Genomic DNA, 144,179 nt, shown 5'->3' with positions numbered 1-144,179 from the left:
TATTCCTTTGGAACTTTAATTTCTTCTTCTATGAAATGAAAAAGTAGATCACCAAGGCCCTTTGCAGGCAGCTCGATGACATCTAAAGAAAAAGAGAACAGGATGGGTGCTTGCATCCCTGAACACACATGAATGGATGTGTTCTGTTTGGTTCTAAAATAGAGTTATGTTCTGTTTCCACGTTTAAGGGTATATGACAGCGTTATATTTGCTGAAGGAGTAAGGAGAACAAAACCTCATCTATGCAGGTGTCGTGGTGATTGGAATTAGGTACTGTGCAAGGAGTACTGTCATACATTCTATTTTTCACAAGTCATGCAGATCCTGTTTGCCAGGCAAATGATGGTGATGAAATTATAGCTACTAATGCACACTTGTAGGTTAATTGATTACTTTTCACCTTATTAGGATTTCTTTTCTCTATTTTTTCTTCCTCAGGTAAATATATTTGATCAACTCTTAGCTGTTAAACCTTAAAAATACCCAGTTGTCATTTTTATTTTGGACTAGCTCCAGGTTTTTGGATTAAGAACAAAATTGGAAATGACCCGCTAACAAACACATGAATGCCATTAATATCCACAAAAACAGTTCTGTTATCATGATGCTTATTTCCACACTTACGTGAAAACTGATGACCTAACATCTCTTCCCTCTGTGGAATTCGTCCTTGTCACAGAGCCAGAGTACCTGGTTTGCTCACCTCTTCACTGGTGCTGTCATTTTCCAACCAGAGCTGGAAGGGGGCGCCAATGCCACATAGCCAGAAACAGCGTGGTCGCTGCGGGAAGGGTGCTTTTCTTTCTCTTTTAGGGATTCTGAAGTACAGGAGCTTCTCTAAAGACACACCATCCTTTTTTGAGTAACCTGCAAAACTAAATTTGGCTTCATATTAATTGCATTCACTCTGCTGAATTTTATAGGCAGGCATTGCATTCGCTATTTTATTGCAGTGTTGGTCGTTTATCCTTATGATTATTGGGCAACTGTCAAAGTATACAGGCATGCAGTGGGTACCCAGGGTGCCTTCTTAAAAAACAGGCAGTTTTCTAGGCTTGTAGACTAGGGGAGGGATGTGAACTGTATGGGTATAAAAGGCATAGGAGACCAAAGAGCCATCAGTGTTTCTTCTCTCTGAAGACTTCTGATGTCTATGCTCACCCCATTTTGCATTCATATCTCTAAAGATCTAGTGGAGCCGCTCGCTACCTAATTCGTCGGCAGTCACCTCAATCCGTTCACAAATGGGTCAGGACATGCTCCAGCCCCAAGTTGCGCTGGAGAATCTGTTCAGTACAGAACACAGAAAGTATTCAGTACCAGTGTTTAGGGTGCATTAATGGATGCATAAACGGTTACTCATTTACTTGAAAGGAGTTTTGCTCCTAGAAAGGAATCAATCCTTAATTGAAAATATAAAGAACATTTGATCGTAGTATAATTGATCATTTTATATCAGAATACAATGCTTTATTTTCAAGAAAAGTGATCAATAATAAGTCTCTGTATGTCTCTTTAAAACTTGGAGATAATTAATTTTTCAGAAAGAAAAGATTAATGTATGGTTTCAGAGTTGGGAACAGTTTGGCATCAGGTCCCTGGGTGTTGCAGATGGAGGATAAGGAACAAAGACACTCTTTGGATGCCCTTTAGAGCCACCTTGGTATCTGAAACCCTCAAAAGAATGAGTTTAGTCTATAAATGAAAACTAGTGTTCTGAGGACCTATGTACATCACCCAGTGTAATCTGGATGTGTTGGAAATGCCCTCTTTTCCGGGGGGGAAATAAGTGCTGGATTCCGTGACCCGAGTAAAAATGGCAGGATTTTCTTTTACCTACAGTCTCTTGGGACCACACACTATCACGTTAGTGGCCCTTCACCAAGTGGGTCACTCAGGGCCTCCCAAATGCAAACAGTTGATCTCCACAGGGCTGGGTAATGAACCAGGTGATAGGCACACTGTGGCCCTTATCGCCCTTTCATAATGCCATTGATTAGGGTTAATAAAAAATAACAATGATGATTCAAAATTATTTACATAAGGAAAATGTAACATTATTAAGAAAACAAATAAACAAACAAAATCAGTAACCAGTCAAGGAAATACCTAACAGACAAATTCAAATTCTCTAGTTACCAAGTCCGAGAAAGGTCGGTCTATAAAGGACTAAGGAAATTCCTGTGAGCATTTTGTAAAACACTCTTTAGGGTGTGCTAATATGGGATTATTTCCTCTCGCCTGTCTCACTCCCCCTGTGGCTTATCCTTATTTGGGGGGAAGTGGACAGCCTCCAGTTGAGTACTAAATTAGATAAGATAGCCAGCTTCTTGCTTGCAGCTGGTTAAATGGAGAACATGCAGTTGTGGATCCTTTGAACCCTAAAGGATATGGATGATACACTGGTGGGAATAAACCCACTGGCTGCCCTACCTTCGAAGGTCTGGATGATGTCTTGTTAATTTCTACTGCGTATTTCATTCATTTCCCAAGTACAAAGAGCGAGATGAGGCCCGTGAAGAAGATGCTTCACACAATGTAAGCTGATGAGGGGCTTTGGTCTTGGTATCTGCAACATAATCTTAGGTCTCTTGAAAAAAACATCGCTTATTTTTAATAGAGCTTTGATCCCCCAAGTTTAAAAAGAACAAAACAAAAAACAAGTATGCCAGTGAAATTCATAAAAACCAAATAAATATTCCAGAGGGATCACAACATTTGCAATTTTTTTTCACTCCATTGACGTGATTTTAAAAACAGGAATTTATTTGGCGATGACCATCACTTTGAATATATTAATTTCATAGTTTTTTCATTCTTTAAATCTCTTTTCTCTTCTATTTCTGTCAGTAAATACATATATTTCTTGCTGTTTTTTTTCTAACTGGAGTAAAGACCCCTTAAATGGACTGTACTTTGAGTTATAACATATTTTCTTGGTAAACATCATAGATTTCCTCAGCACTATAATCTCTGGGGATAATTGGTAGCATTGCTATTATCATTATAAAAACATGCAAGATGATTGCCACATGTGAGAGCACAGTACAAATCATGTAAAACAAATCTTTTCCCCCTTTCAGAAATTCCTTCTCTAAGAGGTTTGCCATATATGACATGAGGGAGGGTTGTTTCCATTGATGGCTCATAATCATCCGTAGCAAGAAGATGATATTCAGATGAGTATAATGCTTGGTAATATGTATTAGTAATACACTTTGGATTATATTTGTTTGGCAATTTATTCCAGGTTACAGAGCATGGTTTAAATTTATTATCTAATTTATTTAATCTTCAAAAGGTATTATTCCCTCTTTTTTTTTTTTAAAGATTTTATTTATTTATTTTTCCCCCAAAGCCCCAGCAGATAGTTGTATGTCATAGCTGCACATCCAAAAGGTATTATTCCCTCTTTTTTTTTTTTTTAAAGATTTTATTTATTTATTTTTCCCCCAAAGCCCCAGCAGATAGTTGTATGTCATAGCTGCACATCCTTCTAGTTGCCGTATGTGGGACGCGGCCTCAGCATGGCCAGAGGAGCGGTGCGTCGGTGCGCACCCGGGATCCGAACCCGGGCCGCCGGCAGCACAGCGCACACACTTAACCGCCAAGCCACGGGGCCGGCCCTATTATTCCCTCTTTTACACATGAGCACACTGAAGCTTGGAGAAGTGAAGGGAGTTTGCTCAAGATACACAGATGGCAAGTGGCAGAGCCAAAAGCAGAATCATTTCATCCACATCTCACGTGCAGCATGTTGGGGTTTGCAGAATAAACGTTAGACATGGTTTCTGCTTTTAAGGGAAGAAAGGGGAAATGATTGATGTTCTGAAAACAACTTGTACGGATGGTGGATGGAGCATGGTCCTGGGGCCAGATAGCTTTTGCGGCTCATAAAACCTGTCTCTTTAATTGAGTAGACTATATGTAAAGTATAGAACAGAAAATCTTTTGACTGATAAAAGGCTCTGTTGTCTAAGGATCTCAGAGACAAGCTGAGTCTTTTAGCCTCGATTTACCTCCACGCAAATGTTTTATCATCCACATTACCAACCATCTTCCCCACAGCCAGGCAGCACACAACGTGGCTACGCAGCGGAAGCCAGATTGTGTTCTTGAGAAATCCTTCCAGTTCTACTTCCCAGTCAGGCCTCCAGAAGGACCTCTAGCATGACGCTTGTCAGTACCTTGATTGAACATGCTGTACCAGGTGACCTTAGGCTCCGTCCTCTGTAAAACCACTGGTTACTGGTTAATATTCAGCTGGGCTGTTAACTGGAGCGCAAATGTGGGGACGAGACTTGCAATCTGTTAATGTTTTCTGAAGATCTTGTTAAGTAAAAACTAAATCCATCATGAATGAAAGCAGTATAAATTAGGTGCAGTAATTAGCAGTCCACATGTGTACCTTTGTAAAGGTTATCTTTAATGTCTTTTTTTTCCATTAACATAATTGTGTGTTTTGGATAATCATAGCCAAAGGGGAAAACTGGGAACTGCAGAAGTACTGTTGCTTAGTCAAACAGAAATGAACGTGCTCCAAATGAGCCACCATGTAATTAGTTGGAATAGTGTTGGGGTAGTTAAGATCTTTTGGACGGAAAAGAGACAGGCAATTTAAAAGCAATTTTTAGTGTCTTGCCCTTTATGGAGATTGTGTGCATAAAGAGTATCCATAGTTTGGCACAAAGTAGGTATTCAAAAACACGCCAGCCCTTATGAAGTTAGTGTTTGCACTAACTGATCTACCATCAGAGAATGTAGATCCCCTATCGTTGACCTGCTACAGCTTCTCCGTCTCCAGAGCCTTTCATGCTTCAATATGGCCCTTTTCTCATCGTTTGCTAATGGTGTTGACTTGATTTGTCCCGCTCCTCAAACTTGGAGGTTTTTTAGGACAAGGACCACCCTTCTGTCCCTGGCAACTACCACATCATCTGGCGACAATGGGTGCTAAATAAGTATTTGCTAAAGTAATGCCCCTATTCCAGTTTTTCTCTGTTCATTATTTCAGTCTCACCGTCTGATTTCAGCTATTCAGACTCAAAATTGAATCTGTTTAGATCAGAACATCATCTCTTACCTATGTTATCGCAACTGCCGACGTTACTTGTCTCTCCGCCTCTCTTCTGCTTCCCTCACACCTCTCATCCATTATCATTAGTTCACTCCTCACGATGCTGTCAGCAGATCTTTATAAAACAAAATCTGATTGTATCATTCTCTTGCTCAAAAATTTCTGGTGATTCACATGTCTTCTGGGATAAATACATAAACTCTTTTTCACGAAATGCAAGGCCTCTCATGAGTAGATCTTACCTCTGTCTCCAGTTTCTTCTGCCACTTGCCTCTTTTATTTTACACGCCAGCTACACTGCAACATTTGCTGTATCTCCATCTCTCTTCACTTTTCCAACTGCCTGGAACATGCCCTCCCCGCCCCCATACACTGTCTTGCTTTTCTGCTTAGTAGTCTCTTACTTATTCTTCAACTTGCAGCCCAATGTTCATCTCTCTCATGAATCTTTCCCTGATTCTCACAGCAGACTGAGGCTCCTTTCCTTTTCTTCCCCCTCGCCCCTCCATAGGCTCACACACATCTTTATTGAACTACATTTCTTGTTGCACTAAAATTGTGCATTTGTGTGTCTATCTTCTCTCAAGACTATAGGCTCCTTAAGAGTAGGACATGTAATAGTAACTTAAGACATATTTGTAGAATAAATGAATGCACAAATGGGTAAGTGAATCTGATAGATGGGCCTATCAAATCATCTTCATAAAGTCAGAAATTCAAAAAGAAAAAAAAAAAAACCCTGTAATCTGGAGATTTGTTGAAATGACTAATACTCCATGTCATGGTGGTAAAGGCAGCGAGGGAAGGAACCACAAGTATCAAGTATTGAGTCCTTGTTTCCCACAGGCACATAGCCCAGATGTCCTAATACTTTTCCGCCTGCTTTCTGCTTTAAGGAAGAAAGATACAGGACAACACAACCCACAGGAAATTTTCCATGACATTAAAGAATATCACGAAAGCTGCTATACAGCTGGTGAGAGAAGTGAAAATACACCCAGTGATTTAATATCAACTGTCACTTACTTCTACAGAAAAGAAACATTGTACAGGTGTTCACCGAAAATGGTGCAGCCTGGTGGGATCCATATGGGTTTCTGAGGACTGGATCTACATTTGAGTCATCATCGCTTTCCTAACAATGCCTCACACAGGCTGTATATATAGTGGGTGTTTGTTAAATGCACAAGGAAAGGAATAATATGACCTATTATCTTAGAGGCACTGGACAAGTAATTTAGAGTACTGGACATTGTCCTGATCTGTGAATTATGGTACCCAAGTAAGAAGAATGCTGCTGGGAGCCTTTTCACTGAAAAAGATATTAAGTGGTCAATGAAAATGAGAAGGTGATGTCTGCCAATGTCATGAGCATGAGAAACGAAAATGAAGCAAAGACAACAACTGTCTCCTCTCTGGCTGAAGGTATTTTGAAAGTGAGCCTTCTTGCGTGGTTAGAGACAGCATGTTCCCCAATCCTGTGACTGCTGCTTTCTAAGTCTTTTTTTTTTGGTGAGGAAGATCAGCCCTGAGCTAACATCCATGCTAATCCTCCTCTTTTTGCTCAGGAAGACCAGCTCTGAGCTCACATCTATTGCCAATCCTCCTCCTTTTTTTCCCTTTTTCTCCCCAAAGCCCCAGTAGATAGCTGTATGTCATAGTTGCACATCCTGCTAGTTGCTGTATGTGGGACACGGCCACAGCATGGCCCAACAAGCGGTGCATCGGTGCACACCCGGGATCCGCACCCGGACTGCCAGTAGCGGAGTGTGCGCGCTTAACTGCTAAGCTACAGGGCCAGCCCCTCTAAGTCCTTTTAACTTTGGCCTAAAGAATGACATTTGGGACGGAGTGTTGGGACCACCGAAGCTTTCATCTCATGTGTTCCACCAAGGGCCTGTCTGTTCTCAGTCCCTATGGCAGGCATTGTTCTCCTTTCTTTTCACCTAAATCTTTCTCTCATCCAATTAAACCTTTTTAATTCTTCTAGAATTCTGTTCTGGTTCATTTAACGTATTCAACAAGTATTCACTGATCACCTACTCTGTGCCAGGCTCTGCTCCAGGCCCTGGGGTCACAGCAGGGTTCCCCGCTGTCCTGATCTCAAGGAGCATACAATCTAGTCCTGCAAAACCAGTGACAGACAATTAGTGCCTCGTGTGCCAGGTGGGGTAAGAATTTTGAGGGGCAGGAGGCTGGAGGAACAAGGGCTCTTTCAGACTGGGTTATCAGGAAAGGCGTCTTCCAGGAGGCAACATTTTCCTTCATTTTATTCCATTTTTCACTTCCATCCACAGGATTGTCACAGAATCCTGCTAAGACGAGGCTGATGCTGGTAGCTATTCTGTGGGGCTTGGTCCTGCTCTATTATTTTCTGTTTTCCTTATCCTCCCAAGGCTGCTGTGAGCCTTGTGCATTTCTACAGAAACAACAATTCTCTTCCCTTGCCTTTACTACTTCCTGAAGCTGCAAAGAAAATTAAACAGCAATAGCCAAAAATCTGAGAGCCTCAATACACACACACATCACCCCCCCACACACACAAACACCAGTGCTGTTTTTATGCCAGTTAAATGAATATTATGAAGATTAAATGAGATAATGTGGGGCCAGCCCTGTGGTATAGTGGTTAAGTTTGGCGTGCTCTGCTTCAGGGGCCTGGGTTCATGGGCTTGGATCCTGGGCACCGACCTACCACTCATTAGCCATGCTGTGGCAGCGACCCACATACAAAATAGAGGAAAACTGGCACAGATGTTAGCTCAGGGTGAATCTCCCTTTAGCAAAAAAAAAAAAGAAAAGGAGGAGATTGGCAGCATATGTTAGCTCAGGGGCAAATCTTGCTCTGCAAAAAAACAAAAAAGATAATGCTTTAAAATATTTTGTGCAGTGCCTGATACATAGTAAATACCCAATATATGTTAGATATTATTGTTATGATGATGACCAAGGACTTCATTATTATCTCATAGACACTTGTAAAGATCTTGCTGGATCTTGAATTCTTTGAAGTTCTCCCCTTCAGACATTGTATTCTCCATGTGTCTCCTGGGTAGTGAGCTGTGGTAGGTGCTATGGGGGTAACAGGGTACTGGAGAAGACAGAGCTCCCCTGTCTTCATTGCTTACAAGACAAGCCACACACCACCCATATAGGACAAATGTTGAAGAACACCTCCATTTACACAGCAGCCTAATCAGAAGCACAGATTAATAAATCCAAATTCAAAGCCCAACTCTTTAGGGAAGGATGATTAAAATGGCACCTCTTAGACCATCTCATCTTTTTTTTTTTTTTTCTTTTCTTTTTGTGAGGAGATCAGCCCTATGCTAACATCCGCCAATCCTCCTCTTTTTTTGCCGAGGAAGACGGCCCTGGGCTAACATCCGTGCCCATCCTCCTCCACTTTATATGGGACGCCGCCACAGCATGGCTTGCCAAAGCAGTGCGTCGGTGCGCGCCCGGGATCCGAACCAGCGAACCCCGGGCCGCCGCAGTGGAGCGCGCGCACCCAACTGCTTGCGCCACCGGGCCGGCCCCAACCATCTCATCTTTTAATCACAGCTCTCCTTCCCATGGAGGAGCATTAAATCTTGGAAGCACAGGTCATTCTGTTATTTTCCATTTTGAATATGGGAAGAGAACTTGCCTATGAGAGAGAAGTTCTCAAGGAAAATATCGGTTGATTTAAAGTAACTCTAATCTCCTTGCCACATAACCCTACTTTCTCTCTGCATTTCACTCTTTTGCAATTTCATTTGAGATAGTTCGTTATAGACAGAAGAAAATAAGGCTAAACTTTATGATTCAAATGTCTCAATCTCTACACCAACTATGATCTAAAGTTTTCAACATATTAATGAGAAATGTTGGAACTTACCAAGCAGAGTAGCTATATGCAGATCGACCTGCTTCGGAAATTCTTTAGCCAGTGAATTTCTGAGTTTAGGGTACTACTTTGTTTTGTAATTTACTTTCTTCTTGGTATCTATGTTCTAGTTATTATCGCTATGTAACAAACATTGAAAAACTTAGTAGCTTAAAACACACAATTGTTGTCTTATCTCTACCTTTTCTGTGTGCGAGCTGTTTGGGAAGGAGGCCTTGGCTGGGTGGTTCTGGCTGAGCATACTCACGCCGTTGCCCACAGTGGCTGAACTGGACAAGCAGAGGCTGGAGCATCTCGGGCTCTCTTCGTCTAGCCCCAGGACTTCTCTGGGTCGTCTCTCCATGTGGGTTAGATTGGGCTTCATGCTCATAGCATGGCCACCCAGGGGCAGTTGGACTGTTTGCTGGGCGGCTCAGGGCTCTGGCATGACTATTTCAGCTCACAAGGGATGCTGACCTAGCTTAGGAAGTCACACAGCATCACTTCTGCTTCATTCCAATGTTTACAAGTGTGACACAAGCCTGCCTACGTTGAAGACTGAAGGGGGAGTTGGGAGGTTTGAGAGGAGCATTTGGGATCGGAGATAATGCTGTGGCTGTCCTTGGAAAATGCAGTCTGCTGCAGCCTACTAATAGCAGGTTGCAGAAGCAGGGCTATTCTAGGAGACTGCCAACTTTCTGATGGAGTGAAAATGTGCCTTCTAGCATTGGTTGTAGGAAACTAGAAATAAGAAGTCAAGAGGGCCCAGATATCAGGTCAACTAAACAGTGAAGGGGAAAAACAACCTTTCTACTGCCTTTTTAATTCATATTGGAGATAAAAACACTATAATTATTTTTAACAAAATAAAAATGTGATTTTTTCCCTTGGTACTGCCATGTATTATTCTATGATGAAAAATAATGATCCCAGATCTCTGTAATAACTTCATTTCAAACACTAATAGACCTAGGGAAAAAACTGATCTTGATAAGTTTTATCCTACTGCCTGGAAGAAGAAGCAAAAAATCCAGATATCTTATCTCACAGTCACAGAAGAATTTGAGAAATTTGTGCATACGTTATGTGGCACCATAGCCTGTTGAAACTGGGACATGTGTCTCTGATTTGTACTTCCTACTTTGCTATTTTAAAAACGGTTTGGTTCTGGTGGGGGTGATTGGAAACGTAACGGGAACCACATGATCCCATCCCATGTAATAATTACATCAATTACAAATTAATGTAAACCAACTTTCAGATGTGGGATTTTGTTAGCTGAGAAGTGAATTATAATTCAGAATTATTCATTTCTTTGTCATCCCATGTAAATATTTCAGCCCCTCTAGTAATTGTATTCAAGATGACTTAGAACACGCGATGCTGCGTAATTCAGCTTTGTTAATGGATGACCATTAATATACTCTTGATCTCCACTTGTGAGGAGTTGGTAATTGTCATCTATTTCATTGCAATATGATTTTGAACGTGAGCGCTCCTTCACGTGTACCCAGGAGAAGGCATACTCTACCACGACAAATGATCCCCTTAGATTCGCCTAAGGCCCCAGTTTGCTTCCAATGTTAGCACGATATTTACCTCCAACTTTTCCAACCGTGTTTCCAACATGGCTTTAAAATCTATGTGCGTGTATGTGTGTTGAATGAAGGAAAATATCTCAAGTGAATGCAACAACATGTAAAAAGAGCTGCCTCTCATTTTTCATTCTACTTTCTGAACTTTTAGCCCTTCTGCTTTGAATCTCTAGAAAGACATTTTGGGCAGGATCAGAAAGGATAGACTCCAAATGAGTAAAGTAAGTTGGTCCTTAGTTGTGGGGTAAAGGCTTTGGACTGAAAACGCTGCCTCGTGTGGTATGATGGTCTCCAGGGTCTGCGCTCCTGCGGCAAATAACCCCGGCGGGGAAAGCAGACACGGAAGCTCAGCGAACAGCACTAACAGCCAATAGTAGGATACTTCACGACTTGCTCACCCTCTTGTAAACAGAAAACCTAGCACTTTTTCTGCACTGGTTCTGCCTCTGAGAATGGCTGCGTGGAATTCCACTCTGAGTGTAAGAATTTATAGGGCCAGCCCCGTGGCTTAGCGGTTAAGTGCGCGCGCTCCGCTACTAGCGGCCCCGGGTTCGGATCCCGGGGGAGGGGGGCACTTACACACCGCTTCTCCCACACCGCTTCTCCGGCCATGCTGAGGCTGCGTCCCACATACAGCAACTAGAAGGATGTGCAGCTATGACATACAACTATCTACTGGGGCTTTGGGGGAAAAAAAAGGAGGAGGATTGGCAATAGATGTTAGCTCAGAGCCGGTCTTCCTCAGCAAAAAGAGGAGGATTAGCATGGATGTTAGCTCAGGGCTGATCTTCCTCACACACACACACAAAAATTTATACAGCTCTGAGCACAGATGGTTTGTCGGATCATTTTTCCTGAAGTCAATATGGTAGGACATTTTCTCACAAAGAAAGTGAGAATATCAATAGCAGTAATTTCTTCATTTTACCTTATTTAAACTAAATTATATGTAGGCCCAGACAATTTTTTTTTTCCAGTTCTGCCTACAGTTACAGTTGAAGTGTCAGGGCAGACAGGGAAGCAATTTGTTCTTTTGTCACAGGGTAGTTAGATAAATGCCACTGAAACAGCTCTTCAGTCATTACCGAGTTAATTAAGCATCAGGGGCGTCCCTGAATTAGACCATCCTGGGTTAGACTGACATGTTGCAACTGTCTTCAAGTTGAATTTAAGGATTATATTTCATCAACATCCACCAACAATTTTAAAACCAGAAATCACTTACAGGGACCAGCCAGATGGCGCAAGTGGTTAAGTGCCCGCGCTCTGCTGCTGTGGCCCTGGGTTCACCGGTTTGGATCCCGGGCGTGCACCGAGGCACTGCTTGGCGAGCCATGCTGTGGCGGCGTCCCATATAAAGTGGAGGAAGATGGGCACGGATGTTAGCCCAGGGCCAGTCTTCCTCAGCAAAAAAAGAGGAGGATTGGCAGATGTTAGCACAGGGCTGATCTCACAAAAAAAAAAGAAAGAGAAATCACTTATAGAGGTCCACCTCTTCCCAGTACCTCCATCTTCATGCGATCAGGAAAGAAACTGGCTTTTGGTAACTGTTACTCAAAACCTCAAGTGCACAAAAAATAAACCAGCTTAAAACAGTGGAAAAATGGCAAATTTTATCTTTGCTGAGCAGACGTCAGGTGCTAACGTAGGACGGCAGCAAATGGAGTTTGCAGAGAGTTAAGTTACCGATGTTAAGGGAATAATGGGAAGTGATGTAAGGGACGTTTCTGTCTGACTTCAGAAGCCTTGGTCACACAGATGTTCGGGATGTTCGCACATTTCCAGGGAAAACAAGCGAAATTAGAACACACGAGTGGAAGAAGCATCTAAAATCCGATGACTCACTTTCTCTTTCATTTAAATAGAAGCCCTCAACACAAGTATGTGGCCTCAGTACATCTAAATATGGCATCAGGAAAAGAAAATAGGTTCTCAAATAAAGCAACAAAAAAAAAAAGGTGAGTGGTAAGCAGCAACTTCTTAAAGATCTCCATGTCAAAGAAAAGATGCTGATGATTTAGCCGTTTAGAAGAACCAATAAAAGTCCAGCCTCAGGAATCGAACTGCTGTGTTCAACATAGAGACCGTGTCACTTAGCGGTAGCCTGCCTTTGGGCAGGTGAGTTAACGTTTGTTCACCTCAGTCTCTTCATCTGTAAAATGGGAATACTAATATTAGCATGTTAGTATACCAATATTTATACTAATACTAGTACTATCTCCTGGGAAGACACTCCTTGGAAGAGTGGATTAATGAAGATAACATGCACACAGCACGTAACCAAGTCCCTGGGTCACGGTGACTACTCAACAAATGCTAAGTGTTATGATGATGATGATCAGTATCCTTTAGAAGACTGACATTCTTGGGATCTCAGAATCTATAATCATCAAAGATTCCAAATATTCTGTGTAAGGAAATATACAGGTTTAATTTTGATGTTTTTGTGACTTTAAAACAATGACAGGGACTATACAGGCTGGTTTTATCTGTAAAATGAATCAGACTGTTGTGTAAATATATTTAAGTGGGTCAAAAGATTAACCATATGTGAAAATCCCAGGCAACAGCTCAAGGTCATGGTCAGAAAATATCTGACTATAACCCTGCCATGTTCCTGAAAATGATCAGGCATATCAAAGATACACAAACGAGGTAAAGAAAAAGCATGACCATTTCTGGTCTTGAGGGCCTTCTGTCCTGAGTGGAGACCCAAGGACAAAGAAGCCAAGATACCTCACTGTAAGGCCTCAGAGGCTTAATTGTCAAATAGGGGTGTGATCATAGCCCATTTCTTCCTTGGAAATAGTTCACATTTGTCCTTTCCCCTTCGTACTTCTTGGAACTCTCATCACCTTATGGCCAGATTCCAGCCATCATCAAACTATTTACCCTTATGTGATACGATTTCTTTCTTAACCCTAATCCTAACCTCACCTTTGCTTTAGGACTCTTCTGAAGCAATTAGCGAAAGCTTTTTAAATCAAGTCATTCATCTCATCCTTCTACTCGTTAAGATTCCTTGTTACTTCACGCATTAAATTGAAAATGCGCTATCTGGTTTTTAGGATTGCAAAGAAATTTTTCTCTTTCCTTGAAGGAAATTCTATCTCGTTGCTTTTAACATCTAATTAAAGAATTATATATCGTAAAAATGTGATAAGTAGCTATGAATTCAAAGTAATATAAGTAAAAATTCCAACAAGGAATGTCAGGCTAAATATACAATTCGTCTGGAAAATAAAGCACACAAGAATAATTGAGAAATTATTTTTTTAAAAATAAGGAGGAATTTTGTCTTCCATATAGTAAAGCATATTCTTAAGTTATAGTAGTTAAAGCAGTCTGGTATTCACGCAAGAATGAAATAACAGATTTACTGAACCTAATGGTTCAGAAACAAAACAGTATATAAATTGAAGTTAGGAAATGATAAGTAGTATTTCACATTGGAGAGGAAAGTATTAACTATTCAGTAAATGATTTTGCTTCAATGGCCAGTCATTTGGGAAAAAAAGTAAATTATTTAAATTACAATATACATAAAAGTGAACTCTAGATAAAGAATTGGATTAAAGAATTAAATAAAATTTTTAAACTGTTAAAGAATTAGGAGAAGAGATGAGGGGATATTTTTATAAATCTGGGATGAGCAAGTTCTTTTAATCAAGGTGCAAAATGTACATGCCATAAAGAAAAAGGTCATAATTTAACTCTGTACAAATTTCAAAGTTCCTGTCTCATAACAAAGTTAATGGTCAAGGACCAGACAAGGAAAAAATATTTGTAGCAAATGTTTAAAAACAAACAAACAAACAAAAAATTGGAGATTATCTAAGTGTTATATGAGGATGTGAAAAAAATGAAGGGTATGTGAGTTAGTTAAGTAGCTTTTACAGAAATTTGTCAAATTTTAGTAAAATAATTATCTATACTATAAAAATACTCCCATATATGTGCAAAGTGATATTTATAAGAACATTACTTTCTGCATTATTGGGAAAAGTGAAAATTGCTAAGCACCTAAGGGAACTGATGATTAAATTGTGCTACATGCATATGAAATAACTATGCAGCAGTTAAAAGAATGAGGAAGATCTATATTTGGAGATGTGAAAATATTTTCAAGACATATTAACTTAAAACATGTTGCTAAACCAAAGGATCCCATTTTTTTAAGCAAAACAAAACAAAATTTCACAAAACAAAACTGCATCTCTTATATATACATATGCATATCTAAATGTATAGAAAATTATCTGAGAAGATACAAGCCAAATAGCCAATGGTAGTTTTTCTGTAGCAGGTAATGAAGAGGGAGGGAGATTGATGAAAGCCAAGGAGAATTGGGCTCTATTTGCATTTTTACAATCAGAATGTTTTCATGTATAATTTGTGAATTAAACACATACGATTTTAAAAAGTAAAAAAAAAAAAAATGTAGTGAGCTAACACCAGGTGGTCCACTTCCCTCTGGCTGAGGAGTGATTGGGTGGCACCAGGCAGAGCAGGCAAAGTGATAACCTGACTCAGAGACCTACAGGACCACCACCTTCCTCAAGTTTCTCCGGAGTCAGCCATCTCTGTTAAAAACAATGGCTTGCATCCTGTTGTTCCTTTTTATTTATATATTTATTTATATATTTAAAAAAGTACTTTGCCTGTACTGTGTTATTTATTTAAGAAGTTGGTGTGCTGCTCAGACCAGAAAAGTAAATTAGCGAGTTGGCAGAAGGGAACCCAAGACCTTGCGAACTAAAAGAGAAGCAATCTGCTGCAGACGATGGAGGAGAATAGAACTTGTTGAGAGTGCAGGAATCCAGCATGGTGGATGATTAGGATGGCAGCTTCCTGGGTGGCCCCGTGGTGCCTTGGATGGATGTGGGTTTATTTTCTGGATGTGTGCTTAAAACAGTGGGTGTGATGACTAAACCTAACCTGGATTTCTGGCCAGTGAGAAGATACATCTTGCAAATGGAATGGGGTGGTGCAAGGAACAGTAGCAATATTAAGTTTGTGTTGGTTGATTTATGTCATCTTGGCCTGAAATTTCAGCACAGTGTTAAATATTTGGCCTCTATTTTTACAGCAACTGGTGTGGGAACAGAGCCTGAAATTTTATCTGCTCTAGCAGGACGTTTCATGTTCCAGGTGATAGGAATGGGTTCTCAGTCTTCACTGAATTTTGGTTAACACAGCTTCCTTCTCTCTTAAATAGAGTTTTTCCCTCCTTGAAAGGAGAGCGTCAGACTGGGCCGAACTAGGCCTTAGACTCCAAGGAGGAAGCTGATGGTAAAGAGGAGAATTGCATGAGAAGGAGTGGAGGCTTGGGACCTCAATAACTCCATCCTTTGCCAATATCAGACTAGACTAGTAAATAAGAGTAGAGGTTGAAGCATGTGATTTAAAGACCTCTGAGTTCCCTCTCTCCACATGTAGGATCCAAGCCAAATCCTCCGCACTTTCTCAAACTTTATCTACTTGAGATCCATCTGGGTTAATTAGTTAACACTGCTGGGAATCAGTTTGATCCTAATACCTGGCTGAGGACAGCTACTATGCTGAAACCTACAGTAACTGATGAATTCAAGAAGACAGAGGTAAACGTATTTTATGAGTCACTGCTTGAGACCAGAGCCAAGGGCTAGCACAGCTTTTGCTACACAGTAAGTATGTAATAAGTACATGAATGAATGAATGAACAAAGGGCTCTGAGATTCAAAACATGGTTTTGGGTATCCATGAAATATTTCAGGGTATAAGATAAAACTACCTCTGCAGATTTTGGAGAAAGAGGAGCAGGTTATTCAGAGATCTTAACTGATTCTACTCAAGGAACTCCTTCTCCCCATATTTTTCCATTTCTCTCCTCTGCAATAGAAACACATTCTAGGACCAGAGGGAGGCTCCCCAGGTTTACTGTGCCCCCAGTGGAGACTTCGTGTGTTTGTAAACACCCGAGTTTATTATGATAGTAACTTTGCCCTCCTTCTACCAATGAAGCTGGTTCAGGAAACAATGAGTTGGCTTAAAGACTATTTAAGTATAAATAGAAGGGACATTTGAATGTTTAAGGTCTTAGAAAAAATTAAATTAAGGGTCTATTTCTATTTCTGTTTGATGTCATTCAAATACGATTAATCATATGAAACATACCCCTTGCCTTTTAGGATGCAATGTTTTTGACATGTTGTCCAATTGTTGCGAATGGTGGACAAGATCTGGAAGATGAGGCAGGAGAATAAGGGATGCACGTCAGGGTGCTTGTGCAGAAGATCTGGAAAGTTGAGAGACTCATCTCCGAGGGTGGCATTTGAGAGGATGTAAGGAAGGTAGAAAAGAAGTTGGGTTGACCTGTAGTTCGAGAGACAGAAAGAAAGGAAGACTCAGAAATAGATACTGACCTCAAATATCTATTTGATCTGTGGATCGAAAAGGAGGTAGAGAAACAAGGAGTTAGGGAATAAAATGAACAGATGTACAGGAGAAAGAAGAGCTGGGTGATCAAGAAAATAAGAAAAGAATCAGATGAGATTTAGAAGGAGAGAAAGTTGGTAGCAGAGTCAACAAGACAGAATCTTGCATACACGCCAGCTGTGACATTACCTATGTCATTGAATCAGTGATAGAATTCTTACCTCACACCCAGGTTTGATTCTTAACAGTGCACTTTATCCTACCCACCAATGTTCCAAATATGCCTTAAAATAGTGCAGATAATCAGTTATGCTTTCCTTATATATGATCACAGTGATACATTTTATGTATTGACCAATGGGGTATTTGGTCCCCAAATAACGAAATTAACTGTGAATTCAGATTTTGTTTGGATACTTCCTAGGATAACTATGTTAAAGGTGAATCAAAGACATTACATTTAATTTCAGGAAAATACACTGATTTAAAATCATATTCTCTATTGTTTCCTTTAAAATTATAAGAAGATGATACATTTTGTAAAAACCATGACTATTTTTAAATGAAATAAATTTAAATGCAGTTCTCTTGTTTCTTGAAAATTTCAATCCACAGTTTATGCAAAAATCATTTTCATTTGGCTGCTGACTTCGTAAATATTTGGAACATAAATGCAAAATATGGAGACAAAGATTATTTAGCATACTCTACTGGCTGTAATCCTTAAATTGTCTATGTTATCTGACTTCTATAGTTTAGTGACATTTCTAAATTGACACAGAGACTTTATTTAGGTGACTTTGTCTTGAGAGACTTTAGCAAATCTAGATTTATTGGGCCTTTAATAAATCTATTTCAAAAAGAACCTGGATCTGATATAGAAATCAGTAAAGGAGAGAGAGAAAATGTAGTTTAGTATACAAAATAAAGAACATTTTGAAGACTCAATTTTTCTATTCATGGATTTTTTTGGATAAAAATATTAATCTCTTATGTCTCTGGCTCTGTTTACATGGAACAATGGGATCAAATAGAAATAAATTGATTTTCATTGTCTATATGAGGCTGTTTGTTTACAAGTCAGAAATCTCAGTGTCTGAAACATCTTGTACAATTACTTGTTTTTTTATTTTTAAAAATTTTCATAGTTCTTGCTAACTAAAAGCATCATTCTGCATGCGTTAGTCAGCTCTGGTCCACCAAGACAGAATTAGAAGTAAGAGATTTATTGGGGGAAAGTCTTGTGAAAGATAAAGTCAAGAAGGGGAAGAAGTGGTCAGGGAGTGCCTTCAAATAGCGATGCAGGTCTGACCTGCAGAAGGAGTGGAGGAAATGAGGGAGGATTGGGTAGGAAGAGCCTCAGAGGGCAGCACAGCTCCGAGAAGGTCTTGGCAAGGCTAGTGGTAGAGCCCCGGAACAAAGATTGCCCGTTAGAAGAGTCTTGTGTTGGGCAGAAATGGGCAACTCTAGTACTCCTGCCATGCCCGGACTCTGGTGGGAAAACAGCCTGGGGGGGTGTTGCCTCAGCCTGAATGCTGCTGCAGATACTGAGGATGCAGTCACTGAAGGTGTCAGCCAACCACACACTTTGCAGAAGGTTCTTTCTTCCAGGAGGATCTAAATGGCACAACTCCATGGCTGCCCTGTCGGAAAGAGCCCACAGGCTGTATAGGGGAACAGACAAATTGGAGTCTTCTGGTTCAAATCATTTTGTCTACTCTTTTATAATAATAAATAATAATAATAATAATACTCTCCTGGAAGTATGGCATAGTACAAATTGCTGAAATATAATTTATCTGGTTCTATCATCCTAATTTCACAAATGAAAGGGGCTGAGAAAGGTTAAGTGACATTGTTCAAATCCGTCTTTATCAGAGCTAGGACTTTTCTTCACTAAACCATAGCTGCCTTACTTTCATGCAAATATAGTCTCAGATACTTTATCTTGATTTTGCTTCTTTTTTGATGAAACCTAACATATGACAAAAAACAGGTAAATTTAACTTGTATGCACAATCCAGTGAATAATTACTAAGCAAATATCTCTATAAGCACCAATAGAACCTTGCTAATATGTCAGAGGCAGTCCTGATATGCCTCTTCCCAATCACAATCTCATCCTTTTCTGGAAAGAAAACTTTTGGGGGAGCAACAAACTGGAAATAACCCCAATGTCTATCAACAGGTGAATTGGTAAACAAATTGTGGTACATCCACATAAAGGAATATACCTGTTAGCAATATAACAACTACCTACTGACATACACAACAACAGAGATGACTCTTAAAATCATTATGCCAAGAGAAAGAAGCCAGACACAAAATGATACATACTGTATGATTCAGTTATATAAATTCTAGAAAATGCAAACTAATCTGTAGGGACAAAAAGCAGACTAGTGGTTGCCTAAGACCAGGAGTCAAGCAAGGGATGAACTGTTAAGGGGTATCAGAAAATTTTGGAGGAGATGCAAATATCCTGTATCCATCTGTCAATACTCATTGAACTGTACACTATAAAGAATGCAGCTTATTGTATTAAAATTATACTTGCATGATGTTGGGGGGGGAAGCCTCTTTAATGACAACAACAAAATCTCCTCCTCTGGTGGTATATTTATCTATTTCTCCTTGTGTTTCTGTCAAGTTTTGATTTTTGTATTTTGAGACTATTTTATTAATTGCTTACAAATTTAAACAGTATGGCATCTTTGTGAAAAATTGAATCTTTTGTCAATGTGAAATGACTTTATCTTTGGTAATGCTTTTTGCTTAAGAGCAAATTTTGTGTAATATTAACATAACTATATCTCACATGTTGTTTGCTAGAATTGCATAGAATACCACTTTATATTCTTTTCTTTAAACTTGTCCTTATGTAAAGAGCATATCTTTTCTTAGAAACAAGTCTGACAATCCCTGTCTCATAGCTGAAGCATTAAGTCCATTCACATTCTTAAAAAATACTTTTTATGGGTATGGAATTCTAGATTGGCAATTATTTTATTTCTGCACACACAAACGATCATACTACTGACTTTCAGCTTCTGTTGTTGCTCTTAAAACATTGACGATCTCTCTGTCATTCTTTTGAGGATCTGCCTCTTTTCCTGAGGCTTCTTTAAGATAGTTGTGTTTTCTTTGGTGTTTTACAGTTTAATTATGACATTTCTAAATGTGGTTTCATTTATTGGATCTATTTTTTCTGAGTTCTGAAAAATTATCAGCTATCACCTCTTTAACTATTACCTCTGCCCTCTTCACTCTTATGAATCTGTCTCCTTGTGGAACTCTGATTTAAAGTATGTTAGCTCTTTTCTCTATAACCCATTTCTTAACTCTCCTCCATATTTTCCATCTTTTTGTCTTTGTATGGTGCATTCTGGTTAATTTTATGACCTATTTTCCAATTCTCTAAATTTTATTCAGCTGTATCTAATTTTCTCTTCAACCCCTCAACTAAGTTTTTATATTTGCATCATATTTTTTTGTTTCTTTTGTACTATTTCTTTCTTTTTCAAATCTGCTAGTTTTATTTTTATAGTTTCCCTTCTTTGCAGATATTTTCAAGTTGTCTTTAATATCTTTAAACAGAGTAAGCATACTTGTTTTATTTCTGGATCTGATAATCTCAATATCTCAAGTGTTTTTTGGCTCTGTTTCTGTAATTTTATTTTTCTGCTCCTTATTTTTCATGGTGCCTTATTTTCTTGTATATTTGGTTATTTTTACTGTGGACTACTCAATATTCTTGAAAAATTACTTTTTACGATTCTTTAAGGTTTAAGATTAAGGTGCCTTCCTCAAGAGACAATTTGCATTTCCTTCTCTAGACCCCCCTGGGCACTAGTAGTGTGATAATACCATCAACCAAGTTTATGGCTTGAGATTGACTGGCTGCCCAAATAGTGTGACCCAAACTTCAAATCTATACCAAGACAAGGCTGTGGTGACCACAACTTCTCAGAGACTTTCTCTGCCCTCTTGTCTTTTCCCATGTTTACTCAGGGCCATGGCAATCTTCCCTACAGTCTTCCAAGAGGTGTGTATATAGCATGGGAATAGGGGACTTATTTCTGGTTTATTTTTACCCTGAGATGAACCCCTTGGCACCCAGCTTACTGTGGGGAAAGTCTCAGAGTAAACTTAGCACTGTGAGTGGGCTCTGGGCCTTAACTTCTGACTGACTAGTCTCCTCAACTTCAGAGTTGCTGGGTTCAGCTAATGCCCTCAAGGTAGAAGAATCTTCAGTGTTTCACTTACTTCTCTGGATTCTCTTTTTCTTTTAGGTTTGCCTTGGTAGTCCCTTACTGTTTTGTCAAATATTTTATTCTTTTGAGAAGATTTTTAAAAATCTTATGCAGTGTTTTAGTTGTTTCCAGCAGAAGTTTGGTTGAATCTAGTTGGTCATTTACTAGAAACAGAAGTTTTCAGTTTTTAGTCCTTATGATAAGAATCACAACCTGAAAGTTAACTAATGGAAGTGATTGCAACACATCTTTGAACATGGGAGCAGAATACAGCATAGAATATTACCCACAGTGTTTTGCAGAGCATAAGAAAAACAAGTTTGATTTGGGGCATGAGATATTTATTTCCTCTGCTAAAACACAACTTTGCAGCATCAAAACTCCTCCGGCTAGACTGACTCACCTCAGTACAGTTGTGTAACTCTTCACATCATCCTTGATAGACTCTTCCTAATCCCAAAGCAAATATGTCTTAGCCTGTTAGGGCTGCTATAACAGAACACCACAGACGGGGTGGCTTATAAACAATAGAAATGTATTCCTCCCAGTTCTGGAGGCTGGGAAGTCCCAGATCAAGGCCCTAGCAGATTTGGCATCTGATGAGGGCTCACTTCCTAGTTCATAGTCAGCCATCTACTTGCAGTGTCCTCATGTGGTGGAAGGGGCGAGAGAGATCTCTGGGGTCTCTTTCATAAGGGCACATTCCATTTATGAGAGCCATCCTCATGACCTAGTAACCTTCCAAACTCCCACCCCAAATACCATAACATTGGGCATTAGGATTTAATATACAAATTTTAGGAAGACATAAACATTCAGTCTGTAGCAATATAGAACCCATGGGCAACTGTGGATGGTCATTTATACAATGGAGGGTCATATCTTAAATAGAAGGGTTAGGAAATGCTCCACTCAACCCTGTTATTATCTATAATTTCCTCTCCTACTTGCAAGTATGGTTGAAAGATGTGGAATTTTAGGATGAAAGAGAGATCTTGATTTCATGGTTTATTTTAGAACTTATTATCAAATACATCTTTGCTAGGACATGGTAAGTTTGGAATAGGCCACAAAAATATCTGATAGCTAATAGATACTGGAATATAGGCTAGAGAAACGAGAGAGTTGGTCTTCCACTCCCATTTTAGGATTAATTATAGTAGCAGGACCTCATCTACTGTGGTTTGTCAACTGGTGGTAGACAAACGCAAAAACCAATTTCTTACTTGAAATATAAGTAAAATAAACATTAGGAGAAATAAAACTTACTTTTTCATCATGAATGTAAGTTTAAAGCAAAATAGTTCAAATTTGCATTGCTCTGAGGACTCCTATGAGATAATTCGTTTAAAATGAGTGGTGAAATAAGATGAAGCACTAAAACCTACAAATGTCCTATTAGGGAAGTTCAGCATCTGTTTCCTGGAAAAGGGAAATATTTAAGCCATTGTTCCGGGTGAGGCAAGAGACAATAAATATGAAAGTCATCAATTCCTAATGACCCACTTTTTTAGATCTTCCTGCCACTTCTGACACTGCATGTTTTCTTAAAAAATCCTTTCCAAGAATGTTAATGGAATATTTCCCACATTTCAGCAGCTGTGTTTCCTGGCGTTTTAACTCTAAGACGTAAAAGTCAATACGTCAACGTGGAATTCTGCAGCTTGAGGCCCGCAGGTTGATGAGACACTGTTATCTCTCAAACATCAGCCTTTGTTAGTATTAACCAAATTAATCTTTGGGAGATAATTCGGAAAAGCCCCTGTCGTGTTCAAGTTCTCGCTTTAAAGCATTAACTTGCTTCAAAGCTAAAATGAGTAGGAAATCGTGGAGTGACTCATGGACCACAATTCGATTATGGCTCTCTAGAAGACTGACTAACCTGAAGAGTTGGCTAATGTGAACATATCGCTAATGCAGCGCCTTCTGTATGTTGATCAATGAAAATTAAGGAATATATTTAATCGTATTACGCCTTAATTCTTTTCGCAGAAATCCCTAACAGAACAGGTCATAACTTGGTGACTCCTTATTCAGGATCTTATAAGTCTGTCTGTAGGCCTCACGTGCTATGCTAATCTGATGATTTTAGCTAATTATTTTTCTCAATCAGGAATTATTTTTTACTGAGCACATTTAGTAGAAGGACTTTTCTTCTGCATATCCATCAGCTAATAGTAAGGGTAGTGGGGCATCAGGTAATTGCCCAGAGAAGCTGAAGTTTCTTGCTTGAGCATTGGCTGGGTTTACAAAGGACTGAAGATTTATTCCCAAACAAGCCTCAAGAATATCCGGTCATTGTTGTGCACAGATTCTTATTGTGTGCACTGGAGTTGTGTGTGTCTAAAAATAGACAATTTTTTTCAGCATGTCCTTTACTTTCCTCAGATTTTCTTGTACTAATAATGAATAGGGCTAGATTCTTCAACTGCCAGCCAGCCCTCCTCTCCCTGACCCTCATCTGAGCTCAGAATCACAGCATCAGGTGCCGCTGAGACTGGAGTATACAGATGAGCCCTTTCCAAGTCTCCCTGTAAACTTAGCAGACAGCTGCACGACTGCCCACTCAGTTACCCTGGTTACAGCCCACGCTCCCTCTCCTCACACTCATGGATGTTCATCAATAACCCAAAGTTCATTATTGCCAAAAGAATTTTTTTTTTGCTTCTGTCTGGAAAGGAACAAATTATTCTTGCCTCGAACTTGCTGCCTACTCAGGTCCGGTCTCCTTTTGTGCCTTCCCTGTCTCTAGGCCCACTCTCTTTGCATTCTCTCTTTGTGTTGACGAATTTAACGGATTCCCATCTGTGGAGCAGTAAACCAAAGCTGGGCGGCAGTACAATGGACCAGCTTTGGGGAGGACAGAGCAAGCCGTCTGGCTTCCCTCCTAGATGCTGGCTGCTTCACTCATTTACAATCTTCACAAACTCTGAGCCTGTGTGCTTCTAGATCCATGTATATTTTAAACATTGAACTTGGTGTAACAACTTAAGGCCTTATGAAGTCAAAGTCTTCTGGCTAAGAGAAAATTATGATGGTAAGGGCAAATATAAACCATTTCTAGGCTTTCACAGACATCAATTATTTCAGGAGCTGGGCAAGTAACACCGACAGGTGAAGCCAACTGGATATAAGACAATAAGGAATGGGGAGGATTATGAGGAACTAGACCTCTAGTGTCGTCTAAAAGAGGTTAAAGCCAATTTTTAAATGGCCAAGACAAATTTCAAAAAGGACAAGATTCTGCCTATGAGGACATCAGTTTGCAAAACATTCGAATATTTATGTGAAATGTACACAAAACTAAGCTTTAATAATATACACCAAGTATTTATGTGCATCTGTAATGCATGCCATCACTCGCCCAGGACACAGATGTCGTGCCGATGTTCCATCCACAATTTCTACATCCAAAAGAACTCTGTGTAAAGACTTGAACTCCCATGGCCCGAGCTGAATTCCTGATCTGGTTTCCCCAAGTCACGCAAACCAGCTGACGGCTTGCACTAATTTTCCAGTAGAACTGCGGTCTGCAAGCAGGGTCTGCTGCTTTCCCCAGTGGGCAGCGCTCTCCCTCCGCGTGGTGACCTGTTCCATGTCCAGGGAAGATGGACTCTAAGTGCTCTTACTCGAAAGAAATTGATGGTTCAGCAATGCTACTGGAATACAAGGAGAGAAGAGCTTATTCCCGTTCCATTGATTCAGAAAATACTGTGTGTTTAGTCATTAGGACAGAGAAACAAGCTTAGATTTTTAGATACGTAAGTCAGAAAAAAAAGGTTTTTTTCATTGCTCCAGCCCTGTCTTTTGGATTCTGGACATAACTACTTGAAACCAGGATAATGTTGCAGGTGTGGGAGGCCCCATCTCCCCAGCCTCGAAGTGGCCAGATCAGGCAATCTTTGCAGGAACACCACCCCCACATGCCCCGCAGGGAGCACTATGCATTCTGGACCACTCTGTCTTTGTCTTAAGAGAGATGAGCCAAATAAAAAGAGCCCTTGGTAGTAGAAAAAATAAATTTGAGAAATATTTTTAGAAAACAAATATGCAATCTAAGCTTTCCTTATTTCCATTTTATCCTCTCCCATTCATTCAGGGAACTTGACTGTAAATCAGAGGACGTTTGCATTCAGAGAAAGAGAGGTCATGGTCCTGCCGAGCCTAGCCAGCATCTTGTCCTCCTCATTTTGAGACAGACTGGCTGTGGAGTGGTACAGTTTATCTTTCTTTTCACTGTTCTGGCCCGATTCTGGGACAGCCCAGGAACCCAGGCTTCTAGCCCCATTGGGTTTTCTTTTTATTCGGTCCAGTCCACGCTCCCCTGACTGAACTAGAGGGAAGGACGGCTTGCCTTTTCCTCAACTCTTGCTGAGCTTTGAGGAAGAGATGTTTACTGGCCTCAGAAGACTTCTCAGATACCAAAAGTTAAACAAAAATAGTGGGATAATCTCCTTGTCTCTTCTGTTTAAAGAGGAAAACATTAACTCATTACAAAGTAGTTTAAAAGTAGCATTTGATGTGGCCAGTTGGGAGCATTTAATAGGATTGTGAATCCTCATTTATCCCACAAGCATATACAGTTGAGATGACATGTGCGTTCACTGATGCTCCTGACCTTAGCATAAGCTATATTTGTTGAGTATCTACTGTGTGTCAGTACAAAATATATAACTCATTATTTTTTTAATTTTTTAAATTTATTTTTTATTTTTTTATTGCAGTAACACTGGTTTATAACATTGTATAAATTTCAGGTGTACATTATTATACTTCTATTTCTGCATAGATGTATTAACCCATTATATCTTAAACTCAATAAGATAGATATTATTACTAATATATTCATTTTAAAGGTGGGGGAATTAAGGTACAAAGAGATGGAGTATGCTGCCACAGGTCAAACAGCTAGCAAGTGCCAGAATTAGGAACTAAACCCAAAATTTCTGTTCCTTCCACTCGGACATTCCACAACCTCAAATGAAGGAGGCATCTTTACCCCTCAGGAGGCCCCATCCATGCTCTACCGAGTGCAAAAGGTGAGCCCTGACCTTGGCAATTAGTGTCCCTCGACCTCACTGATTCACACGCTGGCTCTCTCCATTTTCCTTTACAGACAGGACATATGTCTTGTGTGAAATAAAGCTCACAAAAATCCCCCAGACCCAATAATATCTGGTCTCTATCTTCTCTCAGGAAAGAAACTGATGACTGATATCTACACAAGTGGGGATCTTTCAGCCTAGAGAGAAGAGCAAGAGAAAGACAGGGTGAGGATATACTTCCATAAAAACGTCCATCATGGCTGTGTCTCAGCATCGCTGTCCTTGAGAGACAACGTGAAGTGTTTGGTCAGTGCCTGTGTGCGACAGTGCTTGATCATTGGTGAATGTTCTTCTGAGTGTGGAACGGTTCTGTGCCATGTGGAGGGGGTTCAGAGGGGTGCAGGACTTGGGCAGGATGGTCCAGATGCGTGGATTATCAACTCTTTCTTATCCAGCTTTCAAGGAGCACGTTAGTAAGAAATTTGCTCTCAATTCTTATTTAATTTCTCACCTCCTCTCCTAAATTACTATCATGTAGTCAAGGGAACACAACTTGGTATTCTCATTTTATCCTCTCTCTTTAGTCCAGGCTGTCTGACCTCTTCTGTTCAGGGTTTCCCAAACGGAGTTTCCCTAAAAAAATTAACACTGTTTTAATTACTATCCCATCAACCCAGAAAGTTGGGAAAGCCAGTCAAACAGTCTTCAAGAAAGGATAGATCCCTTCATTTTCATGATTAATCAGTGAGGGGGGCTATTAATTCCACGAATGAACCTGGGAGAACAAAAGTTGCCAAACAGATGGATAGGCTTGGGAATAAAAGATATAAGATATAAAAAATTTAGCACAGTTCTCAGCTCAGAGAACAGACTGTAAAAATGTTACTTGTCTTTCCCTACAAAGTCCTACTTCATAGAGTTTATAAAAATATTAAAAGAGATGCTGTGTATTTAAATGTGTTCTAAAGAGTAAAGCACAATATAAATACAGATTCTTAATATATATGTGGTTTAAAGTTGACCCATGGCCTCTCCTTGCTGCAGTCACCTGCCAACGCTCTCAGGATGCTTTTCCTCAGTCCTCAAGGTGTCAGGTCATGCTGTCCTACTTTACCCCGTCACAATAATTGCAGTCTCAATAGCCACATTGATGATCCTTTCAGGACCTTAGCGTCTTGGTTCCTTGACTTCTTCCCTCCAGTAACCTTACCCTCTACCTTTCCTCAACCATGCTACAATCTCAACTGTAACCATCCTGGCACCACCTCCTCTCTTTCCAGGTTGCTTCATCTAGTGTCTCATCCAACAATCCACTGACTCACTAGGATCCATTGTCTGTCTTCATGCCCTCACTTACCCTGATTAACTCCCAGAGCAAACCATTTTAATCAGTTCCTGGGATATTCATTCAAACTCTTTGTCTCTCTTTTATTTTACTGAGTTCTTGGCATCTCCCAATCCAGGTTAATCTGACTGTCAGCCTCCTTCCTGCCCACACCTCCACCCAGGCTCTTAACTATTGCGCTATGCTGCCACATCAGTTCATAAATGTGTTAGTTCTTCTTTATATCAGTCATTCCCAGGAATGCTGTGAAAGAAGCAAGAGGAGTATGTGACTCAGTAACATTTAATGAACTAATTACAGTGTTGCATTCATGTCAAATTGCCCAGCAAGTGTACTAACTTTATGATCTCATTATGGCCTTTCTATGGGAGAGGAAGGGGTCACCCAGGTGTCCCAGATGGTCAGTTATGATGCTAATCTGGATGACTGCAGAGTGTTAGCTGGCACCATGCCCTTTCCTCTGAGGCTTATTGGTGGGGGTGGGAGGAGAACATTCTAGGCAGAGGAACCTTATCTTGTGTGCTATGTTTCAGGAAGGGAAAGGAGTCCCTTGTGACTGAAGAGCCAGAGGAAGAAGGAAGAGAGAAGTACAGTTATGTGGGTGTGAATCACTCCTGCAGGAATTATAGGCCATGGTTAGAAATTTAGACTTATTTCCGATACCAAACCTCTTAATCTCAAGTTCAAGTGCCCAGGGCACAGCAAGCCAAACTCTGAGACATCAGTGCTTGGAGATGGAGAAAGATTTATTCGAATTCGCCAAAAGGAGAAGGTGGGAGCCTGGGTTTGAACAGACAGCAGGAGGTGGGCGGTGGGGAGGTTTATAGAGCTAAGGGGCGTGGCTGAAGCAGCTTTGGGAAACAAAGGGGTCACTCCTGATAAGCCCCTGGGCAGTCTGACTTCTGGGCTTCCACGGCTGCTGAGGGCCGGCCATCCGGCAATCGTACCCTCCCGGAAGGCATTCTCTTGCAAAACAAGCTCACAAATCCTCAAGACCCCTGAGTTGACTCCTGTGTCACCCCTCAAGTAAAACAGGAAAAACAGCAAATTGGTTTAATATCTACAGTGCCCCTCAGGTACCCGGCTTCATTTCTATGTGTGATGGAAAACCATTGGATAGACTCAACTGAAATTTTAAACTGATTTTTCTGGATCCTCTGTGAGGAAATGATTTATAAGGACAAAAGGAGATTTTAAAGAGCAATGAGAAGGCTATTGTAGGAAACCAGGTGAAAAATGATGGCACTTGGACTGGGGTGATGAGCAAAGGGATGGGAAAAAGTAGACAGAATTTTCATCTATTTTAGAGGCAGAAATGTCCAGACTTTTGTGATAGATTGGATGTAGGGAGTGTGAGAGACAGAAAGGGTTCAAGAATAATTCCCAGGATTTTGGTTTATGCAGCTTGATGTCGTCATTTACAGAGACGTGAAGACTGAGAGACGAGCAAACGTTGGGGAGCAGGACACAGGATCAGGCTTGGGGTTTAGACGTGTTAAGTTGGAGAAATGTACAGGATATGCAAATAATGGTATCAGTTGGCAGTCGTACCTATGAGACTGGAGCTCAGAGAGGGAGTTTGTCTGGAAATATGAAATTAGGTATTGTTGGGATATGGAAGAAACTTAAAGCTACAGGAAAGAGTGAGATAACTTAGGAGGAGAATTTTAGAAAGAAGACCTCACAGCCCAGGACCAAACATGATGAACATGAACTTTGAAATGTTAAACGTAGGAGGAGAAACTAACAACAGACACAGAGAAACAACAAGTAGAGTGGTAACCTGCAGAATCTGCTCAAGTTAGTGGAAGGAACTTGTGGCATTTAGGCTTCCATTTGTGAAGAACAGAAAGACACATGCTTACTAAAGTCCTAGCCTTCTTCTAACACCATTCATTCCTCTGCATCCCTCTTGGCCCGACTCCACGTTAAATTGAGAGAAACACTTTTAGATATTTAGTCTAAGAAAGAGAAGGCTGAGTTTCTGGGGCAAAGGGATGGAGAACAGCAACCTAAAAATTGTCAAAAAGATCAAAAGCAATTGTGGATAGTTTCCATTATCCTTCTGTGCCCTAATTTCCTATTTTTTACTTTCAGAAAAATATGATTTCTAAGACTTTTCTCTTTCTCAATTCAAAAAGGAAAAAGTGGGAGAGAGAAAAAAGGGAAGAATAGTACAGAGAAGTTCAACTAAATGAGTTTCTGGACTAGATTATATGTATTTTAAGTATAATTCATATCAAATCAAGAAGATTATCTTTGCCACTGTTATTAATTTGTTGACTATTATTGGTACAAACCTTGCACTGAGAATCATTTCTGGGATACATAGAATTAAGTAAAATGACAGGAAAACTAATGGCCTCTGGGAACCATTTGAAAGTGCTGGAAAAAGACGTCTCCTTCAAGAATGTAAACTGAACTTAGCGTAACGAGGTACACTGACGGTTCCAACAGGGAGACAGGTATTCCCTGTCCTCCAACGACCTTCCTTCTCTACTTTCCCTACACCTCTCTGGGGGGATATCTGATGAAAAATGAGGAGCTGGAGATTTCTCTGGGCCTGGGAATGGAGCCAGTAGTTTCCTATCCAAGATTGTCTGGGATCTGCAAATGAAGAAAACAGAAGTAAGAGCAAGGAAGTGAAGAATCATGGCTGGAGTGTCCTGGGGATTGTCTAAGTGCCTCTGTTCTCAGTTTGCTCATATTCTGGATCGGGTGTGGACCTTCGGCAGCATAGTCAGATATAAAGGAGTCAGAGACAGATGGAAGAGAAATCCTTGTTGTTTCTTTGTTTTGGGGCATCCTGTTGTCATTGCTGTTGTTTGTTTTTTACTGAACTTTGTTTCCATTTAGGCCTTGTGGTGGCCCCTAATAACCCCCACCCTGTATTCTCCTTCTTGCGTGGTTCCCTCCCACATTGTGTCAGATTCCTCTGTGTGACCATCAGAATACCGCAGAAGTGGTGGTCGTAAAAGGCATTGTACTTCTACCTTGCTCTGTGCTTTGGATTGATGGCTCTGAGGGAAGCTGGCTGCCATGACGTGAAGACTCGCAAGCAGCTCTGTGGAGAGATCTAGGTGGAGAGGGACTGCGAGCTCCAGCCCGTGACTACGTAAAGCAGACCCTCCATTCCCTTCAGCTGATTGCAGCCACGGCCAGATCTTGATGCAACCTCACGGAGAGACTCTGAGTCAGCACCACTCACCCTGATAAGCTGCACCAGATTCTTGACTCTCACAAAATATGAGAGAGAATAAATGTTTGTTTTAAACTGTTAAGTTTTAGGCGGAACTTGTAAGCATCAATCAACAGCTAATGTAAGCCTTTTTTCACTCAAAGCTGGAAGCAGGTCTTGGCACCTTTTGCCCCAGGCTGGCCCTGGAGAAGCATGCGGCAGATGAAGAAAGCGTAAGGCGACAGTCTCTGGAGTTAGACACTTAGAGGTCAATCAACTCCCGGTACTAAGAAAAATTTCATCTAAGTAAGCAGAATTTCAAGAATAGAGAGCATTTGACAGGGAGTGGGGGCATCCCATGCAGCAGGCAGCCCCAGGGGGGACAGTCAGGGAAGTTCAAGGTCAGGAGTACACTTACAGGTAGACTGAGTGACAACCAGGAGTCTGTCACCTGGCAGTGCTCTCACAATCAGGCACGCAGCACCTGGGAAGACTCTTAGCAGGTAAGGACCCCAGACAGAAGCTGGGCTCCAGGGACGGGATGCCACCTCCGGAGAGAAGATGGACTCAAGGAAAGAGAGACGGAAGACAGAGTCGTCAAGATGAGGCTCAGTACAGGGAACAGTACGAGGCTCCAGGGATAATAACTGGTTTACAAAGTAGGGTCAGAACTCGGGAATAAATCCAGCTGTTAGAAAAGGCTCGTGACGTCAGAGCTCAATGAGTGGAGAGGCTGACTTGTGGCTGAATCCCTCAGCAGTCAATTGAGCTCCTGTGAAATGGATGACTCCACCTGCCAAGCATCGATAGTGGTCACTGACATAAGACAGAGACTGATCTGTAGGGAATTCAGGTCTGAGTGGGGGACAGGGTTGGAGGAACGGAACTCTAAGCAAACCCTATGAGCTTAGACTGTTTCTTTGATTCATACCTACAGCTGACAGCAGCTGGGCCTTCTTTTTCTATTTCATCCATAAGGATGTAAAAACAGAATCCCAAATTGCTTGTTTTACCCAAAGTAGAATTCCTTCCACTTCAATATTGCTGGATAATTTTATGTAGTTTGAGGTTGTTTTTCCATTTCTTTTATTTTTCTTTCTTTCTTTTTTTTGGTGATTCGTTATCCAGGGGAACTACAGCATGATAATAATCTTTACACTTGTGGAAACACTGTATAATTTTCAAAGTACTTACATCTAGTTTATCCCACTCAACTACTCTGGAGGGACGCAGGGCGATTATTATTAACCCAGGTTACAGAGGAGGAAACCAACATTCAGATGTTAGTTAACCCGCCTGGAGTCACTGGCTGATGAGTGGGAAAGCTAGAACAGAAATGCAAGTGTCCGATTTCCAATCTAGTGTTTAAATGTCTTATGACCTCTTCAAATCTATTCAAGATAGAAATCAATCACTAAAAATGTTTAAGTTTAGTATTTAGGGAGAGAATTTATTTTGTTTTCCCTTATTATTACCTTAATAATCTCATCCAGAAAATAAAATCCAGCTAATGACCCTTAGATGTTGAGCTACGTGATTCTGACCTCCATCGGTTCTGGAATCTGATTCCTAGAGGAGGTGGTCCAGAGTCATTAAAATACAAATACCAGATCATGACCCCTCATTTTTAACCTAAGACTCTATGTAACACTCTTTATTGTGGCAATGGCATAAAGAAAAAAAGGGAAAACCAAGTAGGAAGTATGGCCTTAAACTAGGTAGGTTCATTGCATATCGAAGGTTGAATACCGGCTTCACTCTCTCTCTCTCCATCCACTCATCTGTCTATTTGTCTCTCTCTCTCATATATATAATATTATATTCATATATATTCATATATATATATTCGTATATATATTTGGATAGATATTTATGTATTTATCAAAATGTTACTTCTTCTAGTATCCCTTTGATGAATTTGAATGAATTGCTATGAGAAAACTTTGATACTGTTTGTCATAAGTAGATATTTGTATCCTATCTATATGCGGAAATTGGAAAGAGAGAGTGAGAACTATTGAAATAAGAAGTATCCTTAATTATATGAATGTAACCAATGTGTAGACCCCTGCAGATGGCAATGCTGGGTAATACTGTAGGTAATTCCTAATGAACATCTAGTTATGCACTGAGACATTTGATATTTTTCCCAGGGGAAACTGAAAGGAGACTCAGTAACTTTTACAGAGCAATCCTTGGAGTAATACCTGTCCCAGATATCACAGCATCATTTATTAATATTTAGCAGCCTATGTAATAAAATCATACTATAGTTGTCTGCAGAAACTAGAAATTGCTATTCAGACTTCATTTGATTAATTCTTTTTTTAAAAAAATTACTGTGGTAAAATATACACAACATAAAATCTTACCATTTTAACCACTAGCCCTGAGTCCTAGTGCCCTTGTCACTACTTCGTGAGGCTCAGTGTCCAGTTCCCGGGCTCTGCTGTCTTCAGTGAGTAGACTCCCCAGGGCTGCCTTTCTGCCAGATCTGCTGTATAAACACGAGCTCCTGGTTTGTTTCTTGCTGTGTCCTCTGGGCTGCTAAGACATCCTACAGCTTATGTTGAACTTTCCAGATATTATCTGTAGTTGTGGACCTGCGATCTGCATGCCACCTCTACCTGCCAGACTGGCTCTCCTCTCATAGCTGGGACTGTCTTTCTGCCGCCCACATAGACATACCCTGAGCTCTAGGTGGCTGTATGCCCTGTAATGGCAACCTAGCAATCACAGTGGCTCTTAAAAATTTGGAGGGTTGGGGCTGGCCTAGTGGCATAGTGGTTAAATTCACACATTCTGCTTCAGTGGCCCAGGGTTTGTGGGTTCAGATCCTGGGCATGGACCTACACACCACTCATCAAGCCATACTGTGACGGCGTCCCACAAACAAAATAGAGGAAGATTGGCACAGTTGTTAGCTCAGGGACATCTTCCTCACACACAAAAAAATTTGGAGGGTCTTGGATCCATTTTGAGCAGTCAATGAGCCCTCCCTGCAGAAAAAAATGTATGTAAATATACATAAAGTTTTGCATATAATTTTAAGCACTAATGGACTTTTGAACTGAAGATCTAGTGATGAGGCAGACCCAGAGTCGGTCAGGCACAGGGGAAGTAGGGAAGCCCCTGAAACCATCACCATGGAGAGCACCAACTGCCGTCTCAATTGTCCTGCCTACTAGACGAGCGAAGACTTTTAGTTTGCAATGGAGGACTGCTGGCTCTGGGTGGCGATTATTCAGTATCCATTTATATGGGAATTTTTTATATGTACAAAAGGTATTTTCAAAAATCACAGTCTCTAAAGTGGTTTCATGAATAGCCTGTACTGTTATGATTCCTGAATGAGAAACAGGAGTGTGTTCTGTCAGCAGAGACGATTGCCACCTTCTGCTAAATGACTTCAGTGTCGAAAAGAAGTGTGGGCAGAGTGAAACCCCCCCATCTAAGCTTTTAAAGACGTGTCAATAATCATGAGTTAATGGAGAATGAAAAAAGGGGAGTTTGAGTGATTTTGAGCAGAGATTGCTTCAGATTTTTTTAACGTCAGTTTTGCGGGTGATTATGAAGATTGAGCTAGGAAAAAAAGCAAAATCAAAAAGAATGCTTGGAATTCATTGCTGTTAAAGAGAGAAAAGAAGACTCCTGTGGAGGTTTGAACTGAAGTTTCCAGATCATTCTTTTTCAGGCAGATGTTACTCAGCCTTGGATAAACAATCCCAAGGTGAATTTGGTGAAGGCTTTTCAATATTTTGTGGATTAGCAATGAAGACTAAGCCCACAGAGCGTATGTAATATGCACGTGTCTATATTGCATATTTAGACTATTTTGCAAACTATTGCCTTCGTGGTTGTGTGATACTAGTGCCACTCCAGTGATACAAAGTAAGGGGTGTCACAGGCTGCCAGGATAACAATGTTCACCAAAGGGTTAATTTCCTAAGCAGTTTCAGATAATGGAAAAGAATCTGTCTCATCCATGATAAACAGTTTAAACTCGAAGGGAACGATATTTTTGAAATATAAAATGAGAATTAATAGAGAATATATATTTTCTGTGATAACTAAGGTAAAAGCTATTTCTTGAGTGAATTTCTGAGTACTTAGTCCCATTTTATTTACAGAAGATCATTATCCAAGATGATTTTAGAATAATTTCTTTTTCAGCTTTTTTATGTCTGTCATAAGAATCCAGAGCTCAATTACAGTTATGTTTTTCTTTCTTTAAGTAATGTGAAAGGAAATAAATGAATAAATGCTTTTTCCTTGTACCTTTCTGCCTTCCTTACTTAAGAATTCTCATCCTCCAATTTTGAAGAGAAAATAATCCTTTTTCCCTTTTCTCAAATAATTCTCTGTTTTCCCCTATGTCGGCTTAAATATGAGAAGCCCTTGAAGAAAGCAGTTGAAAAACGTGGTAGAATCTACTACTCTTCATTGATATCTGATCCCCTGTGCATCTAAGGGCGATTGCATTTCCCAATCGCCACAGCTAAACATTTAGTTGCCAGTGCCAGACACCCCAGAGGACCCTTCTGCTACCACAGTAACAGTGGAAGCCTGTGTAAAGATGGATCCACTACCAGTTTGGGATCCTTAAGGCACTAGGATGAACAGAGTAATGAGCAGAGCCCCTGCCAGCCCACATTAGTCTTCGGCACAAGCTGAAAGAAATCCTTGCTGTTCTAACCACTGAAATTTTGGGAGCGTTAGTTAGCACAATATAACCTAAGCTATTCTAATGAATACAGAGAGAACTATTAATAATAATTGTTATTATTAATCATTAACTACTAATAATTCTGATAAAAATTAATAATAATTCCAATACAAGCTGATATGGATTTGATGGATACTGTGTATCAGACACTCAAAACTACTCTCTAAGGTCATTATTAGTATGATTCCTATTTTACAGATGAGGCAACTGAGACACTGAAAGATGAAATAACAAGATTATCCAAATAAGAGGTATTAGAATGAGGACTTGAATCTAAATAGATTTACTCTGCAGTTTAACTATTAACCAGAGTGACCTTGCAATAATGCTTCAACTGTAACATCTTCTAAGATTTCATCAATGTGCCCCGGGGAAAATGATGTTCTCGGCCATAGCTCTAGGAGTTCCATCTTGTAGTCAATAATTACAGACGAAAAATATTTAACTGGAAGCCAGTTTTCTACTCTCCTAATAAAACCATATACAAAGCTTTCAAAGTTGAACAAACATTTAGAGAATATCTATTATGAGTCAGGCATTCTACTAGGTGCATTTTCCTTTCAATTTATAACAGTATTACCCCTATTTTATAGAAGAAGAGTTAGAGACCAGGGAAGATACATAATACGCCCAAGATCACCCAATTTGTAGATGGAGAGGAGGAGTTCAAACCCTCTTCTATCTATTTGGAATCCCATGCTTTTTCTATTAGGAGAGAATTCATGCAAATAAACATGGTAAATGAAGCAAAATTCTGTTAATTCTTTTAGGATAGATTGGGCCTTGCACAAAGTTGACTTAGGGGACTGTGAGAATTTCTGCCAGCCCTGGATTCCTGGCAGTCGGCGCGTATCTCATCACGCTGGTTCAGAGCATCTGCTGTGCTCAGGCTGGGAACTCAGCAGCGCTGAACTGGGAAATGACCCTTCGGGCAGCACGTGAAGGGAAGACGCAGAACGGATTTCCAAATATGGCCAAAACCACACAGCAAAAGTCAGAAACACACCATCTGTTATGGCTTTGGTTTATTCTAAAAGTTTCATTTTGAACACCCTAAAATTTCTCTCTTTAGAAAAAGACTATCTGTGAGCACTAGAGTTTTAGTCACCTACAACTTCCTATCTTCCATCCCACTCTGCTTAATGATCTGACGTCTGTCTTTCATTAGGTCCTTCACTGTAGACCTCCTACCTTTGCATTTCCAAATGCCAATTGAAAAAAACATTAAGTGAACATTTCCATACTTTGCCCCGTAATAATATTACTGACTTGTCTGTAAAGTCTGCATCATAACCAACTCTCCACTAAAATTCAAATCTACATTCAGTGTGAACACAAGACGCCACAGGAGCAGTAGTGGGACAAGGAGGACTTGATTCCTGTTATACCCAGTCTTAAACATGTTTGATTTGTCAGTAAAATTCCTCAGCAGGCCGGCAGTACCTTGCTCCAGATAAGATAACAGTATATTTTATCCTAATACAAATAGGTGTAAACTCTGCTCTTTACTTACTCTGGATTCTGAAGTTTCTTTACAGAATGTTCTGAGTTCCTGATACCTCTCTCCATGTGAAAAGCTGACTTTAGCTTCTTTTCACAGTGCATGTCAAAGGTTAAGACTAATTATAGCCTTGACTCTGTTTTTGTAACTAAATCAGATCAGAAGTGTAAGTCTTTGAGATTCCTTCCATGAGTGGCATTTAGAGTCTTCTTGGGTATTTGTAGTTTCCAGAGCTGAATTTTCCTGTGGCAGAGTCTGAGCATTGTTGAAGAGAGATAAATGTCCAATGTCTGTGTCTTCTCTCTGTCTATATCTTCTGTTTATCTCCAAAAGCCATACACGAGATCACTAAAAGGCAGCTTTTCCTGTCAGACTTGCAGCAGGAAGGTGTTTAGACTGCAATCATCATTTTCTTTTTAAATTTTTTGGTATTACTGGCATCATTGATGTTTTTTATAAGTAAAAATGATCAAATGTAACATAGAACATCACAAATAAAACAAGAAAAGAAAATCGTGTTTAGAATTTTACCGTCTTGTTATCCTCAGAGATATGAAGCCTGCCTGAGAGAAATAACTGACTTCCCTTTGGGTGTAATTTCTTGAATTTACACATCTCATATTTGATCCTATTTTTGTGTTTTATTTCTTACTTCGCCCATCTCCTCCCCCAATTTCCCACTACCACCACTCTGGGCAATAAAGACAGTCAAAGTAAAGAAAGAATTTAATTGCAAAGTGGCAGAACTCCTTCCTAATAATAACATTTACTCTCCTTAGTATTTCATTTAAAATTGGTCAAACTGTTTTCAAGTGAAAAAATATGAGTGCTGAAAAGGTGAGGAAAACAAAGTCCTAAACCATTGAAAATTTGTCTCATAGTAAAATATAACTGTGACATTTGATCTTATTGTTCAGTATTTTTTAAATTTTGTGGAACAACAATGTCTTTTGAGATTGTAACAAATGTTTTTCACCCTCTTCAATCATCGTTTCTCCTCCCCCACTACACTCACCCACACACACACACAGACACACACAGAGCTTTGTGGTAGATAAGATTAGGACGCTCCTTCTCTTGATGATTCGTAGTGTGTATAAGCATATTAAAGCCCCTATGCATTTCTAAGCTAAATGGACTCTTTGACATTGTTTAACAGAGCATCATCGCCCCTGGAATACTGATTATGCTTTTGGTAATCACAGCTTCAGAAATGCAGGACTAGAAATACAAGTAACAATTCAGCCCCAAATTTGCAGCAACTTAAGTACCAGCCAAATTGGAGCCCTGCGTGGGCTGCACGTAATTGTGGCTGAGGCGGTCAAGCCACAGTGTCGGGGACGTGGGCCAGCCGTCAGAAAGACTTCAGTTTCAATCCAGCTCGACCCCCTAATGTTGTCTGCCCGTGGGCAGATTTCCTCGCTTATCTGCAGCTCTGATTCCTCATTTATAAAAACTGGGGATGTTAGTATATACCTCAGAGAGCTATTGGGAGGGGCTGGTGCTTACAGGTTCATGACAGTCTTTCTTTCTTTTGGATCAAAGCAGGTCACCCTCCTGACACCGGCACGATTTCACGGCTGGAAGCAAAAGTGAAGAAGCAATGAGTCAGCTTTTCTCAGTCCGTGAGGATTATCAACACAAATACAATTCTGAAGGCATCAGGGGAAGAGGATGTATCTCTTCATCGTGTATTTATCTTGCTGCTTTTCGTATTAATATTGTCTGTGATATTTACTGGCTTTCTTTCTCCCAAATTCACATCACGTATTAATAAGGGGAAAATATAACTGTGCTATTTTTTCCTTTTCGTATATAAACATGCTGATGTGTAGAAATAGACCATAAAATAATGGTCGAGGAAGGAAGAGGAATCCTGAGAAAAGATAAAAAAGATAAAAAATCTGTAAAGTAAGAGAAGTCTTTCAGGGAAAAGAGGAAATAGGAGGAAATAATGGTGGCATCTGCCATTGCAATGAGTTGGGTGTCTCTGTCCCCGAGTGGAATTGCCAAGAATTTGGTGATGTGAGTCAAAGGGGAAATACGGGCTTGGTATGACACTTGGATTTTCAGAAGACAGCATCTGAAGCAGGTGACGATGGAAATACCCTCCTTGATATTGGACATGGATATCGTATAACATTCATAGTTTCTGGTACTTCTTTAAGTAGCTTTTTCATAATAGTGCTTGTCTAGCATTTCAGATGCTCTTAGAAGTGGTGGGTTCTGAGAGCATATGGGTGTGAATTATGTCATTACCAACATGCCATTAAAGGAGAAAAATCTGGGGATATTCATGCACAATTGCACTATGTCTGCCACACATATTTTCTTCTCTAAAAACCCCTTCATTTCAGTGGACGACCATTGCCAGTAAAGACAGTCTTGAAACTATAAAGTGTTAGTTCTTGCCAAAGTTGAGAAGACAAAAATAACTCTGCTTTACTCATTCATTAAAAAGAAAAAACAAACAACCAGATATTCACTGAGATCTTTCTATCTATCAGGTATAGTGCTGGGCTGAAGTATTGTGTTGGGAAAATAAAGCATTCATTCATTCAATAGATATTAATTGAATGCCTACTGTGTGCTGGATCCTGTATTAGGTCACTGGATGCTGCACTGAACAAAAAGACAAAAAAACTCAAAAAACCAAAAAAGTCCTGCTGTAGTGGAACTTAACATTCTAGCTGGCTAATTGGAGAGACAGTGAGCAGCATAAGTAAATTGTAGATAAATTAGAAAGTGATGAGGGATATGTGCCAAGGATAAAACATAAAGTAGAGAAGTGAAGTGTGGGGGAAGGGAGTGGAAATTGTAGGTAGGGTGGCCAGGGAAGGACTCTCTGAGAAGGTGACTGCTGCATAAGGATCCAAGGAAGTGAGAGAGTGAGTCCTGTGGATAGGGGGGAAGGGTATTGAGCATTCCAGGCAGAGGAAATAGCAAGTGCCAGGGCCTGAGTAGAAAGTGCACCTGGCACATTGGGGAAAGAGCTGGGGAACGGCAGGCTGGAACTGGGTGGAGGAGGGGCAGAGCAGCAGGAGATGAGATCACGGAAGTAACGGAGAGCCAGGTCATACAGGGTCTAGTTGGTCTTAGAAAGACTCAGGCTTCGACTCTGAGGTAGAAAGTCATTAGAGGGTTTTTTGTTTGTTTAGTTTAGTTTTTCTTATTTTTGTCTTTTGCAGATAAGAGACATATTACTTTGACTGTTGTGCAGTGACTAAAGAGAAGGAAGAAGAAGAAGGAAGCAGGAAGACTATCTAGGAGGCTATTGAAATAATCCAGATGAGAGATGGCGGTGTCCTGGAATAGAGTGGGAGAGGGTAAGAAGTGATCAAATTCTGGGTACATTTTTAAAGTATATCTAGAAGGATTTCTTGGTGGGTGAAATGTGGGAAAGAGAAATGTCCAAGATTCCTCTGAAGTTTTCATTCTGAGCAAAGTATGTGATGAAGTAGACTGAGGGACCAGCAGGTTTGGGTGGAGCGGCGAAAATCAGAAGTTCAGCGCTAATGTTATGCTCAAGACGCCCGTTACACAGCCAAGTGGCCACGTCAAATAGGTGGCTGGATACAGGAGCCTGGAGTCAAGGGGAGAAGTCCAACCTGGAAATATAAATTTGAAAGATGTTGGCACAGAGATGATATTTAAAGCAATACCACTAGATGGAATCATCTAGGGAATACATTTTGATATAAAAGAGAAAAGATCCAAGTGGTGAGTCCTCGATCTCTTCCAAACTCAGAGGTCTGGAAAATTGGAGAAACCAGCAAAAGTGAGGGAGAAAGAATAATTTGTGAGGTAGTAGGAAAGCCAAGGTGGGGTGAAGCCAAATGTAAAAATTGCTGAGAGAGAGAGAGAGAGAGAAAGTGTCATCTGTAAACTGTCAAAAGCAACTTGAAGGTCAAGGAGACGAGGACTCCGAATTGACCACTGCACTTAGCAACATGGCAACCTTGAGAAGCACACATGAAAAAGAAATAATGGAGCAAAGCCCACGTGCCCAGTGTGTGGTATAGATCCTGCACGTGAGGACTACCCAGAAAGCACAGATTTTTAGGCCCTATCCCCAGAGAATTAGACCCTGTAAGTTTAGAATGCAGCCTGGGAAGCTTTATTTTAAAAATTTTCCATTTTACTCAGATGATCTGCCAGATTTGGAATCCTCCTGTAGGTGACTCCCAGTCAGGAATAGTGATCACAGTGAGCAGAATGTTGCTTGGAGCAGAAAAGTTAAAGTTGAATAGGCAAAGAAAGTTAGGAAACCTTGTTGCACCTCATGAGCAATGCAGCCATTTGATGGTAATGAATAAGGAAAAAGAACCTAAGTTGCTTAGATTAGAGGGAAATGTGTTTAGAAAAGGAGATTGAAGCTGAATGCTGAATCTTGGAAGTCCACAGCTAAGGCTGCGTGAGTAACAGAGTCACGATGACCTCTGAACTTGAATGGGACATAATGAGGTTGATGTTTAATCAATATTATATACGGTGACATTTTTTAAGAAAGTGTAAGTGAGCATAAGTGAGGCCATCTTGTTATGCTAAATGGCCCCAGCCCCTCCTCTGTGTGAGTACTTGCTGCTCTGCACGTACTCTAAAAAATTTACATGCTCTCCTGATTTAGGGCCTCCACTTATGTATGTACTCCCTGATAACTTGATAAATTAAAAACTTTTTTCTATGAGTTTCTCTACAGGAACAGGCTGACCACAGGTGGGAAACACAGCTACAAGTTATCCATCACAACTGACAGAAGCATGGAACAATGTGGTGCCTGGAGCCCGTCATGCCTGGAGACCAACATCCCTGGACCCCCTCCTCACTGCCCATTTTCCCTATATAACTGCCTCAAGATTTTGTAATCCTTGAAGATGGTTTTCTGAGACATTAGTCTACCATCTTCCTGGTTTTGCGGGCTAATCGAATTAAAACTTCATTTCTTGATCCCTAACTCATTGTGATTAATTGGCTCTGATTGAGGCGAGCAGAGCCAGCCCATTGCTCAGTAACAAAAGGAATCAGAAAGTAATCCATTGTAAAGGTTATCTTTCATCTCAACCTTGATAGCTAACATTCTGGTCTTTTGCTTCTTTGTGAACCTCAGTTTCAGGGTTTTATAATCCTAAATTAGGGTTTCTGGCCACTGCCACACTTCGTAGTTTCTATCATCACTCTACATTCTACCATTCTTTACATTCATCTTTAACAATGTTTCTCAGTCAATAAGCTTTAATCTTCTTATGAGCCTACACATTATGAGCAATGTGTAATATTTATTTTGTTGTCACTGTGATGACTACATTTGTTAGACAGAATCGGAGTTGAGGGAATCTTCTGTTGGAATAGAGCATAGGGAATATAAGAGGTATGAGGAGGGTGACCATATGGTTTATTATCCAGACAAGGATGCTTTTGAGAGTAAAAAGGAGTGCCATTAATAATGACATCAGGACAACAGGTACAAACCGGAACGGTTCAGGGAAATTGGGACATAGTGTCACCCAGGAAAGAGGCATACTTTAATGCTAAGTTTAAATTTTAAAAAATGTTCTGCTTATGGAACTAATGAGAAATTTGCATCGTGAGTATATTGAGTGTGTCTGTTTTTGTGTGTGTGTGACTATATGAGGAAATGGATGTTAACTAAACTTGAGGAAATCGCTTTGCAATATATGTATGTCAAGTCATTGTGCGGTATACCTTAAACTTATACAGAGCTGTCTGTCGAATCTCAATAAAACTGGAAAAAAGTATGTTCAGGGCTATAAACAGTAGTATTCAAATAGCTGCTAAAGGACAACCAGATGAATAGTGCAAGAAATGTGGATGTGTTCAGAGATACTACAAAGTACTGTAGCTCTTTAACAGTGATGGTGCATTGTGACTATTCAGATAGTTTACATCTATTTTGAGATTTATATTCTATATACATGGATTGTATAACTATGGTAAAGTTTACAGTCCCTTTAAATGTGCTGCAAAAAATTCTAATATTTGGAAATGTGTAGTGAACATGAAATGAATGAGTACAACATGGAAATGATTAGTCTCTGATGATTACTAAGAGTAGTCCCTCTGAAGGTTTATTAAGAATAAAGATATAAACTGTGGCTAAATAAACACTTCCACTTACTTTTAGGAAACTCTCCTTAGGCTGCATTTCTTCCATCTTCAGATATCATCTGATATTTCTCAATATTAATAAGAAAAAGTCAGCATGACTCTGACAATATTTCTGTGTACCCATTCTTTTCAACCACCATTGTTAAATGTAAAGATATATTTTCAGTCCACTGTTTTTATTAATCTCACAGTATTCTACATCATTGATTTCTTCTTCTGGAACTCTCTTCTTTTAAAACATTACAGATGCCTCCCGGTGGTGTAGTGGTTAAGTTTGCGTGCTCTGCTTCGATGGATCCTGGGCACGGACCTATGGTCCGCTCATTAAGCCATGCTATGGTGGCATCCCACATACAAGAAAAAAACAAGTTACAATTTCCTTCTGTTTAAACCTTTTAGAACTGCTTCACTGATGCTCTTTTCTCCTTTTCCAAAGCTGTCAGTACTGCTTGAGGGTAATTCTGCGTGTAATCTTGATGTTCTTGTATTCTAAATTATTTTCATCCTACCTTAGAAGTTTCAATATCCCTTACGCAGATGACCCCAAATCTTACTCTGACTTCTCTCTTCATCTCTGTTAGTTACTGGATTTCTCATTGTATCTCAATTTCAGCTTATTCCAAGCAAAACTCACCATGTCTTTCTCATGACCAGTCCCACATCTGACTTCCTTGCACAGTTCTCTCAAAAGGTTAACTGATGGATACGTTGTGACAGAATAACATAGCTTTTCACACATTCACATTGCTCTTTCAATGCTTAACAGCAACAGTCGCAGGGCATTTTTTATCTTACAGTTCTGCTTCATGAATCTCAGGAGCATAGTTAATTCCCATCATATTTAATTCATATCACCATGCCCAAGGCACGGGCAGTGCACAACTGGGGCAGCCTCCCTACTTAGGGGCAAGGATTGACTCTATACAGCTTGCACTGTAGAGTTGCTGAGCAGAATGCGTGATTCACGTGGGTGGCTTATACGCAAAAGAAGGAGGAGAGGAGAGAGTCAGACTCCACTCGTCCAGTTCTTCTTCCGAAACTCACCAGTAAGATTAAATCAGAGAGGCCAAGGGTGTTATGGAAATTATAGTCCCCTCATATGAGAAAAAATAGCATGAATGGAAAGTATCTCCTTTCAACAGTCCCATTTTTTTTTAAAACTCATTGGACAGGTAGCTAGGAATGGTTATCACGTCTACCACATAATCCAACAGTAAAATGAGAGTAACAAAGTGTCCAACATTTGAATATAAGACCTCATCCTATTTTCAGATTGCCAAGGAGAATTCAAGTCCAAAGATTAAAGCCCTAAAATCCAAAGTTCAGAGTGTCAGGTCCATAATCAAATCCTCTTGCCCCGTGGGTTGATTTCACAGGATTTCAAGCCCAAAATTCATTAGCCACCCCAACTTCCTCTTCTGCTCATTCCTAGCCAGATGGTTCTTGTCTTGCTATTGCTTCGGCAGCTGCAGACAAGCCTGTCTCAAGCCCAGTCTATCAGACTTCACTTAAGAGTCTCAAGAGATTATCTGAGAACTGGCCCCACCCCCCTCACCAAATTGAGAAAACAAGCCAGTCTCCAGGCTCCCGGGCCAGTTATTTCAGGCAAAGATGTGTTCCCAGAACCTAGTGGAAATGCATCATATCCAGCGTTCCCAGAGATCTTAGTGGATATCCATGACATCAGAATGAAAGAAGATAAATGACAAAAATTGTGATTTTTGCCTTGCCATGATGTTAGTCCCTCTAGGTCAGTGACTCAAAATCTATGACTGAATTTAAATTCATTTGGGAGACAATGCTCAGCTAAATGTTAATTCTGACTCTGGTTACTGCATCTTGGGTGTAAACTAAACTACACATTCTTTGTTTTCTTCTGGAGAATAGCATTATAGACATTGCTGCTTCCTTTCACACTTTAGAAATTAGCAATTGTAGTAGCATCAGTTACTAGGGCTTATTAAGAAGTGTTTTTTTTCCCCATCCAGTCTGTTGAAAACCTCTTGATCTCCATTTCCCCTTTGAACTCATGGTTCTGATGCTCTACCCCTGAACTAAGTGGAGGATCTAGCTAGTGACTTGGTATCACACTCTCTAGTGAGCAAGTGTGTTCAGGTCTGAGCCACAATGGCTGTTTCCACCGCCTCTTCTTATGAAATTGTTCAAACTCAAAACCCCGCCTCCAAGCTTACATTTCTCCTTCATATGTAACCAACCAATTCGGAGCTGCATGTTTGTCATGTGGGGTTAATTCTTGAATGTAGGCAAATCTCATTAACTCAAGAATGACCCCTTTTGGACACAAAAGCAAAATAAAATTTGAGACAGCTAATCCAGTGCTGTCCATCTAGCCCTAGCTAGAACAGAGATCAGCAAATTATGACCCACACTTGTTTTTGTGACTTGCTCCTTCATTTGTGTGTTATCCATGGCTGCTTTCATGGTACAATAGCAGAGTTGACTACTTGCGAGCATCCCAGTGCTCTAGCACTCATAGTCTTGCAGTAGAAGCAGTGCATGGAATTCTTTCCCCAAATGCATAGAAGATCTAACCTTATTCTGCCAAGCTGGCAATATTGGGCCAAGAGGCACCAAGAGTTCAAGGCTAAGGGGCAGCCACCTGCATCCTGGGTCCACCACACAAGCCAACATCTGCCAATATCTGCTGAGGCCACCTCCCTGGTAGGCACTTGGCTAAAGCTCTCCAAGGCCTGAGTTTTTTATCTGGCCTAAGCCCTATTTTTGTAAGGCTTGGTGCAGACCTGCCCCCATAAATAGAGTCACTCACCTGTGAACAAAGCTGCTATAAACCACAGTCATGACTCACCTTGGTCAAAGTCCCATGGTCTGCATCTAACCTGACACTGTCTGCATAGGTTGCTATAATGAAAAATCAACTGCACAAAAACCAGTCTCTCACCCCTTAGAAGCCTCTATAAATCACCAAGGTCAACATCTTGTGCCTTCACATTCAAGTTCAGAGCCCCAAATCACATGCCCTGGCCCACCAAAGCCTCGCCTCATGTTATTTGGTTTTTCAATGCTACTGGCCAGTGAATACAGTATTGAGGTGCTTGAGGGGAGCCAATAAGTGACACTCTATACCTGGCTTGAGTGCAGGACAAATTAAGAGATAAATAACTAGTAAAACCAGTGGAGGTAAACCATAACCTTTATTTCTGATAAAGCTGATATTGGTGAATACAGCCTATGTCTGCAGGCTGGTGAGTGTCCGAATCCTGGACCCCAGAAATAAACATGCCCACACAGTCATGAGAGCCCTCTGCCAGGGAAGCCTATCTCTTAAACTTACAGCGTGGAGGCAGAGAGCAATCAGCGTGGTCCGGGTGGAGGATCACTGAGGAAGGAAAGGAGAGAGGACGGCCTGGCTCCTGCCTTGGTTCTCCTTCAAAACTCGCTACTGTGATTAAGTCCCTCTTTCACCCAGCTGAGAAAACACAAAGCACAGAGATGGGCCAGGTGTCTTAGTCTAGTGGAGTTCCCTCCACGCAGAAGGAAATGTCAAGGGTGGGGAGGAAGTGGCCTCTCGCCAACATAAAATAAAAGTTCAGCATATCATTTCGCTTAGCACAAATCTCTTCAGTGAATATTTTCTGTCCCTTGACATGTATCCACATTTCAAGTAACGGATATATTTTCATGGCTAAATTACAAATTTTGTTCTTCACAGCTGTCAGCTATAATACATTTATATAAATTCAATAATTGACATCTTTATTTCTGGATTCTCTTTCATACAATAAGCAGTGAGAAACTCAGGTGACATCTAAACACAAGGGAAAAGCCCTGTTGTTTTAAAACTATAGAAATAACATTCAAGTTGGGTACAATATTTATTTAATCATTTCCCTGTCTCTAGCTAGTTCACTTCATGAGGTCATGTTCTAAGTGAGCAATTAGTTTCTGAAGAGAAGGTATTACTTTTGAGATTTTGAGTTGAACCTTGATTCAAACAGGTAATTATACATGTTCTATAGTAGGGGTAGCAACCTTTTTCTGTAAAAGGCCAGGTAGTAAACATTTTCAGCTTTTCAAGCTATATGATATCTGTGGCAAAGACTAAACTCTGCTTTTGTACTGAGAAAGAAGCTATAGACAATAGGTAAATGGGTGTGAGTGTGTACCAATAAAACTTTATTTACAAACAGGAGATTTGGCCCATTGGCCACAGTTTGCTGACCCCTGTTCTATAGGGTTATTTGAAGACTCATCGAGATAGGGTGCCTAACACAATCCATGTCACATGGTAGGCACTCAACAGATGCTAGTCTCCCATCCTTCTCTTCATTAGAAAACACTGAGAATTCCTCCGGAATTCTAAACATTTTAGACAACTACATATATTTTTTCCCACTCCAGGGGTTAGCACAGCTTAACAGGAATCATCATCATCATCATTATCTCTAAGAGATTTGGATTCTTATTAAAGTTTATTACTTTTTAATTCTTGTTGCAAGAGGTCAACAACATGTGCAGGGACACAGGCTACTCAATTTAAAATATGTGTTTACAAAGCAAGCCATTTGCTTTTATTAAGCGGATCCTGAATACAAGTCAGATTCTATTTAAGTTCCTATTTATGACAAAATCTCATGCAATATCTAGTAGTGTTCCTGGAATTAAACTTTTTTTTTTTAATGGGGGAAATGTTTTTTTTTAAATGGGGATAAGGTGGCGTTTTGTAACTATTTTTTGACTAAAGTTAATTTTGTCTTCTTTGCTTCCTAAACCAATGATTTCATTCTCCCCCTTTAAAAGTAACGGAATGGGAATCTATATTAAACTTATTACAGGTGCTGGCCTGGTGGCGTAGCAGTTAAGTTCTACGAGCTCTGCTCCACTTTGGTGGCCCGGGGTTCATGGGTTCGGATTCGGGGGGCAGACCTATGCACCGCTCATTGGGCCATGCTGTGGTGGCATCCCATATGCAAAGCAGAGGACGACTGGTACAGATGTTAGCTCAGGGCCAATCTTCCTCAAGCAAAAAGAGGAAGATTGGCAATGGATGTTAGCTCAGGGCCAATCTTCCTCACCAAAAGAAAAAAAAAAACTTATTACAGAGAATTTGACCAAGCTCTTGGTGTATTAAAAATATACATATATGATTTCTGCCCACGTGCAAAATAGATAGCAATATCTTTTCCACTTTAAGCCACTGCATTACGATATTCTGCATGTGTTCTTCTTCACAACCTAAAATAACTCTTCTAACTCTGCCTGCGTATTTGAATCACCCAGAGAACGTGTAAAACCACCAATGTCAGAGCCCCATCTCTAAGATTCTGATTTGATTTGTTTGGAGTAGGGCCCTGCACTGGGCTTTTTAAAAAGCTCCCTAGCTGTGTCTCTATATTGACGGCCTTAGTATTGCATCTGACTTTCTACACTGAAGAAAGCCAAAAAGCTGATTATATGAGAGACAGCTCCTCTCTGTACCCGACGCTGTTTTGCTGATTTGTGCAGATCCATCACCAAGGGACTGTAAGTGATTTTAAATAATAATTGCAAAAGTATGTGAAATAAAAACATGAAAATTTAAAGAAAACTCCCAAGACATATGTATCCCAGTTTTGTCTTCATATGATGTCCTCCACGGATGACGTCAGCAGCCAGGCTTTTGGTAAGCACAGCAGCTGCAGGAATAGTCTCTTAGTCCTGAGGGCTTGCTGTGGCTTCAGTGGTTTCATGTAAGCCACTTAAAAAAATAAACAGACATATTCTTTTTTTTAATTGAGATATAATCGACATAAAACATTAGTTTCAGGTGTACAACATAGTGACTCAATATTTGTATATATCGCAAAATGATCATCACAATAAGTGTAGTTAACATCTGTCACCATACAGAGTTATAAAATTCCTTTTTCTTGTGATAACTTCTAAGATCTATTCTCTGAGCAACTTTCAAAAATGCAATACAGTATCATTAACTATAGACGCCATACTGAACGTTACATCCCCATGACTTATTTTATAACTTGAAATTTGTACATTTTGACCCCCTTCACCCATTTCACCCCTCCACCCCCTCCTCTGACAACCACCAATCTGTTCTCCGCATCTATTACCTCAGTTGTTTTTCTGTTTTGTTTTGAAGATTCCACACATAAGTGAGATTTCTCTGTCTGTCTTATTTCACTTAGCAATATGCCTTCAAAGTTCATCCATATTGTTGCAAAGCAAGATTTCCTTCTTTTTTGTGGCTGAATAATATTCCATTATCTATCTATCTATCTATCTATCTATCTATCTATATATCACATCTTCTTTATCCATTCATCCGTTGATGGACACTTATGTTGCTTCCATATCTTGGCTATTATAAATAATGCTGCAATGAACATGGGGGTGCATATATCTTTTTGAGTTAACGTTTTCATTTCCTTTGCATAAATGCCCAGAAGTGGAATTGCTGGATCATATGGTGATTCTATTTTTAGTTTTTTGAGGAAACTTCGTTCTGTTTTCCATATTACCTTCCCACCAACCATGCACAGGTGTTCCCTTTTCTCCACATCCTCACCAGCACTTGTTATCTCTTGTGTTTTTGATAATAGATATCCTAACATATGAAAGGTGATGTCTCATTGTAGTTTTGATTTTCATTTCCCTGATGATTAGTGATGCGGAGCACTTTTTCATAGACCTGTTATCCATCTGTATGTCTTCTTTGGAAAAATGTCTATTTAGTTCCTCTGCTCATTTTTTAATTGGAGAGTTTGTTTTATTTGCTGTTGAGTTGTATGAGTTCTTTGTATATTTTGGATATTAACTGCTTTTCAGATATTTGATTTGCAAATATTTTCTCCCATTCAGTAGGTTGCCTTTTCATTGTGTTGACGGTTTCCTTTGCTGTGCAGAAGCTTTTTAGTTTGACGTAGTCCCACTTGTTTATTTTTGCTTTTCTTGTGCTTGCTTTTGGTGTCAAATCCAAAAATCATCACCAAGACTGATGGCAAGGGGCTTACCCCCTGTTTTCTTCTAAGAGTTTTATGGTTTCAGGTGTTGCATTCAAGTTTTAACCTATTTTGAAGTAACTTTGGTGTACGGTGTAAGACAGTGGTCCAGTTTCATTCTTTTGCGTGTGGCTGTCTAGTTTTCCCAGCACCATTTGTTGAAGAGACTGTCCTTTCTCTATTGTATATTCCAGGCTCCTTTATATAACAGACATATTCCTTAATGTATAAACATTTGTAATTTGTTTGCACTTTTATTTCTAAAAGCAATTACTTTTTCCTGGCTAAAAATTAGCCTAGGAAATAAGTTAGGCTGCCTGACACAGAATGAAAGTTAACATTTATTGGAATTCCATCTTACTATTGCTTTTAATTGCTGCTAAATACATGGATTTCCAAATGATATGAACCTAGGAAGTTGGACCAGCTTGGAGGAGAGAAGGTGGAAAGAGTACAAAGCACAGTGGATTAGGCCCAGCACAGCTTTGGGAGTAATTCAGTTTACTGGCAGCAGAACCACTCTTGTTCTGGCCAAACCCCAGACATTGCCTGCTGGGACTTCTAAAACATGGCAGCGCGGTGCCAGCATTTTCCACTCAGGACCAGGACTTAGCTTCACACACTAATACTCTCCAGCTGTGGTGCCTGCACAGCAATTTGAACTTTCTCCCCAGATGTTCAGGTGGGTCTTTTAATAACATTCCCTTCATCACATCTTCGTCCATGATTTTGGTTTGAATCTACCTTTCAGCTTTGAGTCACACTTCAGTGCAAGCTTGAGGTTTTGGAAAAACTGTTTGCCCTCTGTCCTTGTGGTGATGTCTAAGAGCAGTACACTCTTGCTTGCCCCTCCGCACAGGCTGAGGAGTGGTTAGAGTAGAGGCCATTGTTTTCTTTTTCAAACCAAGCACCTGGCTAATTTCATAGCCTGTGTCCCGGTTAAGGTAGATTAAATGATTTTTACAGAATCCTCTGACAACCCTCCCAGCACTGGACACTGTGTTGGGCCACGCCCACAATAGATTCTCCCGTGGGGTTTGGGCTGCAGAAGAGTTCTTCTGACAATCCTGACGGCTGTCAGGGGTTAAACTGTGCCTGAATGTTGGGGATCTGAAATGTGCCACCAATTCAGCACGGAAGAAACTGTAGTAGGCAGGAACCAAAAGCAAAATGAAAAGCACATTAGTTAAGTTCTCCTGACTCACTCCTTTAGACTCGTTTATTCCTTATCCAATAAATCAAATGGAGAGCTGAGATAGGCTGAGTTGGAATCCTCCATTGTCAGTTACGTTACCTTGGGCTTGTTTCTTTTCCTCTTTGAACCTCAGTTTTCTCATCCACAAGTGGGAATAACAATGTACCTCCCTCATTGGATTGGCGGGAAGGTTAAATGAGACCATGTTTGTAAAGCACTAACACCATGCCGGCCCCATAGTAGATGCTCCACATGTGACTATTAAAATGACGAAGGGCAGCTATTGCTGTGTTATCTGACGGACGAATGATTGCTTTGTTCTCTACAGCCCATGTGGTTGCTTTCTCTCCAAAAACAAACCATAACATTTTCATCAACAAAGATTTTTGGTTTTCTTTTTATTTTTTTAAGCTTCTTAGTGTGTTTAATGCAAAAGCAAGAGTAAATGCTGCATAAAAAGAAAGACTAGATTGCTTTCAAATGAATCAATCTAAAATCTTTGAGTCTTATAGAATAAATAGATTTTTTTTTACTCTGTATGATATCAGCAAAAGATATCCTATTTCCATTTTGCTTTTAGTCCTGCTTTGTACGAAAAGATTATTAATGATTTAGACAGGGCCTTAAATAACCTTGAATCATAACACGAGAAAATTCTTCCTTCTCAATTATCTTTCATTCTTTCTGATTTTGTCAAGGAAAGGTGTTTCCATTTCAAGTTAATAAGACTTTCTCATCTTAGTAATCTTTCTTAACAAAGAGAGGGCAGACATCAGACTGCAGGTTTAGCAAGCAACAGTATTTAGTGGGAATTAAATAATACTGTATTGCTTTGACTGTATATATTTTTATGTTTAACTTCTATTTTTGTAAAATTAAACTATTTAGTAAAACACCATTTGATTTTTTAAAAAAGTTATTTAAATAAAAAAATGAGCCATTTAAAGAAAAATATTTACTAAATAATAGCACAATTGATACCCATACACGGACAAAGTGTGACCGCGGCAATGGAATAGCTCCAAATTGGGAAAAGGCCAGACTAGATCTGCCACTTTGCCTTCAGACTTTAGGGACTCTCGATGGTGAGTGAGAATCTGACTCACTCCTTCAGTGCTCGGAGGGGCTGATCCACAGGGCGGTGACTCAAGGAGCCATATTGGAATGAATACTCTTCCCTCCCCTCCTACTCAGCCTGCCTTTTCCCTGTGGGCTGCTAAGGACAGGAAAAGAACTAGATAAGAAAAGGAGATTAGAGTAGGAATAAGAAGGATATTCATTCTCAGACCATCTGGACATGGCATATATTTTCTAAAAAAAAAAAAAAGATTCTCTCATGAAAAAGAAAGACAGCTGTAGTCTGAACAAGTCTCAAACCGTGTAACCCAACGATGAAAATATCTCAGTAGCTGAAGCTATTGGCCTATTCGTGGACTTGTGTTTGGTTTCTGTTTTTGTTTTTTCCTCCCTGATATAAGTAGGCTACTCTCTAGTATTTACAGGAGACATTTTTTACTTTGTGGATTATTTCTCTCTCTCTCTCTTTTCCTTTTGTTGCTCTAGGCTATTCTGAGATGTTTTTCCATTATCTTAAAAATATTTGCCTAGAGAATATGAAATAATTTCTTCACTGAACTTAATAAAACATTTGACAGGCAAAAGGCTCTTAAAGCATTAATTAGAACACTTCAATCTGATAAAAATATTTTAGATATCTACAATTGTATACTGTTTATGAAAATACTGACAGTTGACCGGAATTTGATTTTTTGTGCCCTTTATATACTGAACCCCAACAGTGTCCATTGAATAAACAGGCCAGTATTCCTATTTAATTCTTATTAATTGTTCTTTTTTTTAATTAAAAGTTTCTATCAAGGCTAAGATTTCACATATGTTTACTAGAGGGTGAGTATTGCTTACTTAACAGGAACTAAGGAGCAGGTCATTGTAGACAGAAAGTATCTCAGAGATGATCCAGGTCATTCCATGCATTTTATGAGTAGGCAAGCTGAGGCCCAGAGAGGTTAAATGAACTTGCTCAAGGTTACACCACGAGTGGTTGCACAGAGCTAGAGAAGAGACCCAGATCCCATCTTCCCAGGTGAGAGCTCCCCCATGTTGTTCACCTACCAAGGCATGCAGGGCTTGTAACCATTGTTTTAATCTCCTGTGACATATCAATCTTGGCAATCCTCTCAGTGGCTTTAAAAAAACAGATAATTCTTTTAAATTAATAGTACAAAGCCATACATTACTCTTTGCTCAACTGTTTACTAAACACTCCATAGTATATCCCCTTTCTTTATTTTCTTTCTTTTATTGAAGTATAACTGACATACAATATTATAATAGTTTCAGGTGTGCAACATAGTGATTTGATATTTTTATGCCTTATGAAGTGATCATCACATCAAGTGCAGTTACCACCTGTCACCATGCAACATTGTTACAATGTTATTGACTATATTCCCTACACTGTACGTTACATCCTCGTGACTTATTTATTTCATAACTAGACTTTTCACCTCTTTTTTTTTCCATGTGGATGATTTTCTTTCTTTTTTAAAAAATTATTTTATTGAGGTCATATTAGCCTATAACACTGTGTAAATTTCATATTGGTTATATTGGCCTATAACACTGTGTAAATTTCAGGTGTACATTATTATATATCAGTTTCTGTGTAGATTGCATCATGTTCCCCACCAATGGTTTAGTTTTTATCTGTCACTATGCATATGTGTTCCTTTACCCCTTTTGCCCTCCTCCCATCTCCTTCGCTTCTGGTAACCACTAATCTATTCTCCTTATCCACGTTTGTGTTCATCTTCCACATATGTGTGAAATCATGCTGTGTTTGTCTTTATCTGTCTGGCTTATTTTGCTTAGCATAATACCCTCCAGGCCTGCCCATGTTGCTGCAAATGGGACAATTTTGTCTTTTCTATGGCTGAGTAGTATTCCACTGTATATATATACCACATCTTCTTTATCCATTCATCTATCTACATACACTTAGGTTGTTCCATACCTTGGGTATTGTAAATAATGCTGCAGTGAACATAGAGGCGCATATAACTCTTTGAATTAGTGTTTTTGCTTTCTTTCTATAAATACCCAGAAGCAGAATTGTTGGATACTATGGTTCTATTTTTAATTTTTTGAGGAACTGCCATACCATTTTCCATAGTAGTTGTACCAATTTACATTACATTCAACAGTGCACGAGTGGATCCTTTTCTTCACATCCTCACCAACAGTTGTTACAAAAAAACAATTCAATTAAAAAATGGGCAGAGGAACTGAATAGACATTTTTCCAAAGCAGCCACACAGATGGCCAACAGACATACAAAAAGATGCTCGACATCACCAATCACCAGGGAAATACAAATCAAAACTACAATGAGATACCACCTCACACCTGTCAGAATGGCTATTAACAAAAAGACAAGAAGTATACCCCTTTTGAATCCTAGATGTAAACATACACTTTCCGTTAATAACATCCTAGAATTGTGATCAAAGGTGGCATAAAAGCCTTCTCAAAAGTTGAATTTCTTTCATTTCCTTTTTTAGGAATTTGAACTTTAGGAAATTACACCTCAAGCTGTCGTTTGTCAGCAGATCTATCTGTCTTCTCTTCAAAGAAGTGTCTTTTCTTTCATATTTGTTCCTTTGATAAACAATGTTGCAGCATTTATTGTTGAAGGGAAGAGAGAAAAAAAGGTATTATCTAGGCATAAAATGAAATATTTTGAGACATACCAAATACTGTTTTCATCTGATAGGTGGTTTTGCATATAAATATGAACATCATTTTCCCAGATAATTTATGTCTGCATATGGTTGACTAAACTTACCTTTGTATTATATATATATAGTTATAATTTATGTATTATAATATATAATTTATATATATACATATACACATATATAAATATATATACACATATTAATATAGTATCCCTCATCCTCAAAATACACGCAAAAATCCAGGTACAGAAATGAAAAAAAAGAAGACAACGTTTCTATTAATAACAGAAGAAAGTTGGGTCCATCATGTGTAGTGCTCCCTAAAAAGGAGGAGAAAGAAACTATCTACTCCTTCTGGTCAACACCCAGAATATGAATGCAGAGTCTGGGGTCTCTCTCGCCTTTCCAGCTTTGATGTGATAAGTAGATAGAGATTCTCTGTCTGGTCATATTTGACGGCTGCAAAATATTTAAGGTAAACCAAATTATTTTCTCTGAATGCCCCGAAATTGCATGCAACATTTTGTGGGAACGTACACTAGTGAGTTTTTTTCCTGGGAAGATGGCTTACAGAATCAACCAAGTTCTCAAAGGGGTGTGTGGCATAACCAAGGTTTGGAAACACTCCTTGTAAGGGGGCAATGGACTGAAGGTGGGACTTCAAGCATCTGGCAGCAGTTGGAGAAAGACTGGGTAGGTCTCTTTCTCAACCCCCAAAAAGAGTATGTGTTATATGACTCCATTTATAGAAAATTCTAGAAACTAAACTATAGTGACAGAGAGTAGATTATTTTGCCTGGGAACTGGGAGCAGGGGACAGAGTGGAACGATGGATGGCATATGTTTTGAAGCTTTTTTCACTTGAAACTTTGCACTTTAATGTCAAATAAATTCTCATTTTAAGAAGATGAAACATTCCTGTTTTCTTTCCTAGGGGTGGGTGGTGGGGGAAAAAGACTGGAAGGTCTTTGAATGTTTTTTTTTTAGTTCTATTTACTTCATATATATTATACTCTTTCACTACAACAGTCTTTTCTTAGCAACAGTTGCAGCTGTCACTCTTTCTCAAGGCTGACATCCGTGCTCACCTACCTGACTCTGCTTCTGGGGCACCCTGAAGAAGAACCTTATTCTTTGACTCATTGCATGTGGTTGTAAACTGACTTGCTTCTCATGCAGCGCTAAGTGTGAGTGTCGTGTAGAGTTGTTCATGAAGCAACTTTTAATTACCAGTAAGAACTCTATAAAGGGGAGTATCATTGTGAGCCTTGAAATAATAACAATGATACTAATAGTTTCTATTTATTCTGTTTCTATTATATGCCAGGGATTGTGCTGGAAAGCTATTGTCTACATTAATCTCACAAAAATTCTGTGACAGACATTATTCTGTATATGATACAGATGAAAAAAATGGATACTTAGCAAAATTGAGCAAATTGTGCAAGGTTGCACCATTACTAGGCCTAAGGGGGGAATTTGGAGAAAGTAGGGTCAGACTCTCCATAGACTGTGCTTGCTTCACTGTACCTTACTGCTTCTACAGAGAATGGCAACTGCTCGATACTCTTATTAATTACAGTATTGGTTCCCACCAAGTTACATCTCAGGCTGAAAAATTACTTGACTTGAATTTCATGTCACATTTCTTCCTGTGATGGAATCCATTTGCCAAGGATATGAAGACAAGTGACAAAAGCTGGGATAATCCACCACCCCAAGTGGTGTAGAGATGGATTATTTTATTAGTAGTAGTAGTCCCCAAGATGAAGCCAAACGAAAAACTAATCCTTCAAGAAGCATGACTGCTATATTTTCTGTGAAGAGTAGTCATTATCCAAAATCACTTTAAAATTTATTATACACGTGTCATTTCCATGTTTACTTTGCCCTTACATGTTATTCAAGGAAAAGTGCTATTTGGTGGTGGTGGGGAGGAGGGGAGCACGTTTCATTAAAACAGCAAGCTATAATATTTCTAAGTTAATGTTTTAGTCACATAATAGTGTAGTAGACTCTTATTCTTTCATCTTTACATACACAAGGATTAAGTAGTGTGATATTCCTTTTTCTTTTTATGAAGCCATTTGTGCTCCCAATCAGTTTTACAGACTAAAAGAATTTGCTCTTAAAGATCTGAACGGATATTTCTCCAAAGAAGATATACAGATGGCCAACAGGCACATGAAAAGATGTTCAACATCGCTAATTATCAAGGAAACACAAAGCAAAACTACAATGAGATATCACCTCATGCCTGTCAGAATGGCTATAAGTAACAAGACAGGAAATAATAAGTGTTGAAGAGGAAGTAGCGAAAATGGAACTCTCATACACTGCCGGTGGGAATGTAAACTGGTGCAGCCACTATAGAAAACAGTATGAAGGTTTCTCAAAAAATTAAGAATAGAACTACCATGCAATCCAGCTATTCTGCTACTGGGTATTTATCCAAAGAATGTGAAAACACCAATGCATAAAGATATATGCACCCCTGTGTTCATTGCAGCATTATTCACAATAGCCAAGACTTGGAAGCGACTTAGGTGCCCATCAAGGGACAAATGGATAAAGATGTGGTATATATACACAATGGAATACTACTCAGCCATATAAAAGGATGAAATCTGGCCATTTGTGGCAACATAGATGGACCTTGAGGGTATTATGCTAAGGAAAATATGTCAGAGGGAGAAAGTCAAATACCATATGATCTTACTCATAAATAGAGGATAAAAACAACAAACAAACACATAGAGACAGGGATTGGATTGGTGGTTACCAGAGGGGAAGGGGGGAGGGAGGAGGGCAAAAGGGATGATTAGGCACATGTGTGCAGTGATGGATTGTAATTAGTCTTTGGGTGGTGAACATGATGGAATCGTGTGTTGTTTATCCTCTTGGACTATGACTATTTAAGGAGGGGCCAATCTATATTTAATGCCTCCTGAAAGACCCTCCCTTTACATAACCACAGCCCTAAATCTGCCAAAATGTCAATGCATATGCCACTCACTGAAGGCCATTAAGTCCTGACATGGCCAATAATCTCTCTTACTCAGCATTCACTGAGCCACCCTCAGCAAACATGTCACCCTGTGCCTTCACCCAGTTTGACAAGGTGTGGCTTTGAAGGTCTTTGCCAACTGTTCAGAATAACATACACATTTTCATGCTTTTTAAATCACATGCTGTATATTATTTTTACTTTTACGTGTGAACATGTGAATAAAATCAGAAACCAGTAGGATTTTTTTCTCCTGGTACTCTCGTTCTTTTTCTTGCTTTATTTTCGTCTCCTGTTCAGTCCGAACTTCAAACAACAGATTTCTTAACTGTTTACATTTATAACGCCCCTTATATCAGGTGTTTGGTTTATGATAGTTAAAAAATTCAGAAAGGTGGAGAGCACAGGCAAAGACAATTCTTTTCTTTTTTAATTATTTTATTGAGGTCATATTGGCTTATGACATTGTGTAATTTCGGGTGTATATTACTCTATGTCAGTTTCTGTATAGACTGCATCGTGCTCACCACCAATGGTTTAGTTTTTATCATCACCATACATATGTGCCCCTTTATCTCTTTCACCCTCCCTCTCACCCCCTTCCCCTCTGGCAACCACTAATTGGTTCTCTTTGCCCTTGTGTTTGTTTATCATCCACATATGAGTGAAATCATACAGTGTTTGTCTTTCTCTGATGGCTTATTTTGCTTAGAATAATACCCTCAAGGTCCATCCATGTTGTTGCAAATGGGATTATTTTGTATTTTTTATGGCTTAGTAGTATTCCATTGTATATATATATACCATATCTTCTTTATCTATTCATCAGTTGATGGGCGCTTGTGTGCTCCCACATCTTGGCTATTGGGAATAATGCTGCAATGAACACAGGGCTGTATAGATCCCTTTGTATTGTTGATTTCATGTTCTTTGGATAAATACCTAGCAGTGGGATAGCTGGATCATATGGTATTTCTATTTTTAATTTTTTTTGAGAAATCTCCATACTGTTTTCCATAGTGGCTGCACCAGTTTGCACTCCCACCATCAGTGTATGAGGATTTCCTTTTCTCCACATCCTCTCCAACATTTGTTATTTCTTGTCTTGTTAATTATAGCCACTCTGACGGATGTGAGGTGATATCTCACTGCAGTCTTGATTTTCATTTCCTTGATGATTAGTGATGTGGAAAATCTTTTCACTTGCCTGTTGGCCATCTGTATATCTTCTTTGGAAAAATATCTGTTCATATCTTTTTTTGATTAGGTTATTTGTTTTTTTGTAATTGAGTTGTATGTGTTCTTTATATATTTTGAAATGTAACCCCTTGTCGGATATATGATTTGCAAATATTTTCCTCCAGTTGGTGGGTTGTCTTCTCATTTTGTTCCTGGTTTCCTGTGCATTGCAGAAGCTCTTTAGTCTGATGTAGTCCCACTTGTTTATTTTTTCTCGCTTGCCTTGCCTGAGTAGACACGGTATTCAAAAAGATGCTACAGGGACCGATGTCAAAGAGTGGACTGCCTATATTCACTTCTAGGAATTTTATGGTTTCAGGTCTTACATTCAAGTCTTTAATCCATTTTTTTTTCTGAGGATGATTGGCCCTGAGATGTTGGCAACATCTGTTGCCAACCTTCCTCCCTTTGCTTGGGGAAGATTGTCCCTGAGTTAAGACCTGTGCTCATCTTCCCCTACTTTTTGCATGTGGGATGCCGCCACAGCACAGCTTGATGAGTGGTGTGTAGGTCCATTCCCGGGATCTGAGCCCGTGAACCCTGGGCCACCAAAGCAGAGTGAGTGAACCTAACCACTACGCCACTGGGCTGGGCCTGTCTTCAATCTATTTTGGGTTAATTTCTGTGTATGGTGTAAGATAGTGGTCTACTTTAATTCTTTTTCACGTGGCTGTCCAGTTTTCCCAGCACCATTTACTGAAGAGACTTTCCTTTCTCCATTGTGTGTTCTTGGTTCCTTTGTTGAAGATTAAGCTGTCCATAGATGTGTGGTTTTATTTCTGGGCTTTCAAATCTGTTCCATTGAGCTGTGTGTCTGTTTTTGTGTCAGTACCATGCTGTTTTGGTTACTATAGTTTTGTAGTATATTTTGAAGTGAGGGATTGTGATACCTCCAGCTTTGTTCTTTTTTCTCAGGATTCCTTTGGCTATTCCCGGTCTTTTGTTGTTCCATATAAATTTTAAGATTCTTTGTTCTATTTCTGTGAAGAATATCATTGGGGATTCTGATTGGGATTACATTGAATCTCTATATTGTTTTAAGTAATATGGACATTTTAACCATGTTTATTCTTCCAATCCATGAGCATGGAATATCCTTCCATTTCTTTGTGTCTTGTTTAATTTCTTTCAATATTGTCCTATAGTTTTCATTGTATAGGTCTTTCACCTCCTTGGTTTAACTTATTCCTAGATATTTCATTATTTTTGTTGAGATTGTAAATGGGATTGCATTATTGACTTCTCTTTCTACTAGCTTGTTACTAGCAAATGGAAATGCAACTGATTTCTGTAAGTTTATTTTGTACCTTGTAACTTTGCTGTAGTTGTTGATTATTTCTAATAGTTTTCTAGTGGATTCTTTAGAGTTTTCTGTATATAGAATCATGTCATTTGCAAGCAGTGAGAGTTTCCCTTCTTGCTTTCCAATTTAGATATCTTTTATTTCATTTTCTTGCCTAATTGCTCTGGCCAAAACTTCCAGTATTATGTTGAATAAGAGTGGTGAGAGTGTGTATCCTTGCCTCGCTCCTCTTCTCAGAGGGATGACTTTCTTTTTTTTACTGTTAAGTATGATGTTGGCTGTGGGTTTGTCATATATGGCCCTTACTATATTGAGGCACTTTCCTTCTATTCCCATTTTATTCAGTTTTTATCGTAAATGGATGTTAGATCTTGTCAAAAGCTTTCTCTGAATCTATTGAGATGATCATGTGATTTTTACTCCTCATTTTGTTAACGTGGTGTTTCACATTGATTGATTTGTGGATGTTGAACCATTCCTGCATCCCTGAAATAAATTCCACTTGATCATGGTATATGATACTTTTAATGTATTGTTGCATTCGATTTGCCAATATTTTGTTGAGTACTTTTGCATCTATGTTCATCAGTGATATTGGCCTGTAATATTCCTTCTTTGTGTTTTCCTTGTCTGGCTTTGGTATCAGGGTGATGTTGGTCTCATAGAATGAGTTAGGAAGTGTTCTATCTGTTTCAGTTTTTTGGAATAGTTTGAGAAAGATAGGTGTTAAATCTTCTTTGGATATTTGGTTGAACTCTCCAGAGAAGACATCTTTTGTTTTGGGGGAGGTTTTTGATTGCTGTTTCAATCTCTTTACATGTGGTTGATCTGTTTGCATTCTCTATTTCTTCTTGATTGGTTTTAAGATGTTGTATGAGTTTAAGAATTTATCCATTTCTTCTAGGTTATCCAATTTGTTGGCATATAGTTTTTCATAGTATTCTCTTATAATCCTTTCTATCTCTGTGGTATCCATTGTAATTTCTCCTCTTTCATTTCTAATTTTATTTATTTGAGGCTTCTCTCTTTTTTTTCTTAGTGAGTCTGGCTAAGGGTTTGTCAATTTTGTTTATCTTCTCAAACATGCAGCTCTTGGTTTCATTGATCCTTTCTACTGGTGTTTCAGTCTCTATTTCATTTATTTCTGCTGTAATTTTTATTATTTCCCTTCTTATGCTGACTGTGGGCTTTGTTTATTTTTCTTTTTCTAGTTCTGTTAGGTATAGTTTAAGATTACTCATTTGAGATTTTTCTTGTTTGTTGAGGTAGGCCATAGTGCTATAAATTTCCCTCTTAGTACTGCTATTTTTTTCTTTGCTGAAGAGGATTAGCCCTGAGCTAACATTTGTTGCCAATCTTCCTCATTTTTTTTTGCTTGAGGAAGATTAGCCTTGAGCTAACATCTGTGCCAGTCTTCCTCTGCTTTATATGTGGGTCACCACCACAGCATGGCTCACAAGTGGTGTAGGTCCACATCTGGCATCCAAACCCAGAAACCCAGGCCACTGAAGTGGAATGGGCCAAACTTAACCACTATGCCATGGGGCTGGCCCTCCCTTAGTACTGCTTTTCTTGCATCCCATAAGAGTTGTTACATTGTATTTTCATTTTCATTTGTCTCCAGGTATTTTTTGATTTCTCCTTTGATTTCTTCATTGATCCAATGCTTGTTTAGTAGCATGTTGTTTAGTCTCCACATATTTGTGACTTTTCCAGCTTTTTTCTTGTAGTTGATTTCTAGTTTCATAGCATTGTGGTCAGAAAAGTTGCTTGATATGATTTCAATCTTAAATTTATTGATTCTTGCCTTGTTTCCCAATATATGATCTATCTTTAAGAATGTTCCATGTGCACTTGAGAAGAATGTGTATTCTGAAACTTTTGGATGGAATGGTCTCTATGTATCTATTAAATCCATCTGGTCCTGTGTTTTATTTAAGTCCACTGTTTCCTTGTGAATTCTGTCTGGAGGATCTATCCATTGATGTAGGTGGGGTGTTGAGGGCCCCTACTATTATCATGTTGCTGTCAATTTCTCCCTTTAGGTGTGTTAATAATTGCTTTATATACTTTGGTGCTCCTGTGTCAGACGCAATATATTCACAAGTGTTATGTTCTCTTGGTGGAATGTCCCTTTTGTCATTGTATACTGCCCCTCTTTGTCTCTCATTGTGTTTTTTTATCTTAAAATCTGCTTTGTCTGATATAAGTATGGCTACACTCACTTTCTTTTGATTGCCATTTGCTTGGAGTATCATCATCCATCCCTTTTCTCTAAGCCTGTGTTTGTCTTTAGAGCTGAGACAAGTTTCCTGGAGGCAGTATATTTTTGGGTCTTTCTTTTTAATCCAACGAGTCACTCTGTGTCTTTTGATAGGAGAATTCAATCTATTTACACTTAGAGTGATTATTGATATTTGAGAACTTAATACTACCATTTTATCTCTTGTTTTCCAGTTCTATATATCCATTGTTTCTTTTCCCTTGTATTTCTGACTGCCATTTCAGTTTGGTGGTTTACTGTGACAGTTTTCTCTTTATTTATGATTTGTAGCTCTGGTCTGATTTTTTTTGTTTAGTGATTACCATGAGGTTTGTATAAATGATCTCATAGATGAGATAGTCTACTTTCTGATAACTTCTTATTTCCATTAGCCTAAGCAGGTTTCATCCCTTTTCTTTTCCCCTTCTATGTTTTTGTTGTCACAAATTATTTTTTTTTGTATTGTGAGTTTGTGGCTAAATTGAAGTGTTTATAGTGATTTTTGATGTTTTCCCTCCCTTTATCTTTTATGTTATAATTGAGTTTTGCTAACCTGTTCTGATAGAGAGCTGCAATTTCCCGATTTTGTCTGTCTATTTATCTCCTTGCTCAAAGGTTTGGAAATCTTTGTCTTTTTGTTTCAGTTAGGAGGGCTTCCTGCATCATTTCTTGTAAGGGAGGTCTAGTGGTGATGAACTCCCTCAGCTTTTGTTTATTCTAGGAAAGCTTTTATTTCTCCATAGTATCTGAAGGATAGTTTTGCTCAATAGAGTATTCTTGGCTGAAAGTTTTTGTCTTTCACTATTTTGAATATATCATTCCATTCTCTCCCAGTCTGCAGGTTTCTGCTGAGAAATCTGCTGAAAGCTTCATAGGGGTTCCTTTGAAGGTTATTTTCTTGTAACTCATGGGGATTCTTTATGACAACTATTTTGAATTCTCTGTCATTTAGATTGTAAATTTCTGTGACTTCAGGATTGGTTTCTGGAGACGTCATTTTCCTTCTGCTCTGAAGTGTTACTGTAGTTCTTCATGGTGTTTGAAAAAAACAATTCTTTTTATCCTAATGTCTTTTCTTGTTAGAATGACACTTAATTTAAACATACTTTCCCCTGGTCTGTTTTTCTTGAGTTTATCTAAAAGAAGTTGTGGAATTTAACTCAGAAGAGAGGAAGTATAAGGATTTATTTAATATCTTCAAGAGAAAGTCATTGAAGGTAACTAATTAAATTTCCATAACTTAAGAGACATTTTTCTTCCTACAACTATAAAATAGTCAATATATTTGGAGGCTGGGATGAAGTATGGTAAAGTTTAAACAAAGTGTCATGCTTACTATTTGTTATACCTGTTTTTAGTAGGAAGATTATCTTCTTCTATAGTCTATACTCTTGGATTTCTGCCTAGCATTTTCCACCCAAGTTTCACAAGAGTTTTGCAATATTTCCAGATTTACAACAACTGCAGCTATAATTTTATTGTCATTATTTACCAACTTTACAATTGTCCTTAATTTGACTAATCATTTAGCATCATTATCCTTTCTTCATAGCTGATGCAATAAGTTCTACTGCTGAAGAAAAGGATATCTGAACACAGGTTTAAAGATTTGATTAAAACACTAATACCAGTCTCTCTCAGAAACACTATCCCTCAAATAATACCATGTGGCCACTATGTTGTCTCGTGTATTAGTATAACTACAAAAATACCTACCAGATATTTTTGCAGATTTATTGAAGTATAATTGACATACAATTAAGTCCTCGTGTTTAAAGTGTACCATTTGATAGATTTAAACTGTGTTTGCATATGAAACCATATGATTATATTAGTGTAGCTGTGTTCATAGTTACATGAATTTTTTAATCAAAGGAATTTTTTAAAGGAGAAATTTTTTAAATAAAATCACAGTTTAGGTGGTTAACTCTCAATTTGGTTGATTTTATTTACTCACTATAAGCACTCAAGGTAATATATTTTGGGTGGGAGATAGATAGACTAGAATTAACATCATAGTAATTCTTACATGACCAATATCTTTCCTTACTTGTTTTTACCTAACATTTTCTTAATGTCACTTTATCATTTAACAGAACATCTTTGCAGTCCAAATTTTGTAGTATCTGTTTTTCCAAATTCTGTGACAAATTTACTTGACTCTGCACAATCTTGCAGCTAATATTCATCTGACCTGTTTACTACATAAGTAAATTCCAAGGCAAAATAAGATTGAACCATTAGCTCTCATTCTAAAATGATTTATGACCTCCAAGATGTATTTCCTTTTCTGTTAGTCTGTACCCTAGTTAAACATTTACACACACACACACACACACACACACAAATGTGTGTGTCCTCAGAAACTCTCTGAATTATTGTCGTTCTGTGTTGCCAGCGGTCTGCGTAGTCTGACCTCTGCACCCAGAGATAGCAGTTGTACCTTGCCCAGCCCCGGTGAGCATGTGACATGGCCTCACATAGGCTTCACATCAAATAATGCACATTCTCCCCCTTCAGCCCCGTGACGGCACGAGGGGGAGAGCAGATTGCAGCTCCAACACATTTCTTAGAGTTCTGAAGTGAGTTCTTTTTCTCGAAATCTCAGTGCCTCGATGCCTGGTTTTTCTGAGCTCAGAAAATCTATCTGTTTCTGAACTATAAAAACTTATTCTTTGTGCCAAATGGATATTGACTTTTTAAAATCTTTATTTCTTCTGGCTCTAGTTTCTTTAAATATAACAATGCTGTTTTTAGGCCTCTGACATCCAGATAATGTAAAGGGATGAAATACTGTTTTCTGCCATGTCTTCTCCATCATAACCTCAATATCAACACTTATGCTTAAAAAGAGCTTCCAGTATCATTGCTCTCAAGTAGTGATACTCTGAGGAGGTGGAGGGGATCCCGAGTCTTGTATATCTATATTAGGCTGTGGATCCCCTGAAGGTACTTTATTTCTGCATCTTCACTGAGCTCGCAGAGTACCCACATGCAGCCAGTGTTGAACAATTGTTTATAAAATTAATCTCTATCTGGCCCAGAAGGGAGGTAAAACTCAATGCCGTTATTGTGCCCGGCTAGAGGCAGCAGTGAGAGAGCACAAGAGAAGTGCAGCTCAGTGCAACTTTGAAAATTAATTTCTGGTTCCAAAATTTATTGTATACACATTTAAGTGGAGATTTTTAAAGGTAAGCCATTATTGCCCATACTCTTAGACTATGAACGTTTAATGCTGTCTCTGCATTGTGGGATCATTGTCAACTTTATTTTGTTGAGAGACAGGCAGTTTGGGCAGCTCTGTAAACTCAATGAACATCAGTACTTCTACCATCCAGTGGAGGACACCTTGGAATGAATTCTCACTATGACAGGAAACACTAGAATGTGAACTACAGAGAATCCTAGTTTTTAGAAGTTTTTCCTATTGTTCCCTAGGATTCTAGGTGAAGTCCTGCGCAGAAAGATGGAATGGTCAAAGCGCTCTTAGAGATTCCTACCATCCTTAAGATTCTTGGACAGTCTGAGAAATAGAAAAACATCTAGTTGTATGTTAGTGTTAAGAAAAGATGGATTTTTTAAACTTAATCCTTGTTGAAAGTCTTTTAAAATATATTGGCCCATATCTCTACCTCAACGAATACACTTTGTTAATGTACAATAGAATACAATTGAATCTTTCTTCAGAAATCTAGAATATTTTGGTTCCTTGGGTCATGATGTTTCCATAATTGTTAATCAAATTCTTGATGAATCCCTAAAACCTAATTAATACTATTCCAGTGGTTGAGAGGTATGAGAATGTAAAAGTATAATCCCATATATAAGTTGGGGAAGTAAAATATACAGATGGTATATAGCTAGTGAATAACATGGCATTTCAAATACCAGCAAGACAAATTTTCATTGGATGTAAGATGCCATAGACTATGATATACACTATTACTTTCTGTGCCACTAAAAAAGAAAAGCATAGTCAATTATATTTACAGTACGTCATTGATTAAGCTGCATCCTGATTTGAGAGATGTTAAAATATGAAAAAAGTGTGCATCTTAGAATTAATGACACACTGCAAATCTGACAGAACAGAGAGGATAAACTGGAATCAGTGCTAGTTGGCAGCAGAGATGTGACTGCACAGTGACAATATCGGGACTGTTTGGTAGGACATCATTAGGAAGAATGATCAAGGTGTGAATAGAAGGAGGGGAAAGTAGAAGGTGGAATATTCCAGGAGCAGGAGAGAAGCGTAAAGAAAGGCAAGATTGATTACTTTAGATGCAGAAGCAGAAACAAATATTAGGTTATTTTTGTGCTAGACCTCGGACATATCCCCAAATTGGCTTTTATGAATAAAACTCTAGTATGTATTTTCTGGTGTTTACATAAATAAAACAAATCCTAGATCTTAGAACTATCAGAGACCTTAAAATGTTAGACACTAATACTCTGTCCTCAGGATAATATTAGTTCACATTTACACCTGAGAAAACTGAGCCCATGTGAAGAGACAGGGCCAGGTTACACAGACAGCAAGCAGTGAAGGGAAAACGATGGTTCAGGACTCCCACCTCGCAGAGCAGTGGCCCTGGTCCACTGAGGGCTCCCACGAACAGGGATGTGGACCCGTCCGTGTCCACACCTTGATGTAGACAGCCAGACGTCCTCATTTCTAGAAATGTTTATCAGGGTTTTCTGCCTCATTTCTAGTTAAATCCTATGTTCTAAGAAATGCAATTGTCAGATGCTTCCAGTTCCTAAAGTATTTCTAGTGGAAAATGCTAGAGGCAACAATCATTAAATGAACTGGGCAGCATGAGACCAGAAACACAACTTATTGAAGAAAAGAATTTGGGCGGCTGTGACCTTCATTGGAGTGTAAAGTGCTTGAATACATGCAAAGGGCTTTCAATAGTGCCGGGCAGTTAACACATACTAGTTATTGTTACACCTCCCCAGTCAGAGAGATGACCTTGAATGCTACAGAATTTGGATGAGTGTTGCCTGATTAGCCAAGATAAGCCATATGTATTCGTATATATATATATATATATATAATTATTCATAATTTTTAAGTATCTGGAGAATTAAATATATATAATATATAAATAAAATATACAATTTAGACATAATTAAATATATAACTTAGATATAGTTAAATATATAATATAAATATAGTTAAATAGAATTAAAATATATAATTAAAAAAATTCTGGAGAGTTCTGGATGACGTAGGAAGTGGGTTTTGTTCATGTCAATAAATGCTACCAAGATGGAGAAATCAGCGGAAAGCTGCAAGATGTCTGTGTTCTGCTTTCATCAGTGTGATTTTAACCTTCACTCCTCTGTTTATGAAATACAAATCGCTTTTTGGGATCTGTCAGGAGGTTGGAAATAAAGTTCCTGAAATGCATATTTCTTCAGGGGCCTGAATATGATAAAAAATATAAAATACTAAATGGGTGTTTATGATTAAAATTCTGTTCATGTCAAGTATTCAATACAGCTGTATTGATTTAATCCCTCTAGGGGCACTGGGGAAGGTTTAGAACATCTAGAAGAATTATTGGGAATGAGCAATACAAACTTAATTTAAACATTTGGGTTATTCCATGGTAATATATATTCTGTACATGGGCACATTCGAATACTCACCCTATCCATCGCTGTTTTCTTCACCAAAAATACTTCAGACCGTTTTTAAAGAAAAGAACTATAAATATTTAGAATAAATATTCTCAGCACATCACTTAACCACTGTAGTTACTGGAAAGTATATTCCCCTATGAGGGCCTGTGTCTTGTCATGGTTTAGCTGGGCTTTGGTGCATCCATTGAGATTGAGCACCTTTTCCAGAGACAAGAACCTAGGAAGAAATCTTACATCTGGGATTATATCAGAAAAGAGAAAATCCATTCAGATACCCAGAAGATAGACCAAAACATGAAAATTATGTGTATGTGTGATGAAGAGTGTATAAAAAGACACAGTTCTTACCTTCATGGAATTTTAATAAGCTTTACATGGATGTTTAGGTATATAATTAACACAGTAATAATTGCTATTAATAGTAATTATTTTAGTTCTATTTATTGAATTTGTACTTTGGCCAGGAGCTGTTGATGCTTTAAGGCGTTATTGAATTGCTTTAACAGCTCTGTTTGGCAGCTATATTTGTTCCTACTTTATAGACAAAGAAATTAAGTACAGGGAGGTACAGTGGTTTGAATGAGGCCACAGAGAGATTTGTGACAGAGTCAACTTTGAAGTAGGTCTCTGTGCTCTACTATGCCCTGAAAACGTGTTAAGCACCCTAACAGAGACGAGCAAAATGCTGCAGGAAGAGGGAGCACACTTACTCTCTCTGTGGAGTGAGGATGAGGTGCGGTAGGTCAAAGAAAGTTTTACTGAGAAGATGACATTTGAACTGGTGCCTGAGGGACTAATGGGAGCTCCCCGGGGGAAGGCCAAAGATATGTCTTTCTGGGGGAGAGAACAGCCTGTATAAACGCTGGAGGCCTGGGAGGGATGTTAGAGGAACAAGGAAGCATCCCATGGGCATAGATTACAAAGTGGGCTGTTGACAATAAGGTTAGATGAAGATAGAATGATGGCAGACTGCAGAGGGCCCTGTGGACCATGCCCTGTACCCTGAGTGCAGAAGAGACTGTATTTGCCACATGCTTATTGGAGCGATGATCTTGGGTGCCTCATGGACAGACCACCTGGAAAAGTGAATTAAAATACTGATGCGGGATGGTGCAAGAGGGACCTTATTCAAGAATCGTTTCAACTGGGTAAATCTTGGTGACTAAGTGGATATGGAGATTGAGAAAGAGAGAGTTAATATTGTAATAGTGTTTACTGTGTAATCATGAAATATTAGTCCATGACTAGAGAAACACCATAGGTTTACTTCTTAGATTCCAGCCAAGTGATGGAGATAGGTTTGCCTCTGGGTCAACCAGTTTTGCTAAAGAATTATGGGTGGCAGAATATATCTTCTGGTTTCCATCTGATAGCTCGAGTTAAGTTTTCTAAACCTGCACGTCAGTTTTAAGTCTGCACGTCTAATTCTGGTGAATTGGAATGGTTAAGGAGGCATTACTTTTTACAATATTTCAATAAAATAGTTTTATTAATAAGCAGCCAAAGTGTCCAAATCTATAGTTTCTCACTGGACCTGGACGTCGTGTGACAGTCCCCAAAGTTCTCTGGGACAGGATGTCTCTGGTTTCATCCCGTCAACTGTTCGCTCAGCCTGCTCTCTGCGTTTTAGCCTCTCTCCCGTTCCCACGCCCACCCCTCCAGTTACGGTCTCTCCAGTCAAAATACTGTTGCTTCCCTCTGCTCCCAAACCGGAGTAACTGTTGGGTCAACAGGAACTTGGTTTGGGATAAGCTGAAGGGATAAGATCAAAGTCCCAGCAAAAACAGAGTAAGAAATAGCCTGCCCTTTGAGACCTTGGCTGACTACACACCGACCTTGTGTTTACAAAGCCTTCAGTGCATCATAAGGGAGGCATTATAAGTGGGGACAGAAAAATCGGATGAGATGTTCAAGTTTTTCCATATTTTAGGTTTTAGGAGATGTCAGTTATGTATCTCAGAATCCTTTGTTTTTTATTTTTCTTGTTCTTAAAGTAGCTCCCTAAATCAGATCTTGTTGAAACCAGGCTGAAATAGTCCCTTTGCTTTATAAGGACGTGCTCAACTGAATTTTTTTAAAGTGTAATGGATAACTTAAAAGTTAATAATTTAAAGTGTCTACTTTAGAAAAGAAGAATAATCAGAACCATAAATAGGTTTAAGATTTTGTGGATCCACCATTCTGTTTTGAGGTCAAAGACCAAATTTTAAAAAATTATTCCTTCCTTATTAATATTTCCCTCAGCTGAATTCTTGGAGCTACTCATCCTTTTGTTGAATTTTGTGGCCTGAACTTTCATTTCTTCTTCTTTTTTTTTTTTTTTTCAGGAAGATATAGTAATAAGTGAATGTATTATTGTAAAGAAGAGTTTCTTGTAACATAAAATCATTCACATAAATCTTTCTGCTGCTCTGGATTTAATAAAGGAAATAATAAATATTGGTTCAAACATATTGAAATAGTCACATGAGCTTTCTATAATGGCCATATAATTAAGAATCTGTACGATTTTTTACAGACAACTGGTGACTTAGGAGGCCCCAGGTCTAGCACGTAGAGAGTTGACCTAATTCTAGTACATATGAAAACATCATTCGCGCATTCTTCTTTTTATTAGGATATTTTGGAATTTGTAAACTATGCAATCCAAGAGGTTCTGTTTATTTATATCAGGGGAAAAAAAAGAAAACAAAGCTTTGCTGAAACTCCCAGGAAATTTGGATTGATTCTTGGGCTGTAACATTTCTGTCAAAATGCTTCTGGAGACTTACATGAATGTTGAGAGTTCTAAGAAGTTGCTCAATGTCCCAAGACTGATTTTGAAAAAGTGCAACACACACAAATAACGAATTGCACGTGCAAATCATGAAATCATAGGAGAGGAAGGAGACTCCAGCACCTATCAGCCTGGCATCCTAGGGGATATAGTTTTTTCCTGCGAGCAGGACACATCTTTGCAAAGATTTCATGACTCTTGTCTTTAGCTTCTCAAAGGAGTCCTTGGCAGAGAAATGGTTAAAAACCCCTGATCTAGGACCTCCCATTGGTCTAAAAGTAATCAGTCTTATTTTTACCATTAACTTAGCTCTCAGTTAACCAATAAGCTCTACATTTGTCCCTGGAATGACCCATGATTATATTTACGTACGGAAGGTCAGAAGTCATAACCACAAAGGCAACACCTCCTTCCTGTGTGAGTGTTGCTGTAACATCATTCCTTACCTCCTGGGCTGTGGGATTTCTTTGGTTCTTACATACTCAAGGCAGTGCAGTGGTTTTGGTGAAGTGGAGACTCCATAGTTCTGACTCACCGCACTCTTCCTGGGTTGATCTGGGCCCTCACAGAGCCAAGAGACGCTCTGCCACATTCACCATGAGTCAGAAAGCTAGAAATGGTCTAGAAAAAAATAGATTAATGGTCATACTTTATCCCTGAAATGTGTTATTAGTTTGATCCAGTTAAACATTAAATGAAGTAGACTTATTTCAGTATTAAATCACTATTTTTATTTATATTATTTACTTTTGTATCTCACAGGAATAGCATTCCTTGGACACCACTTTGGAAGATGTTATCGAAAAGTGAAATCAAGAATTACAATTTCACCACAATTATCTTCAATAACAGATAGTCTTCCATGTACAGAAGACTCCTGCGGACTAGTTTTACTTGTAATCATCATTGCAGTGAATCGCTGCCTTCACACCTTTACTAGAAAACACAGGCTTTTGAAAAGAAGAGTTCAACTTAAGGGACAATTGCTCTAAAGAAATTAAACTCCATAAACTTTTATTGAGTCCTTGCCACGTACGAGGTGCTGTAAATCAGGCAAAGATAAATATAACACAATCTTGGTCTCCACAGACCAACATCTTGTGAAGGAGTACACAGACTCATGTAATTAATGTACATAATGTATATTAATTGTACATAATGTAATTTACGTAAGTTACTTTGGGGAATCATCCTGCACTTCGAACCCGTCATACTCCGTGAGGGTAAACAAGCTGTGGGGGGAGGAAGGCTTCACAAAAGAGGTGAGGTTAGGTCAAGGTCTTCAACACTAGGAAGCACATATGTGATGTTTATTTTCCCCTGACTAGAAAAGCAGGAGAAAGCAAGAAGGGAGACAAGGAGGTGTGACAATGCATGGCTTGTTCAGAGAAAAGTGAGTAATCCCAGGTGGCAGAAGGGTAGAGGGCGTGAAGAGAATAGAGGGAAGGGACTCGAGGAGGGTAAATTGTGACTGTCCTCAAGTGACACATGAAGGAATTTAGACTTTTTCTACAAAACTGTGGTACCCCAAGTAGAGCAGGCAAGGTGTATTAGGGTCCAATTTATAATTTACTTTTTGTCTTTTTAGTTTTAAATGCCTATTTTTCATGCTTTTTCTTTTAGATTTACCTATTAGTGGAATAGTCTGTGGATATCTTCTGTCCATTAACAGACGTGTCTTGGGGATCTATAATGAACCTTTTCCCCAATGGAGAGCACAGTCCAGAAGCATGGGGACCACTGGTATGAATAACGACATCTTTTCCAGTCTCAAGTAGAGGGTAGAAGCAGATTAACTTCTGAATGAGATCAGTCTTTCTACAGATGAACTAGAGTCCAGTGGCTATAAATGATTTGCCAAGACATACATAGCATGTCGGAGGAAGAGCTGGGTCTGGAGAGTTCATCTGCGTTTCCATCAGGAAGCCCACAGGTTTTTTCTTAACCAAGGACATTCCTGCCTTTTAACAGTGTCCTATCAGCAAACTGAATGTCAGTTCTGTGTTCGTGGCACTGACAGATAAACCCGAATAACGTTAGCTGGAGCACGATGAAAGGAAGATATGTAAAAGTGTATCCTAATAACAGGAAGTATTTTAGAAAAAATAACCATTTTTAAAAGAGCATTTAAGGTGAAAGCTTGTTATCTGGAAAATTGTCGTATGGTATGACCCCTTACTCTCCAAACCGCCAGATGAAACAGTGCTCCTGTTCTGTGATAAGAGCAGGGGAGCTGGGCGGGCGGATAATCTGACTCTCGCGGCCCTTGACAATCTTCAAGTCTTAAACTCTAAGCTGAAATTCCTACAACTCAATATTACCTTGTTTTGAAATTGACTACCTCCATCCTTTTTAAAATTAATTTTTAGGAAGAAATCACACCCAGGCATTACAACATAGAATCAGCCTTGAGATGGAAGGCTTGAAAGGTTTTTATTTTCATTGATTCCAGTTTCACTGCAATTAGGTGAGGTTTTTATTTGTTTGTTTTACCTATTTCCTTAACTGTTCGTGATATTTTAAACCCAACGCCACAAACTGGTAGCTCCTGGGTAGAATTTGACTTGCAGATTGTTTTGTCTCTGTTTTTCCCCATACAGTTTCTTTTATAATTTTTAAATTTTGAAAAATAATGTTTAATCTTGAAAATTTGAACAAAGAACATCTATATATTCTTTGCTTAGACACCAATTTTGTACATTTTGCTACATCTGCTTTTTCACTCTCTCTCTGTCTCTCTCCCCCCACACACAGACACCCACGTAGTTTTTGAGGGTTTTTTTCCCATATGGTTTTTAAAAAGTATTTGACAGTAGGTTGCATATATCATTCCCTTTTACTCCTTGTGTACTTTTTGAGAACAATGACAACTCCAGTAAAATAACTTCCATAACCCCAGTACAATAATCAAATTTAGACAATTTAACATTGCTATATTTATCTTATCTGCTTTCACGTTCCACTTTCATCCACTGTCCCAGTAATGTTTCCTAAAGCAATTTCCTGCAGATGAATACAGCCCAGGATCACATTTTGTATTGTTGTCATGTCTGTCTAGCTTCTTAAATCTGGAACAGTTCCTCAGGCCCGCTTTGGCTTGTTTGTTTATTTGTCATATTAACAACATAAGTGAAGAATTCAGGCCAATTATTTTACAGAATACTCCTCGGTTTGGGGTTTTCAAATGGCTCCCCGTGGTTGGATTTAGGTTGTGCATTTTTGACTAGAATACTACGTGACAGACATTGTGTCTTTCTCAGGGAGCCATATCAGGCAGCACAAGATGCCTATCTCCTCCTCGGTGGTGTTAATTTTGATCACTTGGTCAAAGTTTTGTCTGTTTTCTCCACTGTTTTGTCCCTATTTTCCCTTTATAATTAATAAGTAATTTGTGGGGAGATGGTTTGAGACTATGTAAGCATCCTGTTCCTTACCCAACTCCCTTCCCTACATTGATTTAGCATCCATTAATAATTTTTGCCTAAAACCGCTTTTTCTTATGATAGTTGTGGAGTGATGATTTTCTAATTTCATCTTTCCTGCTCTGTGTTAGTCAGCACTATGCTGAAAGGAAGAAATTGGCTTTCCTTTCTCTTTTTTCCTTCTTCCTTTCCTCATTCCTTCCTTCCTTCACTGTTCCCTCCTTTCCTCCTCCTCCCTCTCTCTTTCTTATCAGTATGAACTCATGGATTATTTCTTATTCAATTATGTTTTAATCCACTACTGTTTTCATTTATTTTGATTCTCAAATCGTCCCAGATCTGTCCCCTTCAAACTTACTTCTTGTGTCCTTTTGACTTATTTATTTATTTATTAGCACTCCTTTATTTTCTGGCACAAGATGTTCTAGATTCTTCTTATATTTTTCCCTGCCTCAGTCTGAGGAGCTGAGGTTCCCGTTAGTGGGAAATGATGTTTAGAAAAACCTGGACACTGATCTGGGTGCTGAGATCGTTTCTTCTGGGGCATATTGCTTCCAGGCTCTTTCAGCACTTTTTGGTTATAACAAAACGCCCCAAAAGGTAGTGACTTGCAACGACATTTTATTATCTCTCACGGTTCTGTGTGTTGACTGGGATCAGCTAGGCTGTTCTCGCTTGGGGTTTGTCGTGGAACTGTCGTCAAATGGCGACCAGGGCTGGAGTTGTCTAAAAGCTCGACTGGAATGGACATCCGAGACAGCTCACGCACAGAGCTGGCCGTTGATGCCGCTGTCACTGAGAACCCGACTGGGGCTGTCATCTGGAGCACTGCGAGGTGGGCTCTCCATGGGGCTTGAGCTTCTGTAGCATGGTGGCTGGATGCTGAGAAGACGTGTCCCAAGAGAAGGAGGAGGAAGCTGGAACCGCCAATCCTCTTATAGGCAAAGTCTGGAACTGGTACAGTGTCCCTTCCGGAATACTCTGTTGGTGTAAGTAGACACAGGTAAGCCCAGATTCAAACCGAAGGAGAAATAGATACCTCCTCTCTGGCAGACTGGTGTGGACGTATAGGGAGGGAAGAAGTTGATAGCAGCTGTCTTCAGAGACAAGCTACCATTTATGTTAGAAATGGTGAGTTTATATTGATAACTCCAATCTCGTTCCAACCCCACAGCGATCTCCCTTCTTCTCAGTTGTTCAATCTAATAACACACACAAAATCGCTTCGGGATTGCTCTACACATATCACTACGAAAAACAAACCCGCTGCGAAGAGATCAAGATTTGTTTGCACTTCTTACTTTTGTAGGCTGAGGGCTTGTAATTGAAATCTTCATAGAGCTTTACCATTTTCTTATTGTTTGTTCTTAGTTATTTTATCTTTTTCCTTCTTATTGTAAATAGGATTTATCTTCTATAATGCTGTTGAACTTGTATTTCTTTGCCCACTCACTATTTTTTAATAGATTGCGAATACTTTCAGTTGGAAATGTCCTCCATCAGAGTCTTCACCACTACCATTTTCTTAGATCTACCCTGTTATTTTGCTAGTCCCTAAAGCCATTTGAGTTTTTTCAACCGTTGAAAAAATATTTCAATTAATTTTATAAAAGAATCAGGTGTAAGTAATTTTGGTATGTGAAGAAATTATCTATAATGCAAATCTCATCCCAATATAGGTGTTTTACAAATTTTATTTTTATATGTATGTGTTTTTTTTCACACTGACCTCATAACTAATTCATTTTCATCTAAGGCATACATTTGGTCACCTAGTTCTGCTCCCAAGTTAAGTGGTGGTTCTTTACTTGTAGTTTGAGAAGATTCTCTTAACTAGTGCTATAATAATTACGTATTGCATGTATATTAAATAAGAAGTATTATAATAAACTTCACATAAAATGTCTTCATGCTGCTTGGCATTTACAAATTCAGTGGCCTTTATGAAAGAAGGTTACATCAGAATTTCCCACTTGTCCCGTTTTTAAGTCATTTAAAAAGTGAGCAAAAGTCAGCCCTTGAATATAAAATGCAAATATAATGAATAACCCTTGAATACTTTATTAATAAGCAATGACTTAATTATCACAGGTGGTTATCTAATCGGCTGTTAATTCTGAAGCATTTGTAGTGTGGCGTTTTCTAAGAGCAGCCAGTCTCTGTTCTCCAAAACCATCTGGGTGTCCAACAATTCAATTCAGTCCTGACACTACCTACCTGAAGTGAGCGTCAGATCCCACAAATTAAAGGGCTCAGTCTCACAGGCTGCCCTACTTTAGACACCAGTCCCAAGTCCTGGCCACTTGTACTTCTGATTGACTGATTATAAAACCCCCTCCTCGGGTTTGATAATTTGCTAGAATGGCTCACAGAACTGAAATACATTTCACTTATGTTTACCAATTTATTATAAAGGATGCAACTTAGGAACAGCCAATTGAAGAGAAGTATATGGCCAGGTGGGGGGAATGGGGGCACAGAGCTTCCATGCCCTCTCCAGGTGCACCACCTTTCCAGAACCTCCATGTGTTCACCAACCTGGAAGCTCTCCGAATCTCATGGTTCAAGAGTTTTTACAGAGCTTAATCTCCAGCAAACCCTTCCCTCCCAGCAAGGTGGGTGGATGGGGCTAAAAATTCCAAGCCTCTAATCTTGGTCAGGTGACCAGTCCCATTCTGAGTTTATCTAGGGGCCCCATCCTAAATCATCTCATTACAAACTCAGGTGTCATTGAAAGGGACTTGTTATGAATAACAAAAGACACTCCTGTCACTCGGGAAATTCTAAAGGTTTTAGGAGCTCTGTGCCAGAACTGGGGACAAAGACCGAATACATTTCTTATTATATGACACGCAGCTTTTCACATACAAACTACGGCTTTTCTTTGCCTTTTCCGTAGGGAATGGTGGAGAGAAAAAGCAACGTGGGAGATAAAAATGAGTGAATAAATTGAAAGAGAGAAAACAAAAGGAGAAAGGATATAGAGATAAAGGAGAAAAAGAGCAAAGTGGAGAAAAGCATTTACGTACTTTAGGCAACATTTTTAACTTCTTACAATGTCCCGCAGATTTCCACAGAATTAATTTGAAGTTGGAATTGGTATTAATTCCAACTATTAATTGTGATAAAAGTTCTGGTCATTTCTAATTATTTTCTCTTTCTTTTAATGATGATGATGGCAATGATGATGATGACAAATCATACTATTAAAAGATAATGTCTTTTAAAGTTTGCTTATTCATGTTAAGATATATAGCAGACTCACCATAAACTTTGATGATTAAGTATTATCATAAATATGTAGTTAATTTTTTAACCGTGGGAAAGTCACAGGTAGCCTTGAATGCTACAAGAAAACATGACGAAATAAATGTCCTTGAGACTTAATGACTCAGGAACCACTTTAATGCAAGGCAATTATTTCAGCAAAGTTAAGTTATTATAATCATTCATTAACCAATTGTAGAATGGTTCAGTGATATTTTCTGTCGGAAATACATAACCACCAGAGTCACGTTCCTAGGTTACATAAGTAAGTGTGGCAAATTTGCCTTGGGCTGGTTTGTCAAGTATTTGGTACAATAAAGAAACATCACTTTGAAGTGTTTAAAATAGCTCCCAAAGGTAAATCCAGAAATACGGGCATAGTGGAAATAAGAACAGCTCTTCTCATTTGAAAGAAAACTTGATTAATCGCTTCTTCTCAGTTTAAGTCTCTAATGGACAAATGAATAAGGGCCAATGTCTCTTGGGAGAAATATCATTGGGAAAATTTCTGTGATTACCATAGCAGCACTAATAAGTTTTATTGTTATTGACTTTCTAAATAATTTCATTCATCTCCTTCATTGTTGTACAATTCTGAGAGGAGATATATAACAATTAACTGAAGAAGTCTGAATTTATGTTGAATTTGTTCTCAGATCAGTAGGAGAATCAATGAGAAGGGTTTGGGTCTGACACTCCAAAGAATAAACACAGCAACACCACTACCAACAGCTACTGTGGTGTGGTTTGTAGGTGTCAGGCACTTGTATTAAGTCTTTTACATAAACTTTCCTATCTTCCTCTTCTCCAAACCTTGCCAAGTAGTTAGAACCCTAGCATCTATGTGTGGATATGACTTTCCACTTATTGTTTCCATTCTGTTCTATAGAGCTGCAAAGGAATTTGTCTAATCTTTGGCCTTTACAAATCCAATGATCTTAAGAAAGTCTCTCAAGCATATCATTTTTTCTTCAAAGGTCTTTTTTCTTCATACCAAATAGTCTACACTTTTCTCTTTCTCTGTCTTCTTAATATGAAAATTTGCCAAACGCCTCTGTAGACGAGACTCCCTGAAATGTACATAGAAATTCAATGGTCTTCTAATATGCACATGATTACCAGGAAACAAACAATCACTTTCCTCCTTCTGGACTCTAACATTTTATGTATGTAGCTGAGATTGTATTAATTGTTGGCCCAGCTTCATCACATTATTCACTGTTTTTAATTTTTGATGGCAACTACAACACCAAATTGATTTTCATATGTGAACTATTTAGCCATGACCATCTATTCTAAACCTGTGATTATTGATGGGAGGAATTTTTAGTTTATATTTTATTATATATTTTACAGATATATTGGTATATTATTGTGTTAATATATAACATTTATGTATTTTTATGTATTATATAACCATATTATATAAAATGTAGAAATAATTTTTATTTTATATTTTTCTTACGTGTTATAAATATTTATCATATTAAATTTTGTCTTATTAGATCTGCTTGTCATAACCTTAAAATCAATTTCTGTAATGTATTTTCTTTCTTTCTGCCTTCATGTCATCTCAATGATTACTTGTTTAATAAATTTGTCAATTTGCCAAGCATAATATTTATGTCCTCACTGAAGTCACCGGTCAAAAAAAATTTACACACAGACACACACACGACAGCCTTGGATAGAACACTGGGACTACACCATTATAAATACTCACTCAGATTTAGATTTGTTCATTTTTAATGAGTCTTCTGTCTGTATTAGTATGTCTATCACAGTATACTTTGCCAGATATCTTGCTAAAACTCTCATAAAAAATGGAAAAAACCTTCTTAGTTAATCCTTCATTAACATTAATGAAACTTTATTCTCTAAGAATTCCAAAAGTCACATTTGTTCAATAATTTTGTATGAAAGACTGAGGGTAATGTCACCAGTCTATAGTTTACAGCATTTACTTTCTTCTTTTTCAAATTTGGAGCAATAGTAACCTGTCTCCTGTCTCTGAATACCTTTTATGAGATCAACATTTTCTTAAAATGGTAGATAATGGTTCAATGTTTAAGTTGGAATTTTTCACTGTAACCTGGGAGAAAATTCATCCTGGACATCTAAGCTCACTTAGAATAAAAAATGTGCTCTCTTACAATTTCCTACCCTAATTTATGCTATAATTTCATTGCATAATTTAAAGTAATTTTTTTTCTTCTCAATATCATAATCATCTCCTTGACAGAGCAGACAGAGAAAATGCTGGAACATTTTCACTTTGTCATTTATTAACATGATTCTATTCACCCCAATCATCAGACCTCTTCTTTACTTTAAAGATTTTATTTATTTGTTTTTTCCCCCCAAAGCCCCAGTAGATAGTTGTGTGTCATAGCTGCACATCCTTCTAGTTGCTGTATGTGGGACGTGGCCTCAGCATGGCCGGAGAAGCAGCGCGTCGGTGCGAGCCCGGGATCTGAACCCGGGTCGCCAGCAGTGGAGCGCGCGCACTTAACCACCAAGCCATGGGGCCGGCTCCTCTTCTTTACTTTAACGGGGCTGCATTTACCTCAGAAATTTTTTTTTGCTCATTCTTGATATTTTTGCAAGCCTTGGTTCATTCCTAGTTTTAACCTTTGTTATACTGTTCTTATAGCAGACCTGAATACACTTTGTACTCATCTTAACTATGCGTCAGGATTTAATTTGACATTTATTGAGCATTTTATATACATTATCTTATTTGATACTCACAAGGCCCTATGAGATATGCATTATTAACTCATTTTACAGATAAGAAACTAAGTCCATTGACAAATTCAGGCATCTGGTAGAGCTAGACTGAAATAAGCCATCTTATTTCAGAGTCTGCACTCTCAATCATTGTGACATATTGGTGATCCCTTCCATGTTTTCTACAGGTTTTTTAAAATCAGGAAAGCTCCTTTTGTAACCATATTGATAATCCCTTCTTCTTATTCAGAGGTGCTAAGTGTAGAATGATCTCTCTATCCTCTTGAGTCACATTTTCCCCTGTCCAGTAGATCTAGTCTGACTGTCTTTGGACTTTCTGATATTTCACATCCTAAATTTTGGGAAGCGCGTCTGCCTGTGACTAGGATTCCCTTCCTTGGGTGTCCCGAATTTAAAGATGGCGTTACCGCAATTCTTGCATTAAACCTTTATCAGCATGTTTGTTCTTGAAATTCAGGACTAGAAGGATATAGTCTCATAGCCTCCTCCACTTTCAGGAAAAGTTACCAAAAACAAGAAAAGTAAAGATTTCTCTAATATATTACTTATAGCCAAAAGATATTTTCAATGATTATACTACGGATTTAAATATGGAGGTAAAATATGGAGGTAAAAGAAACGCGCCAGACACTTTTCACATAAAAAAAAATTTAACACAATAAAACAAAATTGAGTCAGTGGCCAGTTTGGAGCACTGAATGGGCAGAGAACTTTGGATGACCCAGGAGGGACTTGAACTGACTCCGTAGCCATGACGAGAAAAGTTGTGGGAAGAGAAAGAGAAGGGAGATGTTGATGGACATCAAAAATTCATAGATATTAAAACTATGTTTCTCAAAATAAAAATTTCAAAAGAAGAGTTGAAAAATATAGTCAAATCTTGGAAATACAACAAAAATACAAAGTTAAAATAACACGGAAAGAAAAAAGATGAAATATGTGTAAGAAAAGGCAAGGGAAAGAGTATCCAAGAGAATTTACTATGAGGCTAAAGGGAGTTACACACACGCACACATGCACACACGCACACACACACACACAAAACAGGGAAGAAAAGGCCCAAATAAGTGCCCAGCTCACTGAGCGACAAAAAATGACACAAAGAACATCGTTGAGAAATTTTAGAAAAGAGAATTTTCTAAAAGCTTTCTGAGAGAGAAAAAACCTTGAACACATCCTCTACAAAGACATGAGAATCAGAATAACACTGGACTTCTCAACAGTGTGTTTGATGACTTGTCACTAGGATGCCAGAAGATGGTGGAGCAGTGCTTTTAAGTTTTTGAAGGAACAATTTTCCTTCAGAATTCTACGCTCAAAAGCTATCTATACTATAATTCTAGACTCCAAACTATCAGTCAAATTTTGAGAGTAGAATAAAAATATTTTAAGACTTGCAAGTAGCAGAAAACTTATTTCTATGAATTTTTTTTTTCAGAAAGGTTCTTGAAGGAATAAATCAAGAAGAGGAAGACCTAGGATCTGGGAAATAACAATAATAATGACATTTGAATGCTCCGAAAATGGTTATTTAACTATAGTTGGAAGATAGATCATGAGGTGGCAGTGTAAGAGAATTAAATCCTTACCTGTTATAACAGGATATAAATAATGTCTGAAATTGATAACTCAAGAAATAGCAGTACAAAAATATAATTTACTGATGGCTATCAGAAAAAATAGCTAAGATTAAAAATTGGTTGCCTCTGAGAGTGAGGAGGGGTAAGACAAGGGATAGTGGTTTCTCACTATGAGCTATTAAGTACTTTATTATTTTTTAATGAAGTGCTTGTGAATCAACAATAGGCTAGGTTATGCTTCAGTAGTAAATGACCCCAAAATCTCTCTATCTTAAAACAAAAGGTATATCTCACCCAAGCAACATCTATTGTGAGTCAGCATGAGGGCTGTGCTGAACATTATCTTCATTCCAGAACCCCAGCTGACGAGGCCGATCTTTACATACTTGCAAACCTTCACAGAGGCGTGGAATCAGAAGGAGCAGACAGACCAGAGGCCATCTCTTAATTCTTATGATAGGAAGTTACCCAACCTTTTATTTCACTGGCCAAAGCAAATCTCATGGCCTAATTTGATGGTACAGAGCTGAAAAAAACATTCCACTCCCAGAGAGTGGCAGCAAATATTTGAGAACAATAATACTGTTTATACTAGCTTGCAATATAACTTTAAAAATAATTAAATATATGATATAATGAATTCATAGCATTTAGCCAATTATCTGTCTCAAATTAATGGTATGCTATTTTCAAGCTGTTTTGCCACTTTGAAAGAATTGATGTGATGTTGAATGCTGATCGACCAATCAAAATGACTGAATTGTTGTTTACTTGTTGAGATTTCAACAGTGTAGCTAAATTATAAAATTCAGCCTCCTGAAAGACCCCCTTAACCTAGAGATAGGCAATCCCATTGAAATAGGTGGAGAAATAGATACCACCTCTCTATGGCAGACTGGCGTGTAGGCAGAGAGGGAAGAAGTTGACAGCAGCCATCTTTGAAGTCAGGCTACTATACATTATCAGAAAGGATGAACTTATATTGACACCTCCAATTTCATTCCAATCCCACAATGATCTCCCTTGTTCGTGTCTTCCTTCTTCTCAGTTGCTCAGTCTCATAACACACAAAAAGTGTTTCAGAATTTCTCTATATATCCCACTATGAAAAACAAACCTACTGAAAAGAGATCAAGAGACTCAATCTCTAGGACTTAAGTTCTAAGCAATAAACTCAGAAAAATATTGGAGGCTTAAAAAAGGCTCTTTAAGGGAGTGACATCAGCACCACGGCAGAGTGAGTTTTTCTCTTGGTTTCTCCCCTCTAAGTTACAACCAGTGGGACATCCATTGACTAACAAAGGAGTCCCTGCACAGCACACCAGCATGTCTGGGAGATCCATGCATCTATACAACTGCAGGTGGGTGGACTGGACCTCAGGGGACAGTGGAACTAGGAGGAGCAGCCCCTTCTCCTCATTCAGCAGCCAACAATCCAAGATTGCTGGCAGATGCTCCCAGCAGGGGCAGTGGTGCCTTGACCTGAGGCTTCCAGGAGCACATCAGTGTGCTTGCTGGTGACCAGAAGAGTGGGGACAGCATACAAAACATGGATGTCCCTGGCAGGGGTGGAGTGCCCTGGCCTGAGGTTTCAAAAAGCACACCAGCATGCTCCAGCAACCAGAGGCTGTAGGAGCAGCAAGGACAAGCATGGCTTAGCCCCTGCCCCTTCCAGTGGTGGCAGGTGATGCACAGGCCTGAGGCTTCAGGACACAGAATGTGCCGGTGACTCAGCCCCTCCCTCACCCTCTCCCCTGTCAGAGCGCTGGTCTTTCCAGCAGCAAGGGCTGCACCCAAAATGCAGATACTACTGGCAGGGGTGTGATGCCCTGACCTGAGGTTTCAAAAAGCACACTGGTGCATGCCGGTGACTAGAGGTTGCAGGAGCAACAACAGCACTCATGGCTTAGCCCCTGCCCCTCCCTCAGCAGTGCCAGGTGGCACCTGCACCTGAGGCTTCAGGAGCCACAGCAGAACCCATGACCCCGCCTCCACTGGGGGTCACCCCTGACACCAGCCTTACCAGTAGCAGAAGCTGCATACCAGACGCCGGGCCCTTGGCAGCAACAGCAATACCCGTGAAACCAGCACCCCTGGTTGTGGTGCTGCCAGCACCCCCAGATAACCTGGGAGCAGCAGCAGAGGTTGTGCACAGGGCAATAGCACCCAAGCCCGTGGAGAGCCTGATGGAGAGCCAGTGGGGGAAAATGAGACCCAGGTGACCCTGGAAGCAGCAGAAGTATTTGCAGCCTGGTGATTCCAGTGGTGACACCTGAGACTGCAGTGACATCATAAGCAGCAAGGCACCAGCAAACTCGGAGGCACAAGTGGCACAAAGAGAGCACTGCTGATGCCTCTAACAGAGGCAGTGGAGGGTGGAAATTGCAAGCTCTCAAATATATCCAGAAGCAGCTCAGAACCAAAGTAACCAAAACCTTAACCAAATAAGAAAGATGGTTACTATCACATATGCACCAGCAGAGGATCATCTCATCAAGCACTATGAAGACCCACAGTGTCAAGGAAGAATAGAAAGAAAATGACAACTCTCCAGAAACCAAACTTGAAGTCATGGAAGATTACAATTTAACTGACGGAGAATTCAAAATAGCTGCCGTGAAGAAACTCAATGAGATACAGGAAAACTCAGACAGACAGTTCAATGAGCTCAGGAATAAAATTAACGAACTGAAGGAGTATTTCACCAAAGAGATTGAAACTTAAAAAAAAAAAAACCCAACAGAAATTCTGGTGATGAAGAACATAATTAATGACATAAAAAAATAAAGTACAAAGTGTTGGAAATAGAGCAGACCGTATGGAAGAGAGACTTAGAGAGCTCGAAGATAGTAATCTATAAATGATTCAGGTGGAAGAGGAGAGAGAACTAAAAAAAAATGAAGAAAATTAAAAAGGAAAATGAAAATTGAAAAATTAAAATTAAAAATTAAAAAAATGAAGAAATTCTATAAGAAATATTCAACTCAACTAGGAAAAGTAACATAAGGATAATGGAAATCCCCGAAGGAGAAGAGAGGGAGAAAGGAACAGAGAGCTTATTCAAAAAAATAATAGCTGAGAACTTCTTGAACCTGGGCAAGGAACAGGATATACAAGTACATGAAGCTAATAGAACTCCTAATTATCTCAACTAAAAAAAACCTTCTCCAAGGCATATAATATTAAAACTATAATAAGACAATGACAAAGAAAGAATATTAAGGGCCACCAGAGAGAAGAAAACTTACAAAGGAATCCCCATCAAGTTATCAGTGTATTTCTCAGGAGAAACTCTATAGGCTAGGAAAGAGTAGAATGATATAGTCAAAATATTGAAAGACAAAAACTATCAGCCAAGAATACTCTATCCAGCAATGTTATCCTTCAGATATGAAGGAGAAATAAAGGCTTTCCCAGACAAACAAAAGCTAAGGGAGTTCATTGCCACTAGACCTGCCTTACAAGAAATGTTGAAAGGAGCCCTCCTACCTAAAACAAAAAGGCAAAGGTTTACAATGCTTTGAGAAAGGTGATAAATAGACAGACAGAATCAGAAAATTACAACTCTATATCAGACTAGGTTACTACACACTTAATTATAACATAAAGGCTACAGAGAAAGAAAGCTTAAAAAATAACTATAATCACTTCAATTTGGTAACAAACTCACAACACAAAAAGGATAATTTGTGATGACAAAAATAGAAGGAGAAGAGGTTGGAGATGGAAAATGCTTAGGTTACTGGAGATAAGAAGCTATCAGAAAATGGACTATCTCATCTATGAAATCATTTTTACAAACCTCATGGTAACCACAAAATGAAAAATCAGAACAGAGTCACAAATTGTAAATAAAGAGAAAGCTGAGAAAAACACCAGATTGAAATGGAAGTCAGAAATACAAGGAAAAAGAAACAATAGAAATATAGACAACCAGAAAACAACACATAAAATGGCAGTATTAAGCCATCATATATCAATATTCCTTCTAAGTGTAATGGGTTGAATTCTCCAATCAAAAGACAGAGAGTGGCTGGATGGATTAAAAAACAAGACTAAACAATATGCTTCCTCCAGGAAACACATCTCAGCTCTAAAGACAAACATAGTCTCATAGTGAAGGGATAGAAGATGATACTCCAAGCAAATGAAAAGCAGAAGAAAGTGAGTGTGGCCATACTTAGACAAAGCAGACTTCAAGATAAAAAAGATAATAAGAGACAAAGATGGGCATTATATAATGATAAAAGGGACATTCCACCAAGAAGACGTAAATTTATTTATATATATGCACCTAACATAGCAGCACCAAAGTATATAACGCAATGGGTGAAATCGACAGCAACACAATAATAGTAGGGGACTTTAACATCCCACTTACATCAATAGATCATCCAGACAGAAAGTCAACAGGAAACAGTGACCTTAAATGAAACACCAAACCAGATGGACTACCTATATATATATAGAACATTTCATTCAAAAGAAGCAGAATACACATTCTTCTCAAATACCCATGGAACATTCTCAAAGATAGACTATATGTTGGGAAACAAAACAAGCCTCAATAAATGTAAGAAGATTGAAATCATATCAAGCATCTTTTCTGACTACAATGGTCAGAAACTAGAAATCAACTACAAGAAGAAAGCTGGAAAGGTCACAAATATGTGGAGGCTAAACAGCATGTCACTGAGCAACTATTCAATGGAGAAATAAAAAAAATACCTGGAGACAAATGAAAATGAAAACACAACATAGCAAAACTTATGAGATGCAGCAAAAGCGGTAATAAGAGGGAAGTTTATAGCAATACAGGCGTACCTCGACAAACAAGAAAAATCTCAATAAACAATCTAACACTATACCTAAAACAACTAGAAAAAGAGTGTAGAAGGAAGGAAATGATAAAAATCAGAGCAGAAATAAATGAAATAGAGACTAAAGAAACTATAGAAAGGATCAATGAAATTAAGAACTGGTTCTTTGAGAAGGTAAACAAAATTGACAAACCCTTGGCCAGACTCACTAAAAAAAGGGGAAGGCTCAACTACGTAAAATCAGAAGTGAAACAGGAAATTTACAAAAGATATCACAGAAATACAAAGGACTATAAGAGAATAATATGAAAAGCTATACACTAACAAATTGGATAACCTATAAGAAATGGATAAATTCTTAGAATTGTACATCCTCCCAAAACTGAATCAAGAAAAAATAGAGAATCTGAATAGACAAATCACAAGTAAAGAGATTGAAACAGTAATTAAAAACGTCCCAAAAAACAAAAGTCCAGGACCAGATAGCTTCTCTGTTGAATTCTATGAAACGTTCAAAGGAGATTTAACACTTATCCTTCTCAAACTCTTCCAAAAAATTGAAGAGGAAGGGATGTTTCCTAACTCATTTTACAAGGCCAATATTACCCTGATACCAAAACCAGACAAGGACAACACAAAAAAAGAAAATTACAGGCCAATATTGCTGATGAATAAGGATGCAAAAATCCTCAGCAAAACATTAGCAAATCAAATACAACAATATAGGAAAAGGATCATACATCACAATCAAGTGAGATTTATTCCTGTGACACTGGAATGATTCAACATTCACAAATCAATGTGATACACCACATTAACAAAATGAAGAATAAAAATCATATGATCATCTCAATAGACATAGAGAAAGCATTGGACAAGATTCAACATCCATTTATGACAAAAACTCTGAATAAAATGAGTATAGAAGGAAAGTACCTCAATACAATAAAGGCAGTATATGACAAACCCATAGCTAACATCCTACTCAATGGTGAAAAACCGAAAGCTATTCCTATAAGAACAGGAACCAGAGTAGGATCCCCACTTTCACCACTCTTATTCAATGTAGTATTAGAAGTCCTAGTCAGAGCAATCAGGCAAGAAAGAGAAACAAAAGGAATCCAAATTGGAAAGAAAGAAGTAAAACTGTCTCAGTATTTGCAGATGACAAGATTCTGACTGCAGAAAACCCTAAAGAATCCACAAAAAAATATTAGAAATAACTAACAAACCCAGTAAAGATCAGGGTACAAAATCAACATACAAAAATTACTTGCATTTCTATACACTAACAATGAACTAGCAGAAAGAGAAGTCAAGAGTACAATCCCATTTACAATTGCAACAAAAAGAGTAAAATACCTAGGAATAAATTCAGCCAAGGACGTGAAAGACCTATACACTGAAAACTATAAGACATTATTGAAAGAAATCAAAGACATAATGAAATGGAAAGATATTGCATGCTCATGAATTGGAAGCATAAACATAGTTAAAATGTCCATATTACCTAAAGCAACATACAAATTCAATGCAATCCCAATCAGGATCCCAATGACATTTTTCATGGAAATAGAACAAAGAATCCTAAAATTTATATGAAACAACAAAAGACCCCGAATAGCCAAAGGAATCCTGAGAAAAATGAACAAAGCTGGAAGTATCACATTCCCTGAAATCAAAGTATACTACAAAGCTATAGTAATCAAAACAGCATGGTACTGGCACAAAAACAGACACACGAATCAATGGAACAGAATTCAGAGCCCAGCGATAAAACCACGCATCTACGGACAGCTAATTTTTGACAAAGGAGCCAAGAACATACAATGGAGAAAGGAAGTCTCTTCAATAAATAGTGTTGGGAAAACTGGACAGCCATGTGCAAAAGAATGAAAGTAGACCATTATCTTACATCATACACAAAAATTAACTCAAAATATATTAATTACTTGAATGTAAGACCTGACACCATAAAACTCCTAGAAGAAAACATAGGTAGTATGTTCTTTGACATTGGTCTTAGCAGTACCTTTTTGAATATCATGTCTCCTCAGGCAAAGAAAACAAAAGAAAAAAATAAACAAACAGGACTACATCAAAACAAAAGCTTCTGAATGGCAAAGGAAATCATCAACCAAATGAAAAGACAACCCACCAAATGGGAGAAAATATTTGAAATCCTATATCCAGTAAAAGATTAATTTCCAAAATATAAGAAGAACTCATACAGCCCAACAACAAAAAACGAACAACCCAATCAAAAAATAGGCAGAGGATATGAACATACATTTTTCCAAAGAAGATATACAGATGGCCAACAGGCGCATGAAAAGATGTTCAACGACACTAATTATTAGTGAGATGGAAATCAAAATTTAGAATGAAACATCACCTCATACCCATCAGAATGGCTATTATTAAAAAGACAAGAAATAACAAGTGTTGGAAAAGATGTGGTGAGAAGGGAACTCGCATACATTGCGAGTACTCACATACATTTTGCATACATTGTTAGTGGGAATGTACACTGGTGCAGTCACTATGGGAAAGAGTATGGAGATTCCTCAAAAAATTAAGAATAGAAATACCACATGATCCAGCCATTCCATTACTGGGTATTTATCCAAAGAACACGGAAACACTAATTTGAAAAGATAAATGCACCCCTATGTTCATTGTAGCATTATTCACAATAGTCAAGACTTGAAAGCAACCTAAGTCCCATCAACAGATGAGTGGATAAAGATGTGGTATACAATGGAATACTACTCAGCCTTAAAAAAAGACCAAATCATGCTGAGACAACATGGATGGACCTTGAGGGTATTATGCTAAGTGACAAAAGTTAGAGAAAGACAAACATCATATGATTACACTCATATGTGGAAGATAAACAAAGAAACAAACACATAGATACAGACAACAGATTGGTGGATACCAGAGCGGAAGGGCATAAGGGGAGGGGGAAAGGGGTGAAGGGACCACATATGTATGGTGATGGATGGCAACTAGACTTTTGGTGGTGAACACAATGCAGTCTACACAGAAGCCAAAATATGATGATGTACGCCCGAAATTTATTCAATGTTATAAACCAACATGACCTCAATAAAATAATAAAAAATAAATAAAAAGGGATCTTCAAAATAGGTTCCACTTACCCTCCTAAAAACATTCTTCTAAAGTTTGGAGTTAACTTGATATCTAGACTATCACATTTGGAAAAATACACAGTGTTTAACGAAAGGAGGTACAAGGCAAATTCAGATCCTGTCGGTGGGTGAAACTTGAACAGAAGATCCCTCCTGAAACATCACTCAGAGGCCCAACTGGTGCTCTTGGCAGCTCCAAATGTGCACAACTTAAGAGCTTTCTTTCTCAAATGCTAGCTGTCTTCTAGATCGTATGCTGACTCTTGGTTTCCATTTTCCTGTGTAAGTGACTTTGCTGGCAAGGGCTATCTAATTCTTTGTTCTGTCTAGAGCTCCTTAACAGGCGCCCCTATCAGTAACTGTATGTTACAGCCTAAATGAACCAACCATTCTTTTGGCTCCATTCTTTTGGTTGTTCATGGATCAGTTGTGTTAGCACAGAGCTCTTGGTCTACAACACTCTTATTGATTTTCAAAGGTGGAAAAATACTTTTTCCTCCCCTTTTGAAGGAAGGAATAGTGGAGCAAAAGCATCTAGACATGTTTGTAGTCAGCTTCACTGAAGTGAGAGCTGATGATCCACAGGAGCTAATTAAAATCACTATTCCAAACAACAAAAAGCCAGAATCACCTGGAACTATGAGAAACTTGCCAAAGGTGATGCTGTACTGACACTCGGGAGGCCAAAGGTTATCCCAAAAACATAGGAAAAAAAACAGCCTTGAATTTAGTGAAGTCTGGCAAACATTTCCCAGAAAATTTATCCCACAAATTCAGTTTTGACTGGAAGTAGAAATCAATCTAATCTTTATTCTAATTAGTTCTAACCCACATATTCAGATTGAAAAATAAGATGAGTAATTAAACATCTTGGAATAGCCCATGAAATCACAGTCTTAGTTCCTTTACATCACTTAGAGACACGTCCGGAGTTTGAAAATAAGTTTTGGAGTGGTTAAACCACTTGTTATATCTCACGCAGGAAAACAATTATTAGATAAGCTAAGAATTTAAACTTTGATTTGCATAGTGTGAACTACACAATCACTCTAAGATCCTACCCTCCTTCTCCAAGAGTAAACCACTATTTGTAAGAGAATGTTTCAGCCAAACCCAGTCATCCAATGAAACCTCATTACCCTGCTCTTTAGTTACCCAACTAGGGTCTCCGTCTGATTCTTTTTCAGGTTGTCTCGACCTTAAAACTCTGAAATCAGAAATTTAAAGCTTAACATTTTACTGAGAATCGATACTGTGAATGAAGTTTCCAATATTTTCCGACACAAAAAAAATGTCGTTTTCAGTAAATGGTCTCTTGATAATTGCTCTGCGAACATTTCAACACTGTGATTACAGTTCTTAAAATGACCAGAAGGCATTACTCAAAAGCTTCCTTAACCACATAATTACTGGGTCATGTGCTTCTCTTGTGCTTCTGTGCTACTCCAGCATGATTCAACTTTTGTTTGGGAAAAAATAGACTTTGTCTGTGTCAGCAACAAAAAAAATCACTGTCTTTTTTTTTTTTGGAGGAAGATTGGCCCTGTGCTAACATCTCTTGACAATCTTCCTCTTTTTCTTCTTTTCTCCCCAAAACCACAGTACATAATTGTGTATCATAGTTGTAGAGTTGTAGCTCTTCTATGTGGGATGCTGCCTCAACATGGCTTGATGAGTGGTGAGTAGGTCTGCGCTCAGGATCCGAACCGGTGAACCCGAGGCCACCGAAGTGGAACACGTGAACTTAACCACTACGCCACCGGGCTTGCCCCCAAAATCCCTGTCTTTTATGGTAATCTAAAAAAATGAAAACTTGCATTATTTTTATGAAATCAAGCACATGGAATACACATTAGGAGTATTATATTTCTAGTATGTTACCATTTATCGATTATGTGGCAAGTTTAACATGATTACAGAGATTATCTCCTATAATTTAATCCAACATCACCCCCTCTGAGATGGATACTAAAATTAACTCAATTTTGAAGAGTAACAAATTATTTAATAGCAATTTCTGTGTCACCCAAAGTCACACAATAAGTAAGTAAAGCTGTTACAGTGATTCCTAATGAAAGTCCTAATGGCAGTGGTGAGAATGGTGAGGATGATCATGTGAGAGGTAGAAGGAACTGAAGGGACAATTGGGAAACACCTTGTTTGATGCACCTGGGAAGGTATTACAGAATCAAAGGAAACTCAAGCCATTTCTAAATTTTCATTGAAGCCAATCTTTACTTATCAAAAGTCATGCTCTACCTCAAAGCTTCTGGGTATGGATTTAAATTTCTTTTTGTGGTTCCAAGGGACTACAGTATGCCTGGCGCTGCTATCTCCAGCAAAACTCTTTTCTCCAAATCTCCAGGTAGACTCCAAGGTCATCTGAGGTCTGGGTACATAAGGGTCTTTTTTCTCATCTCCTCTGCCAGAGGAACCAAGTGGAGGAGTTACTTTAGAAAAGAGCACTTAACGCCCAAGAGAAGGTACAGAGACGGGTGACAAGGAGCAGAAAAGTGCAGAGGTAGACTGGGGATTACCAAATTAGAGATCGCTCACCTACTACTTGTGTGTTATCAGTATAGGCTCCATTCCACAGTAAAGACTCTTTTTGTCTGACAAAGGGGAATCAAATCAATGATCTACAGAGTTTTTTGGGTTTTGTTTTTGTTTAAATCCCAACCTTAGTGAGGACTAGATTCTAATACGCTACAATTTTCTATTGTGTTCCCCAAGCTAGAAATCACAATAGATATGCTGTCTTTTGTTCTGTGTCAGTGTTGTCAGACTCTAGTCTGTACGCTAGTGGTAATCTCATGATCACTAAACTTTCTCTCCGTAGTTACAAAATCTCCAGGCTGCATATGTACACACCAAACAATAGCCAGAGAAGGACAAAAGTTCATTCATGAGACAGTGTCAGAAGCTGCAATAGAATAGAGAAATTTTTTTTTCCCTTTAAATGGGGATGAAACACTCACCATAGATTATTCTCATTGTCTGTGCTGTCACAAGGGTAGTTAGCGACAATTGCAGCCCATAACTCTTTCGTTCACTCCTGCTGATAAACATCCATTCAGACCATTCAGTGGGAAGAGGTGGGAAAGATTGACTTGAATGCGGATGTTTCTACAGGGGATCAATAGATTCCTGCTTGATTTTGGAACTAGTTCCATTTAAACACATCCTTTCTGAGTTGCCTTTTAATATTTAGAATTAAATTCATAAGTTCACAATATAATATAAACACTAATTAAATTAATATTTATTATTAAAGTTGCCTTTTGATAATATTAATATAATAATAATGTCTTTTAATGCTATAAAAAGAGAGGCACTTTATATAAGAATTCTAGCCATGAGGGAAGAGAGGCAACAGGCCCACCTGTTCACTCATAATGGGTGAATGGTTTAAAATGAGTGAATGGTTTAAATTCCCTTCCTTGTTCTGTTAGACTAGGCAATTGGATTCCAGGCACAGCTAAGGGCTTAGTTGTATGGAAAAGGATATCTCATAGGCATCTTCAGCATTCTGGTATAAGGCCAGATCTGCCTGCCTCAATGTGTAGTTGACCTATTTCCCTGCTCCATTCGACCACCATTTCTCAAATGTGTCTTACCCTAAGCCACTTCTGCAAACTGAATGACAATAAAAATTTTAGCCTTTCGTGATCCATTCATTCATTTATAAAACACTTTCTGAGCACCTACGATGTGCCAGGTACCATGCTAGGGCTGGAGACAGAGATGATTAAGGTATTCTCTCTAACCTCAGGGTACTCATGAATGTCTTAGTGAGATCAGTAACGGAGATAACTATAGTAGTAGCTAATATTTATTGAGTACTCACCATGTGCCAGGCAATTTTCTAAGAACTTTATGCATGTAAGTTATTTTAATATATAACAGTATCCTTTTGGAGATTGATGTATTATTATTCCCATTTCACAAGTGCAGGGAGGAGGCACAGAGGAATTAAGTGACTGACCCAAAGCCACACAGTACAGTAAGGGGGAGACAGGATTCGAATGCAGGCAATTTGATCCAGAGCCCGTGCTCTCAAACACGATGCAGTGGCGCAAGGTGGTGCCATGGGCACCGCACAGAGGGGCCTCCCCCGGGCTGACTACGGAGGCAGGTCAGGGCAGGCTTTCAGAATGAAACGAGCTCAGGCTGAGCCCTGAAGACCAAGTCGGAGTTAGCTGGCGAAGGGGTGAAGAAGAAAGGTAAGGACATTGTGGAGATGAACAGCAGGAGCTAAGGCAAAGCCTGAGAGTGACCAGAGCATCTGGAAGGGGCATATGCCCTGCTGCTGGCAGTGGGCGGGGTCTCAAGCAAACTGGTAGAAAGGGAGATGGTGGCTGGTGGCGAGGCTAGAGTGATTTGGTAGCGCCCCATCAGGGTGGACCTTGCAGACTTCCTAAGGGAGCTTGGATCTTATCCTGTTGTTGAAACTCAACCACATTTTGTGTTGTCTTCTTTTCTTGTTTGTTTACATTGCTTTGAGCTACAATTTCTGAGCTGAGTAAATGTCAAGTCACTTTTCTGGGGGCCTCAGTTTCCTCATTATAATTTAAGGAGTTTGGTTTAGATGACCAATGATATCCCTTCTAGTGCTGAGATTTATATCTGTTTATCTTATCCCCTTGGTCTCTTGCCTGTGGGATTAAGTTCTTCCTAAAGCGAAACTTTACCGAGTTTATGTCTCTGCCTCAGCTCAATATAGAAGCAGAGGTAAGTTTAAGGGAGTAATGCTCCTCTTTACTCACTTCCATGCAGGAGCGGTCGTGATGTTACAGAATGACATAGCAGTAGTAGAATTACAAGTTAGGTGTCCATGCAGGTGAAACCAAATGACATATTAGTGAGGCAGGATTCTCATAGAACATCGTTACTGTAGCATATACTAATCCTTCGTTCTTGGCTTTCCTGATTGCAATGAACTCTGATTCAGAGAGGCACCCTTATCCTGTGATCTTATCTCTCAACTGCCTCATTCCCACCTCTTGTTCTACTAAAATTATGTTGTCTTGCAACCTGGTCTGCGCTCTCCTCCCAGTCTCTTGTTGTCATCTGTGATCTTACTCTGTTTGAGGACCTTGCTGCAGAATTCACATCTTTGATCTGCCCTGTTGTAAAACTCTCTCTTCTTTCTTAGTATAGTCAATGAGCTTTGCTTCCCACCTTCTTTAAGTTTAGCTTCATCTCTTTCATGTTCCTTGGTAAAATTAGAACAAATTTCCATTTTGCCAGAAGTTTTGGAAAACAAGTAGTTCTCAAGACTTCAAAACAAACTACTTGTTTTCCAAAACTTCTTGGTCGTTTTTACGTTAAGATTTTGGTTGTACATAGGAAGGAACCGGCAACGTTCACAAGGCATACGAAAGGGCAGATTTTTCCTTCCTTCCCTCTCTCTCTCCTGCTTCCTCTCCACTCCCTCCCCTTTGCATTTTTCCTCCCCACCCAGAAAGGATGTAAAAGAGCCTAAGAAAGAAATACAATACAACTTGACTAGATCAAATGAAAGCAAAATTTTGTGATTGGGGAGATCAATTGAGAAGGGAAATAAGAGAGAGAAGTCAGGAATGAGGTTAATTTCAAGACAAATGGTATGAGGTCCCTCCTGCACGTTTGTAAGAGACCAGGCCCGAACTGGTCTCTAACTGGGTTAGCAGCAATGGCTGAGGGGGAAACCGAGTTCACTGCATCCAAGAGACAGGAACAAGCAGCATCACAGAGAAGGGCGACGTTTCCCCGGGCTGAGAATGGAGAGAAATTTCTCCCATGAATCCTCCTGAAGGAGATCCACTACGTACAGCGTTCTCAGCGATAATCCTTACAAAAATCAGCCTCATGTTTAAGACTTTTTAAAGGTCTATGCTTTGCGGCTTACATCATGCCAAAGCTAAGTCAGTAAAAAGTAATTTTAGAGGGCTGCGATGTGGTCCTGATGTGCAGCGCTGTGCTGGGCTAGTCAATCCGGGGATAGACTTTAGAAGTTCAAGAGCAGCAGTGTGCGTTCTGTGGTCCCTTCTTCACAAGAGATAGGGCGTGGGAAAGGAGAAAGGCTTCCAGGGCCAAATTAATTTGGATTTGCAAACTCTCTTTGAAGATTCAAAATGCGTATTCGCAGATAAGGGCTCTGAAAACTCCATAGTGAGGAAACATTCTTACCTTTGTTTAACCCACTTTTTCCCCAAACATATTTAAACACAGAGCTGGTTTTTATTGTCATTGTATCATTGTTGTCTCCTAGTTTATTACTTGGGCCACTTCACTATGTTCAAGGAAGAGATTAGTAGTTAATAAAATTAATTGGGTTAATCAAACACAAATATTTCTTTTCTTTTTTTTAAAAAACATTCTGTTTCTTTTATTCCCCCCCCCTTGTTTTTTTGCAGGGGAAGATTCGCCCTATGCTAACATCTATGCCAATCTTCCTCCTTTTTTTTCTTCCCCCCAGATAGTTGTGTAGGTAGTTGTATATAGCTGTAAGTCCTTCTAGTTTTTCTATGTGAGCCACTGCTACAGCATGGCTACCGACAGACAAGTGATGTGGTTCTGCACCCAGGAACTAAATCTGGGCCACTGAAGTGGAGCGCGTCGAACTTTAACCACTAGGCCATCAGGGCTGGCTCAAATAGTTATTTTCTTAAACATATTAGAAGTTATACCAGCTTCTAGATTGTTACCAAATCATGGTGGAAATTAGGTGAAATTGAATGAAATCTCACCAAGGACTTCAGTGACATCTTACTTTGGGTTGAAGAAAAGCTCTTTCATTTGGAATACAAGAAAATGTCGATTTTTGATATTAAAAAAATGGATACTTAAAATACTACTGACACCAATTTAATTATACTCATTTATGATTTTTCAAATATACTAAACATACATTTAAGAAAAACTTTCAACCACTGGTAGTTGAGGTTTTTTGAGCAAAGATGATTTTTTTTCTGTTTTAACTGAACTAATGAATCATTTTTTACATATCATAGGGCTGAACTAGTTGATCATTTTTACATATCATAGGGCTACACCATGATTAAATTTCTAAGACAAACACTTCTCAGATAAGTATTGAACACTCCATCTGTAAGCCTTATGAATTTAATCTCTAAGTAGAAATGAACAATTAACAATAAATTCCATCTTAGCTTCCTTTTTCAGTGTAAAGAGACAGGAAATTAATGAAAGATATTTAAAGAAACACTGGGGCAAGTCTTCCCGGCTCTATTATTAGATGTGAAAAATTATCCCCAAGACTATTTTTCCCAAGCAAGCAAACAAATAAATAAGCATCAATGAATGAATTGTGTATGATTCAGAAGTTCTCCCCAAAATATTTCCCAAGCAGCACCTTAGCAGCAGTTAGTTCTTTTCCGTTCTCAGGCTGTTCTCTTCCCTTTAGTTATACAAACATGCTATTTTGGGATCACTATTTATCTGGGGTATAATGCAGATTCCAGCCTATCTTCATTTTTAGAACCCACATAACAATTAAATTCTCTTACTGAGAAAATTACTAGGCACAGAGCAGAAATCCTCCTTTACTACCTTAGACTTTGCTGGTTAGAGGAGTTTTGCACATCAAACATTTTTAAAGAATTATAAACTATCCGTTGAAACCTCCAGTGAGAGATAGACTTCCCCTTTGAAAGTTATAGCTGATACAAAATATCTCAACTGGAAGGGGTCCTATCCTATAACTATAGATGCAGAGACTGAAGGTTAGGGATGGAAAGGGATTTTCCCCTCATCACATACAAGTTAGTGGCAAAAATAAGAACAAAGCCTGGATGTTCTTATTCTTAGACCTGTGGCTTCCCCATCTCAACATGCTGATAATTCATAGAAATCTCTGTAGATAAACCACATACTTTTTCTGTTAATCAAATAGGTTTATAAAAGCATGAAGTCATAGAGTTTGTAAGTATTTATTAAGCACCGACTACATTTGTAAACAACATGTAGCAACACACTGAGTCAGAACATCCCAAGATGTGAAGTGATTCTGGTGTTTGGGAGAGAAGATCACCCACACTCAGTCCACTTATTGGACTGAGAAAATAGACAATGCGTATGACTATCACATTAATCATCCTTGGTCCTCCTTCCCTAATGTCCAACCACCATCTATATGCCAGTGACGTGGAAATACACTTGTCTAGCCCAGACCTCATCCTGAAGTCTAGCATCATAAATCCAACTGCCTATGGGACATCTCTCCTAGGTTCCTCAGGGACCTTAAAATTAGTACGGTGGAATTTGAACTCATCATCTTAAGCCCTCAATCCTGTTCTTGCCCTGAATTCCTATCTCAGGAATGCCCTCATTAAACCTACAGTTTCCCAACCTGAAAATTTGGGCATCACCCTAAATGCCTTCCTCTCCCCCAGCCCTCACATCCAGTCAGTCACCAAGTCCTAGGCGGTTACTTCCTTAGTATCTTTTGCATCCCTGACCTTCTCTCCATCTTCCCTGAAGAGCTTTAGTTCACCCTCTTGCCATTTCTGCTGTATTGCATGCAACAGCCTCCTAATTAATTTCCTACATCTCCTATCATTCTCTTTCAGATCACTAACCAATCTTTTCTATTGCTCAGGCCACAGAAATTGTCATATTACATTTACCACTTTATCAGTTACTTTCAAATTCGGTATAATCTAGTAGTTATCATAGATTCTTATTTAGAGAACTGGCTGATGCTAAAGCCCAAGTTACTCGGTACAGGCTGCTGCTTGAGTTCACTGCTATTAATACATTTTCTATGCTTTCTCCTTGTTTCATCAAACACCATGGGAGAAAGGGAAGGGAATATGGCAGGTGTAGATTGGCCTTTGTGGACATGTAATTAAATAGGTTTTAATAATTTTCATGAAACATATTACTGATATCATCACTTACTTGGGAACAGCATTTATAGATAGATATAGATATAAACTTATAGAAATGGCACCATCTTCTGTCTTCTCCTTTTAAAAATGTTTATTTAGATCTAAGAAAGGAGTGAAGTTAGCAAAGTACAGAAATGGTAAGCAAATAAAGGTTTACAAGCAAAGGCTTATAAAAATGAATTCATGTTACAGTCATTGAGAGAAGTTCTAGAATGCATGAGCACACATGCACGTGTGTGTGTGCGTGCACACATGTGAGTGCATGTTTGATTATCTCGTTTTCTCCCATTCACGACAAATATATATATGGTTTTCAGCCATTGCTTCCTAAATATCAAGACTGCAGCTGACAGCTCTGACTTCTGAAAGATGGCACGTGTGCTTTCTGAAGGTTATAATGGGGATAAAATGCTCATGCTCTGTTCTCTTTACTGTAATTTTCCTTACAAGCTCACTGATTTTATCCCTTTTCTAATTTCTGTTGCCACTATTTAAAAAAATCCATACTTTCCTTGTACTTCAAAGAAATTGAAGAGTCTAATTAATGACACTTGCAATAGCCAGGCAGCCAAATAGACCACATGCATTTCAAACCCTAGAATATGAGACAAGCACCTGGGCTACAAAAAGGCATTTGTGCTCCAATCAATAGATAAGCTTTCTATATCTTTCTAACCCAACGCACTCTGATGAATAATTTGTGTGGTTCTTATTCAAAAGAAGAATCCTAAAAAATCCATCAGCTGTCCCTGTTTGGATACTTAGTTAACTTACACATTCCAGAATCCCTCCCTTTCCTTTCATTCCTCCCTCCATTTCTAGAGTGCTCTAAATAGTTACTGAGAAGCCCCACAATGCCAACGCTAGATTATGTATGAGAAACACATAGGTGGATATAGGGAACCATACAGAAGCAAAATACATCCACAAATTCTTAAGACTTACAGAATTTCATAAGAGCACATAATCCAACATCCTCATTTTATAGATAATAAATCTAATTTTGTCCTAGAGACGTAATTCTGATTTAGGTTACACAGCCAGTAAAGAAGAATTGATATTAGTGTCCAAGATAGTTATTTCATCATGAGGGCATTGGGCACAGGAAGGGTGATGGGAGCTGTTGCAATAAAGCCACATGCTCTGATCTGGCATTTAGGGAATGTCTATTGCCAAGCCCATATCATCACATTATCACTTTTAAGGTTAAGCATGTTGGAACTGAGAAGAATGCTTCTAAACAGGTCTGGAAATATGCATAAGCACAGCAGGTGGAAATTATTTGGGGTGAATTAGGAAGGCTTTTATCCAAAACTTCTGCTCCATTAGTCCACTACATTGCTTGTCACCTCTCCCCAGAGGAATTGTACCCCTGGCATAATTAGCTCATCAAGTAGGCTGCATAGGTCTTCATACGTTTGTATCAAATAAGCAGAGGGATCACTGCTCGCCTTGTTACCTCTCTCCCTTCTCTCTCTTTTCCTCCCTCCTCCTCCTTCCTTCTTTCATTTCTTTTATTTTCTTTCCTTTCTCCCTTCCTTCCTCATGTATTTATCAGTGTCTACCGTGTGCCAGGCACAGTACCAGGTAGAGCAAATTGAAAGATTAGAAACTCATAGTCTTTATCCACAAGGAGCTCAAAGTCCAGTGGGGAAAAAGATATACAAACACAAGATTACAAGGACAATGCAATGTCGTAAGTGTTAAGATAGAGTTGAGTACACAGCATTATGGGAGCCCAGAGGAGGGAAAACCTAACAATGGAGTTGGATTGAAAGGTAGAGAGAGGTTGGAAACCGTCAGGAAAGGCTTCAAAGATTTCAGGAGAAGAGGCGTGTTCATGTGATCCAGAAGGAGAAGCTCTTCCCCTTAATCACTCGTTTTACAAATATGTGCTGAGGATTGTTCTAGGCCCTGGAGATCAAATTAACCAATCCTCTCAGTTTGCTTAGGGTTTTCCTTGTTTTAAAACTGAAAATCCCACATCCTGGGACCTCCTTCACTTCTGGGCAAACCAGGGTGGTTGGTCACCCTACTAGGGACAGAGTGACCAGCAAGACCAGCAGGACAGTCTCTGAGCTCATGAACTTTATGTCTAGCAGAGGGAACACACACTAAACACATAATTTCAAAAATATGTATTTTTATTTAGTTATAGTTATTTGACTTTATAATTTTACAGTAATTTATTTTATTTAGTATTTTATTTAGTTATAAATGTAACAAAGAATAATAGTTCTGTAGGTCAGGGAATACTTCCCTAAAGAAGGTTTAGTCTGAGACCTCAAGGATAAGTAGGCATTAACCAAGCAAAGGGGAGCAGCAAGGGGAAACAGCAGAGACTAACACGGAAGGCCAGTGGTGCTCTGTGCAGTTGAGAAGGAACAGGAGGCTGGCATGCCCCAGTGAGTGGTGCAGGAGGATTCTGGAGACAGCAGGATCAGGCGATGCCTGGTACTGAGGGTCACGTTAGGGATTTTTAGGTTTATACTGAGAGCAAAGAGCAGTCATTGAAGAGTTGTAAGGAGGGTTGAGACATGATCAGCATTTTTTTAAGAGGTTACTCTGCCTACTGTTTGGAGCATAAATTGGGGAGTAGTATAGAGAGCGGCTGCGGCAGAGCAGTGAGGAAGCTATTGCCACAGCCAAGGAGGCTTGAGCCAGATGGACAAAGGCAGGGGAGGAAAGATGAGGATAGATGAGAGAAATTAGGAAGATAGAAGTGACAGGACTTTGTTGATGGGCTGGATATCAAGAGTGAATGCAGAATGAGGCACCACTTACCAAGATTACTGAGTTACTGAACCAGGTGTGATGAGAGACTGTCTGTTCACTGTTGGCAATAACGCATTTGAGGTGCTTGTAAGATACCCAATGAGAGCTGTCATGCAGGCAGTTAACTGTGTGTGTTCAGAATGCAGAAGAGAACACGGAGGTGGAGATATAAGTTTGGAGACTGTCAGTGTAGAGATGGTGTTTAAAGCCACAGGAATGGATAGTATTACTGGCAGAGACCGTGAAGACTGAGATAAGAAGAAGACTTTGCGATTTTTTTTTCTAGGTAGATGCAGTAGATGAGAGGAGAGTATTTGCAAGAGAGCAGTTGACTAGACATATTGTGGAATCAGAGCCAGTTAAATGAGATATTGAATACTGAAGGAGATTAACGAATAGATAGAAAGGAAGCTTCCTTGGAAAGAGGGGTGATCAAGACATTACTGGACCCAATATTGTGAAGGAACAATTGCAGTAATGAATGGTTGAGTGAGCAAGCTAGCTAGACAGTTAAGGGGAGTGTGACTTTCAATCAGTGATTTTGGAGGTTATATTGTTTCACCCTGAAGGCAAGGTCCTTGGTGCGGCCATGGAAGGAGATGGCTGTGGCAGAAGTGAAGGTAAATATCCACATAAAACTTAGTCTCCTAAACTGAGACACACAGTCTTGAGTAAATGAAGGGGATATGATGGGGAAGTCAGTGGATGACTACAATGAGGAGGAGAGAGGGTGGTTTGTCTCAGTGGAAGAAACCTCAATGCAGATGTGTTTTCTTTTTTCCCCCAGTTTTATTGAGATATAATTGACATATAACATTGTGTTAGTTTAAAAAGTACAACATAACCATTTGATATATGTGTGTATTGTGAAATGATTACCACAATAAGTTTGGTTAACATCAGTCACTTCACATAGTTACAATTTTTTTCTCTTGTGATGAGAAATTTTAAGATTTACTCTCTTAACAACTTTCAAATGTACAATACAGAATTAATTATATCAACATGCTATACCTTACAACTCCAGAACTCATTAATCTTATAACTAGAACGTTTTACTTTTCGAACATCTTTGCCCATTTTCCCCACCCCTCCACTCCCCACCCCCAACCTCTGGCAACCAAAAATCTGTTCTCCGTATCTATGAGTTTGGTTTTTAAGATTCCACATATAATTGAGATCATACAGTGTTTACCTTTCTCTGTCTGACTTATTTCAATTAGCATAATGCCCTCAATGTCCATCCACGTCATCAAAAGTGACAGGATCTCCTTTTTTATAGCTGAATAATATTTCATTGTATATATATACACCATATTTTCTTATCAAGTCATCCATTGTTGGATAATTAGGTTGCTTTCATGTCTTTGCTATTGTAAATTATGCTGCAATGAACATGGGGGTGCAAACATCATTTCAAGATAGTGATTTCATTTCCTTTGCATATATACCTAGAAATAGAATTGCTGGATCATATGGTAGTTCTATTTTTAATTTTTTGAGTAACCTCCATACTGTTTACCATACTGGCTACACCAACTTATGTTCCCACCAACAGTGTGCAAGGGTTTCCTTTTCTCCACATCCACACCATCACTTGTTCTCTCTTGTCTTTTTGATAATAACCATTCTAAGAGGTGTGAGGTGATATCGCTTTGTGGTTTTGATTTGCATTTTCCTGATCACTAGTGATGTTGAGCACCTTTTCATAGACCTTTTGGACATTTGGATGTCTTCTCTGGAAAAATTTCTAATTAGTTCCTCTGCCCATTTTTCAATGGGATTCTTTATTTTTTTGCTATTGAGTTGTATGATTTCTTTATATATTTTGGATATTAACCCCTTATCAGATATATGATTTACAAATATTTTTCTCCCATTCTGTAGGTTGCCTTTTCATCTTGTTGATGGTTTCCTTTACTGTGCAGAAGCTTTTTAGTTTGATGTAGTCCCACTTGTTTATTTTGCTTTTGGTGTCAAATCCAAAAAAATCATTGCCAAGATTGATATCAAGGAGATTACACCTATGTTTTCTTCTAGGTGTTTTCTGATTTCAGGTCTTATGTTCAAGTCTTTAATCCAATTTGTGTTTATTTTTGTGTATGGTGTAAGATAGGGGTCCACTTTCACATCGTGTGACTGTCCAGTTTTCCCAACACATTTTATTGAAGAGACAATCCTTTCTCTATTGGGTGTTCTTGGTTCCTTTGTTGTAAACTAATTGACATTATCATTTTTTTTTTAACGAGTGGAGACATCAGGGGCTACTGAGGAGATAAGAAGAAATGGGCTAAAAGTGGTACTGGAAACAAAAAAAAAACACTGTCCCCACTTCTAAATCCTAAGTTACATGAAAGGTAAAAGAAGGAATGTCTCCACTTGAGAGTGTTGTGGGTAATGTAGGTCCCTCTGAGAACAGCCACCTTTCAGGTAAGGCAGGGAGATTGAGGAAGTTGAGAATGTAAGGGTGTAAAATTATTATGTTCCAAAAAGCATAGCCAAAGTGCTTGGGAGGCAAGGATGTAATAGAGTTTTGGGTTTAAACAGTCTAGAGATGACAGGTTGGTTTAACAAAGGAGCTTTTGCATGAGTAATAATTATTAAAACCTAGAATGAGTGAAAGGTGGATTGATCCCCTCTGAGAGGATGACTGTTTGGGCTTGCTAGCACTGCCAGTGGTTGTGGTGTGGATCCAAGTATCATTTTCCTAGTGTTCCCCTCTTCTAGGGAGCTGTAATGAGTGTGGCAGGTGTGATTGGGGGAGCACTAAGAGTGGTCCTGAATGGGGCAAGCTGATGAGTCACACGATCCCAGGGCTACGGAGAGGAAGGGCATCACCACAGCCATGCTTCAGACGGTGACCGGCCTTCTCGTGATGAGTGTTGAGTAGACCTCTATTTGAAAGGGACTGTAAAAAATTCTAAATATCCTAACATTTCCTCATATTTTACACTGTCCTGCCTGTCTCTTTCTCTCCTTGGCCTCATCACAGATGGGCCAGAGGCTGCAACCCTTATCTGGGATCAACAGCCAAGGGCTTCTGCCTGAGCTGCTACTGCATTTACTTTAAGGTCATTAGAGATGCTAAAGAGCCTTCTGTTTAGAATTACCTGCAGCTCGTCTAAGCTGCCTCATTCCTGTGCCTACGGTACAATTCCAAAAGGGATTGCCTGGGCAGAGTTTTCTTGGTATAGGATGCCACTCTTTTTCCCTGTTCTTGACTGGGTCTAGATTTTGATTATAAGTTGTATTTGGTTGATTTATGTATATATATATATATTTTTAAATACATATTTATTTTATTTATATTTATTTTTATGTATTTATTATATAAATTATTATTGCTTGTGTGGTCACTAAACCTTAGCTCCCATGCTCTATTGTCTCTTTTAAAAGTAAACAACAAATGCAATTAGTACTGTGTGTGCACAAGGAAAGATAAAGCCTGGACCACAGAACCAAGATTCCTGGAACTAATTGTGATCCCCTCTACATCCTGCAAAAACGTCCCACTGACCCAAACGCCGTCCTATAGAAACGTATGTGTTGCTTTTGAGAGAAGCCGACGCTGTTCACAAAAATTTGGAACTAGTTTCCCAGAATTACCCACAGATCCGCTTCATAAGCTACCCAAGAAAATATGGTTCACTATCTGATAGTTAATGACTCGATTTTATTGAAAACAAAAGAAAACAATACAAATCACTTGCTATTATCCAGTTAGTTTCCCTACCTTATTTATAATAACTAGCTCTCAGTGAATTTTGTGTGTTTCCAAAATACCAAGCCCTCCCCTGAGGTAACGATTTGTCACTGGTGAAGATATTAGTTTATTGAATTAAAAAACAAAACAAAACTGAATTGAGGGCGAGAGGTTGAGGGTCTGGGTTCTTACGCTTGGAATGTTGACTTTGTGAACATCGTTTACTTCAAGTCTCTGTGTCTTCGTCTGTCAGACACAGTTAATGATAATCCTTCACGTACGTATTGAGTTCCTGTGAGGTGTGCTCCCTGCACACCTATCATAATGACTCCCTGTTCTTATAAGGATTGGATCAGATGCTATTTGTGCACTGGCTCCATGAATGATAGGTATTATATGATGAACACACTTCAGGCCCTGAAAACAAATGAAAAATGTTTTGACCATTGGCAGCTTCAGCAGAGTAAATATTTGGCTTACCAAGGTGCCTGGAACTCAGTGAATATTTATCACATGGATAAATTTACTGAGCTCTGGGACTTCAGGAGAAAATCAATAGCCTTACTCATGGCTTGAGAAATCTGTGAATAAATGAATGAGTGATAATACTTCCTGGTAAAATATACATTCTTATGTGTTAAGAGAGGTAGCTGACATTATTTAACCCTTGCACTTCATGCCTTAAGAAAGGTTATACTTGAGGTTTGACTTCTTAAAGACAAAAATCCTGATTAACAATCTCCTAAAGAAAATAAAACAGAAATATTTTTGTGATTCCCTTTCCTAGCCTGTTCATGGACTCTGGGTTCCATTTGAGGTTAAAAAGCCACTTTATGTATTACTTCATTAGTAACTTGATCAAGCACTTTTGTGTGGTGGGTGCTGGGGTATGTCCTGAATGAGACATCCTCCTAGGCTTTGGGAGCCTTATATTTATATTTTGTAACTTTCTGAAGTCCAAAGGCTCTTGGTGGACAGATAAGCACAGCCGACTGCAGTGCTGGCTACCGCCGCACCCATGATTTGTGCAACAATAGGATCATCTTACTGTTATAGTGCCCAGAAAGGGCTCTACAGGCAAAACAAAAAGGGAGTTACTCAGAAATTGAGGCCAGGTCAGAACAGCCTCCTACAGAGGATTTCTGACCAGCAAGGTCTGGGATAACCACCCACTGTCTGGGATAACTACCCATGATGTCCCTCTTCTGGCTACTACTTTCCCCTTCATTTCTGTGTTAAAAATTCACAAACTTAACTTTAGGATATGGCAGAAAAGAAAAATGTGATCACTTCGTTTACCAAGATTTTGCTTGCAAATGAAGGAATAAACTAGAATTTAATCTGAAAATTACTTAATTGGCAGGTTCTTGGACATCAAGAAAGAGTCGTTGTTATTGCCTGGATTATGGTAGCATCCGGAAACGCTTTGTCCATCTAGGGTTTCTTGATAACGACGACCAACCTCTTATGTATACACTCAGTCAACATTTTCTTTATCCGAAAACACAAGAAATTTATAGAAGACATCTCAGAGGATCAGTGTGATTTGTTTGTTCCAAGTGAACTAATCAGTATGATTAACAATGGATTTACATAAAGATGTTTTTTATCTCAGGATTTTTATTCAACTAGCTTTAGGTCATTGAGACCATATGTAGACCAGCATCAATGAGTGCAATGGTTTTTTATTAATGGTACAACCAGATGTGTAGGCATCTGGTAGATGGCTAGCAGGCTAATGTCACAGTTGCCTGAAGACTGACTTTGTACCGGGCTTTGAGCCATTCAGTTGAACTGTGCTGAAGCCTTGTGCCACACGGCGGGTCTAAACTTCCAGGGGTGCTCTGAGGCTAAGTAAAGTTGTGGGCATTTTATTTTAATGAGCATCTTTGACGTCAGAGATCCCAGTGGGGAACCCAACTCCTCTGCTTGTCAGCTGTGTGCCTCAGACAGATTCTTCCTCTGTGATTCTGCACCTCAACTGCTTCACATGTAATATGGAGATAATTATACTTACATCGTAGAATTATTGGTAGGATTAAATGAGACGTTATTTGCAAAGCAATTAGCATACTATCTGGCATTGTCATTCCAAAAAACTTTTAGAGCTGTAGAAAGAAAAGCTATTACATACTGACCAGTGAATTCTCGGTATCCATTCTAGGGAGAAAGAAAGAAATGTAAACATCCCAAGTGATGTGTGCACGCTGAAGGAGTAGAGAGTCCAAAGAAATACATCCTATATCTGGCCATCAAAATGCAGGTTAAGCATGGACAATGAATGGGTCCTGTCATAAATAGCCTTGGCCTTCTTAGGCTTTAAGTGCCATACATTCTCAACAAAGAGAACTATAAATCTGTGTTCACAGAATATCATGTCCCAACCTAAGCCCAGGTGGGTCAATCCTGGGGATCATGACGCTAACCTACTGAAAGGTTTTGCCTAGGGCATTCAGCAGCCTGCTGGGAGACCTCTTCAGAGGGAGAAGACAGTCAGGTCACCACATTTAGCCTAATTACAAAGCCTTGGTCAGGAGGTCATGAGTGGGAGAGCACAGTATGGTGTTTATCATTCGACGCATCTGGAATGCATTGAGTGTGGGAATTTAAAGTAATCTGAAGGAGGTGTTGACCCATACTGCTTGAGTTTACGGCTTACTGTCTGGCTCACCTTGGGCAAGTTACCAGTATTCGTTTTCTCTTGTTATGTAACGTATCACCACAAATTTAGTGCCTTCACACAACACCCATTTGTTAGCTCACAGCTCTGTGGGTCAGAAGTCCAGCAGTACGTGCCTGGGTTCTCTGCTCTCTTACATCTCACAGGGCTGAGGTCAAGGTGTCAGGTGTCCAGGTCAAGGGCCTTGATCTGGAGGCTCTGGGGAGGACTTCACTTCCAAGTTCATTCACGTTTTCAGCAGAATCCTGTTTCTTGCCACGGTGTGTCTGAGGTCCCATTTCATTACTGTCAGCCTCGGGCTACTGTCTTTTCTTAGAGCCCACTAGCATTTTTGTCACACACACCCCTCCACGTTCAAAGCCAGCAATAGAATCCTTCTCATGCTTAAAGTCTCTCTGACTTTCCCTTCTGCTGCTCTCTCGAGAAAACTCTCCGCTTTTAAAGAACTCACTCAGTTGGATCAGGCCTCCCTGGTCATCTCTGAGTCTTAAGGAAAATTGACTTGGGACTTTAAGTACATCTGTAAAATCCCATTGGGGCAGTGTCTATATCAGTGTTTGCCTGAATAACCTGGGGGGAGAATCTTGAGGTTGCTCTTTAGGATTCTGCCTACCCTATTAACTAACCTCTCTGTGCCTCAGTCCTCTCGTCTATAAATTGGGATAATAACAATGCCTACTTCCTAAGGTTGTGAGGATTAAATGACGTAATATATGTACGGTGCCTAGAACAGTTCTGGCACGTAGGAAGAGGATTAACTGTTTATTATTATTGGGTTTGAGGCCCAATCCTGATCCTGAACATGATACCTAGTGGACGCCGTGGTGCTGCCTGGGGTGAGCAGCAGAGCCTGTAGAGGTGGCCTTGGTCTGGACAGAGACAGACGTGCCTGATGGGAGAGAGCAGGGATGTGGCAATGCCAGTCACACAGGTGCCCAACAGAAGGGGGCACAACCAGAAAAGGAAAAAAGAAAGAACAGAGCCCCCTGGAGACTGACCAGACTTAATCCTGAGCACTCTGGTGCCGTCTTCCCTGGACCCCCAGAAGCGCTGGAGGGGGTACTTTTCAAGCTGAGCTCTAGCTGCAAATTAAAATCCCATGAGAGCTTTTCAAAGACACTTAGCCTGGGCCTCACCCTAGAACAATTAAATTAAAATTTCAGGCCTGTGTCTAACTAGATTTTTAAAAGCTTCATAAGCATTTCCATGTACTGGGGGGATTTAAAACTGCAAGGCTTACGGGAGCTAGGAAAACACAAAATACTCCTGAGAACGACCAGAAGACGGCCATTCCCTACAGGCCACAATCCCTAGGGCTGAACAGGGAACAGTTCATTTGGAAGTCAAATCTCTTTTTCTTTTGGGCAGAAAGTGCCTGGGCTTCCAGTGGGGCAAATGGAGGCCAGTTCTGGCCTGGCTGTAGCCAAGGTGTGATGGCGGAGGGGAGGGGCAGCACTCCGGTGGGGCTGATGCGTAGGGAGGGTAGGGGAGCAGCAGAGAGGAGGAGCAGCGCAGCAGTGGGAGCAGCAGTGCAGGGAACTATCCCCTGGTCCGTCCCACACTCGCCTTCCAGCCACCACACAGCACGTGTGTGGGGCCAGCCGGGTGGTGCAGGGGGATCTAGACCAGAGGTAATGATGTCGGTGGGGCTGGAGCCCAGCCCACTGTGGTGTTCCTGAAGCCCTTGATTTTTCCCTGTGATTGCCCTAATCCAGGGAAATAAGGGTACGTATATGGCTAAGTTTGTTGGCTTTTTCATCAGCAGACTCACTTTGGTTGGCCTTAAAGCCAAGTTATGGCCGTTGGGCACGTACCAGCTGGGTGAAAGAGAAAAGACGGCTGGAAGTGGACTGGATGTGGGTCGGCAACGAGGAAGTCAGCTCAGGATTTCCACTCGGCCTTTGCTAACCCACAGGAAAGGCAAACTACATAATGCAGAATTAACAATGTATTAAAATGCATAGGATTTTTTTTTTGGAATGTCTGTCTTTTAGAAACGCTTTCATGAGTTCTCCATAACCTATTTGATAGTATCTAGAATCACAAAAAATTATATTTGTTCATTTACATCACACTTTTTTTTTGCAAAAACAATTTAAAGTAGATTACTATGCCATTTATAAGTTCCTATGTCAATGTAAAAAATTTCTTAAATCTTGATAATGTGTACTTTAAAGTATTTAAGGATCTCGTATTTATTTATATAGTTTTCTAGTAAAAATTTAACTTTTAAGCATGCCGTTGAATGATAACATTGCCATTAAGGTCATAAAGTGTTTTTAATCTTTATCTTTAAAGCACTTTCCTGAAAAGTACATTTCCTGGCAAATCATACTGTCCTACTTGATTTTGGGTCCGTTGACTGGCAGGATATTGATAGAAGAAGTTGCCTGAATCCAGGACCTTGAACACCTCCCATTCTCCTCACAGTGAACTCAAAACCCAAGGCAATCATTTCATGCTCTTTCCCATCTTTAAATTGGTTTTCTCATGTGCCAGCTTGACATGCCTTCCTGTCTCAGGGCTCAATGCAGATGTGAATTATTCAAGACCGAACTAGTAGACTGATCAAGTGGAAAAATAGATTATAGGCCGCAGAGACTTCTCAGCCTGAAACGCAAAGTGAGGGGCAGCTAGGGCCGGAGGGCAAAATGACCAAGTGATTTTGAAATAGAAGACAAAATCCAGCACTCTTGCTTTCTAGATATATGATAGCAAATGGAAAACAGTTTTTATTTCTTCTTTAAGAAGTGTCTTAACTCCCTAAGGGCTTATCAAAACAGTCCCCAAACCAAGCAGATAGAAATATAATATGTAGGTCATTCTAACACCTATATTCTCAAATCCAAACTGGTTCCCCAGTTGTGAAATATGCATGTTTTCTAAATTATGTAGAAAAGTAATTGACCAGAATTGTTTATAAGATATTAACTTATTTATTTATAGAATTAACTCAGTTTGATTAAATTCATCATTCTTTGGATTTTTAATATTATTCATCCAAAAAGCATTTTTAAATGGTTCTAAAGTTAAGATAACAGGGTAAGGGGATCCTTTGCTCCATGCTCACTCGCAGAAACCAGCCCTGAGATGCTTCTCACAGCCGTTGACCCAGGGCTGGAGAACAGAAGCAGGCTGAAACTTACTGCCTGCTGAGCTCAGCTACCTTTCCACCAGCCTATCTAGTTTTTAAACATAACCTATGGCTTTGTAGAAAATCAATCAGTGATCTCAATTGTTGGAAATCTAATTTAGCTATCCCAGATTTTTTTCATTTTAAAAATGCAAAACTGCCTGAGAATGTTGAAGTCCCAGCAAGAAAAGGGCAGTGCTATTTTGGGCTGTCTCTGAAGACTATCATAGAGAAGGGAGGGAGGAAAACGGAGGTAGACACATCTGGGATGCTATTTTCAGGCTCCTGGATTCCAGAAAGACTCTGGAAAGCTGGAAAGAGACCAGAAGTGTGAAAGGAAATGATTAATGAGTGAAGTTGGTGCAGAAGAACTGTAGCATGACTTCAGGGTCTAGCTGAAAACTTGACAACCAGGGAGAGTAAGAAAAGGCAGGAAAGAAACCCTCACCTGTATCAGTCCATGGGGCAGCTACACATTTTAAATGAACCAGAACTAAAATTATCTTAAAAAAAGACACTGGTCACGTTGGTTCTGAATCCCACCAAGACCTTGAAGCCTGTGGATCAGATATTCTGGAGACAGAGTGGTGGTGTCAGCCCTGGGGGTGTATCAGCTTCCCCAAGAGAGCTTCAAAAAATACCCATGGCCAGGCTTTATCCACAGAGGCATTGTACTCAGAACAGCTGTCACATTGTGAAAACCTGTAGAGATTACAACTATACTTGTAGCTTACATGAAAACATATTTTTTAAAGTAATATTCAAGTCACAGGTACTTTTAAATAGCAGCATGGTATTATAAGTTATTGTAAGGGACATCTTAAAGTTAGTTAAATGGTCCAATGTGGAACTTTTTTTTGAATTCAAAGAATGGTAATAGTCATGAAACAATTTATGATGATGTCTTTTTTTTTTTTTTTTTGTGAGGAAGATCAGCCCTGAGCTAACATCCATGCGAATCCTCCTCTTTTTGCTGAGGAAGACCCGCCTTGAGCTAACATCTATTGCCAATCCTCCTCCTTTTTTTTTTTCCCCAAAGCCCCAGTAGATAGTTGTATGTCATAGCTGCACATCCTTCTAGTTGCTGTATGTGGGACGTGGCCTCAGCATGGCCGGAGAAGTGGAGCATCAGTGCACGCCCGGGATCCGAACCCAGGCTGCCAGTAGCGGAGTGCGCGCACTTAACTGCTAAGCCACAGGGCCAGCCCTATGATGTCTTTTAAGGAGGATTTAAATAAAACTATGGAGACAATTGTACTCTATAGATCAGTGCTCCTCAAACATTAACATGCATAAGAATCATCTAGTGGATCTTGCTAAGATGAAGGTTCTGATCTGATAGGTCTGAGTGGGGCTTGAGATTCTGTTTCTCTGAAGAGCTCCCAGGTGAGGCCAGAACTGCTGGTCTAGGAACACACACAGAGAAGTGAGGCTGCAGTGTCTTAAATGGCCTCCTTTCCCATATTCTCAAAGCTGGGAAACCTCCAGAGACGATTTCTATGTGAGATTTGGCATGTTCATTTCCAATCCAGGTAGGGTGGAGGTGGAGAAAGAAAGCCCTTTTTTAATGCATCATGAATGACTCAGCGTTTACCTTAAAAATACATAGGTCAGAGGGAAAGCACATTTTAGTTAAGGAATTTCACCCCTACCACTTTCAAAATGAGTCAATTCATGCCCTTCAACAGTAAGTCTTGACTTGAAGTAAAATTTTAAATGTCATAAACTATGAGCACAAAAAAAGCAACAATTTCTTTCACGATCCGATGAGTCTGCCTCTTCCTTGCTGTCAATGCAGTGCCCAGCCTGCACTCGTTGCTAACAGAAGGGGCGTGTGTGTGGTGAAGAAGGTGAAGATGCCACTGGGAGGGCCAAGGGAGGCCAGGAGGCAAAGGTACTTGGAGTTAACATCTTAAAAAAACGTTTCTGATCATACACCATACCTAAGGATATTGCACATATTCTTTGGGAAATATTTTCTTTTTTTCTTGGCACAAGTGAATTAAGTGAATTAAACACAGCTTCTCACCCTTTTAGTAAGAAACATACTACCACAGGCCCGCTGTTTCTTTTTAGGAATTTGGCTCTAAACAAGACTTTCTTTAAAATTATAATTCCTTAACACCTTTTAGCTTAGTTGACGTTTTTTCCCCTTTAAATTTGAATTTTTTGAGCCTTCAAAATACCTGTAAAGTGTCTGAGTGTTATGCTTTCAAATGCTCATCAATTTTCGGAGCAAGAAACAGACTAATTTAAAACTCAAAGTATTTCAAATCCATGGCCTCTGTGCTTATAGGTAATGTTAAGATGTTGTTAGAATCCAATAGTAAAAGCATATGAGAACAAGCAAATAGTGTTTGATAAACTGGTAGAAATTAAAGAGGAAGTAATGTACTCTTCCTAATGGGTATCTTTCTCTAGTTGTGTTCCCAAATGTTCACAGCCTTTCATATTTCAGAGACCCCATGAGAGTTACTCAGAGGACAGTGTAAACTGCTCTGAAAGTGGAGGTCATGCTCTTTCCAGAGTTCCTCTACGAAAAGGGTTAGAAAATGCCTTCCTTTTTCCCCATTTCTGTCCCAATGGCTCTCGCCGCCATCGATCTGAGAATGTCTGTATCTGTGCCGTCCAATATGATAGCCGCTAGCCAGGTGTGGTCACTGAGCACTTGAAATGCAGCTTGTCCAAACTGAGGTGTCCTGTAAGTATAAAATATGTACCTAATTTCCCAGACTTAGCGTTAAAAATAACTAAAATATCCCATTAATAATTTTTATATTAATTTCATGTTGAAATAATAATATTTTAGATATATTGGGCTAATAACGTTATTAAAGTTATTTTCACCTTTTGCTTTTCACTTTGTTAAAAGCAACTATTAGAAAACTTAAACTCACATATATGATTTACATTCAAATTTCTATTGGACAGTGCTACCGTCTGGTAATTATCTAGATTACTCATTTTTGTTTTGGAACAATATTCTATTTATTGACTAGTTGCAATCCCTAAACTAAGCACTTCACCTGTATTAACTCACTTAATTTAATTATCTCCACTCTGCAAATGAAAATATTGAGCTTATAGAGGTCAGGTAATTTGCTCAAGTCACACTTCTAGTAAGTGGGAGAGACAGCTTCAAATGGACATCTGTCTGAATCCAAAGCCCCTCTCTCAGCCAGGGCATTATTGGGTCAGGACTAGGGGGAGGTGAGGGAAGCATTGGCCTTAGGTGCAAACTGAAGGGCACTAAAAAACTCAGTAATCAAGATATGTAATATTTTAATGGGATATTTTTTAAAAAATCAAATTTAGTTCAAAAAAATCCAAATGAACAAAATATCAAAATTTTAAATAGACAGAATTTGTTCCAGGACTTGCGTGATGCGGCCTCACTCACCTCACCCCAATCTTGGTCCTGAATGTTGGTCCACCTTGCTGGATGGCTGCTCCCTTCTGTCTGTGCCACCTTTTCACACATATTGCCAGCTCTGGGAGAGAGGGCCTAAACCTCCCACTTCATGACTGCTCCTGAGAGCACTCGGGCCTGGGGAAGTACTAAGCACATGAGAGGTGCTGATAAATACACGAACAGCAAAAAGACTGAAAGGAAATAGACTAAAATGTTTAGAGAGGTTTTCTCTCCCTGTGTAGTGGGACCAGGGGGCTTTACCCATCACTTATATCATATATAAAACTTTTACAATTAAAAACAAATGTTTAAAATTTTGCTAAATAAGCTCTGAAATCAATTTAAAACTGTGAAGCAAGCACTTTAGCTGAGAAAGGTACTTAAAAAAACAATCTTTCTTACACAATAAATGACAAGCCATGACCTTCACAGCCAGACTCAACAAATTGAGGATACTGTTGGCAAATCCTAAGCTATCTGCACAATTCCCATTGTTCAGTGTGTGGATCATCTTCTGACATCCACTCTCTCTCTCTCTAGAAACTCCTTTTGTTATGGTTCCCATTCAGTGTCACCACTTAGTAATCTTCTGGGTCATCTTCACCCCAAGGCCTCTTTGCTACCAAGTCTAGTAGATAATTTACAATTTGCATCTTTCTTGATCTCTTAGCTGCTTTTGACACAGTTGACCATTGCCTCCTTTAAATATTCCTTTCTTGCCTTCTTTGATTTCATATTCTCCTGGTTTCCATCTAGATTGTTGGATATTCCTTCTGAGTTTCCTTCAAAGGAGTTCCCTAGTGAAAACACTCCATCCCCTCCTATCTCCCCTGCCATTACATCCCCCTAACACCAATGTCCCCCCTAATCTTCACCATGTATGTCTCCCTTCACCTTTAGGAACCTTAACTCCTGTTGTGGGTTTGTATTGTTCCTCCAGAATCCATCTCCTTCCCTAAATTCAAATCATTCAATCAAGAGTAGCATCATCAGGATAATCAGAATTTTGGAGTCTAATAGCCATCATAGAATATTCTACCAAAATCATCTGGTTTCTTTGTTTGCCCTCCCAATTAGCCCCTGTCAAGCTTGTATTCACCGGTGTAGCCTCAGTGTCTGGAGGAGAACCTGGCACATATCCGTATATATCAGTAAGATTTTGGCTGGAAGGAATAGAAATTCCAACTCAAAATGACCTAAACAAAAGAGAAATGTAGTCTATTATATAACTGGAAGTCCATCATAGAGCATACCAGTGGCTCCACGATGCCAGCAAGAACTAAATTTCTTTCAGTCTTCACCACTTAGTTATCCCCTGGGTCATCTTCATCCTACGGCCGATTCCACCCATCAACATGGCTGCCAGTGGGAAGCAAGGGAACCTGCATGTTCTCTTGTTCAAGAGAAATCTTGTCCTTTTACCTCTCTGTACCTCTGGTTAACAGTGGATAACCAACAACAATAACTGGCCCATCACTTTATTTGTAGGGCGCAGGAGGAAGGAACATCTATTTGGTGTACTTTACCCAGATGCAAAAATTCTTGGGATGGATAATATATAAAGCCAATCAGATTTTACATATATGATATAATTACAGAAACCATATTGCCAGTTTAAGAAAAAAATCTTGGAGATTTCTCCGAGAATGTGTCTCTCTCCTTATTCCCTTAAGCCAAGCCCGTCCAGGAGCAAGTTTTTAACCTTTGCTCCAAGAAATGTGCCTTATCTTATACATTCCGTTCTGCTTTTTCACTCCCAATTCCTGGAACTATCCATCACCCAGTCCCTGAGGAATCAAGGTCTTTTCTGTGTGGTTGTCTAAGACTTGCCCTGAATCTCAGGGAAAAAAAAAAAATCAGGAGCATTCTGAAAAGTCTATTTATTGAATGCATGGCCCTTATCAAAACCTTCAGCTTCTTCTGACTGATTCAAGTTGCCCAAACTTGAATACTGACCCAAAAGCCATTAAAAGCAAGCTACTTCCCCTCTCCTTGTGGTGCAACCTTCTAGATGTTTCCTGGCTTTGCTCTCACCCTTCCTCTTGCTCTTTTTCAAATCTGCGTTTCCATTCTCTTGGCTTATCTGCTATTTTTAGCCCAGCGTGTGTCCTTTGGACTGGCTGTCACATTTATCCCAGATTAAACTCTCAGCGTTTTCTCAGAGGTTTGCTTGAACTCTGCCCCGGCTGATTCTACTCTTGACTGCCTGGGCTCCCAGGCTCCAGGCTGCCAAATCCTTCCCGTGGCCCTGCTCGCAGATGCTTCTTCCCTTTCCTTGCGGCCTCTCCTCCCCTCATGTTTGAATTCCTTCTTTTAATCCGTATCTACCAGTACTGGGCAGTCGGTCCATCACCCGTTACAGAACCACCTACACAAGGAAGCCTTTGTGTTTCTATGGCACGCAGCCCCCTCAGCTCCTCCGGGGGGGGGTCAGGCTTGGCTGGGGCTGGGAAAGCTGGCACACAGCCAGCCCCTGCTTGCTTCCGCTTGAGTGGCGTGCGTCTGTCTAGGTGAAGATCTGCCTCGCTCCATAAAAAGCAATGTCTGAGCTGATCACCGGCCGGATCTCATGAATTCAGGCTTGCCCGGTTTTTAACACCTAAAGAGCTTTTTTACGTACAGAGTTGGAAAAGCGATAACATCAATTATTCAGAAAAAGCAACACAATAATTTAAATCAGACGTGGGCAAACTTTTTCTGTAATGAGCCAGGTAGCAAATATTTTTGTCTTTGTGGGCCTTGTAGCGTCTGTTGCAACTGCTCAGCTCTGCCTTTGTAGTGTTAAAGCAGCCGCAGAGAATACTGAAGTGGGCATGGCTGTGTTCCAATAAAATTTCATTTACAGAAACAGGTCGTGGGCCAGACTCTGCTCACAGGCAGTAGTTTGCTGACCGCTGATGGAGATGACCAGCACGCAGGCTGACTGAAGCGTCCCCCGCAGCCCCAGGCAGTGATGTGTGCCAGGGGGTTGAGAAGGCTGAGGTCCTCTCGATGGAAGGTCAGTGTGTCTGGTGATAAATAATATGGCATACTTTTATATTAAAAGGAACCCAGGTGTTTTATGGAATAGAATACAACACTGGACCTTGTTGAGGCAGGCTCTCGGGAATACATTTCTGACTCTCATCTTCTATTAGAGGAACTTTGGTGGGAAAGTTTGAGAAATGCTGGCTGGGAGACACTTATGTATCTGGTGACCACAGGGGAACACCCATTGGTCTTGTCTGATCGCAGTGCCTTCATTTCCCCTTAGACGTCTCAAACGTGGCTGGTGCTGGGCCTGTCGCCTTCTCTTGAGACTAACAAGCTTTGGACTCTTTCGGGATTTCACAGCGGTCCCTGCCCGCTGGCCAGCGAGACTCTCAGAATTTCATTGTAGTTCCCCAGAAGAATCCAGTTATTTCAGAGTAGCGTACGAAAGTTTTCTGCTGTTGTTCTGAAGTTGCTGCAATTATCATGTCATTTCTGGCTCACCCCACATCTGAATATTATACAGTCAATTCTCCTCGTTCACAGATCCCGTATCTGTGATTTCACCTACTCACTAAAATTTATCTGTAACCCCAAAATCAATACTCATGACATTTCCACCGTCAGTAGCAGGTGTGTGCAGGGAGGCAAACCCTTTGGGACGCCCGATTCGCAAGTTCCCAGCTGAGGTCTGCCGCCTTCTTTCAGTTCCCATGCTGTAAACACACGTCTTTTTTGCAGTGTATTTAGTGCCACATTTCTCACATTGTTGTGCTTTTTGTTGGTGAATTTGCTATTTATAACAGCCCCCAAGCATAGTACTGAGGTGCTGCCTGAAGTGTTCCTAAGCACAAAAAGGCTGTCACGTGCCTCGCGGAGAAAATGCATGTGTTACATGAGCTTCATTCAGGCATGAGCTACAGGGCTGATGGCCGTGAGTTTAATGCTAATGAATCAACAATATATATTAAATAAAGTGCCTTTCAGCAGAAAAACACATAAAACAAAGTCATGTATTCATTGGTTGGCAAAAATGCTGTGACCAGAGGCTCACAGGAACTTCACTCTGTGTTTTCTCTAGGAGCAATGGTTTATTGTTTGCTAATTCAGTGACTTTACAGAACATAACTACCACAAATAACAAGGATGCACTGCAATTCCATATGCAGGGCCCTGCTTACTTTATGCCCAGTTTCAGGCACTCTCAAGGCTGTCCCGTCGTATTGCCATCTGCTTCTCTAAGACATGTCCTGGAAGGGCTTGCAATTAGACTGTGGATCAGCAGCCCAGCATCACCTGGGAGGTTGTTAGAAATGTGGAATCCCAGGTCCCACCCCCAGATGTAATGAATCATAATCTGTATTGAAACAAAGGTCCCCAGGGGGTTCATATATGAGTTGAAGTTTGAGAAGTGCTGCTGTAAGGTATCTCCATCAGGCCCACAATTATCTCACTGGTCACTTTTTTTTCTGGTTACACTGGAAGCATCTTCAGTTTTCACATGCCAAACAACTGGCCACTCATGGTCAAGTACGTATTTCTAGTCTGGTACCATCCATCCACCCACTCACTAATTCATTAATTCAATCAATAAGCCTTTTTGAGTATCCATTTTATAGTAGATATGATGCTGATAGATTACACAGAAAAAAAAATTCTCAAAGGACCCCCACTCTGTAAGGGAGGCAGCCTGCAAACCAACACCACAAACTACTGAGTAGATGGCAGGAATGGATCCCCAAGACACAGAGGTAGCACAGACAGTGAGTGACACCAGATGGATAAGGATATGGTCTGTGAATACTTCCTGGAGGAATTATTTTGAACACAAAACAACTTTAATCCCTGTGAACATGATTCAGCAAAGAAGAAGGTGTTTTAACAACATTCGTTAATCCTTTCAAATCTAATATGTAACATCTTCTGTGCGTGCACACCACAGCTAGATTATAACAGTTTTCCTTCAAGGGAACAAAAATTAACGACAACAAAAGAAATACATCTAAGAAATAATAGAGAATATATGCAGAGAGAAGTGAAGTTTTGTCATATCTGCTATTCAAATGTCTTTTAATCTCAGCATAATAATTCAGTTTCCCTTTCTTTTTCTTACAGATTCCAATGATCCTGCAAAATGTGAGAATGCTGATCATTTTCCTGACCTACTTTTAAATAATGTGACCCTCATCAGGTCAGAACTCAACATAAGAAATTAACTTTGTTTTTCTATATGTCTTTAAAGAAGTCACAAGCTAATTTCCCCTCTTATATTAAGTTAGATGATAGAATTATAAAACAAAAATATGAGAAATATTGAATTAAAGGAGCTATTGATTTGTTGGACCAAACAGTCGCTTCAACTTTTGAGAACAGCTTTATCCTTTGAGTATAGGAAAACTACTATTCTGCTTGCTATCGTTTTTCACTGTCAAAAAAATGCCTCAAAGCTGGGCTGCATTAGCCACTCCAGTGTACAGATGAGAAACCTGAGGCCCTGGACAGTGAAGTGACTTTGTGTGATGAGTCAGCAGAGACCTGGAAAGCTATGAGGAAATGTGAGCTGCAGGCAATTTGGGGTAAGACTACTTCTTAGTGAGTGAGTGACCTTATGAAGAGGTAAATTTGAAATTAAAAGCTATAATTAACTCCCTGAGCTGGAGCTTTGTTCTATCCTATTCATTTTGGGATAACGAAAACATTCTCTTACAGTTTTAAGAAATAGGTAAAGGAAGGCTGAGTAAGAATGTGGAGCCTCTGTGAGTCGTGTGTGTATAGCTAAGTGAATGCCAATGTCCCTACTGGTATTGTGACATGTACAGCGGTGACAGATGTATAATGAGGTGGGAGTGACGGTGATAGTGTACATTATGAGTAATTTATACATATATTAGTGTGCTCCAGGGTAAAGGAGTCTGAGTCATCCGAAAGGTATAAATAAATAATAAATACAAGACTCCTCACAGTTCATTTCTATAGTGGTGGGACGCCGGCACATTATTAAGTGATGGATTTTGAAGTGTGGACCAAGAATAATAACCTGAGATGGCAGTTCAAGAAGATAGAGAGTTTGAGAGGGTGAAGAAACTGGGAGATGGGAGCACAGAACCATAGACTCAGCTCAGCCGCTAACTGCTCTGTCTTCCTGGGCGAGTCCTTTCCTGTTGGTTTCTTCATCTGCAATGAGGGAAGGGAACTGGATGAGGTGGTCTCCAGCGTCCCATACAGCTCTTGTGCTCTCTGATTATATATTTGCATGACCTGCTCCCACTGGAGTCCCAAGAGAGACTCACTTTGCAGCCACCAGGCAGACCCCAGAGCCCCCTCCAGGCAAACATATCAATGAGCAGTCGATGACACTCTGCAAACTCAGTCTTCTTTTCTCTTTCTCTGTGGCAGTGACCTCTCCTTCCCAGAGATGCTATTCCCTAACTAGGAAAACTGCTCTAAGATTCCTCCAAGCATATGATGGAAAGAGAAAGTAATTTGAAGTCTAGCAGAGTAGAGTTCAAATCCTGTTTTTCCTAATTACTGATTATGTTCTCGTGGTGGTTTCATGCTCGCTAGCTGTGTGAGATAAGGCTCTTGCTAGGCCTCAATTTTTTCACCCATAAAATGGATATAATAATATATATTTTACAGTTTTCTTATATAGATTAAACAAATAAGAAAATGCTAAATGATTCTGCTTGAGAGAATAAAGGGCACATAATGCATTTCAAAAATGTTAGCTCCTTTCCTACTTTTTCCATCCTCTTCAGTTTGTTAGTGCTTAAATATAAAGGGATAGTACTCCAAAAGTCAAATTTTAGACAACATTCAGTGACGAGGGACAGAGTCGGCTTCTCACCCTTGAAATCCTATTATGTAGGCAGTTACATATTCTGCTTAAACAGCAGGTCCAGACCTTACGTGTACCACCAATTCTTTTTTTAATAGATGGGGAACTTGGGACCTAAGCCAGCTACTCACTAAAGACTGAATAGGGGTAAATAGCAGCACGTAGGCACTTTGCACAAGTCTGACATTACACATTTATGCCAGACCTGTGGAGCAGAAGAGCTAAAACAGAATATAGAGATCCTTCTCATGCAGGCAATAGGGCCACTGTGATGACGCTTACGTAACGCTTGCACGTGCTGAAAGAAGCTGCAGTGGCCAGATTGCCCCCGAGAAATGAGAGGACACAGACAGCATCATGACCCAGGAGTAGGGATTAAGGTGTGGTGATGCCAACACTGTGATTCTTTTTTGTATATTTAAAGCCAACTACAGCAAGGAAAAGGTAAGAAATCTACCCTCTGAACTCAGACTTGCGATAAACAACATTAACGTGAAAGTTCCTAACTGTCCATTAAATCTGACGATGGCACGAAGAACGCTTAAGACAAGCTGTGTATCTGGGCAACGTGTCTGTGGACTGTTTGCGGGGGGAAACCTCTCACAGAATGCAAAAGCCTCGAGGTCAAATGGTCTTGCTACAATCTACTGGGTTGATTCTCTCCCTCCCCCTCGCCCCATCCATTCTCCCCCCAACCATTTCTTTTGCTCTTAGCTTAAACTCTAAGAAAATCAATCATGGTAAGAGCATAGAAAGGACAGCTTAAAATGTTTATACAGCACTTACAAAGTCTGAGCCCTCATTTTTAGAGAAAAAATCTAGGACATAGGATGCTGTGAACTGCTGGAAGCCAGGCACTGTAAAGAGAACCAAGTCACCAGTCAGACAATCAAGGATGATTCTAAATATGTTGCCAGTTGATTCTGTGCCAGGCAGGAAGCTGGGATTGGAAGATGCAAACATTGAAGTATGGTCTCTGACCCGAAGGTGCTCACAAGACCATTTCTCCTTTACTGTTGTTAGCAAAACAGCAAGGAACTCAGCCATGTAAGCTTCCACTTGCAGAGGTAGACACCCAAGGAGCAGAGCGGTCAAGACGCCTTAGACAGCGCAGACTGAGGGGCAGAACTGTGCCAACCGTGCCACCACACCCGCTGCATGCCGGTTCTTTCCCTTTGCCCTTTCTGAGCCTGAGTTTGCAGACTAAAAGGTAAGCACAGTATTGATCGTGGGACCTGTGGGCAAATTTTATTGCTGCAGAGCAGTCTCCAAGTACCCTACTCCCATAGGTTTCTGGCTGGCACGCCCTAGATTTGCACACAGCCGTGTGTAAATGCTGCTATGTGCTGCTGCCATCGTTTTCATACCACTTAATGTTCTCTAAAGATAATGCTTACAATTAAGCAGATGTGTTATCTCCGCAACAAAGGAAATCACAGTGTTCTGCTAGTTTTGCTGGTTGTTCTAACATCTTGAAAAACTGAACACATAAAGGATTAATTCCTGCTGTTCCTAGACAGATATTTTCAGTCTTTAAAATATAGTGATTGTCAATCAATGTTATTAGATTTCAGTCCAGACAAACCATAGTTCTTGACATGAATCAAGGTGAGCTTGGGCTTTCAAAGTAAGTATCACGCTTTATGAATTCTTGACTTCAATCCTATAAAATAAAGAACAGAATTACTGTTTGCAAATACACAGTATATAGGAAATACAGGACGAGCTGGGACTGTATAGTTAAATGATATCATCCTAATGAATCATTGGAAATATTGCTGTTTCTTAAGCTACACTTATTTTCTCACGTTAGTAATTGTCTGCTTATGCTTTGGTGCCAAGGTGCGTGGCTATTGCTGATCAGCAAGAATCTCTTCCTCTGTACCAGCTTGACAAAACGGGCCTGAGGAGTATTAAACGCATCTGTAGCCAGGCTTCAGCATGCACACAGAAGGCACTGAGCCTGACTAGCTCAACAGCATGAGTTTCGAAAGGTTGGCAAGGAAATGGCAAGATCTTTTACAGGAAACAGTGGCCGTGGGTGGATCTACTTAACTATGGGATCTTAGTCTATTTCTTCTTCATGAAAATGGGTAATAGGTTAGAGACCTTCCCGAGAGCAGCAAGGATCTGAAAGAACTGTCCATCCTCTTAGTGTCTTTTCTTTTATTCAAGCAAGACAGGTTAATATAGGGAACAAGAAGAACCGAGTGCAGTGACAGAGGAATGAGTATTTTACTTGAGGGTAAACTTTTGAAAGTCCAATGCTCCAGATACTCAGGCTAGAGCCAATGACTCAAGACTGAGCTTGCAAAATCTAATCACTCCATCTGTTTGGCATTCTTTTCAAATTTGCCAAGTTTACATAAAACAAGAGAGTAGGACTCTCCTTATTCTACATGCTCTTTTCCCCCCCCATACTCCCACGAATCCTATGGACAAGTACATGAGCATTTTGTGACATGAAAGTAAGTGACCTTGAAGTAGTTTGCAGGGGCCAGACATGCTGCAAGAGATGAGGGCCCACAGTCCTGAAGCCCAGTCCAACCCCTCGCTTCTGGGGGCACTGTTAAAGCGTGGAAGATATCCTTTTATTCGTGTGTGAAAAGGAATGCACTGAAAAAATAAACATGAGAGCCAGTGGATTCTCAAAAAAAAAAAGAGCAACGATGGGGCACTAGCCTGACCAAACATATTTTATGTGTTTGTGTGTGTGTAAAATAGTGAGGCAGAATTGCATGAATAGACAGAATAAAAGAACAGGACAGAAAGTCCAGAAATGAAGAGAAAATCTGGACATACATAGAAAGTCAGACACAAGAAGGAATTTAGTGTCTGATAAATGTGGCATCTCAAATAAATGTAGGAAAGATGGATATTTTAGTATATGGTTTTGGACATCTGGTGAACATTTGGGAAACACAAAGTTGAATCTATAACTCACATTGATCTAGCAGGAAAAATTTCACACAGATCAAAAATTTAAATGTTAAAAAAGGAGAAATCCTAAAAAAAAATGGAAGAAAAATGTAAGAGAGTTTCTTTATAACTGAAAACCAACAATAATTAAGGAAAAATTGGTAGACTAAATAAAAATTTATTTTAAAAGTCTGTTTAGGAAACAAAATACTGTAAGCAACATCAAAAAACAATTGACATATTGGAAAAATATTTGTAACTTATCACAAAAGGTTAATCTCCCTAATATATAAAGAGCTTCTAGAAATTCATGAGAAAAGTCCCACAACCCAAAAGAAAAATGAGCAAGGAATGAACAGATGGTTCATAGAAAAGTAAATTAAAATGACTCAGACATATGAAGAGACACTCAACCTTATCAGTAATAACATGCATGCCAATTAAAAGTACACTGAAATACAATTTTCCACTAGTCAGTAAAAATCTAGGTAGAGGCTCTCTGTTGGCCTGATGGCAGAGAAATAGGCACTACCATGTAATGCTGGTGGGAGGGTAAATTATTACAACCATGGAGAACAATTTTGCACTATAAAAATTATAAATGCATATTATATTTGACTAAGTGATTCCACTTCTTGCTGTATATGCAAATTTTCCACTACAGCATTTTTGTTTGCTTTCTTTCTTTCTTTTTTTTTTTTTTTGGTGAGGAAGATTAGCCCTGAGCTCACATCTGTTGCCAATTCTCCACTTTTTGCTGAGGAAGACTGGCCCTAGGCTAACATCCGTGCCCATCTTCCCTTACTTTTTATACGTGGGACACCTGCCACAGCACGGCTTGATAAGCGGTGTGTAGGTCCCCGCCTAGGATCCGAACCTGTGAACCCTGGGTTGCCGAAGTGGAGCACGGAAACTTAACCACTAAGCCACTATGCCACCGGCCCCTTCCACTGCAGCATTTTTTTATAATAGTACAAGTATCCTTCTGTGAGAGAGTGATTAAATAAATTACCATACATTTATATGATGGAAGACTCTGCAGCTGTTTACAAAAAAGTAAAAATGCTACATACACTGATATGGAAAGAGCTCTCTGATTCATTGATAAGAAAGAAATTGTTCAATATAATATGCCCTTTTTTGGCAAATAGATGGGAAATAAGAACCTATACTCACATTTGTTGGTATACTCAAAAAGAGACTCTGGAAGGATACTTAAGATACTTCTAACAATAGCTACCTGGGTGATGGAGAGTTGGAGGATGAAGGTGGGAAGAAAAATCTTAGTCCTCCAAAAGAAGGAGTTTCCAAAACTACAGCTGCCTGGGATTAGAGGCACAGTCTGGGGACGTGGAATTGACCAGCATTGGATGCCCACTCAGGATCAGACAAACGTCTTTGGCCTCATTATCCCAGTGCTCTGCCAGCAGCAGTGGCTGGCTGTCAGACTATAAAAGCACAGCGCATTCCAAAATCAAAGATGAGAGTTAGAAACTACCTCAAGGAGCTGGTGGACTAAGGCTTGGGCTCAAGCCTTCTACATCCCTCTCCTTTACTCATTTTGTCTTCCACTAGACCAGGAGCAATTTTGCCCGGAGAGGGCATTTTTGGTTGTCACAAATAGGAATATATATATTTGGCATAAAATGTCGACAGTGTTGAAGTTGAGAAAACTCGCTCTAGAGTAAGATACCATGAAAAGGATGAAACCTGCGAGGTAAAGCAGAGGGAGAATGAGGAATCTTCTAACGTAAGGAAGGTTTAAACCTTTAAACCCACCCATGTGTTGGAGGTAACTTAGAGTCCTGTGTAGAGACAAGAAGTGGATGACTTTTCTATGCCCTGGTGTGACAAACTTTGTAAAACTTACTTTCGAGTAAAACATAAACCAGATCTAAAAGCACAGTGCTGTAGTTAGGGAATAACAGTTCCTCAAATGCCTACATGTATTGGAAATCTGTGTTCAGTGTGGGCACCCCTCGTTATTGCCCATTCCACTCACATCACAATGAGGCTTGATTTTGGAAATCAGACCCTGTGTCTGGAAACCCTGTAGAGACTCGGTAAAAACTGCTCTCACTGCGAAAGTTTGCTGTCTCCCAAAGGTAACTCAGCAGCTGTTAACAAGCCTCAATTTATTGCAAAGCAGCTAAAAGAAAGAAGAACGATGTGCTGACTGCTAATTGCTGGACACGTGGGCGGGGTGTAGGGAAGGGAGAGAGGGTGGCGGGAGGAGATGAGACAAGTCACCCGGTGGTCGTGCCAGGCCTCATGAGCTGGTGTTCTGAAGAGCAGGGAACCATTTCCAATGGCAGAAACAACAGCAAAAACACGCATTCTGATGCAAGGGAAAAACAATCAGAAAGAATGATAGCAAGTAAGGAAGAATAGATAATCAGTTGAGTGGAAGAGAGAGCATCGGGGTACCCGGCTGGGATCCTCCTCGTATGAGCACCAGTGCTCCCAGTTCCCTAATCAGCTTCCCAGTGGTGGTGGCAGAGGCTCCCGATGGGAGCTTTGTGGTGAGGACCAGATCAGCACACTGTGGCCTGGGGCATCCTGAGAATGAGGACACAGCTTCCCGTATGGTGTGTGGTATTTATCTACTGCCTACAGGAAACAAGTTCACCTCTCCACTTTTCCTGAAATTTGAAAAAAAAAGGGGCGACGGTGGCCTTCTGCCCTGTGGAACTCTGCCTAGAGACTTGGCTTTGTGGAATTTTTCCTGGTTTCCTTATGGATCTAGTCTAGTCTATGCTGGTTCCAATTTCCCTCCCTGTCCAGACTGCGAAACTCTTCTAGGTATTGAACAAGGAGGTAGAACTCATGCACCAAGAGATAAGAGTATATTCAGGGGAGGAGGGAGAAAGGCAGACTCATAGGTCAAAGCAACTCAAACACTATTTACCCGTTGTTTTTGGCTACTGTTTTATGTTCTGATAGGGAAAAACCAGCAACAAAAATCTTTGAAGAATGACAGCAAATAGCACACTCCTCAAGAAATGAAAGGAATATGAACACACCTCAAGTCTTTCTGTTCTTTGAAAGCTCACTGGAAAAACGTCCACGCAGAGATCAAGATTTAAGGCTCACTACTATAAACATTTAGTTAATGAACCAGATTTTCCATTTCCTTGGAATGATACCAAAAATCAGGAGAACTTCCATTTGCATTACCCTTAACAATTTAGACTGTTGCTACATACCTTATCTTGTTTAATCCTTGTAGCACTCTTGTGAGATTGCTGTAGTATCCCCATTTTAAAGTTCAAGAGATCAAGGTCCAAAAAGATGACTGTAAATTGCTTATGATCAGAGGCAAAAACATAGATGATTTTTCTATGCCCTGGTACTACAAATAGTTTGTAGCTACTAGAAGGAACTTGGGAGAGCAGCAGCAGCAAAGGTTTATTTAGAATTCGCTATCTGGTAAGCACTGTGTTAAATGTTTGCATTCTTTACTTTCTTTAGAGCTAATAACAATCCTATAATGTGGGTACCATCATTGTCATTTTCAACATTGACTAATAACACAATAAATACATATGGCAGGAAGGTGGGAGCTCATTAATAAAAATTGGAACAACTTGCTTCACCAACTGAGAATACAATCATAACTCTTATTTCTTCTATGAACTGTTTAGAAATTCACATGCAGTCATTAATAGAAAGTCTGGGATTGTACTCTTAGGGAGTCAATATACATGTTCTCTCATTGAAACTGTTCAAGAACCCCACAAACCTACCCAGTTCAAAAGAATTAATCCTCCCTCTGAATGCAAAGCAGATAGAAAACTGAAGGGTCTGGCTGGTCCATTCATGTCATTGATTCTGTTACTTGCCCACAATGTCTGTTACTGTCCCACAGTGTCCTATTGAATACTTTGATGTTTCCAGGAACCAAGGTCCAAAGGATAATTATTCTCTCTGTGAGTAAAGCCTCTGCTAGTCCCGATTCTTGCAGAGGCTGCTGGAAAACCCACCTACTTGGGCTGTTTAGTTTGCATTCACACATTCAGCCATTGATCCCAAAACAAGACCATCATGCCTAAAGAGATTGGTCTGCAGGGGTATCAGCCTCATCTGCCCACTGTGCCAGGATCAGCTCTTGGTCGTGAGTCTGTAGGTTCATGTTACGATACAGGCTCCACTTTCATCCATGGCAGCTCCCCCTCCAAGGCTTGTGATGTCCCTTCCTACCAGATGTCTGTCAGCACCATTCCAGCACAGTGGGGAGGTTTCCCTAATGCTGAAATCCGAAAAGAAAAGGGGTCTTGCTCTCTTTACTTCCAAGTAGTTCCTTGGTTCCTGGGCAAATTCTCCTTCTCCCACCTTGTGTCCAGGACCAGTTCCCATTCCAAGTAGTATTAGAGACACACTTTCAGGAGGCCATGCACGTTTCTGTTATTTTTTTCCCTCCAGGATGATTGGTACGTATTGACCTTACATTGCCATAACTAATGTAGACCCCTCAAGTAATTTCTTCCAAAATAATAAACAAAACTTTGCTTCAAGGTGCCTCTGCCTCTAGGCATAGAAGAAGCTGGCACAATTTTCAGAGTTTCTTCTTTCCAGAAATCTCTTGATTTCCTGTGTGAATCCATCAATTGGATGATATTGCTAATCACAGCAGTGTTATCTGATCCCCCAAAATCTACCCAGCAAAACAGTTTATATTGCGATCTAAGCTACATGATTTCTCAGACTACTGGCATAAAACGGAAACAAAATATCTAAATAATTCCAGAACATCTTAATAACTAACCCATTGCTGTGGAAGGCACAGCTCATAAATACCCTGGTTCTACCAACATACAGTTACAAGACATTCTACTTGGTGCTGCAGATGGTATGTTTCCTCGTGACACTTTATGAGCAAGCTAAAAATGCACAAATACCTCCAAAACAACGACAGAACAAAGAGAGACGAATTCCAAACCACAGGAAGCAGGCTAAAATCTTATTTTATGAAGCTGCGAGCCATTTCACATAATGCAAAGTAACCTTCGTTACTCCAGGAGGAACATTGAACAAGTAAAGAAGGTTATCTCACCAGATAGACTGGATTGAACACATGTGCTTTCTTCTTTTGTGCTTTCTCAACTCCCCACAAAAAAAAACAAAAGACAACGGATTTTGTTTTAAAGGGATAAACCTTATAGGGACAAAGGAATGGGAAAAGCCATGACAGCATCAAAATTTTGAAAATTGGAAAGATGGAAAAGGCAGCAGACCAGAGGAAGGTGACTCTAGACTGGTAGTAGGGAGAGCTGAGAACCAACCTGACATATATGGTGAAACCTCAAAAGTTCTGGAGTTGACCGCACCAGGTACCTCTGGAAGGGGATGAAGAGAGGTAGGCTGGATAACATACGGAGAAAGAATTGAAACTATAACTAAGAAGCAGCACCACCCTCAGATCATTTCCTTCACTCCACAAGCTGGGTGACCGCAGAAACTTGGAAGCTTATGCTCTGGAGGGAGTAAAGACAGAGTCTCCGAACTGGGAGACATTAAACCCAGTTAAGGGAGGGGATTCTCCTTGGCAGAAACTGATAAAGCGGAACTCCTGCATCGTCTATAACCAACCAATTCCACCTCTGGGAATACACACAACAGGCAGGTGTGCATGGCACACAGAAGCCATTATTTGTAGTCAAGAATTAGAATCAACCCAAAGGTTCATCCACAATAAAATGGGTAAGTTCATTGTGGCATATTCTTACAATAGAAACGCACAAAAATAACGTTGAATGAAAGAAGTCTGACACAAAATGTTACCTAGTGTGAGTTTCTAATTTAAAAAAAATTCAAAAAAAGAGGCAAACCTAACCTATGGTCTTAAAAACCAGGGTAGTTAATCTGGGAGAGGTAGCAGGGCGCAGAGCTCTGTAGGGGATATTGGAGAGCCTTTGAACGCTGGCAATTTTCCGGTTCTTGAGCTGAGTGTGGTTATATGGGTATGTTCACTCTGTGATAATTTGTTGAGCTGTACATTTAGGATCTTGTTGCTTTTTGGTATGAATGAAATACTTCAATAATAAAATTTATTTCTTAAGAGTGAGCCAGCTAATAAATCTATAAGTTGCATGTCAAATTCAGCAGTCTTGAAGACTCCTATTTTCATTATAGGTAGTAGTTTCTTCATAAAACTTGCCATCAGTGGGAAGGAAATGAGTAAGGCTGTTGGAGAGAGAATTCTCTCACCCCAGGGACCTCTACTGAGAGACAACTTGCACCTAGACTGCGACTTCCTCACTTACATCCACTAGTCAGAATAAGATCTTCTCTGCACACTCTGGTTGTCCAGCGTGAACGAATCTCCATTTCTTCCCAGATTGTTTTGGTAAGCAGAATTCTAAGATGTCCCCAAGATTCCAGGCCTCTGGTATACTCACACTCTCTCCCAGTTATTCAATTAAACACCAATTTACATACTGAAGTGAAGGGATTTTTCAGATGTAATTAAGTTCCCAGATCATTTGATCTAAAGATTGGAAGATTATCCTGGGTAAGCCTCACCCTTTAAAAGCAGAGAGTTTTTCTGGCTGGTCACAGAAGAGAAAATCAGAGAGATGTGCTCTGGCTGGCCGGGAAGAAAGCAAACCTCCACGTGTGAACTGCCTATGGGGGCCACATGCAAAGAACGGCAGGCAGCTTCCAGAAACTGAGAATGGTCTCTAGGCAAAAGCTAACAGGAAAATGGGGACTTCAGTCCTACAAGGAAGTGAATTTTTCCAACAACCAGTGAGCTTGGAAGAGGACTCCAAGCCCCATATGAAAACCTTAGCTCTGGCCGACACCTTGATTTCTGCTTCGTGAGACCCTGGGCAGAGAATCCAGCCACATTGTGCCTGGACTTCTACTTGCAGAAACTGAGATAATAAATTTGTGTCATTTTAAGCCACGAAGTTTGTGGTAATTTGTTACAAAATGAATGCAATCATCTTCTCCCAATACCATCAGCCACCATCTCATTTTCTATGCTGTATATAAAAGTTGCTAATTATTAGTTACAGTTGCCCTCTTTAAACTTTCTAAAGTTCTCTAATGCAAGAGCTATCCTGCATTCCTCTCAATAGCAGATCCACGAAGCCCATGTTACTGCCTCACTAAAGTTTAGAACTCGTTTTGAGATTGAGAGGGGTCAAAGGTGAAATTTAGAAAACAAAGAATAGTGTGAAGAAACTTAGCACAAATTCGCTGACCAGCTCTTGAAACAGTAACACGAATGAGTAATTTTTGAGAGATGAGTAAGGCAAATAACAACAATAATAAAATAAAATATTAAGTATATTGTCACATAGAATTTGTTTCGCTTAAGAAACTAATCATAGAATGTGTTGCAACTGAGGGATAGAGATAATTTAGATTTTTAAAAGCTTTGAGCCAATTTGTGTGTGACAGGGACAGAAAATGGCAAAGAAGAAAAGGTGGAATCCACTCAGTCTCTAGGAATGATATAAGGGGGGATGATCATACCCTCCCACAGCCCCGTTTGGGGGATTACTTTGGTGCCAAACCATTGTCTTAGATGCAGCGTGGGTGGAATCCTACGGCAGGTCCTTTGTCTCTGCGGTGCTGGTGGGTAATGTGTGTGCTTCTCTTCCTGCCTCTGCTGGATCCACACACTTTTCCTACCACCTATAAAGGCTGCTTTGTATTTCTGCCTCATTGTTATGATCAACGTGATGCCACCCTTCAAAAAAAATATCAATAATACTTGAAAACAAACTTCTAACTATAATTAAAATAATTTCCAGGGTTTCACGCATACGCATCCTCTGGATTAAAATGGGGGTTGAGTTGAGAAAAGCCGTACTGTGTTTTGTAAAAGATTGCCCACACAGGTGCAGGCTGAATGCTTGAGGATTTGGAGAAGTAGAGAATTCTACAGTTCTTTGTGGGCTCTGCCGGTGGGGTGTCAGGGAATTCTGAGAAATGGCCTCATTAAATCAGCACATAATTGGAGGAGACAAAATGCCTTCAGGCCCAAAGAGACAATGTGCCTTTGAGCAGGGCAGACTTTGAGTGCATCTGAAGGACGTGACTGTGTCTAAAGAAACAAGAAGTGGTCAGAAGGAAAGACAGCTGTTGACAGACAAGACTCACTAGCTCATGCACACGAGTTAAGTGAGAGACAGAATGCATTTGGGAGGTGACAGCAATCTTCTCACCAAAGAGATGGAACTTCATGGATGGCCGAGCTATTTCATCAAACTTCCCTAGACTTTAGAGCAGCTGTTTCCCCACATTAAAATCCTTTTCTTGATTTTATACTCACCAAACAAAATTCTTATTTAAAAATGTTAACTTTTTAGAGGCCATTTTATGAAGAAGGAGGTATCGTGGCTAAGTAAGTGGAGTGTTGCAGGTTTTGTGTTTAATTGTGACTTTGGTTGACAATGATGCTTTAAATATCTTACTTTTGCAAATTTACAAAACCATAAGGCCACTGCGTCAGCTCTGTGGTAACTTTGCTTTGGCCTATGAGGTAGGTTCTATTACTGGCCCATTTAACTGATGAGGAAACTGAAACACAGAAGTTAACCTGTCCATGTTCACTTAGCTAGTCAGTCAACAGTAGAAGAGCTGAAAGAGACTTTTTTTTTTTTTGGTGAGGAAGATTGGCCCTGAGCTAACATCTTTGCCAATCTTCCTTTAATTTGTATGTGGGACGCCACCACAGCATGGCTTGATGAGCGATGCATAGGTCCGCATCTGGGATCTGAACCTGAGAACCCCAGGCTACTGAAGCAGAGTGCACGAACTTAACCACTAAGCCACTGGGCTGGCCCCTGAAAGTGATTTTTTAATGGGATTGCATTGAGTTTGTAGATAAATCTGAGAGGATTCAAACCTTTATAATATTGAGACTTCTAATACATGAACATGGTATATGCCTCCATTTTTTCTTCCTTTTTAAATTTCTCAATAAGGTTTTATAGTTTTCTTTGTAGAGGTTTTATACATCTTTAATTCACAGGTGTTTGAGGGGATTATTTTTCTACATTTGTAACTTAAAAAAGTTTAGCGTCTGAATGATTGTTGCTGTTATGTAAAAATACAATCGCTTTTATATATAAATCTTATACCCAGCAACATTGCTATATTTTCTTATTAATTCTAATGGCCTACAGGTAAATTCGTTTGGGTTTTCTACATACATAAATACATCATCTGTGAATAAAAAGTTTTATTTCTTCCTTTTAATTCCTCATATCTTTTATTTCTTTTTCTTGCTTTATTGCACTGGCTAAGACCTTGAGTACAATTGTCAAGCAGGCATTCCTATCTCATTCCTGATCTCACCACTAAGTTTGCCCTAAGATTTTTATAGATAACCTTTATCAGATCAAGGAAGTTTTCTTCTTTTGTTGCTAAAGATTTTTATTGTGAGTAAATGTTATATTTTAACAAGGGCAGTCATGCCTCTGTTGAGATAATCATGTGATTTTTCTCCTCTATCCTGTTAATGTGTTAAATTACATTGATTGATTCAAAAGATTAATTTGAACCTTAGAATTCTTGGAATAAACCCAACTTGTTCATGTCACATATTACTGGATTTGGTTTGCTAACACTTTGTTTAATGTTGTTACATTTGTAATCATGACAGGTTACCTGCAATTTTTCTTTCTTGCAAGGCCCTTGTTAGGTTTCAGCATCAAAATTTTAATAGCCTCATAAAACAAGTTGGGAAGTGTTCTCTCTATTCTATTTGCTGAAAGATTTGTGGAAGATTGGTGACACTTCTTTGTTATGTGTTTGGGAGAATTTGCTTGGTAAGCCTTCCTGATCTGGAATATTCTTTGTGTTAGAATTTACCGTAAAGCTGATGTTACACTGCCCTACCAAGTGTCCTGGCAGAAAGGAATAGAACCAAAGGTCATACTGCACTGTAGTCTTACCCTATGGCACCTAGCACCAACAGATGACAACTGTGGAACTCGAAGCTGATACGTGGAAAATCCTCCCATCATCCATCAGACTCGTAGACGGTAAGCGGAGTAGTCAGACTAAAAGTCCTCTCCTTTGGGAACACACTTGAGAAAGCCCTGACATCTTATAGCTCACATATGAAAGGAAATTGATGGAAATTTATCCAAAATTTGATAATCCTAAAAGTTTATGTGACATTACAATAATGAGTTATAAATCTGAAAGAAACTTTTCTAACCTACGAGTAATAAAATAACATAATTTGATCAACTAGAAGAAAGACTTGAATTGTCTTATTCTCACATAGAAAATTATATTACAAAATTATTGTTATATATAAATGTGATCAAAGTATTTACAGACAAATGATATAGAAGAAAATATTAGAAGTGTATCAGGCATCTAATTAATAAAAGTACTGTATTGGTTTTTTTGGATTTGGTTATATTTTGATATTGCGCAGTTTTTTATAACCTGTATTTTGTTGTGATTTGTTTTCTCATCCAAAGAAGTATTCAACTTCATTTTTAATTTTGTATTTTTTTAAAATAGGGTCTTGAAAGTTGTATAAATATCAGGCTTCACAAAACCTAGCCCTGCCCCTGATTTGTGGGAATTTTTTAAATGATGAATTAGCTCATTTAATAACTATATAATGCTTCAAATTTTCTGTTTCTTCCTATGTCAGTTTTGATAAGTTCTGTTTTGCTAAGAAATTGTTCATTTCATCTAAACATTTTTTGGCTCAAACTTGCTTGTAATATTCTCATATTATCTTTTTAATTTTTGTAGGATCTGTAGTGATGACATTTTTATTCTTGACATTTTTTATTTGTGTTTTCTTTTTTTTCTTGTTAAGTATTTCAAGGGGTTTGTCAATATTTTAGTTTCCCCCCGAAAGAACCAACTTTTGACTTTGTTGATCCCTCCTATAAATGTTTGTTTTCTACTTCAATCTCTGCTCTTAACTCTACTATTTCCTTCCTTTTGCTTTCTTTGACTTAATTTGGTGTTTTTACATCTTGAAATGGATGCTTAGACCATGGATTTCCAGTGTTTCTTCTTTCTAATGTATGTTTTTGATGCACTAGAAGGGTTAGACAATATTGATAAGGAAATCTCCCAGAAAGTAAGGCAAAAAATAAGGATGGAAAATTTAGAAAGAAAAATAAAAGAATTACAGGGTCATTCGAGGAAGTCCAACATCTGAATAATAAGAATTCTAGAAAGAGAAAAACAAGGAAAGAAACAAAGCAATTCAAGAGAGTTTCCCAGAATTGAAAGACATAAGTTTGTGAATTAAAAGGGCTGACCAAAGGGCCAGCAAAATAGATGTAGTTAAATCTACACTAAGTCACATCACAGTGAAAATTCAGAGAACTGGGGATAGAGAGAAGATATGACAAGCTGAAAGAAAGAAAGAGAGGGAAAGAAAGAGGGAGAGAAGGAAAAAGTCCAATAATTAAAGAGTAAAGAATTCATTTGAAGAGTAATGAAGAGTACCTCCCTAAAACTACATGGAAAATATAAGACAATAGAACAGTATCCAATATTCTAAAAAATATATACTTCTATTTCAAGCCAAATTATTAAGTGTGAGTGTACAGATATTCTCAGATATGCAATGTATCAAATAATTTACATTCTCTGCACCACTTATAAGGAATCTAGTGGAAGATGTGTTTCATCAAAAGAGCAAGTAAACCAAGAAAGAGACAGACATGGGATTCAGGAAACAGGGGATCCGACATAAGAGAGGCAGAGGGCATTCCCATGGCTATGGCGAAGGGAGATTCCAGAATGATGGCTCTCAGTGATCCCACCCCACAGCCTCTCCAGCCTGGAGCCGGTCAGAGGTTCCAGCAAAGCCTTCTGTGTGAATTATACAGGTGTTTGACCGTGCTGAGAGGAAATTTCACAACTGGGAAGGGCGTGAATTTTAGTATTGAATTAGTTAGTCACACAGAAAATTATACAAACAAAAATATAAATAATTATTCGGGAGGTGAGGTGGTGAGTTGCACAAGCTATAAAAAGTGATCATGGTCTACTACGTGCTTTAGCATTTATGTAGTCATAATAAGACATACACTGAATACTGACCCAATAAAAATTACTACATAACTACATTCAGTGCATGGGGGCAGGCAAGTGTTGTGAGAAGGAGTAGTAGAGAGAATGAACGAGAGCCAAGCCCTTATATTTTATAGTGGGAAGTTCACAAATAATGAACTAATCTGGAAAATCAAGAAGGAAGACATCAACGTTTATAAGGAGAAATAGTGGTAAACCCCCAAATCATTAGCCTTAAAAGTTCAAAATGGTTGCTTTGGGAGAGCAAACAAATGCAATGAAATTGACGACCTTCAAAGAACTGCTTTATATTTTTGTATCTTGTGGGGGAAAAAAATTGACTGTATGTATGTGAAAACTTGATAGAAATAAAAACTAAATTTTAAAAAAATTAAAAATTTAAAATGTTTTCCAAAGATTTGTATTCTTTATATAATAAGAAATCAATTCAGGGCATACTGGGAAGGGAACTTGCTCTGCAAGTAATTTATTTCGAATTCTAATTCTTTTAGTGTTGACGGAAAGGAGAGAATTGAAGGAAATTATGATATAAATTATGACAATTTGAAGCAGGTGAAAATCACTAATGTTATTAAACATAAAGATAAAATGGCTATCAGACATATTTCCCTAACTGGAATTACAGCTCCTCTCCCTAGCTCTCTTCCATTCTGTCCAGGGATCAACTTACAAAGGGGACTTTTTTGCCTGAGCTATCACTGGTCTGTACCCTAAAGGCACTGCTCATTCTCATTCATTCATTTAATAAAGATTTATTAAATAACTTTCATGTGTATCACCACGGTAAGCACCAAGGATGTTGTTTAGCAAGATGGGGCTGGTCCCTCTCTTCGCGAAGTCTGAAGACACATATTAAACTAGCAAATGATAATATGATCCCCTTATCTCGCCTTACAAATGCTGTTTCTCTGCCTATAGAGACTTTCCATTTCTTCTTCAATCCTTGTGTGTGTAGGTAAATGACAACGAGTTCATTACTGGTAGACGATAGAAGGCCATGCCATAAGCTAAGTCATATCTTTCTTTGTTATTCCATACTACAGACAAACTTCACAGAGTGTAAGTTTCCCTCATGTACAAAACTGGGGCCCCAGTTTCTGTCTGACGGCTTCATTATAGGAACCACAAAGCATTTCATTCAGTTCTGACCCCTTTGTAATAATAGCTAACGTTTATGGAGTACTTACTAGGTGCCAGGCATTGTTCTGTATGCTTTAATAAATTAACTACCTTAGTCCTCAAAGAGATCCTATGAGATGTGTTTTATTATTTGCCCCATTTTATGAAGGATGAAATTGAGGCTTAGAGAGATTAAATAACTAGCCTAATGTCACAGAGCTGGCCAGATGCAGAGCCAGGCAACCTGGCTCCAGTGTTCGCCCCGTTAACCTCTGGGTGACACCTCTGATCAAAGAAATGCTCAGTATACAGCAGCTAGTGTTAAGTTATGAAAGCTAGACAATTTAAAGAATTTATCCCAGATCAAGTATTCCTTGACCTTCCCATGACTGTTAATTATAATTCCTTCATGTTTCATGAGCATGCTGTTTTGACTTCAAAATGAGAAACACCAATAAAAACTAATGACAGAAAAAAGATCAGAATTTAAAATACTTGAGTGGTATGGTTTATCTCATAGCATTAGAATAGTAAAAAAAAAAAAGAGTATCAGTAGAATTAAAACTATTTTCCAGATGAAAGATTAAGAGAACAATACTTTACCCTATTTTATTGATGCTATACATTGCATCTTTACAATTTTTGCATTTTCCTTGCAAAAGATATTTGTACCAAAAGCTGCCCTTTCCCCGTAAGAGCACAAGTGTGAACAGCTGATTTCAGAAGTCATAAGACTCTGTCATTTCTAGAAAATTAAAGGCATTACCTTTTTCACTGTGGTTAATTGCACTCCATAATTAGGGAACTATAATCAAAATCTGAAATGAGAAAAGACAAGATCAGATTAATCATAAAGCACAGGATGAAAATTAAAATCCTTAAATTAAATTATTTGAGGAAATAAAGTTATAACAATCATTTTTCTAAGTTTTCTAGGCATATCAATAAAGGATAGTGGGGTTTGAAGATCCTCAGATTAAAAACTCAAAGGTTTTTTTAAATATGCTTTCACAAATCAAGTTACATTATTAATGCATGTTTCTTATAGATGACTTTGAAAATGTAGAAGCAACAAAGAAGAAAGAAAAATTTTTTGTTCTTCATTTCATTGCTAACTACAATCTCCACACCTGCTTGTGCCCCTGCCACTCTGGCTCCCAGTAAAAGCAGTAAGCATCATGGTTCCTTCAAGGAGAAAAGAAGGGATCTGTGGGATTGAGCAATCCGTAGCGTTTCCCCTGTGCATCCTGTCCCCTTCGTCACTTTGTCTGCAGAAGAATGAAGGTGGAGCAGGCAGAAGCTGTGTGCGACACCCCTGAGCTGACAACACAGATGTGAAGGCAGCAGAGCGGCTGGCTCATGCAACTACTAAGAATTTCCCTTAAATGGGTGCAGAAGGCAACGGAAAGCTCTTCATGACTCCCCAGCTGGGTCCCTGGAGCAAACCACTTATTCCCATTGAGTCTTTGATTTCTCAGATATTAAAAAGAAGATAAAAATACTTTCCCTCTCTACCTGATCTTCTTGCTGTAAAGCTCAGATTATATGAATATATTATATACAATACATATATATAATAAGATGTAGCATATCTATAATATACATTATTTATGAAAGTGTTTTGGAAAAGGAGACAGTGTTACACAAATTTTGGTAATTGTGGCAATAGAAGCAGACTTTTTACGTTATACACTATTAGGTCAAGAAGAAGCTAAGACCTGTAAATTCTTCTTCAGACTGCCATTATGTGCTTACTTAGAAAAGTTACTTAGCTCTTCTTTGTCCTAATTTACATGGAATAATAATAATAATAATGACAGCTGCCCTTTAACAGGCCACTGGCAGTGCAAAGAATTTACGGGCATCATCTCAGGACCAGGCAACTCAGAGGTAAGTGATTCAGGGCCAGGACTGGGTGAGGAAAGTGAGGCACTCACTTCAGGTGCAAAATTTAAGGGGACACCAAAAATTTAGTTATTAATGTAATATTTTAAGAAATCAAAAGGAACCCAAATAAATCAATGATGAAGAAAATAACATTTTAAATAAAGATGAGGCAGTTATCTTGTGTAACCTTAAGTAAATTAATTTCTTTGTGACTCCATTTCTTTATCTAAAATGGGGGAAACAATAATAATAATAATACCTACTTCTTAGGGTTATCGTGAAGAGTCAACGATTGAAGGTACGTGAAGTGATTAGAACAATGCCTGGCACATTTTAAATGCTTAGAACATGTTAGTTAAAATCATCGAAGAGTATCACAGTCACTGGTTTTTCAATTTTAAATGTGAGAAAGATGAGACTCAAAGAATTTAAAGGGCTTGCCCAAGGTTACAAAGCCAGCCACGGGGCTGAGGCTCAGGAGGCTGTGCTCCAGAGCCCCTTTCTGAATCACTGGACTATGTTTCTCACAAGGATGTTATGAAAACTGTGCATACTACGAGCGTGTGTGTCTGCACGTGTATGTGTGTGTGTGTGCGCGTATGTGCACCTCACTGGTAGGTGAGTGAGTTGTAGAGTGAGAAGTTTTAAAATCTCTCAAAATTCTACCTCATGTTGACGTATTGACTGAGAAGAGCGTAGCTAGTTGGCTTTGTTTACAAAAGGCAGAAAAGGAGACAGGAGTCATACCCTTTGGAGGGCCATCCATCTTCGTGAGGAGATACATCAATAGTTAGGGTTCAGTATATGGCTTTATCTTGTTTAATTTGTTCGTTTGAATTTAGCTTTAGACTTTGTTGTTGTTGTTGAGGAAGATTGTCCCTGGGCTAACATCTGTGCTCATCGTCCTCTACTTTATATATGGGACGCCACCAGAGCATGGCTTGATGAGAGGTGCGTAGGTCTGCCCCTGGGATCCAAAACCTAGAACTCCGGGCTCCAGAAGTGGAGTGCACAAACTGAACCACTATGCCACCAGCCGGCCCCTAGACATGTTTTTTAGAAATGAAAATACCTAGAGCTATATGTTAACAAGATGGGTGGGAAACACCACACATGTGTGTTTACATGACTGTATCCAGAAGATACAGTTCATGGCCAGAAAACTAGCACTCTATTATTTAAAGAGCTTATGGCTTTAATTATCTCTTAGTAAAGCGAGCCAGGGATTATTTGTAGAGATTTCTAGGTTGGTCACAGTCATGCTTTCTAAGAATAAAGCTTACTTGTGACTCAGTGCTATGTATCCTGACCAAATCTGTATTACTACCTCTTATATACTATCTCCTCCAGATTTTGGAAGACAATTTAATTTCCCTCGTGAATGAACACGGACAAATTAGAGGATTAATTTCTATGCTGCTTCTTTTGAATATTTCCTCCCTGAGTGCTAGAATGATTTAAAGTACAAAGCCCTGGCTTCTAGTCTCAAGTGTAATCCTATATAGTGAAATGTGATACCCACCCTTGTGCAGAAATATGACAAAACAGGCATGAATAGATTTATGCGATACTTGAGACGAAAACCTCTGTTTACAAAATGCTGAAATTTGCTTGATGGCCTTTTCACACCGTGAATATATTTCACAACTTCACAACTTATTTATAAGCAGCTGGTTCAACAAATTGAAAGCACGCCTTTTACCACCCTTGTATGTGGGATCTGCCACTAACTAACCCGTAACTTACTGTTTCTACACCCCATTTCCTTACTTGAAAATGGGGCTACTAGGAGGACACTTCTAACAAACTTGTGAGGATTAAATAAGATAAAACATGCAAAACATTTAGAAGAGAGTATGACAGTAAATGATCAAAAATATTTCTTCTTCCACTATCACTATCATCTTGGAAAAAGTCTTGAAACATACAAGCAGAGTTACACCACCTTTAATGAGTATGGGCATTTACCTCCTGGATCCAGAGACCCTTTCTTCACTCACAGTAAAATAGCTAACATTCTTCCTTTCTTCCTCTTTGTCAAGGGCTACTATGTCCTTGATTATCCCTAAAAGAGCTTCAGAATGGGAAATCCAATGAAGTTTTTGACAATATGCATTACATGTGCAATTATTCTGTGACTATTTTCTAATACAGTGTTTATCGCCCTTCTCTTTTCTTGTCTGGTTGTAAACATGGGGTAAAATAGAGGTGTCATTCTCCATTTTCACTGAGATAGCCAAAGCTCTGTTTCCTCTTTTCTGTTCCATTAGTTTCCAGATGAAAGTCCTCCTTAGAGATGTTCTGTGAGCTCCCTGCCCCGTCTGTGTCTTGCCCTCTTATGAGGTCCAGTATAATGTTAAACGGGACACCACGTGTAGAGGACGTACAGGGTTTATTAAATCTAAAAAGCAAGTAGATCTGATGTATGTTCATGATTACAATCATAGCAGCTTTTACCCCTTAAAAAAATAAATTTCAGCCCAAGGATTTTCCTAACCAAGTAGAGAAACCCTTGTAATAGAGCATAATGACACAATGATTTTGATTAACACTTACCTTATGAAAGGTAAACACAAAGCTTTTAGAACATGATGGTGGTTTTTGAAAGCAATAACTTTCATTCAAGAGCCAAAGGAGTATATTATTTAACAGACTCAATGCCAGGTTCTCTGAGTCAACCCAATAACACACATGTTCCCATCATGTCCTAATTAAAAAGAAGAGCAGAGGCAGCCCAGATGGCCTAGCGGTTAAAGTTCGGCACGCTCCGCTTTGGTGACCCCAGCTCAGTTCCCAGGCATGGAACCACAACACTCGTCTGTCGGTAGCCATGCTGCAGTGGCTTACATAGCAGAACTAGAAGGACTTACAACTAGAATATACAACTGTGTTCTGGGGCTTTGGGGAGGAAAAAGGAAAAGAAAAGAAAGAGGAAGATTGGCAACACATATTAGCTCAGACCAAATCTTTCCCAGCAAAAAAAAAAAAAAAGATCAATGTTGGTATTTAAAAAAAAAGAGCAGAGAAGATGACTTCCTATGTGGGGAAAAAAACCCGAAATTTAAGAGAACCTTTTAAAAATGCCATCAGTGTTTCTTTTTCTTGCAGAATTATATGTCACTTCAATGGATACTTAAAGAGTTCTGTCGCATGACTGATTTTTTAAAGCATTGGCATTAAGTAATTTGTCATTTTTTAGTGCTCTCTTAGCAAATGCATGTATATATTTTTTTCCAAATTTTTACAGTGGCTAGAAACACCAGAAAATGTATTTCACCAGGAGAGAGAGAGAGAGAGAAACAGGTGTATAGGAGTGAAGAAAATGGATGTGGAAAGTGGATAATGTCAATTTTGTTAGTTGAAAACATTCCCCAATATAAAAGTATAAAAAAATAAAATCAAGCAAAAAAGTGTTCGCCTTCAAATTATTTAAGACAGCTGACTTGGTCACAATATACAGGGCATGGAATTATATTGATATTTAAATTTAAAGTTCTCAATATTTTGTTGTTAATTTCTTTATGATAAGTTTGTGTGAAAATACAAATACATTTCAATGTTGCTGGCTCCAAATAACACTGAGTTGATCTAAAAATGTGAAACGTGAAGGCATTAATCAACCGTCCCCACTTCGGAGAAGATCTGAGAGTCCAGAGAGAAGGTGTCTCTTCAGAGAGAGGGAGTCAGACAGTGGTTTGGCTGCCGGGGCCATGCTTCAGAGGCGCCCGCAAGGCACGTTTGTGTGCTCTGTGCCTTAGACACAGATGATGCACTCAAGCCTGTTCCTCAGCTGCACTTTCTAGATCCAGAGAAGAATGTGGCAAATGAGCATCGGATCAGCAGAGATGCCCTCCAAATGCTAGAAGAGCTGTTGCATGCACCCTCATGAGACCCGGCCAATGGCCTTTTCATCTTTCTGTGAGAAACACCAGTGTTTGTGTATAGTAGAGATGACATGAAATCCCGGTGATTTTATTCATGCCTCCTGAATGTTTCTATCCATGTTTTTCTTCTCTAGCACTATTTTTCTATTCCAAAAAATTATATCCTCTTACCTGCCTGAGAATAGCTTCCTAATTGATCCACCTGCCTCTGCTCTACACTTTGTCTTCCCCACCCCAAATTGTTTCTTCACCCTGTAGCTAGCATTGGCCTTTTAGAATGCACACCTTATCTTATCCGCATCAGTCTGTACTGTTCCCCTCCCACCCCTACTGCCACCTGCAACCTAAGGCTTCCTATTTCTCTTAAGGTAAAATACAACAGTCATTAACACGGCTTAGATGTAGATCTGAGCCATCCCTACCTTTCTGGTCTCATTTTGAAGCACCTTCCTTCTTGCTTCCTTTGTTCCATCCTCAAAAGCCTCTTTCAGTCCCTTGTACTTGCTATGCTCCCTCCCACCACAGGGCCTTTTCACGTGCTGCCCCTTTTACCCAGAAGGCACCTGCCCTCCCTTCCTCCTACCTCCTAGTACCACACAGTACCACTTCCTCAGAGCAGCCTTTCCTGAACCT

This window comes from Diceros bicornis, chromosome 33 (genome assembly GCF_020826845.1).
Source record: "Diceros bicornis minor isolate mBicDic1 chromosome 33, mDicBic1.mat.cur, whole genome shotgun sequence".
In the NCBI taxonomy this organism is placed as follows: domain Eukaryota; kingdom Metazoa; phylum Chordata; class Mammalia; order Perissodactyla; family Rhinocerotidae; genus Diceros; species Diceros bicornis.
The sequence above is the reverse complement of the archived record's forward strand: the minus strand, read 5'-3'. Positions refer to the sequence as shown.